Genomic DNA, 144,179 nt, shown 5'->3' with positions numbered 1-144,179 from the left:
AAACAAAAAAATACTGTAATTTAAAGAATTTTTTTTTTTTAAAAGTAGAAAATTTATTGCCAGCATAACCTTTATATCAATATGCTTGCTATAGTCTGCATGCTTTGCAAATAAACGAAAGGAACAAGCAAGGTTGTTTAAAACTTCCTGCCAAGTTTCTCGCTGCTCTCCTTATCTATTCTCTGACACAGAGAAGAAATGGGCGATGCGGGGGGGTTTAGCAAGCTGACAGTCTGCAAAATGCAGCGTTGTCTTTCCATGCCTTAAATTACGATCTATTTGTTTTATAATTAAAGATCGAAGTTGCTTCAAGTAATATTGGATTAGCACATTTTAACAGATGTTGAGAAAGATAAGGGTACAAAAAAAAATGCACCGCCTTTACAATTTTTTCTACACATTCTTTTTTTTTTTTTTTTTTTAAATAGCTAATTTTTGTTTTTTTCAAACTTTGATTTTCTCAACTGATAAAATGTGAAAACCAACATCATTGAATCTCGCTGGGGCCTCCAACTGATAACACAGATATTTATCTGATAAGATTAGATATGATAAATAACCCAAACCAAATTTATTTACTTTATTACCTTTAAATATAACGGCAACGCTGAAATGATTGCACACCCACACAACCTTTTTATAAAATGTATGGCAATGCTTTACTTAAAGAATAGCTTCATTACAGGTATTTGCAAATGCAGACTAACACAAGAAACATAAAATTGATTAGCCAATACTTAAACAGTAATTCTAAATCAATCAAAATGGACACCTTTCAAGGACAGTGATCAGCCATGATTAAACCTCCTTCATAATTACCTCCAGCCCCCCCGTGCTTGCTTGTTCTTCCTCAACTGCCTTTTTCCCTCCCTCTATCACTCTGATATTTAAACCTTTATCACATTAATTAATTAATTACTCATAAGCATTGAGTCTTATTGGCAAGCTCTGCTTTCAATCATGATGTCATAATTAACCCAACACCCAACTTCAGTGGCCTTGTGGGTCTACGCATGTGTGGCCTTGTTCCCATCTTATTCAGTTTGTGGAGACTAGCTTCCTGTCCTTGCTACATTATACTGTCAACATCACATTCTTAAGCTTCTAAAACCAAAAACATGATCAGCCATTTTATAATATTTATGCAAGTCATGGTTCAACAAAATGGCTGCTGCTTCTAACATATTATAACTGTTTAGCGCAAAGGGAAGGCCTCATACGCAGTGAATAGTACAGTGTGCAACAAGCTAAAGTCATCTGCAGCAATAATAGCGGCAGTCAGGAAAACAGAATATAATAAAAGCATAGATTTATTGATTAGTTGATTTTCTGTATTATCAGTGGCATAATGTATCGGGCATTACAGTGTGCAGCATATTGCGCTGGGGCATTACGGTGTGCAGCATAGTATTAGGGGCATTGTTCAAATTTAAGTAGCTCTCTGGGACTTTTTTTTGTCTTATTTTGTCACATGTAGCTGTCGCTCAATTAAGGTTGGAGAGCACTGGACTAGGAGATCGGGCATGGGGTTAGCTGTGTCCATGCACCAACTCACGCATTCGCATGTGCAGTCTAATGCTGGGCAGCGTCTGAGCACTCGCTCAGACACTGCCCGGCTGTTCCCGACCTGGCGTGCGGCCTGCGCTGTGTGATTCGGTCATAGGTCACGCTGCGCAGGCCACAGCGCTGACCACCAGTGCCGAAACCTGTTTGCCGTCGGGCCTCCCACATCATACCCGACACCAGAACCTGCTCGCCGCCGGGCCTCCCACATCATACCCTACGCCAGAACCTGCTCGCCACCGGGCCTCCCACGTCGCACATGTCTACCCGACGCCTGCCTATGCACTGCGGCCGCCTGCCCCCCTCCACAGCAAGTCAGTGTGGGGGCACAGGGGGCAATTTTCTTTTAGGGATGCCAATCCCTTGATCCCGGGAATACCGGGTTTCAGCATTTTTCAATCCCAGTGATATTGGTGTACCGGCCCCAAGATTTCTGTTGCCATCTCTTACATAGAAATGACCTTCTAAACCTACTTTGTCTCTGTCCCTGCGTCCCCAACATCTCTGTCCCCACCGTCTGGTCCTTCGTCACCACCGTCTCTGTCCCTGCATCCCGCCATCCCGCTCTATGCACCTTTGTCCCCGCCATCTCTCTCCCTGCATCCCCACCATTCCTCTCACTCTCCCTGAATTTTGCCTCAATCTGTGTGGAATAATTTGAATTTTGTGTCATTCCATGTGGCATAATGTGAATTTTAAGACATTCCATGTGAATTTTGGCTCATTCTGTGTAGCATAATGTGTCAGGGGCAAGTATAAGGGGTCTACTATTGTGTTGCATAAAGGGTATATGGTGTGGTACACACCCCTATATCCTTTAATGGCCACACCTCTTTTCTGTCGCTTGCCACTCCAGGGGGGCCCCGTGACGCTGTTGTACCGGGCCCCAGGATTTCTCTTGGCAGCCCTGTGTACATGCACCCGAGATCCTCCATAGGATCGCATGTTGCATACACTCCCACAATCGGGCTGCAGCTTGTTGCAATGGCAATGTGAAAGGGCGCAAAATGTATGGTTTGCAGGAGGGCGCCGGACACCCTAGCACCGGCCCTGCTCATAATGCCGACAACCTTGTCCTCTGGTAATCTACACAGCCTGTCGGTGGTATCTATTTCTATTCCCAGATACGACAGTTTGTTCGTAGGTCCCTCTGTCTTTTCCGTTGCTATGGGGACTCCAAAAGTGTGGAAAAGTGCCTGCGTTGATTTTATCAGTTGCTCACATGTGTTAGTGTTCGCCTGGCCGACCATTAGAAAATCGTCCAGATAGTGCGCAATTGTCTTGCATCCTGTTCCCGCCTCGACGCACCAGTGCAGGAACGTGCTGAATTTTTCAAAGAAAGAGCATGAAATGGCGCAACCCATGGGAAGCATAGGTCAACATAATAATTGCCTTCGAACTTTAGACCCACGAATCGGTGACTATGGGGGTGAAGGGGGAGGAGCCTAAAAGCGGATTCGATATCTATCTTCCCCAATTGGGCCCCTGCCCCGCAGCTATTCTGAGTGCATCTTCAAACGACTGGTAATCCACGCTGCACTGTTGCTTTTTCAAGGTGTCATTCACTGATCTTCCTGCTGGGTATGACATGTTTTGGATGAGTCTAAATTTTCCAGGTGTCTTTTTTGGTACCACTCCTATGGGGGACACTATTAAATGCTGAAAAGGGGGTTCTGGAAAGGGTCCTGCTACGCGCCACGCTTCCATCTCCTTGCGGACCTTCTCTCTCACTATGTGCGGGAATTCGCTGGCGGACTTTAAATTTATTGCCTTTACTGCACCTAGGACTTCCCGTTCAATGGGTAGCTTAAATCCGTCCCTGAACCCTGTTTTTAGAAACTCTGTGTCCTCCTTATTGTGGTACCACCCCAGCCATTTTAGCATGCCTCCCAATTTTACTGGAGTAATGGCTTTACTTAAACCGCTGCTCACATTCTGACTTTTCCCCATGGAAACGGCCTGCCCTTGCACTGCATTCCTTTGCTGGGTGCCCCTTCCCACATTGAGTGCATGGGTGCATGACCCTGCATTGCTGGCGTCTTGTGCACTGGGTGCGGTTGTACGCAAAGCATTTGCCATTTGTTTCCCCCTGAAAACTAGGCCTGCCTGTCCAATTTCCCTGTGCACTGGGCGGCTCCTCTTCCTTGGATTGTGTGACATACAGCCAGATCTCTACATCCTTCTCTCCCAATGTAAGCACCTTCCGGCCACTGTGGAAAGCCCTCCATGTGTTTGCCTTGCTGTCATGTATCATGTTCATATATATCAGCACATTCATGTTCTCCCCAGGCCTGGTCTTAAGATAACATGCTGCAGGTTTGTACATCCCACTTAGCCACCTGTTGTACGTCTTGTACGCGGCTTCGACCGCTGGCCCCTTGTTAGCAGCCAGCTCACATGCTTTCTTCGTTCCTCTGTCATGGCGAAGATGTCCACGTACTTCCCAGTTTTTATGTCTTTTGACACTGCGCTACGCACCCCACTATCAATAATTGTGGAGGTGCATGTAAAAGATTCCTTCTCCTCTAACTCTTTGGCCGACAGTCGGGATCCCGACACGCATTTACCCGACATCGGGATCCCGACTGTCAAAACACACACAGTTGGGTTCCCGACGGCCACCTTCTATTTTCTCCTGTGGGGGTCCACGACCCCCATAGAGGCAGAATAGAATAGGTGGCTCGCATAGCGAGCCACCGTGCCCGAAGCGTGGCGAGCGCAGCGAGCCCGAAAGGGGATTAGTTGCACTCACCATGCTGTCTGGGTCCGGCCAGTCGGGATCCCGACGTCGGTCTAATGACTGTCGGAACCCTACACCACACCCTTGGCCTTAGCTTTCTTACTCTTCTTCCTGCTGCCCTTTTCCCTCTTCCTCATCTTTCTAAGCATTTTAAAGAGTTTGGTCTGGCCTGGGTTGGCTGCCTCTGCCTCGCTATTAATGTCTCCTGTATCGGAATCAGAGTCTGATGACCCTGCATTTGACTCACCACTGCTCTCACCCGCTCCTGAGCTGTCTTGACCATTCTCCGGGTAAGTGCTTGCTGCTGCCTCTGGTATCAGGTTTGCACTTGCTGCCGTGGTGATGCTTACTGTCCCTTGCTCGCCGGCAGGTATCATGCTTGAGCTTGCTGGCGTCGTGTTGCTCTCCGTTGTATTAATTGGCTGACCTTGGTTGTAGATTCTTCCTGCTGTGAGTGCCCATTGCCTTGCTGTGTCCCTTGATGCTGGGAAGGTGGTGGTGCTGTTTGACAAGAATGTCCGAGTTGGGAGTAGTGCCACTGGGTTGGCATATGGGAATTAGTCCCCGAGTTAGTTACTGCCTGCCTAAAACTGTGCCTAAACCCCTGTTGCCCTTGGGGTTGAGGCCCTGCGTATTACGCGGGTGCTATGGATGAGTTTTGAAGCAGGGAGGGTACGGTTGTGAACTACGAGGGGGTGGTCTGTGGCCAGGCGTTTGCGGCTGTGCTACAGGGTGCCTCTGTGCCTGTTTGTGCTGGTGCAGTGGGGAAGGGCCATGCGTTATTGGTTGGCCCATACAGTACAGGTATAATGTCTGAGACAGTCACCTACTATAGATGTCCGCCATACACCAGCAATGTGATAGTAATTACTATGTGCAGGTGTGGAGTTAGTGTGTAACCAGTACAGTACAGGTATAATGTATGAGTCAGTCACCTACTATAGATGTCCGCCATACACCAGCAATGTGATAGTAATTACTATGTGCAGGTGTGGAGTTAGTGTGTAACCAGTACATTACAGGTATAATGTATGAGACAGTCACCTACTATAGATGTCCGCCATACGCCAGCAATGTTATAGTAATTACTATGTGCAGGTGTGGAGTTAGTGTGTAACCAGTACAGTACAGGTATAATGTATGAGACAGTCACCTACTATAGATGTCCGCCATACACCTGCAATGTGATAGTAATTACTATGTGCAGGTGTGGAGTTAGTGTGTAACCAGTCAGGGCCGGACTGGCCATCTGGCACTTCTGGCAAATGCCAGAAGGGCCGATGGCCATGTGGGCCGATTTTGTCCATCACCGCAGCCACACTGTGCTGTCTGAATTTACATATTTACATCATGACGCACCTGTGTCATGACATCATTATGCGGCGCGAATGGGGGGGGAGCATCGTGAGGACGGAGTGACAGCGTCTGACTCTTTTCCCTTCAACCTACCGATCTGCGCGGGCGGGACGAGCAGCTGAGCGGGCTTGTGAAGGTCTAGTGGTCGGATCCTGTGACCTCCTCCAGCCTCACAGTGCTCAGTGACAGTCAGCACTGCAGCGGCAGCCTCCAGTATGCTGACAGATAACGAGGTGGGCAGCAGCTGCAGTAGGTAAAGTCAGATCATATTACAGCATCGGCAGCGATAGTAACTGGCTGTAACACTGACGAGGGGTCCACTGACTGATGCTGCTGATCGCAGCCTCCTTCCCTGTGACAGTGTGACTGCAAGAAGCAGCTAGGGGCTCGGTCAGCACGCAGCAGCATCAGGGGGAGCATTTGCAAGCCTTTCCTCATTAGATCCAGGATTAAAAAAGGGGTATGGGGATGGTGTACGGTACCCCCCCCCCCCCTCCCTTAGCAACTTCAGTCTCTTGGACTAGTACAGCTGAAGACAGTAGCTCCTCATGTAGCCACGCCCCCATGTCTCTGAAAGATCGTGCCTTATCCCTCACTGCTTTTCCCCCACATCCTCTTGTAGTTGCCCCCCTCCCCCCTCATTGCCTTTTGTCATTCTGCCATGATCTCCACTTGCCCCCCCCCCCCCCCCCCCCTCATCCAAATGTGCCTCTGCCCTTTCCCTATTTGTGCCTCTGCTAACTCCTCTGCATGCCTCTGCCACCCCACCATCAGTGACAAAGACCATGTGCAGGGCAACATCATTTATCTAAAGGCAGGTAAGCACAGTTTACCATTGATCATTTTATACAGTATTTTAATTTATGTGTGTTTGTGTATATTCCTTCCAGTTTTATGTGCATATATATATATATATATATATATATATATATATATATATATAGATACAGAAGTACCAACACACTCGCCATTCCTAGGAATGGGGTGCAAACAGCACCCACATCCCAGGGTGGGGTGCAGTGGCCTGTGACCACACACTCTAGTAAATACAAACACAGGGGGCCCAGCACTCACTACAACAAACTAACTCATATATATAGTACCTTAGCACATGCGCAGCACTCAGTTGTATAAGGAAAGGAAGAGAGAACACAGTGCCTATTTTCTCTTCCTTTACTTATACAACCGAGTGCCGCACCTGTGTTAAGGTATCTATGCATTTTTCACTGTGAGGACACAGTGTGATTTAGCATCTGTTGGGTTAATTCAGACTTGGCCGCTAATCAGCGTCTTTGCTGTAGACAGAGGGAAAAGCCGCAGTCCATCCTTTGATATTCGACTGAATTGCAAAGTCGCTGATTAGCGGGCAAATCTGAAATAGTTCCTGTGTGCAGAATTATTTAGGATAATTGTGTGCATTGTGATTCAGGTTATTTAGTGCTGTCGGCTGCATTAAGAGAATTGTATAAATCTGAAACTTGTGCCACATTGTGTAATGGGCAAAACAGTGTGTGCTACATTGTGTGTATGGACCTTTAAGCAATGGGATTCTCCGGTGGTAGCAGGGAAGAGATTGCTGTTGCGCTCTGATGCAGTCATGTGCTGCACTTGGCTTCTGCATTATTATTATATTTATAATGTGCCACAAGTGTTTTGCAGCGCCGTACAAAGGAACAGTACAGTACGTAAATAACAAAAACAGAGTACAGGTAAAAAGTGCGCCACAGTTCAATACACATTACAGCTTAGATGTAAGTAGTGAAGACGTGATCAACGTACTACTAGGGGCTGGTGGCCAATGATGTTGATGAGTATGCGGACAAAGATGGTCGCTGAGTGTTTGAGTATGGGAGAGCTGTGAGTGACAGAAGTGAAGAGAAGAGGGCTTTGACAACAGGAGGGAAGAGGGCCCTGCTCTGAGGAGCTTACAATCTAGTAGGAAGGGGAGACAGACAGATTACATGAGGTGCAAGCAAGTGCTGCACTGCAGGTGGGGTAGATGTTATGTGCAGAAAGAGAAGCAGCACTGCAGGGGGGCAGATGTACCATGTCCAGAGAGAGATGCTGCAGGGGGGGGGGATGTAACATGTGCAGAGAGAGAGATGCTGCACTGCATGGTATACTTGCCTACTTTTTAAAACTAATTCAGGGATTACAGTTGGTAGTAGAATTTTGTGCAGCGCCCCATTGAGGGTGTGTGTCATGCTCCACCCAAAGGGCGTGTCTAGTTCCATATATGGAGAGATTGTAAAAAGAGATTGTGAACGTGGCACCTGGGTGCATACCCTCTCAGATATATCAGTACACACCGTGGGTGTGCACTGCTACATCTGAGAGGAATCTTTTAAAAAGACGTATATCCAAATGTAGATGAGCCCCAAAGAAGTCAGTAAGAGCTACTATACTTGCTGAAAGAGCGGGGGCTGGTATTAAAAAATCATGAAACCCCGCAAATAGGGCTTCGCTAATTTTTTAAAACCAGCCCCAGGCTGCAGGGCCGGGTCTGGTTCCCAAAATACGGGGGACAAAATGACTAGGGGTCCCCCGTATTTTAAGAATCAGCCCCAGGCCCAACCAGCCAGCAGGGTAATGCCACAGCTGGGGGGGGGGGGGGGGGACTTTTTATTCAAGTCCCCCCGGCCAAAACATTCATCCCTACCGACCAGTCAGCCTGGCCAGGTGTCCTAGGGGAGTGGGAACCCCCCAATAAAGGGTTCCCCCCCCTCCAGGACTTACCTGGCCAGGCTGAAGCGGTGGGCATCGAACTGATTGAAGTGTAAAAAATAGATTGAAAAACTATTGTCGGTACTTGTGTATTATCTGGGCGCCCGATTCTTTCATTGCATGCCACTACTTAAGGCATGCAATGCAATGCAATGCAATGTGATTTTTCATTGTAAAGACCCGATTTTTAATTGTATAGTCAGCCATGGGTGATTTCCTACCCCCACTATCCAACTACGCATGGAGTTGATCTTATATAGTGTGGCGAGCGCAGCGAGCCACCGAGCCCGAAGTGTGGCAAGCGCAGCGAGCCCCGCGAGGGGACGCATATTACATTACAATTATTCTGCGTCCTCTCGCAGGCTCGATGCGCACGCCACGCTTCGGGCTCAGTGGCTCGCTGCGCTCGCCACACTATATAAGATCAACTCCATGCGCAGTTGGATAGTGGGGGTATGAAATCACCCATGGGTGACTATACGTTTAAAAATCTGGTCTTTACAATGAAAAATCACATTGCATTGCATTGCATGCCTCAAGTAGTGCGATGCGATGCGATGCAATCCAATGAAAAAATTGGGTGCCCAGACAAGTACCCTATTGTCTTACTGTGAAAGACAATATGGAACTTTGAGTCCTTTGAGTCCCAGCAAGCCTCCCCCACATGTTGGGACTTGGAGAACCACAAGTCCCAGCATGTGGGGCATTAAAGGGCCCGCTGGCACTTGTAGATCCACAGTAAAAGAAATAGTTAAATAAACACACACTGACACACATGAAAAATAAAAGTTTAATACATACATACTGATACTTAACTTTCTTGAGCCCTTAGGTGGGTCCCTGGGTCCAGGCTCCATGGTCTGGGGTCCAGGCTCCAGGGTCCGGGGCTCCAGCATCCGAAGAAATACATTTGGGGACCTGTGGAAGGAAATCCAACTCAACAAGGTCCTCCGGTGAAGATCACGTCCTCTTCTGCCCGACGTAGTCCAGGTCTTCAGAAAATAAAAACGCGTATGTTTCGGCCGGTACCCTCGCAATGACCATTAGTAAATTAGGAATCACCATTCTTTTGAATGGTGATTCCTGTCGTATTCATTTGATGGTGTATTCATTCATATTTGTAAATATAAATACGAATGTCCCATCAATAGGAATACGAATAATCGTATTTTTGGCCAAAAAAAACGTATTTTACTATAAAAATCCGAATAATTTTTTTTACGAATTTACTTTAGTAAATTTCCCCCTCAGCGTTTAGACCCTTGGGCACAAGGGTTCCCAAATGCTGAATCCATCGGAATCTCTGCCTGAGCAAGACGTCTCTCCGGATCTCTAGTACGCCAAGTTGGGTGTACAATTTAAATGCCACCGAAATTAATTAGAGACTCTTCCCTGCATTCATGATGGGACTTAAAGTGAGATGATACTGTATGGGTCATAAGACCAGGGCCGGCGCCACCACTAGGCAGCTTCAGGCCTAGGGTGCCGGCCACTGAAGGGCGGTACTGAGCTGCAGCAAGCAGCCACCCGTCGCAGGAGGAAAGATCCCGCCCAAGGAGCAGGAAGAAGAAGAAGGCATTACTCCTCCCAGTGTCAGGGAGCAGGTAAGCTGCCCCCCCCCACCACCACCACCCCTGCCCCTGCCTGGGGAGCTGAGAGATGCCTTGCACCGGCCCTGCGTAAGACCCTTACGGATGTTATACTGTAAAAGTTCTCATATAAACACACTTTGAGTGGTTGGCAGGTTCTCCCTAGATAGAATAAACCACTCCTACATTCACATCGGTAGACTATATTTTTTGAATGACAGGTTATGAAGTCCTAATTTTGTAGATCTTATTACTTACTGAAAAATATACCAGTTTCCTATCTTTAGATTTATACTTTTTTCTATATATTTTTTTTCTATATTATTTTTTTAGGTATTTATTTATTTACTAGGTTAATCATCGCGCCCTACGGGCGCTCTTCACACCGTTGTAAGGGGCTGCGCCCCCTTAATTTGTGAACGTTTGTATATGAGCAAGATGGTTAGAATTTTATAAAAAGATGGCCTGTATTGCAACTTGAGTTATAGGTGAAATGTGTTAAATAGAGAGCATATGATGTGGAAGGGGTGTGTATTGTTTTGTTTAATTAAAAAGCGGTTACAGAGTAAGAAGATGTACATTGATAGTGTGGATGGTACAATGACAGTGACATTTGTGGGTGTGGGGGGCTGTGTGTGTGTTGTTTAGGTGTGTGTGTGTGCATGCAATAATATAGTAGGGTGTTTTTGAGTCAGCGGCTCCCCACTGGCGGAGGTCACGACACAGGAAAACAGGAGGCTGGGTAGTGATAGGGGTGTGTGGGCATAAGGGGGACTAAAGAGGAGGGTGGGAGATACTGTGCAGCTTCTGCCAGTGGGTGAGGGTCCAGCGTGGCAGTACAGGAGTACAGGATGGTGGCCCTGAGTTAGTGTCTCCTCCTACTGGGTGGGAGTTAGGGTGCATGAGAGCAGGAGGCTGGGCTATGAGGCATGATAGGGGCATGTGGGCAAAACAGCGTCAGCGACAATGCCTTTCTAAAAAAAAATGGAGTATTTTTTCTATTAAATTGTATAATAAAGGCTCTGTGTTGTTAATTGAATTCATTCTTATGGGAAACAGTGTTTGATATCCTCTAATTTGTTTATTTGATGCTTTTTCTCCATGTATCTTCTATTTTTAGACAATCATGGCCTCTCTCGATGAATCTGTCATACAGCAATCCAGACTGATCCCAATAGTCCTCAATATTACTAAAGTTCTCTTTCAAACATACACTACTAATTGAGCAAAGGGTACCTGGTCTTTCCACCTAACATAACCCTGTTGGTATAAACCTTTTGGTCATTATTACTTCCCCTAGTACTTCCTGGTACCAATTAGTTCCAGATCAAGATACTCAATGCTACTGGGATCCATCCTGGAGCTGAATTTGAGGTTGTAGTCATTTTTATGTAGATGCCTCATGAATTTTTTACTGATGGCACTATATACCAGCCAAATTAATAAAAACTCATCAATGTATGTTTGGTAAAACAGAATATTGGATTTAAATTTGAAATCATAAATGTACATTTCTTCCCTGACACTCATTATTTAGGTTGGCGTACAATGGGGCAAACGTTGTCCCCATTGTGGTGCCATTTTGTTGTAGGAAGAACTCACCATTAAACTCTAAATAGTTATGAGTTAAGAGGAATCTTATAGTGTCCAATATAAATAGGATTTCATGAGGTTGTTCAAGATCCCCTTTCAGGAGTTTATCAACTGCTTATATTCTATCATGTGGGAAAGATGAGAAGAGTACCTTAACATCTACTGTTAGCCACATCAAATCTTCAGTCCATATGTCCACCAGTAGAATCCCATAAATGGGACTTATTCTTCACTACGTGTAGTTGTAATGTCAGGTCTACAAAGTGGGAGAGGTTTGATGTCAAGGATTGGATGCCCACCTCTAATGGTCTACTCGGGTTTCTTTGTTTTTAGGAATCTTTGGAATGTGATAAAATATTGGGTTTACTGGGAATTTGATAATATATAAACTCTTCTTTGCAGATTAGGAATATTTTGTTGCCTTAAATAGTAAGGTTGGCAGTTCGGGTGTGTTATAATTACCCGACAGTCGGGATTCCGACAGTCATTAGTCAGATGTCGGAATCCCGACTGCACAGCGTGGGGAGCGCAATGAAGCCCTTTGCGGGCTCGCTGTGCTCGCCACGCTGCGGGCACGGTGGTGAGCTGCGCTCGCCACCTATTTTATTCTCCCTCTATGGGGGTCGTGGACCTCCACCAGGGAGCAGTCGGGATTCCGACGTCGGAGGAATGACTGTCGGAATCCCGACTGTCGGGGAGCCGTCCGGTACCCGGCAGTTCTTCTTTATATTTTATTTTATAGGGTTCTTTAATAATTCAATATACAGAATTCCATCATTTAAGATCTAGGTTACTTTGTTGAGTACCATGGCACCCATCACTCTATTTATAATTATACCATATATTTTTTTTTATTTCAATATCTTAATGGCCTCTTTTTCTTGAGGATTTGAGTTACTATTGTATTTCCAATTCTGTACTTTCATTTTCTTAAAGTCCTCAATCACTAAATCCAAAAATGTGTCCAGTTGATGACCTCTACTCATATTCATGTCGACCTCTTTATTATGTCAAACTTTTGTCAATTTCGACCTTTTTCATGTAGTCGGCTTTTGGTGTCGACTTATTGACAGTCGACCCAGACACAATGGACATATGAAGCTCTATGTTCAATAGAAGTTGTGTACCATGTGACCTGGTAGCGTGTGTAGGACACGGTTTGTCTGCGAGTGATCCTGCGGTGACTGTACAGGATTACGCTGCTAGTATAACCAGCTTTATATGTGTACACTGTAAACAGCACAGGCTTCGTATACTCGCTACGCCCATTACAGCACAGGTGCCATAAATACATCACAGTCATAAAGGTTATATAGGATCCTGTATCTGCCCCATGTGCCTGAGACCTGCCCAGAGCTGCACCAACCCTCCCCTCCCAGGGGGTTATTGTATTCAGTAACATATGGCATTTAGTGTACCGCAGCTGCTAGCCTATGCCTCTATAGCCACTGCTGCTAGCCCATGCCTCTATAGCCACTATACCCAGTGACAGGTATATAATAAGGGGGGAGATGGTATATGGTGAACTGCAGCTGCTAGCCCATACCTCTATAGCCACTGCTGCTAACCCATACCTCTATAGCCCCTGCTGCTAGCCCATACCTCTATAGCCACTGCTGCTAGCCCGTGCTGCACCCGCCCTCCCCTCCCAGGGGGTTATTGTATTCACTAACATATGGCATTTAGTGTACCGCAGCTGCTAGCCTATGCCTCTATAGCCACATCTGCTAGCCCATGCCTCTATAGCCACTATACCCAGTGACAGGTATATAAGGGGGGAGATGGTATATAGTGTACAGCAACTGCTAGCCCATACCTCTATAACCACTGCTGCTAGCCCTTGCCTCTAAAGCCACTATACCCAGTGACAGGTATATAATAAGGGGGGAGATGGTATATAGTGTACAGCAGCTGCTAGGCCATGCCTCTATAGCCACATGGGGGGCAGAGGGTGGTGTGAAGGCAGGGGGAGAGGGTGGTGTGAAGGCAGGATGAGGTGGTGTGCAGGCTGCTAGCCTATGCCTCTATAGCCACTGCTGCTAGCCCATGCCTCTATAGCCACTATGCCCAGTGACAGGTATATAATAAGGGGGGGAGATGATACATGGTATACAGCAGCTGCTAGCCCATACCTCTATAGCCACTGATGTGCAGGCAGGTGGAGGTAGACAGGCAGCGGGTGGTATGTGCATACACTTTAAAAAAAATGGGGGACATAGTCTCCCAAGAAGCTGCACGGGTTAACCTGGTTTGCAGGAGGGCGCCGGACACCCTAGCACCGGCCCTGCTCATAATGCCGACAACCTTGTCCTCTGGTAATCTACACAGCCTGTCGGTGGTATCTATTTCTATTCCCAGATACGACAGTTTGCTTGTAGGTCCCTCTGTCTTTTCCGTTGCTATGGGGACTCCAAAAGTGTGGAAAAGTGCCTGCTTTGATTTTATTAGTTGCTCACATGTGTTAGTGTTCGCCTGGCCGACCATTAGAAAATCGTCCAGATAGTGCACCATTGTCTTGCATCCTGTTCCCGCCTCGACGCACCAGTGCAGGAACGGGCTGAAATTTTCAAAGAAAGCGCATGAAATGGCGCAACCCATGGTCAACATAATAATTGCCTCCGAACTTTAGACTCATGAATCGGTGACTATGGGGGTGAAGGGGGAGGAGCCTAAAAGCAGATTCGATGTCTATCTTCCCCAATTGGGCCCCTGCCCCGCAGCTGCGCACTATTCTGAGTGCATCTTTAAACGACTGGTAATCCACGCTGCACTGTTGCTTTTCCAAGGTGTCATTCACTGATCTTCCTGCTGGGTATGACATGTGTTGGATGAGTCTAAATTTTCCAGGTGTCTTTTTTGGTACCACTCCTATGGGGGACACTATTAAATGCTGAAAAGGGGGTTCTGGGAAGGGTCCTGCTACGCGCCCTGCTTCCATCACCTTGCGGACCTTCTCTCTCACTATGTGCGGGAATTCGCTGGCGGACTTTAAATTTATTGCCTTTACTGCACCTAGGACTTCCCGTTCAATGGGTAGCTTAAATCCGTCCCTGAACCCTGTTTTTAGAAACTCTGCGTCCTCCTTATTGTGGTACCGCCCCAGCCATTTTAGCATGCCTCCCAATTTTACTGGAGTAATGGCTTTACTTAAACCGCTGCTCACATTCTGACTTTTCCCCATGGAAACGGCCTGCCCTTGCACTGTATTCCTTTGCTGGGTGCCCCTTCCCACATTGAGTGCATGCGTGCATGACCCTGCATTGCTGGCGTCTTGTGCACTGGGTGCGGTTGTACGCAAAGCATTTGCCACTTGTTTTCCCCTGAAAACTAGGCCTCCCTGTCCAATTTCCTTGTACGCTGGACTGCTCCTCTTCCTTGGGTTGTGTGACATACAGTCCGATCTTTACATCCTTCTCTCCCAATGTGCCTGCGGAAGGCTTCGTCGTAAGCCCTCCATGTGTTTGCCTTGCTGTCATGTATCATGTTCATATATATCAGCACATTCATGTTCTCCCCAGGCCTGGTCTTAAGATAACATGCTGCAAATTTGTACATCCCACTTAGCCATCTGTTGTATGTCTTATACGCGGCTTCGGCCGCTGGCCCCTTGTTAGCTGCCAGCTCACATGCTTTCTTCGTTCCTCTGTCATGGCGAAGATGTCCACGTACTTCCCAGTTTTTATGTCTTTTGACACTGCGCTACGCACCCCACTATCAATAATTGTGGAGGCGCATGTAAGAGATTCCTTCTCCTCGGACTCTTTGGCCGACAGTCGGGAGCCCGACAGGCATTTACCCGTCGTCGGGATCCCGACTGTCAAAACACAGACAGCTGGGTTCCCGACGGCCACCTGCTATTTTCTCCTGTGGGGGTCCACGACCCCCATAGAGGCAGAATAGAATAGGTGGCTCGCATAGCGAGCCACCGTGCCCGAAGCGTGGCGAGCACAGCGAGCCCGAAAGGGGCATAGTTGCACTCACCATGCTGTCTGGGTCCGGCCAGTCGGGATCCCGACGTCGGGCTAATGACTGTCGGAACCCTATACCACACCCTTGGCCTTAGCTTTCTTACTCTTCTTCCTGCTGCCCTTTTCCCGCTTTCTCATCCTTCTAAGAGTTTGGTCTGGCCTGGGTTGGCTGCCTCTGCCTCGCTATTAATGTCTCCTGTATCGGAATCAGAGTCTGATAACCCTGCATTTGACTCACCACTGCTCTCGCCCGCTCCTGAGCTGTCTTGACCATTCTCCGGGAAAGTGCTTGCTGCTGCCTCTGGTATCAGGTTTGCACTTGCTGCCGTGGTGATGCTTACTGTCCCTTGCTCGCCGGCAGGTATGATGCTTGAGCTTGCTGGCGTCGTGTTGCTATCCGTTGTATTAATTGGCTGACCTTGGTTGTAGCTTCTTCCTTCTGTGAGTGCCCATTGCCTTGCTGTGTCCCTTGATGCTGGGAAGGTGGTGGTGCTGTTTGACAAGAATGTCCGAGTTGGGAGTAGTGCCACTGGGTTGGCATATGGGAATTAGTCCCCGAGTTAGTTACTGCCTGCCTAAAACTGTGCCTAAACCCCTGTTGCCCTTGGGGTTGAGGCCCTGCGTATTGCGCGGGTGCTATGGATGAGTTTTGAAGCAGGGAGGGTACGGTTGTGAACTACGAGGGGGTGGTCTGTGGCCAGGCGTTTGCGGCTGCGCTACAGGGTGCCTCTGTGCCTGTTTGTGCTGGTGCAGTGGGGAAGGGCCATGCGTTATTGGTTGGCCCATACAGTACAGGTATAATGTCTGAGACAGTCACCTACTATAGATGTCCGCCATACACCAGCAATGTGATAGTAATTACTATGTGCAGGTGTGGAGTTAGTGTGTAACCAGTACAGTACAGGTATAATGTCTGAGACAGTCACCTACTATAGATGTCCGCCATACACCACCAATGTGATAGTAATTACTATGTGCAGGTGTGGAGTTAGTGTGTAACCAGTACATTACAGGTATAATGTATGAGACAGACACCTACTATAGATGTCCGCCATACGCCAGCAATGTTATAGTAATTACTATGTGCAGGTGTGGAGTTAGTGTGTAACCAGTACAGTACAGGTATAATGTATGAGACAGTCACCTACTATAGATGTCCGCCATACACCTGCAATGTGATAGTAATTACTATGTGCAGGTGTGGAGTTAGTGTGTAACCAGTACAGTACAGTACAGGTATAATGTATGAGACAGTCACCTACTATAGATGGCCGCCATACACCAGCAATGTGATAGTAATTACTATGTGCGGGTGTGAAGTTAGTGTGTAACCAGTATAGTACAGGTATAATGTATGAGACAGTCACCTACTATAGATGTCCGCCATACGCCAGCAATGTGATAGTAATTACTATGTGCAGGTGTGGAGTTAGTGTGTAACCAATACAGTACAGGTATAATGTATGAGACAGTCACCTACTATAGATGTCCGCCATACACCAGCAATGTGATAGTAATTACTATGTGCAGGTGTGGAGTTAGTGTGTTACCAGTACAGTACAGGTATAATGTATGAGTCAGTCACCTACTATAGATGTCCGCCATACGCCAGCAATGTAATAGTAATTACTATGTGCAGGTGTGGAGTTAGTGTGTAACCAGTACAGTACAGGTATAATGTATGACAGTCACCTACTATAGATGTCCGCCATACACCAGCAATGTGATAGTAATTACTATGTGCAGGTGGGGAGTTAGTGTGTAACCAGTACAGCACAGGTATAATGTATGAGACAGTCACCTACTATAGATATCCGCCATACACCAGCAATGTGATAGTAATTACTATGTGCAGGTGTGGAGTTAGTGTGTAACCAGTACAGTATAGGTATAATGTATGAGACAGTCACCTACTATAGATGTCCGCCATACGCCAGCAATGTGATAGTAATTACTATGTGCAGGTGTGGAGTTAGTGTGTAACCAGTACAGTACAGGTATAATGTATGAGACAGTCACCTACTATAGATGTCCGCCATACACCAGCAATGTGATAGTAATTACTATGTGCAGGTGTGGCGTTAATGTGTAACCAGTACGTTACAGGTATAATGTATGAGACAGTCACCTACTATAGATGGCCGCCATACACCAGCACTGTGATAGTAATTACTACGTGAGGGTGTGGAGATAGTGTGTAACCAGTACAGTATAGGTATAATGTATGAGACAGTCACCTACTATAGATGTCGGCCATACACCTGCAATGTGATAGTAATTATTATGTGCAGGTGTGGAGTTAGTGTGTAACCAGTACAGTACAGGTATAATGTATGACAGTCACCTACTATAGATATCCGCCATACACCAGCAATGTGATAGTAATTACTATGTGCAGGTGTGGAGTTAGTGTGTAACCAGTACAGTATAGGTATAATGTTTGAGACAGTCACCTACTATAGATGTCCGCCATACGCCAGCAATGTGATAGTAATTACTATGTGCAGGTGTGGAGTTAGTGTGTAACCAGTACAGTACAGGTATAATGTATGACAGTCACCTACTATAGATACCCGCCATACGCCAGCAATGTGATAGTAATTACTATGTGCAGGTGTGGAGTTAGTGTGTAACCAGTACAGTACAGGTATAATGTATGAGTCAGTCACCTGCTATAGATGTCCGCCATACACCAGCAATGTGATAGTAATTACTATGTGCAGGTGTGGAGTTAGTGTGTAACCAGTACAGTACAGGTATAATGTATGATTTAGTCACCTACTATAGATTTCCGCCATACACCAGCAATGTGATAGTAATTACTATGTGCAGGTGTGGAGTTAGTGTGTAACCAGTACATTACAGGTATAATGTATGAGACAGTCACCTACTATAGATGTCTGCCATACGCCAGCAATGTTATAGTAATTACTATGTGCAGGTGTGGAGTTAGTGTGTAACCCGTACAGTACAGGTATAATGTATGAGACAGTCACCTACTATAGATGTCCGCCATACACCAGCAATGTGATAGTAATTACTATGTGCGGGTGTGAAGTTAGTGTGTAACCAGTACAGTACAGGTATAATGTATGAGATAGTCACCTACTATAGATGTCCGCCATACGCCAGCAATGTGATAGTAATTACTATGTGCAGGTGGGGAGTTAGTGTGTAACCAGTACAGCACAGGTATAATGTATGAGACAGTCACCTACTATAGATATCCGCCATACACCAGCAATGTGATAGTAATTACTATGTGCAGGTGTGGAGTTAGTGTGTAACCAGTACAGTATAGGTATAATGTATGAGACAGTCACCTACTATAGATGTCCGCCATACGCCAGCAATGTGATAGTAATTACTATGTGCAGGTGTGGAGTTAGTGTGTAACCAATACAGTACAGGTATAATGTATGAGACAGTCACCTACTATAGATGTCCGCCATACACCAGCAATGTGATAGTAATTACTATGTGCAGGTGTGGCGTTAATGTGTAACCAGTACGTTACAGGTATAATGTATGAGACAGTCACCTACTATAGATGGCCGCCATACACCAGCACTGTGATAGTAATTACTACGTGAGGGTGTGGAGATAGTGTGTAACCAGTACAGTATAGGTATAATGTATGAGACAGTCACCTACTATAGATGTCCGCCATACACCTGCAATGTGATAGTAATTATTATGTGCAGGTGTGGAGTTAGTGTGTAACCAGTACAGTACAGGTATAATGTATGACAGTCACCTACTATAGATATCCGCCATACACCAGCAATGTGATAGTAATTACTATGTGCAGGTGTGGAGTTAGTGTGTAACCAGTACAGTATAGGTATAATGTATGAGACAGTCACCTACTGTAGATGTCCGCCATACGCCAGCAATGTGATAGTAATTACTATGTGCAGGTGTGGAGTTAGTGTGTAACCAGTACAGTACAGGTATAATGTATGAGTCAGTCACCTACTATAGATGTCCGCCATACACCAGCAATGTGATAGTAATTACTATGTGCAGGTGTGGAGTTAGTGTGTAACCAGTACAGTACAGGTATAATGTATGAGTCAGTCACCTACTATAGATGTCCGCCACACACCAGCAATGTGATAGTAATTACTATGTGCAGGTGTGGAGTTAGTGTGTAACCAGTACAGTACAGGTATAATGTATGAGTCAGTCACCTACTATAGATGTCCGCCATACACCAGCAATGTGATAGTAATTACTATGTGCAGGTGTGGAGTTAGTGTGTAACCAGTACAGTACAGGTATAATGTATGAGTCAGTCACCTACTATAGATGTCCGTCATACACCAGCAATGTAATAGTAATTATTATGTGCAGGTGTGGAGTTAGTGTGTAACCAGTACAGTATAGGTATAATGTATGAGACAGTCACCTACTATCGATGTCCGCCATACGCCAGCAATGTGATAGTAATTACTATGTGCAGGTGTGGAGTTAGTGTGTAATCAGTACAGTACAGGTATAATGTATGACAGTCACCTACTATAGATACCCGCCATACGCCAGCAATGTGATAGTAATTACTATGTGCAGGTGTGGAGTTAGTGTGTAACCAGTACAGTACAGGTATAATGTATGAGTCAGTCACCTACTATAGATGTCCGCCATACACCAGCAATGTGATAGTAATTACTATGTGCAGGTGTGGAGTTAGTGTGTAACCAGTACAGTACAGGTATAATGTATGAGTCAGTCACCTACTATAGATGTCCGTCATACACCAGCAATGTAATAGTAATTACTATGTGCAGGTGTGGAGTTAGTGTGTAACCAGTACAGTACAGGTATAATGTATGAGACAGTCACCTACTATCGATGTCTGCCATACGCCAGCAATGTGATAGTAATTACTATGTGCAGGTGTGGAGTTAGTGTGTAATCAGTACAGTACAGGTATAATGTATGAGACAGTCACCTACTAAAGATGTCCGCCATACACCAGCAATGTGATAGTAATTACTATATGCCGGTGTGGAGTTAGTGTGTAACCAGTACAGGTATAATGTATGAGACAGTCACCTACTGTAGATGTCCGCCATACGCCAGCAATGTGATAGTAATTACTATGTGCGGGTGTGGAGCTAGTGTGTAACCAGTACAGTACATGTATAATGTATGAGTCAGTCACCTACTATAGATGTCCACCATACACCAGCAATGTGATAGTAATTACTATGTTCAGGTGTGGAGTTAGTGTATAACCAGTACAGTACAGGTATAATGTATGACAGTCACCTACTATAGATATCCGCCATACACCAGCAATGTGATAGTAATTACTATGTGCAGGTGTGGAGTTAGTGTATAACCAGTACAGTACAGGTATAATGTATGAGACAGTCACCTACTGTAGATGTCCGCCATACGCCAGCAATGTGATAGTAATTACTATGTGCAGGTGTGGAGTTAGTGTGTAACCAGTACAGTACAGGTATAATGTATGACAGTCACCTACTATAGATACCCGCCATACGCCAGCAATGTGATAGTAATTACTATGTGCAGGTGTGGAGTTAGTGTGTAACCAGTACAGTACAGGTATAATGTATGAGTCAGTCACCTACTATAGATGTCCGCCATACACCAGCAATGTGATAGTAATTACTATGTTCAGGTGTGGAGTTAGTGTATAACCAGTACAGTACAGGTATAATGTATGACAGTCACCTACTATAGATGTCCGCCATACACCCGCAATGTGATAGTAATTACTATGTGCAGATGTGAAGTTAGTGTGTAACCAGTACAGTACAGGTATAATGTATGAGACAGTCACCCACTATAGATGTCCGCCATACACCAGCAATGTGATAGTAATTACTATGTTCAGGTGTGGAGTTAGTGTATAACCAGTACAGTACAGGTATAATGTATGACAGTCACCTACTATAGATGTCCGCCATACACCCGCAATGTGATAGTAATTACTATGTGCAGATGTGAAGTTAGTGTGTAACCAGTACAGTACAGGTATAATGTATGAGACAGTCACCCACTATAGATGTCCGCCATACACCAGCAATGTGATAGTAATTACTATGTTCAGGTGTGGAGTTAGTGTATAACCAGTACAGTACAGGTATAATGTATGACAGTCACCTACTATAGATGTCCGCCATACACCAGCAATGTAATAGTAATTACTATGTGCAGGTGTGGAGTTAGTGTGTAACCAGTACAGTACAGGTATAATGTATGACAGTCACCTACTATAGATGTCCGCCATACACCAGCAATGTGATAGTAATTACTATGTGCAGGTGTGGAGTTAGTGTGTAACCAGTACAGTACAGGTATAATGTATGAGTCAGTCACCTACTATAGATGTCCGCCATACGCCAGCAATGTTATAGTAATTACTATGTGCAGGTGTGGAGTTAGTGTGTAACCAGTACAGTACAGGTATAATGTATGAGACAGTCACCTACTATAGATGTCCGCCATACACCAGCAATGTGATAGTAATTACTATGTGCAGGTGTGGAGTTAGTGTGTAACCAGTACAGTATAGGTATAATGTATGACAGTCACCTACTATAGATGTCTGCCATACACCAGCAATGTGATAGTAATTACTATGTGCAGGTGGGGAGTTAGTGTGTAACCAGTACTGTACAGGTATAATGTATGACATTCACCTACTATAGATGTCCGCCATACACCAGCAATGTGATAGTAATTACTATGTGCAGGTGTGGAGTTAGTGTGTAACCAGTACAGTACAGGTATAATGTATGACAGTCACCTACTATAGATGTCCGCCATACACCCGCAATGTGATAGTAATTACTATGTTCAGGTGTGGAGTTAGTGTATAACCAGTACAGTACAGGTATAATGTATGAGATGTCACCTACTATAAATGTCCGCCATACACCAGCAATGTGACTTATTATATCCCTTTATTGCCGGAATGGATACTGTAATTTTCTACATGTTTTTGATTTCCAGCTTTAAAACAAAATAATTTAAAACCCAAAGAGAGAACTGTTCCTACAATTTTCGCCATCACCCCAACCTACGCCCGTCTTGTCCAGAAAGCAGAACTTACACGCATCGCCAACACCTTTCGCCAGGTGCCCGCTTTTCACTGGATTGTGGTGGAGGACTCCAAGGAGAAGACCACACTGGTCACCAATTTCCTCAGTACATCAGGGATTCGGTACACTCAACTATGTGTCAAGTCGCCCAAAGAAGTCACCAAAGCCCGTGGAACCCTGCAACGGAATGTAGGCTTGAGCTGGTTGAGAGAGACCTTCTATCCCGCGGATGCTCCTCCTGGCGTTGTATACTTTGCAGATGATGACAACACCTACAGCTTGGAACTATTTGAAGAGGTGAGTTAAAAAAAACTGTGCGCATATGATAGGGATTACCCATAATCCTCCACGAGAAGTCGTCTGTTCCGAGTTCCGGCATATAAGGGCTGGTACACAATAAGACCCGCTCCAGTTTGCACTTTGCATACGGTAATTTACAAAAAACTGCAGATATAAATGATTTGAGCACCAGGAGAGTGGTGACAGAGCAGCGAACATCTCTCTAACATACCTAGGCGTCTATTTACTAAGCCTTAAATGGGGATTAATTACCAACCAACCAGCACTGAATTATCATTAACTTGGCAGTTAGAGGCTGCTACTTTATCTCTCTCCAGAGAAGGGAAGATAACAGAGTGAAAGATAGTAGACAGTGGTCAGATAGGGGGAAGGTTTTAGATGGATCAAATCGGTTTGTGAAGAAAAGGTCAAGGGAGTGGCTGAGACAGTGAGTGGGGGGTGGAGGTCCAAGGATAAAGGCCAAAGGAGAAGGAGAGAGTGGGGCGGCTATTGGATGCTGTGTTAATAATGTCACTGACTCACTGAGGATGGTAAAGGGGAGGAACTAGGGAAGCCAGTCATGGGGAGAAACGGGGGGGGGGGGGGGGGATGATCGTATGTGCATGGAATAGAAGAGGTGGATATTGTGGACATCAAAGGTGGAGAATGTAGTCGAGGGTTCAGGTAGGATGATGCACAGGGGACAGTTTGGGGAGCAGAAGATGCTCATGTGTCAGATGAATGTAAAGCCCCCATAGGAGAGGGCAGCAGGGGACATGGAGTCAGAGGAGGAGAACCAGGTTTTGGTGATGATGATGAAGATTGAGAGGGTCAGAGATGAAGAGGTTGATGATGATGATGATATATGGTTGAGAGAGTGACATGTGGATCAGGCTGGCATGGTTGTAGGGGTGGCCCGGAGCTGGGAGAGGGGTGAGGGCATGCAGAGTGGATTGGCACAGGTTCCAAGTGCCTTGGCTCCAGTACAGTAATGCTGTTCAGAGGAATAATCTAAAATATACAGTATAGGGGATAAAAAAGATGGACAATGTGAGAAGCAGGTGTAGTAATGGCAGAGACGCAGCCGTCCGGAATAATGGGAACTCCGGCACACTGACATTGTTACACGGTAGAGGTAAATGGTGATATTGAGTTGTACAGAAGGCAATGGACGAGAGCAACTGTAAGACATGGTGGCAGGAAGCCATGTCCAGGTGGGATGCCGGCATTCACAATATCGATGTGGGCATCCCAACTACCACCAGGATCCCGACATCAATGAGAATGACGGCGTACAGAGGACTGAGAAGACCAACTATGTGCATCAGCCATCTCTCAGCAATGGCCTGGCACATGTGTGGTCATCAGAGCACTTATCCCTCTGGTGATACACTGTGCGATCAGTATCCCATATTGTACAACAGCTGATGCCATCATATAATGGGGCTGCTGCTGCGATTGGAAGCGGGGAGCCACAGTGCATATCTCTTCCTGCTACAGCCTGTTCGGTATGTTTCCTGCAGACGTGTACCCTAACACCAGCCATATGGAACACCTCAGATGTTTATTGTATAAGTATGGTTAAAAACAGAAAGTTATTTAATGTTACAATTTATGTTATGGACAGCGCTGTCACATAGAGCAGGGAATGGGTAAAAATTGGACCCGGACCAGACCTTGAACTGCCGTACCGGATTACAAAATCTGCAGTCCGGAACTTGTAGTGTCCAGTCCGGGGGGGGGTGTGTCCTGTCCTGGGGGTGTCCTGTACGGGTGGGGGGCTTCACGGAACAGCTGTCACCAGGGAGAGGTTTAATACGTTTTCCCAGTTTTTTTGTTGTAAAATTAGGTGCCTCGGCTTATATTCGGGTCGACTCATACTCGAGTATATACGGTAAGATAATTGGTCAGGAAAAGGTTAAACATATAATAAATAAATACACAAACAAACATAATAGAACCAGTACTGCACTTTCTAAGCTCACAATCTCCCACTTTATGGTAAGGCTCCTGTCTCTTCCTCATGGCAGCTGCTCTCTGGTCCATTGCGATGTTTGAGGGCTCAGATCCACACATACAGTAAATGTGGTAGAAGAAGCTGGTACACTGGGCATGTGCAGCCGCTCTGCTCTATCTGTTACACTGCATGGTGAGGTGGCAACTCTATTGATCATACTATAGCCAGATCTGTCACTCATCCCCTGTGTATATAACATTCCCGATCAGGGGGATACACAAACCCACCCCCCTAGGGAAAAGACCAGTGTTCTACACACCACCACCCCCTTGACATCACCTCCCTCCGCCCAGCCAGGGCTACAGTACATGCCCACCATCCACCATTACTCCACAGCCACCCGATGAGCGTCAGGTCTGCCTGCACCCCCCCCCCCCTGCAAGCACACACACCACCACCACCAACCCCCCCCCCCCGGACCCCCGCGACCACCACCCCCACCCCCCGCAGACGATTCGCGCCCCCTCCTCACTGTACAAACCCCCCTTCTGCACAGATTGGAGAGCAGATGTATTAAGCCTGGAGAAGAGATACAGTAAACTGGAGATAAAGTGAAAGGAGATAACACAATCAGCTGCTATCTACACATGTTGGGAGGTATGCTGCCCCATTGAAACAAATCTACAGTAATTACCTGTTAGTCATTCCTGTGGATTACAAATACACTGCTAAGAGGAATCGTCAGGACCAAATGTATTATCTTAAAGAGAGAAATACAACAAACAGCGCTTCTAGTCCTGAGACTACTGTAATGCGGAAATGCAGGTAAGGTAACAAAAACATTTATATTGCTGCGCAATAATATGTTGCTTGAAAAAGTTATAGGGTGAGATTCTATGGGATGCGCTAAATGCGCATGTTTTATTCGCACACCACATCGCCGCAAATCGCCTTTTTCAAAATCGCACTTTTCAGCCAAAATTCGATTATTTAATGTGATGCGCATTGGAGGCTGAAAAGTGCGAAGAGGGGCGATTTGCGGCGAAGTGGTGCGCTCTATTAAATCCTGAAAATGTGCGATTTTCATGTCTGAAAATCGCACATTTGCAGGACAGCGCAAAGTTTAATAAAAAAAACGAGCGCGGGGTCCCCCGCCCGAGTATAACCAGCCCCGGGCTCACTGAGCCGGTGCTGGTGACATAAAATCAGGGTCCCCGACAAATAGGGGTCCCCTTGATTTCATGAAACCAGCACCAGGCTCAAGGTCCGGCGCTGGTTCCCAAAATACGGGGGACAAAGTGACTAGTGGTCCCCCGTATTTTAAGAACCAGCACCGGACACAACCAGCCAGCAGGGTAATGCCACAGCCGGGGGAAACTTATTATATAAGCTCCCGCGGCCAAAGCATTAACCCCCTGGCTGGTCAGCATGGGCAGGGGTCCTGGGGAAGTGGGGACCCCCCCAATGAAGGGGTCCCCCCCTCCAGGACTTACCAGCCCATGCTGATAGTCCGGGGCTGTCCCCGATGCCCCTGGGCGGTGGGCATCGGGCTGATGGCTTGTGTAAAAAAAAGAAGTACAACTATTGTTTTATACTGGCGAACTATAAGTCCCAGCAAGCCTACCCCGCATGCTGGGACTTGGAGAACCACAAGTCCCAGCATGTGGGGCATTAAAGGGCCCGCTGGCACTTGTAGTTCAGCAGTACAAAAAATAGTTAACAAAATCACACTGACACACTGTAAAATAAAAGTTTAATACATACAAAACACACACACACTGATAATTACCTACCTTGAGCCCGTAGGTCGGTCCCTGGGTCCTGGGTCCGGGCTCCGGGGCTCCAGGGCTCCAGGGCAGAAGAGTCCGGTTCCGGGGCCTTGGTCCTGGTTCCGGGGCTGGTCCTGGGGTTCCGGGGCTCCTGGGCTGCAGAATCCGGGATCCGGGATCCGAGGTAGTCCCCAGGGGTACCTAAGGAAGCAAATCCAACTCACCTGGTCCCCGGCGACGACCTCGGAATCCTCTCCGGTGACAGCGCTGCTCCAATCTGGTATCCGGCTCGCAGGACTTTGACAGGCGCTGAGATGTTTCCTCCTCGGCGTCTCTGCACAGAATGATTTCTTGGCCAATCAGGAGCCGAGAAAGTCGGCTCCTGATTGGCCAGAAATCATTCTGAATACAGACGCCGAGGAAGTAACATCTCAGCGCATCTAAAGCAGAGATGTTTCCTCCTCGGCGTCTCTAGTTAGAATGATTTCTGGCCAATCAGGAGCCGACTTTCTCGGCTCCTGATTGGCCAAGAAATCATTCTGTGCAGAGACGCCGAGGAGGAAACATCTCAGCGCCTGTCAAAGTCCTGCGAGCCGGATACCAGATTGGAGCAGCGCTGTCACCGGAGAGGATTCCGAGGTCGTCGCCGGGGACCAGGTGAGTTGGATTTGCTTCCTTAGGTACCCCTGGGGACTACCTCGGATCCCGGACCCCGGATTCTGCAGCCCAGGAGCCCCGGAACCCCAGGACCAGCCCCGGAACCAGGACCAAGGCCCCGGAACCGGACTCTTCTGCCCTGGAGCCCCGGAGCCCGGACCCAGGACCCAGGGACCGACCTACGGGCTCAAGGTAGGTAATTATCAGTGTGTGTGTGTTTTGTATGTATTAAACTTTTATTTTACAGTGTGTCAGTGTGATTTTGTTAACTATTTTTTGTACTGCTGAACTACAAGTGCCAGCGGGCCCTTTAATGCCCCGCATGCTGGGACTTGTGGTTCTCCAAGTCCCAGCATGCGGGGTAGGCTTGCTGGGACTCATAGTTCGCCAGTATAAAACAATAGTTGTACTTCTTTTTTTTACACAAGCCATCAGCCCGATGCCCACCGCCCAGGGGCATCGGGGACAGCCCCGGACTATCAGCATGGGCTGGTAAGTCCTGGAGGGGGGGGACCCCTTCATTGGGGGGGTCCCCACTTCCCCAGGACCCCTGCTGACCAGCCAGGGGGTTAATGCTTTGGCCGCGGGAGCTTATATAATAAGTTTCCCCCGGCTGTGGCATTACCCTGCTGGCTGGTTGTGTCCGGTGCTGGTTCTTAAAATACAGGGGACCCCTAGTCACTTTGTCCCCCGTATTTTGGGAACCAGCGCCGGACCTTGAGTCTGGTGCTGGTTTCATGAAATCAAGGGGACCCCTATTTGTCGGGGACCCTGATTTTATGTCACCAGCACCGGCTCAGTGAGCCCGGGGCTGGTTAAACTCTGGCGGGGGACCCTGCGCTAGTTTTTTTTTATTTTAACCCTTTATTTTATTTTTTACAGCAGAACCCTGCACAGAACATTGCGATCTGTGCAGGGTTCTGGCTAATTCGCCAAACAGACCCTGGTCTGAAATAAATGCGATAATTAGGCACCTAAAAAATGCGATGTGCAAATGCGCATTGCATTAAATAAGCGAGTTGTATACTTTTCTATACGAAAACATCTGGATGCGATAAAAATGCGAATTAATCTCGCAATTTTTATCAGCATACCTTAACGCACATAATATGCGATTTCAGTCCCTTAGCGCATTCCATTAAATTGGCGATTTCAATGAAAAATGCGATATCGCCATTTTGTGGTCTAAATAACGCCAAAAAACGGAAATCGCAGAGCATAGAATCTCACCCCCTGTGTTATAAACTGGTTTATTTGCTTTTATATGAATGTCTAATCTCATACTTTATAGGTAGTAAGGTACAGTATAGTACTTTAACCTGATTAGGGAATTATTGTGACGACTACGAAGAAACAGGATTCATGTTCTGGTACAATAAATAAATTGGTTGTGCTATTGTATATTTATTGAATACTAGGTGATTCATCGCGCCCTCCGGGCGCTCTTCACACCGTCGTGAGGGGCTTCGCCCCATTTGAAGTGGAAATATATGTGAGTGTGAGATGTATTGTAATTTGGTGAATAATGTTGTTGTAGTGAATTTGAGTGACAGCATAAATGTTTAGAAATGAAAGTGCATATAATTGCAAAGGTGGTGTAGTCTGTGATAGTGTTATGAATGAATATTGTTTTTTGTTGATCGAAAAGTTAACTAATGTAGATGTAGGAAATATGTATTGAAATAGAAATGTCTTATAAGATATATGTAAGAACAGGTAGAACATTGTGAAGCATTTATTGTAAACATTGTAAAAAGAGTGTAAAGTGCATATATATAAATAAGGTTAGTAAAGTCACATCGTACTATGACATGTTACATTTGGAAAATGTCATGAAAAACCACATTTTTGGTAAATTGTCTATTGTTTAAAAGTAGTTGTCCTTGTTCTTCATTTGGGGTAATGTGCACTTTGACATGATTTGGTTGTCTTGATCTTGATAAAGCTACGTAAAGTTGACCATGAGAGAAGACTGAAGTTTGTAGATGAATTCCAACGTGATTGAATGTTTGTCCTTGGGATTTGTTAATAGTGATTGCATAGGCTGGAATGATTGGAAATTGGCGTCGTTTTAGGATAAATGGCAATGTGGTATCTGTTGGAGCCAAATCAATGCGAGGAATAAAGACAATGGCCCTTATTCTGCTTCGTGCGGTACGGCCCGCGTGCGGCCGTACCGCCGATGTTTTTACTCTGCACATGCGCAGAGGTCAATCTGCGCATGTGCAGCCCCCTTCGCCGCAGACGTATTTCGTCCGCCGCAAAGGGGGCGTATAGGGGCGTGAGAGGCTTCATGCCCTCATTTCCCTATGTGTACGCCCCGCGTTTCATGGGCGTTCCCATGCAAACGCGGGGCGTATGCATGGTAATGAGGGCATGACGCAACTCATGGGGGCGGAAAGCTGACGTCGCCGGATGTCAGCTTTCAGCCCCCATACAAGCTACCACACGGACGATTGTCCGTGTGGTCTCAGCTTGCGGGAGCTGCCGGGGCGTGCGGACCTGCCTTCGATGGTCGACGACCATCGAATGCAGGGGGCAGCTCCCACCATGGTGGAGGCGTACGCCTCCACCATTTTTATGCGGATCGCCAGCCGTCCGTGTACGGACGGCCGTGGCGATCCGTAGGGTGGGCGGGGATTGGTTTGTGCGGCCGGAGCCCCGTGTGCGGCTCTGGCCGCACCAACCAGAATAAGGGCCAATGTCACCTTTGTTGCAATCGGATATAATTTTAGTAGTGATGAAGTGAGGTGCTAAGTTTTCAATAATTAATCGTGTTCCATTACACAATCCTTTTTTGGGGTTAAGGTTGCGAAGTAGCATGACAATAACTCCCTTTTTTAACAGTAAGATATGTGGAGGCATTCCAGAAGGAGTTTGCTCATGTAGAAATTCCAGGGGGAAGTTTAAAGTGTCGTTGGGGTCTTCACTTACAACGGAGTCGGCACTGTAATAAATTTGTGGAATTCCAGGTATTAATCCAATAATGTTCCGATTCATTTCAAGTGTGTGGGCATTTGTTGGAGCAAGAATGACTCTTTTAGAAAGGTCTTCTACGGACATGTTTTGTACATTGTTAAAAAGGGTATTAATTAGATTGTCTGTAGTTAGCATATGTTGTGGGATTTCAATGATATTTGTTTGTGATATTTCTGGTATTGCTGGTACAGTTCCCATTCCAACTTGTAAAAGCCATGTATTATGTTCTAGTTGTCCTTCACTGCGCATGTTTGTAGTGAGAGTTAGATGGCTGAAATGTTGCCATAGGTGACTGGCTTTTATGCAGCATTCAATAATATCCGTTTGTGTTCCTCTTGGCACAACAGGAAGTGTCTGTCTAAAATCTCCTCCTAATACAATAATTTTGTTTCCAAATGGTTTGGTGTTGTTCATAATTTCCTGTAGAAGTGTGTCAATGCATCGAAGACCATGTTTGGGGAGCATAGTTATTTCATCAATGAGAATGATAACAGCTTTCCGTAATAGTTCTGCTTCTGGGGACGTTAGTCTCATGCAAGAAACGGATGTATCAAGTAGTGGGACAGGTAGCTTAAATCCACTGTGCACAGTGCGTCCACCTTTGAGTAAAGTAGCTGCAATTCCTGTGGTAGCAAACGGCAATATGATGTTACCTTGACCTCGTGTATATGCAATGAGCGTAGTGTATAGGAATGTTTTTCCGGAACCTCCTGGCCCATCAACATAAAAGCAGTGGTTGTGACTGTATTCATTATGTACTGCCATGACTATGGTGTTGAAAGCAGCTAACTGCTGATTGTTAAGCATTGCAATGTTGTGATTTGCGAAATTTTGTTCTTCAAGGACATTATATGTTTGTTCTTGTGGTGCATTTCCGGTGGGAATTGGCAAGCCAAGCAGTTCACATGACAATCCATGTTTTTGTAAAATGGAGTTAATATGGTGGAGTGCTTTGCTTTGGGCTATGTGTTGTGTGGTATTGTGCTGATAGTCAAGAGTGAACTGAATAAGGTGATCTTCCCACAACCGAAGTGGTTCAGCAGGCTGACAAAAGCAACATATGTAGGCGAACATTTCTCGTAACTGTTTTGGCATAATGTATGTGGCTGCATCTGTTAAAGAGTTATGCCATTCGTTATCTGATGCCAGAAGTCCATGTGCTAAAGCAGCAGCTTTAAAGGATTCACAAACAACACCATTGACAGTTTTCAATGCTTGGAAACTGATAGCCCCAGGAACATGTAGCAGTAACATGCGAAGGTAAAAGCGCTCTTCATTTTTTATACTAACGGTAAACATGCGTGCAACAATTTTGTCTCCACCGCGTTTTCTGGGTTGCCAATTGCCATGTGTGAAAACGTAGTAATGTGGAATTTCTGAGTACAGCCATTGTTGTGCATGGTTTGAATTTGCATTCAGGTTAAACCATGCTTCAAGTTTGGTTTGTGTAGTTTGTGCAGCAGAAAGTGCTTTTATTTCATGACCTGGTTGAAATATGATTGTTTGCTGGTTGGGGAGATGTATTGGAAGTCTGATGACTGTGTGAGAGCGATCATGCATTAATGATTCTCGTAATCGCCAAATTGCTTCTGGTGGGCTTACATAGCGACAGTAAATAAAATTGGTAATTTCATTGTAGTGAAGTTCTGCTTCGCCATTTGGTGTAATGGCCACATTAGCACAATCAAAGCCTTTAAATATGTATTTGTATATGTACTTAATAGCTGTGAGTGATGTGCATATTTCCACATTGATGTGAGCATTGTACTTGAGTGATAAGTATGGATTGTACGGTACCACATTTTGGTTTGACATTAGGTTACCTCTAACTTGTACTTGTTCGCCAGGTCGACGTTGGTAAAGCGGATAGGCATTAATGTTTAAAGTGGTTTCAGTAATAAATGGCTTAGGAAAAAGCTTTGAACATTTTCCATCTTTCATGCAGGGTGCACGTGGATATTGTGTGCCGCATGGACCATGTAGCATACAACGTGTGATAATGTTGCGCAAGACAGGATTGTCTTTTGATGGAATTTCTGCTGACACTAACTGATTGATTTTGGAGACTGTGTTAATTTTGTCCTCTGGTCGCAGTGTAAGAAGTATGTGTGCATGTGGTAGTCCCCTTTTTTGGAATTCGATGGTATATACAAAAGCTTTGGCCTGTCCAAACACTGCATGCTTTGTTATATCCTTGATAAGAGAATGTAGCTTAATTTGAAAAACACGTGCTACCAAGTCTGGTCGATCTGAAGTTTGTTCGCCGGCTCGTAAGTTGTCTTTAATTTCCGTCCAAGTTGGATTAGCAGTGAAGGTAACAAAAACATCTGGAGCTCCCCACTTAGAAAAAATAGACATAGCGTCACAGCAACGCTCTCGCATGTGTCTTGGTGATCCTTCAAAGGTTGATGGCAAAATGACAGGCACACCAGGTTGCATGTCACAATTATCAGCCATGTTTGCAAGGTGATCTGCAAGTCCCTGATACTGTTCAGCTCGTAAACGTTTTTGATTAAGACGAATGTAGTTTAATCTATTTGCCTCCACTTGAAGGTATGAATCAACTAACCACTGTTGAGTTAATTTGCCAGCAGACATGATGGGACTGAATTGGTGACGAATGGCTGTTAAGGCGGCCTTGTACTGTAACATGGAAACATTTTTGTTTACTGGATTAAGTTTAGCTGTATTGTATGACTCACATTGCCAATTTGGTTGCCATCCTGGTTCTCCATAGGGGAAAAGAAGTGCATATGTCATTGGATCCATGTTTGGGCTTAAAATATTTAAATTGATAAAAGGTTGGTTTGGATTGTCTGGGTTTTTTGGATATATGCGGATATCTCGTTTGAATGGTGGCTCACCCTCTTCATTGACAAAGATCATAGCTACTTCGTTGGATGTGGGTGTGTTGTATCGTCTTGAATCAGATTGTCGATCACGTCTTAGCGCCATGCTTATTACTGGAATGGTTTCTCCTTTTTCAGCGGCAATTGTCATTTGTTGAGTTTCAACTTGACGCATGAGGTGATAACTTTGTGCAAGTCGATTGTGTTGTCTAAAAAAACGATCAATTTGGTCCATGATATTGTGGCGACAATCCTGATTGGCTGTATAAAGGTCACGAACGTTGGCTGCTTGTGTGCTGCCCAGAACGTATAGTTGTGCAAACTTTGGAGTTTCATTATTGATTGGTTGTAGGTGTGAAGTACGATGATATGTTTGTCCTTGAACTTTAAAAACATATGGTCCGTTACCTGGCAAAGTGACAATGTTGGCTCCCATAGATGCAAAGGAAAGAGCACTATTGTACGACCGAATTTTGTCTTTGAAATGAAGATAATCAGGGCAAAGTGGATTGGATAGTAAGTTGGTTAAAAACTCTGGATAGTGTAACTCCTGTCCATTAATGTCTTGTGGCGTAGGTAATTTAACTTTTCCCTTTTGGCAACAGTGAGTAAATTTTCCATCGGATGGCCGCTCAGCTATAAAATTAAAAGAACCACAAAACTGGCACATAATGTTAAATGGTCCGCAAGTATGTGGTGTCACTTGTTGTTCATGAAACATTGGTAAATGTGTGGTTGTTGTAGTATTGAGTGTGTGAAGTTGACCGGTTTCTTTGTTAGTATGTAAGTGTGTTGATGTACTTGGTAATGATGTATTAGAAAGGTCTGTAAGTTGCTGAATGTGGCCCTTATTCTAATTCGGACGGTACGGCCCGCGTGCGGCCGTACCGCCGATGTTTTTCTTCTGCACATGCGCAGAGGTCAATCTGCGCATGTGCAGCCCCCTTCGCCGCAGACGTATTTCGTCCGCCGCAAAGGGGGCGTATAGGGGCGTGAGAGGCTTCATGCCCTCATTTCCCTATGTGTACGCCCCGCGTTTCATGGGCGTTCCCATGCAAACGCGGGGCGTATGCATGGTAATGAGGGCATGACGCAACTCATGGGGGCGGAAAGCTGACGTCGCCGGATGTCAGCTTTCAGCCCCCATACAAGCTACCACACGGACGATTGTCCGTGTGGTCTCAGCTTGCGGGAGCTGCCGGGGCGTGCGGACCTGCCTTCGATGGTCGACGACCATCGAATGCAGGGGGCAGCTCCCACCATGGTGGAGGCGTACGCCTCCACCATTTTTATGCGGATCGCCAGCCGTCCGTGTACGGACGGCCGTGGCGATCCGTAGGGTGGGCGGGGATTGGTTTGTGCGGCCGGAGCCCCGTGTGCGGCTCTGGCCGCACCAACCAGAATAAGGGCCTATGTGTGGTTACATCTTGGTTCTGTTTGCAAGGTGGTAACTTTTCAGTTGTAAGCAAATGTTGGGGACATAGGTCATTGTTAATTTCAGGAAGTTGCTCTTGTAGCATTGTCAGTTGAGGAACAGGGCGTTGTTGAGATTGTGTAAGCACGTCCGTTTGAAGTACAGTTGTTCCTTCCATGTTGTGTTGGACTATGGGTAGTTCGGCTTGTACATTAACGATGTGAGTTATTTGACTGTGCTGAATAGTATTTTGTGTGCGTTTTAGTTTGCTGCAAAGAGCTTTAGCAGCTCGTAGTTTGTTTAGAGACTCTTGGCTTTGCCTAGATAACCATCTTTGGTAGCGTTGGGCACTTTTTGTTTTGTTTGTCGTTGTTGGTGATGCGAGTTGTGGATTATTTGGTGGTAAATCTTGTTTTGTTTTTGAAACTGGGAGATGTTGTGTTCCAATTAAATTTTGTTGACATTGTACAGTAATAATGTCAGGCAGTTGCTGTTGTAGTGATGGTTGTTGAGTAAGTGTATGTGGCTGACATTGTGGATGCACAGTTTGTTGAATGCAGGTGTTTTCTTCTGTTTGGGGTTGGACTATGGGTTGGTGCACTTGTGCAGTGAACATTACAGGCAGTTGACTTAGTTGTAATTTTTGTTGTGCGCGTTTTTTTGTCATGAAAAGAGCATTAGCATCTCGCATTTTGTTTAGTGACTCTTGACTTAGCTTAGATACCCATTGTGCTTTGCGTTTTGCATTAGTTGATTTGGTAGTAGTTGTTGATGTATTGACATTGCATGTAATTTGTTGAATTTTGTGTGTTAAATGTGTGTTTGTTTCATAAACTGGTAGCTGTTCGGTTGGAAGTAACTGTTGTTGACATTGTAGACTGATAATGGGAGGCAGTTGATGTTGTAGCTTAGTTTGTTGAGAAAGTGTATGTGGCTGACACTTTGGATGAAAGGTTTGTGGAATGGTAGTTGTTTGCTCTGTTTGTGGTGGGAGTATGGCTTGGTGCCCTTGTGTATTGACGATTTCATGCGCTTGACTTTGATGTAATTTTTCTTGTGTGCGTATGCGTTTCATAGAAAGAGCATTTTCTGTTCGAATTTTGTTGCGTGACTCTTGACTTTGTTTAGATAACCATTTTGCTTGGCGTGTTGCATTTTGTGTTGTGGTAGTATTAATTGTAGATGTATTTACATAGCATGTAAGTTGTTGAAGATTTGATGGAACATCCTGGTTAGGTAGTGAAAGTGTTTGATTTTGTGTTGGAAGTAAAGATTGGTGACATTGTGCATTGATAATTAGAGGTAGTTGATGTTGTAGTGTTGTTTGTTCAGTAGGTGTCTGACAGAGAGGATGCTCAGTGTTGTTAATGGAGCCTGTGTCCTCTGTTTGGCATTGAACTCTGCGTTGCTGCACTTCTGCATTGCTGATTGTAGCTTCTTGACTTGTATTCAAAGTTTGTTGTGTGCGTTTTCTTCTCATTGAAAGAGCTTTAGCAGCTTTAATTTTGTTAAGCGACTCTTGGCTTTGCTTAGCTAACCATCTTGCTTGGCGTTGTGCATGTTGTTGTTTTTGTTGTAATGTTGGGTTTTTTTTGGAGTCCATAGCGATGTTGTTTTCCTTGAAAAGTCATTGTGTTATTTGCAATAGTAGACAGTGATAAAAGAAACTGGGTAACAACAGACAAACTTGGAGGTAGGAGGGCCCTGCTGCAAGCTTACAATCTATAGGGCTAATACAAATGAGTATTGGGAGGGCACTTGTGTATGTGTGCTAGTGCACAGCTCCTTCTATGGTTGTTTGTGGAGTTTGAAAGTAAGGGGTTAGTGATGTGTTCATAGTTTCCCGTACATAGGTCTTGTATTGGCTTGGAGTTTAAACAGCACAGTCACTGTGAGCTGGTGTGTGATAGTGTTGCGGCATTATTAGAGAAAGGAGTTGCTGCTTGATATGTTAGCAGGTGTATAGCAGCATTAGGGCGTCTGGCAGGCACTAATACCGATGGTTTACTACTGTTTATGGTGCACATACTGTAGGATGCTGAATGCATGGAGAGAGGAGCTAGCGTTATAGCTAGCCACATGAGCACAGTAAGGTATGTGATGGCTGGTGTAAGGGATGTGAATGTGTGCTTGTGGCTGGTCATTGTATTGTTGGGTGTGTGCGTAGTTGTGAGTATTGGAGACATAGATGGGTGAGTGTGTGTGTGTGTACTTATGAGTTTGGTAGGTATGGATGGGAGTGTGTGTGGTTGTGTGTACGTGTGAGTATTGGAGGCAGGTATGGGTGAGTGTGTGTGTGTGTGTGTACATGGGAGTATCATATGCATGGATGGGTGTGTGTGAGTGTGTGTTTACTTGTTAGTATTGGAGGCATGGATGGGTGAGTGAGTTTACTTGTGAGTATGGTAGGCATGGAAAGTGTGTACGTGTGAGTATTGGAGGCATGTATGGTTGAGTGTGTGTGTGAGTGCACTTGTGCGAATTCTAGGCATGGATGGGTGTGTGTGTGTGTGTACGTGTGAGTATTGGAGGCATGGATGGGTGATTGTGTTTAGTTGTGAGTATGGTATGCATGGATGGGTGTGTGTGTGTGTGTAGTAGTGTGTATTGAAAGCATGTTGTGTGTAATATAGGCATAGACGTGTGTGTGGACTTGTGAGTATTGGAGGCATGGATATGTGTGTGTAGTTGTGAGAATTGTATGCATGGATATGTGTGTGTGTATTTGTGAGTATTGGAGACATGGATGGGTGTGTGTGTGTGTAGTAGTGAGTATTTAAAGCATGGTGTGTGTAATATAGGCATGGACGTGTGTGTGTACTTGTGAGTATTGGAGGCAGGGATATGTGTGTGTAGTTGTGAGAATATTAGGCATGGATATGTGTGTGTGTGTATTTGTGAATATTGGAGACATGGATGGGTGTGTGTGTGTGTGTGTGTAGTGGTGAATATTGTAGTCATGGATGTGTGTGTGTGTGTGGTTGTGAGTATAGGAGGCATGGATAGGTGTGTGTGTGTTTATTTGTGAGTATGGTAGTCATAGATGGGTGTGTGTGTGTGAGTAGTAGTGAGTATTGAAAGCATGGATGTGTGTGTGTGTGTGTGTGTGTGTGTGTAATATCAACTTGGACGTGTGTGTGTGTACTTGTGAGTATTGGAGGCATGGATATATGTGTGTGTGTGTAGTTGTGAGATTTGGAGGGATGTATATGTGTGTGTGTGTGTGTGTGTGTATTTGTGAGTATTGGAGGCATGGATGGGTGTGTGTGTGTGTGTAGTTGTGAGTATTGCAGGGCAGGTTGTGTGTTAGTGTAGTTGTGAGTATGGGAGGCAAGGTTTTTTTTTTTTTTTTTTGGAGTATTGCAGACATTGAGGTGTGTGTGTGTGTGTGTGTGTGTGTGTGTAATTGTGAGTATGGTAGGCAAGGATGTGTGTTTGTGTGTGTGTGTGTGCGCATGTTTGTGAGTATAGGAGGCATGTAAGGATGTGAGTGTGTGGGTGTGTGGATGTGAGTACTGAAGGCATGGATGTGTGTGAGTGTGTGTGTAGTAGTGTGATTTAGGGGCATGGATGTGTGTGTGAGTGTGTAGTTGGGAGTATTGTTGGCATAGGTTGGGTGTGTGTGTGGTTGTGATTATTGGATGGATGGGTGTTTGTGTGTGGTGTAGTTGTGAGTATTGGAGTCATAGATGTGAGTGTGGTTTACAATGACGTTGCTGCAACAGTGTGCAAACATAGTTAAGTGTAGTGTGTTATAGTGTGAGTATTGAAGGGACGTTAAAGGAAAATTTAAAATTATAAGACATATGTTGAAGTGTGGAAAGTATGTGTCCTGAATTTAGCCATGGATGTGTGTGTGTGTGTGTGTGTGTGTGTATAGTGTAATTTTGGAGTCATGGATGGGTGTGGGTTTTAGTGTGTGTAGTGGTGAGTATTGGACACATGGATGTGTGTGTGTGTGTGTGTAATTGTGAGTATTGTAGCCATGTAGGAGTGTGTGTTTGAGTGTAGTAGTATTGAGTTCTACAGGCATGGATGTGTGTGTGTGTGTGTGTGTGTGTGTGTATTAGTGAGTATTGGAGACATGGATGGGTGTGTGTGTGTGTGTGTGTGTGTAGTGGTGAATATTGTAGTCATGGATGTGTGTGTGTGTGGTTGTGAGTATAGGAGGCATGGATAGGTGTGTGTGTGTGTTTATTTGTGAGTATGGTAGTCATGGATGGGTGTGTGTGTGAGTAGTAGTGAGTATTGAAAGCATGGATGTGTGTGTGTGTGTGTGTGTGTGTGTGTAATATCAGCGTGGACGTGTGTGTGTGTACTTGTGAGTATTGGAGGCATGGATATGTGTGTGTGTGTGTGTGTGTGTGTGTGTGTAGTTGTGAGATTTGGAGGGATGGATATGTGTGTGTGTGTGTGTGTGTATTTGTGAGTATTGGAGGCATGGATGGGTGTGTGTGTGTGTGTGTGTGTGTGTGTGTGTAGTTGTGAGTATTGCAGGGCAGGTTGTGTGTTTGTGTAGTTGTGAGTATGGGAGGCAAGGAGGTTGTTATCTTTTTGGAGTATTGAAGGCATTGAGGTGTGTGTGTGTGTGTGTAATTGTGAGTATGGTAGGCAAGGATGTGTGTTTGTGTGGGTGTGTGTGTGCATGTTTGTGAGTATAGGAGGCATGTAAGGATGTGTGTGTGTGTGGTGTGTGGATGTGAGTACTGAAGGCATGGATGTGTGTGAGTGTGTGTGTAGTAGTGTGATTTAGGGGCATGGATGTGTGTGTGAGTGTGTAGTTGTGAGTATTGTTGGCATAGGTTGGGTGTGTGTGTGGTTGTGATTATTGGATGGATGGGTGTTTGTGTGTGGTGTAGTAGTGAGTATTGGAGTCATAGATGTGTGTGTGGTTTACAATGACGTTGCTGCAACAGTGTGCAAACATAGTTAAGTGTAGTGTGATATAGTGTGAGTATTGAAGGGACGTTAAAGGAAAATTTAAAATTATAAGACCTATGTTGAAGTGTGGAAAGTATGTGTGCTGAATTTAGCCATGGATGTGTGTGTGTGTGTGTGTGTGTGTGTGTGTATAGTGTAATTTTGGAGTCATGTATGGCTGTGTGTTTTAGTGTGTGTAGTGGTGAGTATTGGACACATGGATGTGTGTGTGTGTGTGTGTGTGTGTAATTGTGAGTATTGTAGCCATGTAGAGGTGTGTGTTTGAGTGTAGTAGTATTGAGTACTACAGGCATGGATGTGTGTGTGTGTGTGTGTGTGTGTGTGTGTGTGTGTGTGTGTGTGTGTAGTTGTGAGTATTGGAGGCATGGATGTGTGTGTGAGAATTTGTGAATATTGGAGGGATGGTTGTTTGTGTGGGTGGATGTAGATGTGAGTATTGGAAGCATGGATGTGTGTGTGATTAATTGTGGGTATTGTAGGCATGCATGCATAGGTGTGTGTGTGTGTAGTTGTGAGTATTGGTGGTATGGATGAGTGTGTATAGTTGTGAGTATTGTAGGCATGGCTGGGTGTGTGTAGTTGTGAGTCTTGGATGAATGGATGTGTGTGTAGTTGTGAGTATTGCAGTTATGGATGGGTGTGTGTGTGTGGGTATAGTTGTGAGTATAGCAGGCATTGATGTGTGAGTGCGTAGCTGTAAGTATTGGAGGCATGGATGGGTGTGTGTGTATTTGTGAGTATAGGAGGCATGGATGGGTGTGAGTGTAGTTGTGATTTATGGAGGGATAGATGTGTGAGTATTGTAGGGATGTATAGGTGTGTGTGTGTAGTTGTGAGTATTTGGGGCATGGATGGGTGGGTGTGTGTGTAGTTGTAAGTATTAGTGGCATGGATGGGTGTGTGTGTATTGTGTATTTTTGGAGGCATGTATGGGTGTGTGTTTATGTGTGTGTAGTGGTGAGTATTGGACACATGGATGGATGTGTGTGTAATTGTGAGTATTGTAGCCATGCAGAGATGGGTGGGTGTAGTTGTGAGTATTGGAGACATGAATGGGTGTGTGTGTGTGTAGTATTGAGTATTGGAGGCATGGAAGTGAGTGTATTTGTGAGTATTGGAGGCATGGATGGGTGTGTGAGTAGTTGTGAATATAGGATAGATGGATGTGTGTGTGGGTGGATGTAGATGTGAGTATTGGAGGCATGGATGGGTGTGTGTGTGTGTGTGTGTGTGTGTGTGTGTGTGTGTGTGTGTGTGTGTGAGAAATTGAGAGTACTGTAGGCATGCAAAGGTGTGTGTGTGTGTGTAGTTGTGAGTGTGGTTGGCATGTGTGTGTGTAATTGTGTGGATTGTAGGCATGCATAGGTGGGTGTGAGCAGTTGGCATGGTTGGGTGTGTGTGTGTATTTGTGAGTATTGTAGGCATGGATGTGTGTGCATTTGTGTGTGTAGTTGTGAGTATGGGAGGCATGGATGGTTGTGTGTAGTTGTGAGTATAGGAGGTAGGGATGGGTGTGTGTGTGTAGTTGTGAGTATTGGATGTGTGTGTGTGTGTGTGTGTGTGTGTGTGTGTGTGTGTGTAGTATTGAGTATTGTAGGCATGGATGGATGTGTGTTTAGTTGTGAGTATTGGAGGTATGGATGTGTGTGTGTAGTAGTGAGTATTGGAGGCATGGATGGTTGTGTGTAGTTGTAAGTATAGGAGGCATGGATGGGTGTGTGTGTAGTTGTGAGTATTGGAGGGATGGATGTGTGTGTGTGTGTGTAGTAGTGAGTATTGTAGGCATGGATAGATGTGTGTGTTGGTAGTTGTGAGTATTGGAGTCATGGATGTGTGTATGTGTGTGTGTGTAGTTGTGAGTATTGGAGGCATGGAGGGGTGTGTGTAGTTGTGAGTATAGTAGGCATGGATGGGTGTGTGTGAAGTTGTGAGTATTGGAGGGATGTGTGTGTGTGTTTGTGTGTAGTTGTGAGTATTGGAGGGATGGATGGGTGTGTGTGTAGTTGTGAGTATTGGATGGATGTGTGTGTGTGTGTGTAGTGAGTATTGTAGGCATGGATGGGTGTGTGAGTAGTTGTGAGTATTGGAGGCATGGATGGTTGTGTGTGAGGGTGTGTGTGTAATTGTGAGTATTGTAGGCATGCATTGGTGGGTGTGTAGTTGTGAGTGTGTTAGGCATGGTTGTGAGTGTGAGTGTGTGTGTGTAGTAGTGAGTATTGTAGGCATGAATGGCAGTTTTTAGTATTAAGTATTACAGGGCTGGACGGGTGTTTGTATGTGTGTAGTTGTGAGTATTGGAGGGCTGGATGGGTGTGAGTGTGTGTGTGTTTGTGAGTAATGGAGGCATAGATGGGAGTGTGAGTAGTGGAGGCATGGATGGGTGTCTGTAGTTGTGAGTAATAGAGGCATGTGTGGATGTGTGTGTGTGTGTGTGTGTGTGTGTGTGAGTCGTGGTAGTTGTTAGTATTGCAGGTCTGGATATGTGTGTGTGTGTAGTTGTGAGTATTTGATGCACGGATGGTTGAGTGTGTAGTTGTGAGTATAGGAGGCATGGATGGGTGTGTGTGTGGTTGTGAGTATTTGAGGGATGGATGTGTGTGTGTGTGCGGTTGTGAGTATTGTAGGCATGGATGGGTGTGTGTGGTTGTTAGTATTGGAGGGATGGAAGGGTTTGTGGGTGGGTGTAGATGTGAGTATTGGAAGCATGGATGTGTGTGTGTGTGTGTGTGTGTAGTTGTGAGTATTGGAGGGATGTATGGGTGTGTGTGTCGTGAGTATAGGAGGCATAGATGGGTGTGTGTAGTTGTGATTATTGGAGGGATGGATGGATGTGTGTGTGTGTGTGTGTGTGTGTGTGTGTGTGTGTGTGTGTGAGTAGTAGTATTAGCTAGTATTGTAGGCATGGATGTGTGTGTGAGTGTGTGTAGATGTGAGTATTGTAGGCATGGATGTGTGTGTAGTTGAGAGTATTGTAGGCATGGCTGAATGTGTGAGTGTGTGTAGTTGTGAGGATTGGATGGGTGTGTGTGTGTGTGTGTGTATTATTTGTGAGTATTGGAGGCACGTATGGGTGAGTGTGTAGTTGTTTGTATAGGAGGCATGGATGGGTGTGTGTGGTTGTGAGTATTTGAGGGATGGATGTGTGTGTGTGTGTGTGTGTGAGTGTGAGTGTAGTTGTGAGTATTGTAGGCATGGATGGTTGTGTGTGGTTGGTAGTATTGGAGGAACGGATGGGTTTGTGTGTGGGTGTAGATGTGAGTATTGGAAGCATGGATGTGTGTGTGTGTAGTTGTTAGTTTGGAGGCATGGATGGGTGTGTGTAATTGTGAGTAATGTAGGGATGGATGTGTGTGTGTGTGTAAAAAGCATATTGTTGTGTTAGTGGTTAAAGTAACTAAAGACTACTGTGTAATACAGTTTTTTGAAGGCACCTTGAAGCAAATGTCAAATTGTAAGACATACTGTAGATAGAAGTGTTTAAATCAATTAGTGAGTATTGGAGGTATGGATGGGTGTGTTTGTGTGTGTGTGAGTGTGTATTTTGTAATTTTTGGGGCATGGCTGGATGGGTGTGTGTGTGTGTGTGTGTGTAGTGTTTGTTTTTGGATGCATGGATGTGGGTGTGTATGTGGATGATCAAGTGTTGTAGACATGCAGGGGTGTGTGTAGTTGAGTGTGGTCGGCATGGCTGGGTGAGTGTGTGGTGGTTGCATGTTGTGTGTGTGTGTTTGTTGTAAAGAGTATTGGTGGCATAGATGTGTGTGTGTGGTTGTAAATCATGTTGGTGTGGTAATGGTGTTGAAAGAGGTGTGACAATATAGTGTGATCTGCAATGTTTAAGGGAGGAAAGTTGTATAAGAAGAGCCGTTTGTAGTGTAGTGGTATGGGGTAGTTTTGAGAATTGGAGTCATGGATGGGTGTGTAGGTGTATTGGAGGCATGGATGGTTGTGTATTTGTGTGTGTGTATAGTTGTGAGTATTGTAGTTATGGATGGGTGTGTTTGTACTTGTTAGTATTGCAGGCACAGATGTGAGTGTGTGGTTGATGATGTAGGTGGTGTGTTAGTGGGTAGACCTTGTAAAGTGTGAGTTTGTAAGGGTCATGTAAGCAAATGTAAATATTTAAACTCATAAGTGGAAGTGTGTCAAAGTATAGGAGTTGTGAAATGTTAATGTGAGTACAGTTTGTTTAGAAGAGATGTTGTTAGTGCAGTGGTATGGGGTGGTTGTGATTATAGTAGTCATGGATGGGTGTATGTGTGTAGACTTGAGAGTATTGTAGGCATGGATGTGTGTGTGTGGAGGCATAGATGAGAGTGTGTATTTGACAATGACGTTGGTGTATTAGTGTGTAAATGTAGTAAAGTGTGCTGTGTTACACTGTGTGATTTGAAGGGACCTTTAATGGCAAAGTAGTTGTGAGTATTGGCGGCATGGATGGGTGGGTGTGTGTGTACTTGGTAGTATTGTAGGCATGGATGGGTGTATGTGTGTTGTTGTGAGTATTGGATGCTGGGATGGCTGTGTGGTTGTGTGTACTTGGATGTTTGTGTGTGTGTATTTGTGAGTATTAGAGGCATGGAGGTGTGTGTCTGTGTGTTTTGGTTGGAGTATTGCAGGTATGGATGGGTGTGTCGTGAGTATGGTGTGCTGTGTGCCACGAAGCAGCTCCTGGCATGAAATGGAAGTTAGTTGTGTTAGTAGATTAGTTGTTAGTGTAGTGTTATGGGGTGTTAGTTAGTACTTACAGATGGGTGCGTTACAGTTGTGTTTTGCGGCAGGCGTCAGGTGAATTTGGCAGGAGGCGGCAGCAGGTGGTACAGGGTTTGGTTTATTTGCAGCAGGTTAGTGAAGTTGTAGAAGGAACCTTAAATCAAAAATAATTATTAGAAGACACAAATAGGGTTTGTTGTGAGTCTTGGAGGCATGGATAGGTGTGGTGTGTTACAGTGTGTGTTTTGAAGGGCGGTGAAATGCCAAAGTAGTTGTAAGTATTGGCGGCATGGATGGGTTGGTGGGTGTGAGGTTGGTAGTATTAGAGGCATGGATGGGTGTGTGTTTGTGTGTGTGTATATGTGTGTGTAGGTGTGAGTATTTGAGGTATGGATGCGTGTGTTGTGAGTATGGTTTGCTGGTTGGCACGCAGCAGGAACTGGGCTAAAATGGAAGGATAGGTGTGTTTGTAGATGACGTAGTGGTGTAGTGGTATGTGGTGTTAGGTAGTACTTACAGATGGGTGGGGTAGAGTTGTGTTCTGTGGCCGGCGTTAGGTCAAATGTGCAGTAGGCGGCAGGAGGTGGTATAGGGTGGCGTAGGTGGTAGAGGGTGGTGGTTTTAGGCAGCAGGTTGTCGAGTTTGTTGAGGGGACCTTAAAGCAAAATCTAATATTAGAAGACACAAATGGAAGTGTGCAAAAGTACTAAACGCTGCAGCTACCGGCGTGAGATTCATTAATGGGTGTGTGTGTAGGTGTGAGTTTTGGAGGCATGGAGTGGTGTATGTAAGTGTAAGTGTAGCAAGCATATGTGTGTGTGTATCTGTGATTATTGGAGGCATACATTGGTGCATGAGTGTCCAGATATGGGTTAGTGTACTGTGTTAGAGCGTGATGGTTGAAAGTGGCTGATGTGTGGTACAGTTGTAAACCCTGAAGGGCCGTACCAAATATGGGAGGTGTGTGCTGAGAGGTGTGTTGGAAGTGGTGTACTGGGGTGCTGGTTGGCTGGGGTAAACTGGAAGTGAGGTGGGTTTTGATTTTTTTGTGGTGTATTAGTATCGTGTGTTGTCTAGTACTTACAGATGGGTGAAGAAAAGATGTTGTGTGTCACTGGGAGTCTTGGAAAGTCGAGTTGTACGGCATCAGGTCCCGGCGAGTGTTGCTTGTTGGGATCAGATTCTGGTAGGTGTTGTTTATCATCAGATGCTGGTGGTTGTTGTTTGGCTGCTGCAGGTTTGAGAGAATGGAAATAAACGTGGGAAGGGGGTTGTGGGGGTGGGGGGTGTGGATGGGGTTATTTGGCTGAGGTGCACAGTGGGCTTCCAGATGGGTGTGGTTGAGATGTGGTGTGGCAATGGTGGTCTGTTAAATTCGAGTTGTGTGGCATTAGGTCCTGGAGGGTGTTGCTTGTTGGCATCAGATCTTGGTGTGTGGTGTTTGGGTGCTGCAGGTTTGAGCGAATGGAAATAAAAGTGTGAAGGTGGTTGGTGGGTGGAGGGGTTGGGGTGTAATTTAGCTGAGGTGGACAGTGGACTTCCCTGCCCTTGTCCCCGTGGCCCCCGCTGCCACTGTCAGCCTCTATGATGGTGTTAGAAGACATGAATTGAAGTGTTCAAACGGAATAAAGGCTGCAGCTACTGCTGTGAGATGCATTGATGGGTGTGTGTGTGTGTAGGTGTGATTTTTTGAGGTATGGATGTGTGTGTGTGTGTGTAGGTGTGTTTATTGGAGGCATATGTTGGTGCATGAGTGGCCAGACATAGGTGACTGTAGTGTGTTAGACCGTGATGTGTGAAAGGGCATTAAGTGTGTTAAAGTAGTAAAAGTGGTGTACTGGGGTGGTGGGTGGCTGGGCTAAACTGGAACGGAGCTGTGTTTGTAGTTGGTGTATTGGTATGGTGTGGTGGGTAGTACTTACAGATGGGTGTGGTAGAGATGTATTGTGGCACAGGTTGTCCTGGAACTTTGAGTTGTGCGGGCTCCGGTCCTGTAGGGTGTTGTTTGTTGGCATCAGATGCTGGTGGGTCTTGTTGGGTTGCTGCAGGTTTGAGAGAAAGAAAAAAAAAATAATTGGGAAAGGGGTTGTGGGTGTGGGGGGTGTGGGGTTGTGGTTATTTTGTAGAGGAGCACAGTGGACTTGTAGATGGGTGTGTTAGCGATGTGGTGTGGTCCAAGTGGTCTTTGAAAGTCGAGTTTTGTGGCATCAGTTCCAGGAGGGTGTCGGTTGTTGGCATCAGATCCTGGTGGGTGTTGTTTGGCGGCTGCAGGTTTGAGACAAAAAGATTAAAGGTGGTTGTGGGGGGGTGTAGGTAAATCTGTGTTAGGTGTGTGCGGGTGGCCCGGGATCCCTTGCTGTAATGAGAAATTTTGGTGTGTGTGTGTGTCTCAGCTAGGAGCAGACCGTTTTAGCTGGGAGTGTGAGGCAGCGTGTACCCTGGAAAGGTTTGCTGAGAGTGGCAGGCAGCGTTGGGTGGCTGGGAGGCAGCGTGTGTGTCTCAGCTCGGAGCGGACAGCTTTAGCTGGGTGGGTGAGGCAGCGGGTCCCCTGGGAGGGCTTGCTGAGAGTGGCAGGCAGCGGTGGGTGGCTGGGAGCCTGGGTGTGTGTTGAGGGGGGGGTGGGGGGGTTGTGCTTGCGTTGTGTAGACGTGGTGCTGGCTGTGTGTGGCAGGTGGTGGGGAGGGGGTTTGCGCGGTGTGTTGAGGCAGCGGGTTCCCTGGGAGGCCTAGCTGCGAGCGTTAGTCAGCGTCTGGGAGCCAGCGTTTGAGTCTGACCTGGGAGTGGACAACGTTAGTTAGGAGCGTGAGTCAGTGGGTCCCCTGGGCGGTAGGTAGCGTTGGGGGGGTTGGGTGGGGTGTGTGTGGGTTGTGTAGACATAGGGCTGGCTAGGTTGGGCGGCTAGTGTGGAGGGGGGTTGGGAGGCTGCGTTTGTGTCTTACCTGGGAGCGGACAGAGTTTGGTGTGAGCGTCAGGCAGCGGGTCCCCTGGGCGGCAGGTAGCGTTGTTTGGCTGGGAGTCAGCTGGGAGTGTCAGGCAGCGGGTCCCCTGGGAGTTAGGTAGCGGTGTCCGGGTGGGATCCTTCTGGGAGCGTTAGGCAGTGGGTCTGGTGGGTGGTGTTTTGCGGCTGCAGGTTAGAGAAAAAAATATTAAAGGTGGTTGTGGGGGGGTGTAGGTAAATCTGTGTTAGGTGTGAGCGTGTGCCCCGGAATCCCTTGCTGTAATGAGAATTTTTGGTGTGTGTGTGTGTGTCTTAGCTAGGAGCGGACCGCTTTAGCTGGGAGTGGGAGGCAGCGGGTACCCTGGAAAGGTTTGTTGAGAGTGGCAGGCAGCGGTGGGTGGCTGGGAGTCAGCGTGTGTGTCTCAGCTAGGAGCGGAGCGCTTTTGCTGGGAGGGTGAGGCAGCGGGTCCCCTGGGAGGGCTTGCTTAGAGTGGCAGGCAGCGGTGGGTGGCTGGGAGCCTGGGTGTGTGTTGAGGGGGGGGGGGTGTGGGTGTGTGGGGGTTGTGCTTGTGTTGTGTAGACGTGGGGCTGGCTGTGTGTGGCAGGTGGTGGGGAGGGGATTTGCGCGGTGTGTTGAGGCAGCGGGTTCCCTGGGAGGCCTAGCTGAGAGCGTTAGTCACCGTCTGTGAGCCAGCGTTTGAGTCTGACCTGGGAGTGGACAACGTTAGTTAGGAGCGTGAGTCAGTGGTTCCCCTGTGCGTCAGGTAGCGTTGGGGGGGGTTGGGTGGGGTGTGTGTGCGTTGTGTAGACATGGGGCTGGCTAGGTTGGGCGGCTAGTGGGGAGGGGGGTTGGGAGGCAGCGTTTGCGTCTTACCTGGGAGCGGACAGAGTTCGTTGTGAGCGTCAGGCAGCGGTTCCCCTGGGCGGCAGGTAGCGTTGTTTGGCTGGGAGTCAGCTGGGAGTGTCAGGCAGCGGGTCCCCTGTGAGGCAGGTTGCGGTGTCCGGGTGGGATCCTTCTGGGAGCGTTAGGCAGCGGGTCCCTTGGGCGGCAAGTAGCGGTGTCTGGGTGGTAGCCAGGTGGGAGAGTCAGGCAGCGGGTCCCATGGAGCGTCAGGTAGTGAAGTCTGGCTGGGAGGCAACTCTCATCATTAGGCAGTGGGTCCCCTGGGTGGCAGGGATGAGTGTGCTTCTCAGCTGGGCGACAGGCAGCTTTTGGTAGGCAGGCAGCGTGGCTGTAGATGCGTGCAGGTGTGTGACCTGAGTGGGATAATGGTGGGAAGGGGAGGTGACGTTGGGGGATGCGGGTGGGGCACTGTGCGCATCCCCCTTGGTGACGGGGAGGCGCTAGGCTGGTGTGTTTGCCTGGGGGGAGGCTGCCGGACTATCTTCCTGTCCTCCCCCCTCGTTACAGGCACACCCGACAGCGGTCCCCTGCTCCTGCGCTGTATGCCGACACGCAGATCCATGTTTGTTGAGGGGCGGTCCCCGGCTCCGGCTGCAGGGCTAATATAATAACAGACACTGGGAAAATGGTTGCCCCCATAATGCTGTATGGGGGCAGCCATTTTCCGCGTGTGTGTTATTATTGCTGGCGGAGGCGGGCGACACAGATCTGCGTGTCGGGGGGGCGGGGTTATTGTAGCTGCCGTAGCCTGTGGCAGAAGGGGGCCTAATGGTGGAGCGTGTTGTACTGACTGCCGCAGCCGGGGTCCGGCCGTCGCCCGACACAGTTCTGCGTGTCGGGGGGCGGGCTAGCCGGGGACCGCTGTGGCAGCAGGTGGTGCGTGCAGGCGGTGTCTGTTCGTCGCCCGACACCGTGCTGCGTGTCGGGGGGCGGAGTTGCAGGGGTCCGCTGTGTTAGAAGGGTTGGTGCAGACGGGGTCTGTCCGTCGCCTAACACAGCGCTGCGTGTGGGGGGCCGGGGTTAGCGTAGGCTGGGTCCGCTGTGGCTGAAGTGGGGGGTGTTGTTGTGAATGTCATAGAGGCAGAAGGGGGGCGTGCGTTGTGTTATAGTGAGGCAGAAGGGGGTGCGGGCTAAATGTCCGGTGGGGGGGTCTATGAGGGGGGAGGCTGTGTAGATGTGTGTAGATGCCCTATGGGCGGACCGGGGATGAGTGTGTTGGGGGAGGGGTTGTGGGTGGTGAGCAGCCATGGATGGAGTTAGTGGGCAGGCATGGGGAGTGTTGGTCGAGGAGGGGTGTGTGCTTGTGGAGAGCATGTACGACGGAAGTGCGGAAGTGCCTTGCTTCTGCAGTGTGGCTGACGGTGGATGGGCCTGTCAATCACCCCTGAAACCCCGCCCACCGTTTGCCACACTGCGTTGACTGACAGATCTGGCCAAATATATAAGAGATTGTAAATTGACGCATTTCCTTGGTTTATTGCGTCTTCTGCAAATAAATTGTTAAATTGCGGTACAGAGATTTGTGACTCCATTTGTTTCACACCCTCTCTGTGAAGGAACTTGCGGAAGGAAAAATAATACTTACCTGTAAGTTGTTGAATCTTACCTGGGTGTTCCACATATGCTGAAAAAAGGAGTCTAGAGATGACTCAGAGGGAACCCGACAAGGCTTTTTGGGGCACACTTATAAACAATATGAATGTGAAATGATGTCTACATATTAAGATATAACTTTTAATGGTTCAACACTTAAAATAAAGGTTTGATTCTTCCCTCCACTTCGAAGGAATAAGTTCCACATATGCCCCAATGTAAGGTGCATTCCTTGTATATGCTGCAGGATCTGACAGACGCTGTGTACCTCCTACAGATGCGGAACACTCGGAGAGTATCCGTGTGGCCTGTAGGCTTCGCTGGTGGACTACGCTATGAATCGCTGATAGTCAACACTGACGGGAAGGTAAAAGCGTGGCTGGTGAAATATGAACCGTCGCGACCATTTGCCATAGATATGGCGGGCTTTGCCATTCAGTTAAAGCTGATCCTGGAGAATCCCAGGGCTATATTCCGTCTGGATGTACTCCCTGGCTACCAAGAAGGCAGCCTGCTGCAAGATCTGGTCACCATGGAGGAGCTGGAACCAAAAGCTGACAATTGCACCAAGGTGAGATAGGTCTAGCACCATATTGTGCTAATGGCCGGAAGCGTTAGCGCAGAAGTGTGCAGCACTGAAGTAACATCTATAATTTGCATAATATAAAATGTTACAGAGCCTCTGATTGGTTGTCATGGGCCCCTTCTCAACTGGCTCACTTCTCCTCCCTTATCACTGCTTCATACATCTATGCCTGTGTGCAGGCTGAGGGGGAAGAGCGGAGTGGTGCCGGGTGGAAGTGTGAAAGTGCGGCGGTGCTGTGTGGAAGTGTAGGTTTGTGCTGTGTGCATGGTGAGACTGGTCCCGGGCGTTTATCCATGCTGGGGGGGGGGGGGGGGGGGCGCTGATTGAGTGGGTGTGCATGGAGGTGGCTTTTTGACACTGTGCTGTGCAGGCAGTGTGATAGGTAGGTAGAGGTGATGTCAGGACATCGCGAGGTTGGCTGACATTGGGAGATCTTAGGGCGCTTATGGCAAGAAGTGGGTATTGGATGGGGATGGAGACATTGGGGAGACTGACAGATGAACCTACTACCAGACACGCAAGTATACGGTTACAAGTTGGGAGGGTTCAGCTGTAATACTGTATTGTGTTACTAAGGAGGTTAGCTGTGTGTAATTGTGGGGAGCTGGAAACCAGATATATTTACATTGACTTTTATGCTTATTTTCCACTCTGACCCTTTTAAGCTTTTATCGCACCCATTCTAGATTTTGGGTTCCTCTTGTAATAAATCAAATCAAGGATAAAGGGGGTAGGCTCTGCATCTCCATTTACAGTAAACCTAAGCTAACCATGATCGGGCTGAGAATCTCCCGCAGTGCATGCTTTACCTGATGTATGCACATATGGACGAGGGTGCATATGTCTGTGCATGCAGATGGTTCTAAGGCAGTGGTTCCCAAACTGTGTTCCGTGGCTCCCTGGGGTGCCTGGGGTTGGTGGTCCAGAACTGATTCTAATTATTTATGGTCAATGTAATAGGCATAATCAGGGGATGCAGTCAAAATCCCAACGGTCAAAATCCCGAATGGGTCATAATACCGACAAGGACAAAATCCCGACAAGGACAAAATCCTGACAAGGACAAAATCCCGACATTTAAAATCCCGACAAGGACAAAATCCCGACATTTAAAATCCCGACAGGGTCAAAATACCGACATATAGAATGTACAGGTGAAACAGTCAACAGGACTTTCCGTCGACAGGCCGCAAGGTCGACATGGGTTTTTCACTGTTTCACATATGCCGACAGGCGGTATTTCATGCCCTACCATCCACTAGGGAGTGGTGGGAGAATAAAATAGTGTGCCGCGCGCAGCGAGGCGCCGTGCCCGAAGCATTGCGAGCGAAGCGAGCTATGCGAGGGGCTGCGGTTCACTTCCAACTGTGTCCATGTCGACTGTGTTGACATTCGGGTAAAAAAAACAGTGAAAAACCCATGTCGACCTCGCGACCTGTCAACCTGACCCATTCGGGATTTCTACCCTGTCGGGATTTTAACCGTCGGTATTTCATACCGAATCCATAATCAGTGCTTGTGGCTCCCAGTTATAAAATATGTAGAAAAAACTGAAGTGAATCCTGTCCCTCACCACATAACTGTATATAACATATAGGCACAATGTATTTTCTTTTGAAATTCCCTGTAACAAAGTATTGGCCATGGGGTGCTATGAAAAATATTCTGGGAACCACATTTGGGAACCACTGTTCTAAGTACAGTGGTTAAGTGGTGCTAGGCCGCTCTCTGCAGTACAGTGGTTGGGTGGTGCTAGGCGGCTCTCTGCAGTACAGTGGTTGGGTGGTAATATGCCGCTCCTTGCAGTACAGTGGTTGGGTGGTGCTAGGCCGCTCCTTGCAGTACAGTAGTTGGGTAGTGCTGGGCCGCTCCCTGCACTACAGTGGTTGGGTGGTACTATGCCACTCCCTGCAGTACTGTGGTTGGATGGTCCTAGGTCGCTCCATGCAGTACAGATGTTGGGCGGTAATATACCGCTCCTTGCAGTACAGTGGTGGGGTGGTGCTATGTCGCTCCTTGCAGTACAGTGGTTGGGTGGTGCTAGGCTGCTCCCTGCAGTACAATGGTTGGGTGATACTTTGCCTCTCCCTGCAGTACAATGGTTGGGTGGTGCTAGATCGCTCCCTGCAGTACAGTGGTTGGGTGGTACTATGCCGCTCCTTGCAGTACAGTGGTTGGGTGGTACTATGTCACTCCTTGGAGTACAGTGGTTGGGTGGTGCTAGGCCACTCTCTGCAGTACAGTGGTTGGGTGGTAATATGCCGCTCCTTGAAGTACAGTGGTGGGGTGGTGCTATGCCGCTCCTTGCAGTACAGTGGTTGGGTGGTGCTAGGCCGCTCCTTGCAGTACAGTGGTTGGGTGGTGCTAGGCCTCTCCCTGCACTACAGTGGTTGGGTGGTGCTAGGCCTCTCCCTGCACTACAGTGGTTGGGTGGTACTATGCCACTCCCTGCAGTCCTGTGGTTGGATGGTACTAGGTCGCTCCATGCAGTACAGATGTTGGGTGGTAATATACCGCTCCTTGCAGTACAGTGGTGGGGTGGTGCTATGCCGCTCCTTGCAGTACAGTGGTTGGGTGGTGCTAGGCCGCTCCCTGCAGTACAATGGTTGGGTGATACTATGCCGCTCCCTGCACTACAATGGTTGGGTGGTGCTAGATCGCTCCCTGCAGTACAGTGGTTGGGTGGTACTATGCCGCTCCTTGCAGTACAATAGTTGGGTGGTACTATGTCACTCCCTGCAGTACAGTGGTTGGGTGGTACTATGCTGCTCCTTGCAGTACTGTGGTTGGGTGGTACTAGGCCGCTCCCTGCAGTACTGTGGTTGGGTGGTACTAGGCCTCTCCCTGCAGTACAGTGGTTCGGCGGTACTAGGCCGCTCCCTGCAGTACTGTGGCTGGGTGCTACTAGGTCGCTCCCTGCAGTACAGTGGTTGGGTGGTACTATGCCGCTTCCTGCAGTACAATGGTTGGGTGGTGCTATGCCGCTTCCTGCAGTACAGTAGTTGCGTGCTGCTATGCCGTTCCTTGCAGTACAGTGGTTGGGTGGCGCTATGCCGCTTCCCGCAGTACAGTAGTTGTGTGCTGCTATGCCGTTCCTTGTAGTACAGTGGTTGGGTGGTGCTATGCCGATTCCTGCAGTGTAATGCCTTCTAGTGTCTGTTTATGCCATTGGACCAGTGATAATCCTGAGCAATCATGTTGCAGGTTATGGTGTGGCACATGAAGACCAAGGCTCCTTTCATTGGATATGACAACAGCTTTACAAACAACAGTATTGAGGTTTGAAGAAGAGAGTTCTGCTGGGCGCTGCTGGGGCACTAGACGTCAGATGATTAATAATGAACATTTCACAACTTTAACATTTCCAGAATTGTCAAACCCCAGGAAAACCCGAACAGAGAGCTGCAATGAGGATATGTCCGTACAGAGCGTTCTGTATGCCAGGCGGTCACAGCGGGCGACTGGATAAGTCTCACTGTCTGGATCTAATATACCTTTAACAGAAAATGCCCACCTACAGCTGGTCTGCAATAAACATGGGGGGGATTACCACAGACTGGCACATCCGGAGGGTAAATTCAGAGATGGCCGCCGTCACAGCTGTGTCCAGTAACAAAGTGAAAAACTCATGTGTTGACCTTTTCCCTGTTTCGGCCTTTTCCCATGTCGAACTTGTGCATGTTGACCTTTTGGGGTCGACTCAGACACTGTCCATCTAATAACTGTTGACCCAGATGACAGACAACTCATAACATAAGAACAGTTTGACTGTAAACATAGGGCATTGAAGAACCAACACAACTGCTGGGCGGCGCTGGAGGACTAATCACAAGGTCATGTGACTTCTCTGTCCCCAGGGAGTTAAAACCAGCCCGGGAAATATCTTGAAGCAGCCCTAATGGGGGGTGGACCTGTTGCGCGCCAGAGGCATGCATGGGGGGGGGGGTGGCCTAGCTATATGGGGGCATGGCCTATTTCAACAAGGTCACGCCCCATTTTCATCGCTGTAGGTGCATGGCTAGTGGCTCTCTGAGCTGCTGGCTATGTCCCCAGCCCCTCAGGCGCACAGCATCTATTCTGCAGCCTGTGGGACTGGGGAGATAGAGACAGGGGGTGACAGGGGGTCTCCCAACTGCCCCCTCCCCCCATCCACCACCACTGTGGGACACTGAGTATGGGACACCTCCCTTAAACACATTATGCACCATAACAAGAGGGCCTTTTTTTCTATCGAAAAACCTGTACACCTTATGCCACACAGTAGGAGCCAATATTCACATTAGGACACATGGAATTATCCAAAAATCACAAACTGCCACACAGAATAAAAAAAATAACATTATGCAGCACCCTATGAGACAAAAATCACATTATGCCAAACAGTATGAGCTAAAGTTCACATTATACAACGGAATGAGAAGACACAAGGTGAGAGGGGATTGGTGCAGGGTGAGAGGGGTTGGTGATGAAGGGTGAGAAGGGGGTGACGAGGGGTGAGAGTAGAGTGGCAGGGTGGAAGAGGATGCAGGGAGGGAGGGGGGACGCAGGGTGGCATAGAATGCTGGGAGGGGAGATGCAGGGTGGCTGAGGAGGAAGGGAGGGAGGACGTACGCAGGGTGGCACAGGATGGAGAGTGTGAGGGGGGCATGGTGGCACAGGATGCAGGGTAGGAGGGGGAACGCAGAGTGGCAGAGGATGCAGGGAGGGGAGTCGCAAAGTGGCAGAGAATACAGGGAGGGGAGACACAGAGCGGCGTTGGCTGCATAGTGAAAGAGGATACAGGGAGGGGGGGCGCAGGGTGGTGTAGGATGTGGGGTGACAGAGGGGAGACACAGAGTGGCATAGGATGTGGGATGGTGGAAAATTCAGGTAGGGAGGGGGGAGCAGGGTGGCGGAGGAAGCAGGGTAGGAGGGGGTATGTGTATATATGTGTGTGTGTGTGTATATATGTATGTATATATATATATATATATATATATATATATATACACACACACATACATATATATATATATATATATATATTTATACACATCTATATTTATATGTATATATAAATATACTGTATACATATAGACACACACAGCACAGCCTGGCTTAATACTGACTCACTGTACTGTTGTAACCCAGGCCAGGCTGCTGCTGCTCACTCTCCACCTGCCACCGCCCATCACATGGATCCCCAGCCGCCCATTCCAGTGTGCGCTGCGTGCTGCCTGCGGGGGTGGGGGATCATATGAGCAGGCGCAGCCACTAGCCGGCGTCATCCGTCCTGCTCCAAGTACCACGGGAGAAGCTGTGTGCATGTGCACCAGCCCTCCCGCGGCCATTTTACATTTGGGCGACCCAGGGCTGGCCACGGCCATGTTGAATGATGGCATAGTGCTGCGGCCGCTAACCATGTAGATGGTGGTCCACTGCCCAGCAGGAAGGGTGAGCGGCCCACCAGGAAAATGCCCAGGTTTCCCGGCAGGCCTATCCGCCCCTGTCTGTCCCCTCCCGTCTCTGTGACTGTTCTCTATTATACGGAATACAATGCTGGGAGCAGGAAGATATCCTCTCTCATCTTGGGCCTCATTCATTATCGATCGGAAGGGGCTCGGCCCTGTTCCAAAGGTGGGGGGGACGGACGATGCACATGCGTGTATATGCGCATGTGCAGATCCTGAGAGTGAATGGCTTTGGCAAGTTTCACACTCATCGAGCCGTTCGCTCCATAGGGTCCCGACATCACGCGGAGCAGGGGAACACCCAGAGTTTTATGTGCTTCCCCATGAAAGTTGGGGTGTTCCCATGGGAATGTTGGTGAGCCAATGCCTGCTCAGGGTTCGCGGCTGACGTCACATGACCTGTGGAGGAAATAAAAGTCGGTTTTATTTTTATTTCTGAAGGCATGAGAAACCATTCGATGGTCATAAAGCGGGGTGGCGGTACAGCGCTTGCTAAGCAGCAAAACGACCGCGACTTAGCGAGCCAGCCTGAATTAGGCCCATTGTTTTTAGTTCCAAGTTCAACTCAACTTGTAATAAAATGAAGAACTGAGACAGACGAAAAACAGGGGAAGCTGGTGGGGAAGGGAACCAAGTGGAGGGGAAAGGAACCAGGTGGATGGGGAAGGGAAGAGAACCAGGTGGAGGGGAAGGGAACCAGGTGGAGGGGAAGGGAAGAGAACCAGGTGGAGGGGAAGGGAAGAGAACCAGGTGGAGGGGAAGGGAAGAGAACCAGGTGGAGGGGAAGGGAACCAGGTGGAGGGGAAGAGAACCAGGTGGAGGGGAAGGGAACCAGGTGGAGGGGAAGAGAACCAGGTGGAGGGGAAGGGAACCAGGTGGAGGGGAAGGGAACCAGGTGGAGGGGAAGGGAACCAGGTGGAGGGGAAGGGAAGAGAACCAGGAGGAGGGGAAGGGAAGAGAACCAGGAGGAGGGGGAAGGGAAGAGAACCAGGAGGAGGGGGAAGGGAAGAGAACCAGGTGGAGGGGAAGGGAAGAGAACCAGGAGGAGGGGAAGGGAAGAGAACCAGGAGGAGGGGGAAGGGAAGAGAACCAGGAGGAGGGGGAAGGGAAGAGAACCAGGAGGAGGGGAAGGGAAGAGAACCAGGAGGAGGGGAAGGGAAGAGAACCAAGAGGAGGGGAAGGGAAGAGAACCAGGAGGAGGGGAAAGGAACCAGGTTGAGGGGAAGGGAACCAGGTGGAGGGGAAGGGAAGAGAACCAGGTGGAGGGGAAGAGAACCAGGTGGAGGGGAAGGGAAACAGGTGGAGGGGAAGGGAACCAGGTGGATGGGAAGGGAAGAGAACCAGGTGGAGGGGAAGGGAAGAGAACCAGGAGGAGAGGAAGGGAAGAGAACCAGGAGGAGGGGAAGGGAAGAGAAGCAGGAGCAGGGGAAGGGAAGAGAACCAGGTGGAGGGGAAGGGAAGAGAACCAGGAGGAGAGGAAGGGAAGAGAACCAGGAGGAGGGGAAGGGAAGAGAACCAAGAGGAGAGGAAAGGAACCAGGTTGAGGGGAAGGGAACCAGGTGGAAAGGAAGGAAAGCAGATGGAGGCGAAAGGAACCAGGTGGAAAGGAAGGGAACCAGTTGAGGTCAGTTTTACTGAGGTCTTCTCCAACTGCCAGCCTTGTGTCTCTTAGAGAGACCTGGGTCTCAGCTACAGGTTGTACTGTTCTATATGAGCGGGTCAGATCACTTATTATGGCACTACCCATTTGCTACAGACAACCCAATGCCCATCCTAGCACTTTATAATATTACCTGTCAGTACATCTGTTACATATTACAGAGGACTGCCGTGTACACATGTACTGTATGTCTAGTGCAGGGGTTCTCAAACTATTTGCTCTGGGACCCCGTCAGACAAAAAATATTATTACAGGACCCCAGCAAAGTTACCACAGAATGGCCGCCACATCTGTGGTCAGTGAAGTTAAGTGACAGCTTTTGTGACAGGGAGGCAGTGGGTAATGAGGGAATGGAAAAGGGGGTAGGGGGATAGAAGATGGAAGCAGAGGGTGTTTACTTAATGAGTTATCCCCTGTCCCCCCTCAACAAACACATTAGTCTGATGGCCAGCAACATGGAGTCGTGACCCCATGCTGAGGTGGTCGGGACCCACTTTGGGGTCAGGACCCACAGTTTGAGAACCGCTGGTCTAGTGCAATGAGCTGCACCAGATACAGTATATTAACAATAACCTACTATAGAATACAGTGACAGGACATATCTTCCATAGGAATCTGTGCGGGAGCACTTAGCTCTGTTATACACATACTGTATATATCCAAATCCGGAATAGCGCCGCTGAAGAAACACTTCTTTCATTTTTTTATAAATAAGTTTATTGACAGAAAAAATAAACATCAAATATCACAATTCACAGTAAATCCAAAAACAAATAAAATAGAAATGTACATAAACATGATATGTGTTCTATAAACGTCACAGCACTCAGTAGTGCACGCAGGGGGGGTTTCTGAGTACCCAGAACCCCCCCCCAGGAATCTGAGGGCCCTAGTCTGAAAGCTGAGGGTCCCCTCTTTCCATAGGTACAAGAATTTTAAAAATCGTCCCTCAGGAACCGGAGATATCTGACTTCAAAGCAGTGGTCCCCATCCAAGCCTGTTAATTGCTGTCCCCAGTCAGATATTTCAGTTTCTCTCTGACTTAGAGTTTTTCTGAGGGTATATTCCAAAAGCTGAGACTCTCCCCATTTGAAGGACACTAGAAGCTTGTCTCTACTGTTCCCAGAACCAGAGATATCAGTCTTCAAGCAGCTGGTTACTGCTCCAGCTCCACACACCTGGTGTGTAGTTTTATATACTCGTTGGCGGATTGCTCTGCCTCCTGAAATCTGATCCCCTAGTCCCCAATACCATTTGGTAGGTGGGATTCTCTAGTTTTTAATTCCATTAAATCTAGTTCCGGGAACTGGAGATATCTGCAGTCAAGCAAGCTGTCCTCCCACCAGAAAATTATGAATAATAAGCCCACTCCACTATACATCCCTCCTCTGCGTATTAAACATCCTCTACCACCCTGGAAGTTATGTATCAGGGCCCCTTCATTCAGCCCAATGCCCCCTTCTCCCACCTCATCTCCCACCATCTGTGCAGTAAAGGGGTAATTAGTGGAGATTACTGAGCCCTACATGCTGAGCGGTTGATATAATACCCCTACTACCCGCGGGACATCAAAGCTTCCGCTCATAGCACCCCCCACCCCTATCGCTGGAGGATAGGTAGGGGCCCAAATACATTGCTATGCCCAGGGGTCTACTCTGCTGCTATGTGTGTATATATATATATATATATATATATATATATATATATGTATATATATATTATTATTATTATTATAGGTCGAGTATCCCGTATCCGAATATCCGTTATCCAAATTATTCCGAAATACGGACATTCCAGAAAGTGAAAAAAAAATTTTTTTTTGCTAAAAACTCACTGGGGGACATATGTAACAGCATCACTGGGGACATGATATGTAACTGGCACTATATATGTGCAAGACAATGATTGCTTGGCATTCAAATTCAGTGCTGAGATAGTACACACATTTTGTTTCACGTTTTGAAACCTTGTTTTTTGAACAATTAAAATATGTTTGTGTGTATTTTATGTGGTAATAAAATATATTTGTGTGTATATTATGTGTTTATACAGCATAAATGCAAGATACTTCAAAATACATCATTGAAATATTAAAATATTCCGAAATACGGAATAATCCGTTATCCAAAATTCTCCTGGTCCCGAGCATTTTGGATACGGGATACTCAACCTGTATTAGAGATGTGCACCGGCCACTTTTCGGGTTTTGGGTTCTGATTACCTTGAGGTTTTGGGTTCTAATGGGTTTTGCCAAAACACCTTCTAAGTGTTTTGTGTTTGGATTTCTTGGGTTTTGGGTTCTGATTTTTTTGTTAAAAAAGCATAAAAACTGCTAAAATCGCATTTTTTTTTTTTTTTTGCTCCTACGCTATATTAACCTCAATAACATTCATTTCCACTCATTTACAGTCTATTCTGAACAGCTCACACCTTACAATATTGTTTTTAGGGCAAAAAGTTGCACCGAGGTAGCTGGATAACTATGATAAGCCACACAAGTGTGCGGCACAAACACTAGACTGATATGGCACACTTAGCATACCCTCTAGGCTGATACTGCACACCTAGAATTACCCCTGGACTGATATGGCACAGGTAGCATCACCCCTGGACTGATACGGCACATTTAGCATCACCCCTGGACTGATATGGCACACTTAGCATCCCCCCTAGTCTGATACGGCACACCTAGCATCACCCCTGGACTGATATGGCACGCTTAGCATCACCCCTGGACTAATACAGCACACTTGGCAAAACCCCATGAATTATACGGCAGACTTGGCTTACCCCAGGAATTATACGGCACAGATGGTGGCACCCCTGACCTGATACAGCACACATGGAATTATACGGCACAGATGGCGGCACCCCTGGACTGTTACGGCACACATGGCGGCAGGCATGGAATTATACGGCAGACAAATTCCTGCAGTAAAAATAAAAATGTGTATTCTTTAATTATAAAAAAGAGCAGCACACCTTACTTAGGAACACCCCATGAATTATACAGCACTCTTGGCTCACCCCTGGACTACAGCGCATTTAACAGCCCTTGCAGTAAAAAAAAAAAAAAAAACACCTTAATTTTATTTTCATTAAAAAAAAGGGCAGCTCCCCTGGTCTGATATGGGACACATGGGACACCCCTGGAATTATACGGCACACATGCGGGCACCCCAGGACTGATACAGGACACATGGGGGCACCCCTGGACAAATACAGCACACATGTGGGCACCCCTGGATGGATACAGCACACATGTGGGCACCCCTGGACTGATAGTACTGGTAGCCAGTGGAAACAGCAGATTGGAATTATATACTGCAATAAATACTGGTAGCCAGTGGCAACAGACTGGAATTATATACTGCGATAAATACTGGTAGCCAGTGGAAACAGCAGACTGGATTTATATACTGTGATAAATAATACTGGTAGCCAGCGGCAACAGCAGACTGGAATTATATACTGCGATAAATACTGGTAGCCAGTGGCAACAGCAGACTAGAATTATATACTGAGGGTGGGTTTGTTTTGTTTTTGCAAGGTGCAAAACAAAGGAAAGTAAACGCTTTTTGGGCGCACTCTTAGAAAATGTAATGTATATTTAATTTAATTTAATTTAAAACATAGCTTTTAATATGGACTTGTTAAAATAAAGTGGCATGAAGCATGAATAAGTAAATATTACTCTGAAATTTGATAGTATTTGTTGTTTATGTTGTGTGGTACTGATAAGTAATAATTACTGAGTCATATAACAATTTTTGAGTTTACCACACATATGATTTATCATTTGTTGCATGTAGTCATTAGAGGTATGGGGGGAAATTTACCAATATGAAAAACCTAGTTTTTCGTATTGGTAGTTTCCCTACGACTGCATACGACTGTTTAAGTCGTATGCAAAGTCGTGTTCCGGAGGATCAGTTACAAAGCAGTCATATACGACTGCTTTGTAACCCTCCGATGGTGTAATGATTCGTATTAGCGGCCGTATATACGGCTGCTAATACGAATTATTTCTAGCAGTCTGCACGGATCAGTCAGATCCGTGCAGGCTGCAGTGTAAAAAAAAATAGAAAAAATAAATACATTTTAAAAAAAAACGGCGTGGGGTCCCCCCCACAGCCGAAACCAGCACCAGGCTGAAGGAGCCGGGGCCGGTAATTAAAAATCAGGGAACCCGACAAATAGGGGTTCCCCGATTTTTAACAACCAGCCCCAGGCTCCAGGTCCGGGGCTGGTTCCCAAAATACGGGGGACAAAATGAGTAGGGGTCCCCCGTATTTTAAGAACCAGCCCCAGGCACAACCAGCCGGCAGGGTAATGTCACAGCCGGGGGACACTTATAATATAAGGTCCCGCGGCCAAAACATTCTCCCTACCGACCAGTCAGCCTGGCCAGGGGCCCTGGGGGAGTGGGGACCCCCCCAATGAAGGGGTTCCCCCCCTCTAGGACTTACCTGACCAGGCTGAAGCCTGGTGCTGTCCTCGATGCCCCTGGGCGGTGGGCATCGAGCTGATAAATGTTGTAAAAAAAAGATGAACCTATTGTTTTTTACTGTGGCACTACAAGTGCCAGCAAGCCTCCCCAGCAAGCTGGGACTTGGAGAACCACAAGTCCCAGCCTGCTGGGCATTAAAGGGCCCGCTGGCACTTGTAGTTCTACAGTTAAAAAAATAGTGCACAAAACACACTGACACACTTTTAAAATAAAACTTTATTACACACAAAGCCCACACATACTAATACTTACCTATCTTCTTCCCATAGGTCGCCCTGGTCCTGTGTCGGCGTCTTCTGGTCCTGTGTCGTCTTCTTCCTCCATGTCGACCGTCGCTGTCGCCGTCCGGATCCGACGAAATCCATTTGGGAAGCTGTGGAAGGAAACCATACTCACCTGTCCCAGCGCGACGTAGTCCAGGTAAGGGTCTTTGCAAAAAAACAAAACGAACACCCGAATCCAGCCGGACTGACGGAGACGCACGTGTGTTTGTTTACATCGTGCGGCTCCGCCTCCCGAATGCCGCTATTGGCCGCCTTGCGGCCTAGCGGCTCCTGATTGGCCGCTAGGCCGCAAGGCGGCCAATAGCTGCATTCGGGAGGCGGAGCCGCACGATGTAAACACCGTGCGGCTCCCTGCTTGTCCGGCTGGTTTCGGGTGTTCGTTTTGTTTTTTTGCAAAGACCCTTACCTGGACTACGTCGCGCTGGGACAGGTGAGTATGGTTTCCTTCCACAGCTTCCCAAATGGATTTCGTCGGATCCGGACGGCGACAGCGACGGTCGACATGGAGGAAGAAGACGACACAGGACCAGAAGACGCCGACACAGGACCAGGGCGACCTATGGGAAGAAGATAGGTAAGTATTAGTATGTGTGGGCTTTGTGTGTAATAAAGTTTTATTTTAAAAGTGTGTCAGTGTGTTTTGTGCACTATTTTTTTAACTGTAGAACTACAAGTGCCAGCGGGCCCTTTAATGCCCAGCAGGCTGGGACTTGTGGTTCTCCAAGTCCCAGCTTGCTGGGGAGGCTTGCTGGCACTTGTAGTGCCACAGTAAAAAACAATAGGTTCATCTTTTTTTTTACAACATTTATCAGCTCGATGCCCACCGCCCAGGGGCATCGAGGACAGCACCAGGCTTCAGCCTGGTCAGGTAAGTCCTGGAGGGGGGGGACCCCTTCATTGGGGGGGTCCCCACTCCCCCAGGGCCCCTGGCCAGGCTGACTGGTCGGTAGGGAGAATGTTTTGGCCGCGGGACCTTATATTATAAGTGTCCCCCGGCTGTGACATTACCCTGCCGGCTGGTTGTGCCTGGGGCTGGTTCTTAAAATACGGGGGACCCCTACTCATTTTGTCCCCCGTATTTTGGGAACCAGCCCCGGACCTGGAGCCTGGGGCTGGTTGTTAAAAATCGGGGAACCCCTATTTGTCGGGCTCCCTGATTTTTAATTACCGGCCCCGGCTCCTTCAGCCTGGTGCTGGTTATGGCTGTGGGGGGGACCCCACGCCGTTTTTTATTTTATTTATTTATTTTTCTATTTTTTTACACTGTAGCCTGCACGGATCTGACTGATCCATGCAGGCTAAAACGCAAATAGAACAGGAAAATGGTGTTCTATTTTCCTGTCGTATTTGCGTGGGTGTTTCACACCACTAAGCAGCCGTATTGTCAGTACGGCTGCTTAGTAAATCAGAAACCACCATTCTTTTGAATGGTGATTTCTGTCGTATCCTATCGATGGTGTAGGGCATTCGTATTTGTAACTACAAATACGAATGTTCCATCTTTAGGACTACGAATTGTTGTATTTTTGGGATTGTAAATCCCGAAAATACAAATTCGTAAAAAAAAGGTGTATTTCTCCCTACGAATACACCTTTTTTCTACGAATCCATTTTGGTAAATGTCCCCCATAATGACCAAAGTGACCGTAGGTGGCAAAAATGAGTTGGTTGTCCCAAACTGATGGACAGATTGGGGTTTGGTCACCCCACGTTACTGAATAAGTCTATCCTAAGAAATACAATAATTATTGCCAATATTGGCGAGAATTTTGGAATCGAGCAGTAGGCGGCTCCTGTGCTGCTGGTCTGTTGACTGGGATACCTATCTTTGATACCACACCTGGACTTCTCCAGGGGTCACCCACCTGGATACTGCCCTGGCCCTTCACTGCTTGGCTTCCAAGTTCGAAAAGGGTTTGGGCACTCCAGTGAGGTATGGTGGTATACTGTTAGCGAATTAAGTCACGACCAAGCAGCTCAGGTTAACTGCTATATGATACCTGGAATATTGGTATGTAACCCAATAATTTGGGACAGCCGTAATATATCCCACCGGTGGCCCTGTAACCGAGTGCATACAGTATTGCGTTTGGAATATTCTTTTTGGCAATGGGTATGAGGGTGACAGCGATAGGTACAAAATATCAGTTGGTTAGCTGGTGGATTGACAGTGCCCTATCTGTTGATAAAGCGTAAATAGCGTATCACAATAGTATTAGCAACATATTGACATTAGTTATATTGAAGTTAGTTAGAAATACATTGGCACTGATTCATTTGCAATTAGTTGACATGTGAACCTTTGTAACAATGTGTCACAAACGCACAGTAGTTATGCTGGCACAACTGGAGGCAATATAGGTTTCAAGTATCCATTAGTTGATTGCTGATAATAATGGAGCCTGCCTGACCATTCATCCCAAAAAAATGAAAGAGAGGTAGCTGGTATAGTTATTGTGGCTGACACAATTAAGAGCAATATAAATGCAGGATGGTGGTTAGCCCAATGATGTAGTGCCAAGATTAACTTAACAATTACTGGAGCAAGATGTGCTGAAATTAAGGTTTGGAGTATACCACAGCTGACGATTCAGACTGTGGTAACTCCTGTACCTGATCCTGTAGTGCGCCAGCAGGGGATGTTCAGTCCTAGTGTCTGAGCAGTACTTCGCCGAGATGCGGCTGGGGGAGTGACGCGGTCCGTCCCGATATTAGCCTTGAGGCTAAGGCGGCTTGTAGTGTAGTCAGTCGCCGCGGTCTGGCGCGGCTGGCGTATGGACGCGGATTTTCTGGTTAGGACTTCCCAGGTTCGGCTGTATGCAAGGGGGGTGGGAGAGCCCAGCTCCGGCTCGATTCAATGGGAGTAACGTGAGGCGCCTGTGTGGACACGTGTTTCGCCTACGTCGGCTTCTTCATGCAGCGCCATCTTGCTTGAGGGCAGATGCCCTATATTCTGATTCCTGACCAATGCTGAACGATAGCCTTTGATTGAAGGCTTGGGGAACCAATAGACTTATTATCAGTGTTAGTAGTGGGCATTTGAATGCTGTTGTCATGGTATAAGCTAAATTAAACACTATAGGAGTGATTATTCCTAAGAGATGCTGCGGGAATTGACAGTTATGTGATGTTTTACTAAAAGAGGAACTGTTTGCTGTGGTGGTAATATTTAGTTATTAATTATTGCTTATTATTAATTTTTTATGGTACTTGTGTATTTTGGCGGCGCCCATCGCATCGCATACCATAACGCATACGATGGTATGCGATGCGACGCAATATCGTACGATAGTGCACGATGGCATACAATTTTCAAATTGTATGCCATTGTACATGGCATACGATGCCATACGATGCGATGCGATTAAACATTGTATAAGCACCCTAATGGGTGCTTATACAATGTTAAGCACCCTAATAGGTGCTTACAATGTTAAATGCACCCCCACGCCACCCCCCCACTATAAACGTGAACCCGAAGCGTGGCGAGCGCAGCGAGCCCGCGAGGGGCGGCGGTACGCGTCCTACGACCTTTTCATACCCCCACTATCCACGTCGGCGTGGAGTTTAGAATAGAATAGTGTGGCGAGCGCAGCGAGCCACCAAGCCCGAAGCGTGGCGAGGGGACACGGATACCTGTGAAGCCCGGGAAGGGACGCGTTTACCTGTTGACACATGACAATGAATATGAAAACATTCAAAAAATGAAAAATAAATCTTCAAAAACTCATGTCAACCTTTTTCATTGTCGACCATAGCCATTTCATTGTTTTGCATGTGCCATTTAATCCTGGGGCTGCTGTGAATTGCGGGGGGGGGGGGTGCAGAGAATCGCGGTGGGGTGCCGTGAATCGCGCAAGGGGGGGTTGCGGGGGGGTCGCGGGGTGATTCTTTTTGCCGCGAATCGTGGGAGGGGGGGTCGCGGGAGGGGGGGTTTGTTTTTGCCACGAATCGCGGGAGGGGGGTTCTTTTTGCCGCAAATCGCGGGAGGGGGGTCGTGGGAGGGGGGGGGGTTGCGGGGGGCGCTCACCTGGTGGCTGTGGAGTAGCAGTGCTGGGCAACATGGGGAGGCAGAGGGTGTCTGGCACTGTTTGTGGGCTCACTGGGCTGGTTCTCTGTCATGTGAGTCAGGGGCTTTCTGCGCTCGCCACACTTCAGGCTCAGTGGCTCGCTGCGCTCGCCACACTATATAACATCAACTCCACGCTGACGTGGATAGTAGGGGTATGAAAAGGTCGGAGGATGCGTACCGCCGCCCCTCGCGGGCTCGCTGCGCTCGCCACACTTTGGGTTGGCGTCAATAGTGGGTTAACAATGGTGGGGAGGGGGGCATTTGAAACAAAGTTAAGGCCCCCTTACACTTGTTCAATTTATTGTTCAACAAATTGGACCTGATTGACTCGAGATTTATCCTATGTGCTGGAGGCTCAATCTCTCACAATCTCTTGGTTATACCCAATGGCACAGGATTGTGGATTGTGTCCTACATATCAGGCACATCAGATTTGTCAGATAAATTGACTCAATCCACCTGAATTGGGTCAAATCTTACAAGTGTAAAGGTGGCCATACACACACAGATTTATCTGCAGATCTGTCTGGTTGGAACAAAAACATGGTTATGGATGAGAGCAAATGACAGTTGACCATTTGCTTGGAAATGCTGGAAAACTGACAAACTGTCACTCATCCATAACCATGTTTTTGTTCCAACCAGCCAGATCTGAAGATAAATCTTACTAGTGTATGGGCACCTTAAGGGGCCCTTTAATCCCAAACGATACAAATTAGTACAAACAACGTTCAATGTTGCCATCTTAGTATTTATTTTGATATATGTACATATTTTATTTTATTTCTATATGTATTTGAAGATACTTGTGTCAAAATTGAATGATGTCTACAGCTTAATGATTGAAATGCCTTATAAGACTGTATAGACACACTCACCTGTTTCACAGGTAATACACAGGTGCAGCATAATTAATGCTTTATGTTGATTGGTGAAACCACCCTTAGATAAGGTCTCCAGCATGGCTTTCCCATCTTCTGAGGAAACCGGTATTGTATTTAGACGGAGAAACGCGTCAAGACTGGGAATTTCACTGTCTTTTACCACCCTTCTACCTCCCTAACCTTTAAATCGGTCCGGATTGCCTGGCTACACCGTTCTGGGATACCTCTCCGGGAATCGCTTCAAAGCGGACATTCACAGTAAGAGACCTGCGGAGATCTATAGGGCTATTTCACATGCTCCGGCTCCTGCCGGGCGGCGAAACTCCGCACGGCCAGGAAGCCGTGCCGCACACAGCAGTTTACAATGGTAGGGATGGCCACAGCCCGGCAGCTGTCAATTCCAGTGGTGGGATCCGGCTGTAACTGGACGGCCGGGTCGTGGCCATCCCGCGTGAATGGACACAATAGTTACTTCATTATACAGTCAAATCCGTATTATACCTCTACTATCAAAACATGATAAAAGTTTATTTCAAGTAGATGGAATTGTTTAGACTTCGTGCTTATCTTATGCTGTCTATAATTTTTCTTCAACAGACGTGGGCGCACCGCCAATCCAAGACTACCACAACGGTGGAGAAGTAGTCCAATATATTGGTCATATAGATGGTTTTCTTTCAAATGTTCTAAATTGATGTTTTGAGTCTGTGCGGATCCAAAAACCCCTTTTCTGTATCCTATTAGTTACTGAGGTCTATCTCAGTTCCGGATTCAGCACGACCTGGTATTTATACTCATAGAAGGAAATTCTAGACTCTCCCTGACACTTATTTGGTGTTAGCAAACATACCACCTCATTCCCAAAAGAGACTGTGAAAACAAATATGTCCACCTTCAGCTTAAAGAACGAACTTCAGCAAAAAAGAAGGATAGAGGATTTGGATAGTATTTTCTCAACACCAGATGGTGAAACTGTACAGGATGGAAACTGGATGGATGATCTGACCAAATTGAAATATCTACTACAACGTCAAACCAGAACAAACTGGGATTTGACGAGTCTGGAAAATTATTGCAAAACCAAAATCACACCTAGGGGTTTAAGACCTAGGACATTCCCGGCATTCGATCTGTACACCGACAATCTTAAAAAGGAATGGGAAAAAACCCTATTGAAATGCTCTCAAGATCTGATGGGTATTCTTATCCAACATAACCACCTGGTGTTAGACGAAATCTCTAAAGAAATTGAAACAATAGGGAAAAGGCTTGAACAATGGGAACAAGTAACAGTATTCCAAATGAATTTTGAAAGAAATAAAAAGGATCTAGAGGAATATGAAAATAACATCATAGAACGAAAGAAGAACAAATTCTATCGGGACCAGAGGGATTTTGCGACAGGGCAAATTTTCCGCTGGACCAGAAATAATCCTCAGAGGCCCAATAGGAGGTATGCTCCGTCCTCATCGGAAACAGACTGCTCCAGTATGGAGGATTTGAATGACACCAGCTTTCACCAAACAGACTCATCGGTCCCCAGGAGACCAATAGACTTACAACCCCATTTACAACAAAATATGGGAGCCTCCGTAGCCTCTCTCCCCGCCTCGTCATGGTCTTTTTTAGAATATGGCCGGAATTTCAGAGGTACAAAACAAAAAGACAGACAAGACGGGGGAAACAGAAGAAGAAGAAGGGATTTCTCCAAGTGGGAACCCAGAACACCAAATCGATACCCCCTAAGAGGGAAGGAAGGAGAGAGACAGGGATATCAGAACTACAGGTGATCACTCTGTCGCAGCATATACTCACCGATATACAAAAATCCGTTCTACAAAAAGGCCTCTCATTTTGTCCTACCAGCACTTTTGACCGCTTCCAATGGGAGACAACATCTTTGGCACCATCAAAGCCCCATAATTACAAGGGGTTAATTGCTACAATTCCCAACGGATATACTCTGGATACAATAACTTTACTTTGAGACACTCAATCCGGCATTAATGACTATATAAATTGGATTTTAAATTTGGGCAACATGGGGAGGCAGAGGGTGTCTGGCACTGTTTGTGGGCTCACTGGGCTGGTTCTCTGTCATGTGAGTCAGGGGCTTTCTGCGCTCGCCACACTTCAGGCTCAGTGGCTCGCTGCGCTCGCCACACTATATAACATCAACTCCACGCTGACGTGGATAGTAGGGGTATGAACCAGGTGGTTATGTTGGATAAGAATACCCATCAGATCTTGAGAGCATTTCAATAGGGTTTTTTCCCATTCCTTTTTAAGATTGTCTGTGTACAGATCGAATGCCGGGGGGAGGGGAGCATCTCTGATATGGTAAAAAGTGGCAATTGGATGAAATATAATCAAAGCGCTAGAAGCAACTGGGATAAAATATTTAAAATAAATAAAAGAAGAGTTTTAAAGTGAAAGGAGATAGATAAAGATAAGACAAGTATGCAATACCAATAAAATAATATAAAATAATAAACAACGGCTTTTGTATGTTTAAGCTCTCTTTTGAAATTGTGGCAAAGTCTTTAGCGAGTGTCTCCGAGACCTGTATGCACAAAGGGTAGCTGACTAGCCCTAGCTAAAGTACCGTAACGGGATGCAGCTTTTTCTCCACGTTTGGAGTCCCGTGCGGCGGCTTCCGGCTTCAGCGCTCGTGCTTCTGGTGACGGATGGCAGACGTTTCTCACTTGTGGCTTTGCTGGCTCCAACGCGTTTCGTGCTTGCGCACTTAGTCATGGATACCTGTGCTGGTTCTCCACCCTCTATTTATGGGGTGGATTTTTTTCTTTTTTTTTTCTTTTTTTGTCAAAAAACTTTATTCTGTAAAACGGAACTTGCGGCAGGAAGTTGTATAAAAATGGAGGCAATCACATGTTGGACTCCATATAAAATATGGGTATTGCAATTTGAAAAGAAAGAAGTTTGGTAAGTAGATAAAAATGTAAAGGTAAGAATAGAACATAGAGAAAATAGAAAATAAAGAAAAAAAAATGAAAAATAAATAAATAAATAAATAAATATAAAGATTAAAAAAAATATATATAACAGGAATTTTGGGGATTTTTTGTGTCCTTGTTATAAGAAACTCTTGATATCAAAGTCTATATTCAAGCCTTGAGGAGGTAAGGTTTTCAGATGGTAGATCCATCGTGTTTCATTTTGTAGTAAGGATGCAATATGGTCTCCACCTCTCCAGTGTTTATTGATTTTTTGGATTCCCAAGAATTTGATCAATGATGCATCTCTATTGTGGTGTTCCCGGAAATGATTTGAGACACTGTGTGTTTGTAATCCTTTTTTGATGTTGTATAAATGTTCTCTTATCCTTATTTTCAGTTTCCTCTTCGTCTGGCCAATATACTGGAGCCCACATGGGCATTCCAATAGGTATATAAGGCCTTCGGTCTCGCAGGATATTGAGTCTTTTATTTGATGGACTTTGTCTGTTTGGTTGGATTTAAATTCTTTTTTTGATTTCGTGTGTCTTTGTTTAGTGGTTTTGCAGGCCAAACAGTTTAGGCAGTGTGTGAAACCTTCACTTTTTTGAATTTTTGTTTTTCCTGACTTTAGGCTTATTTGGTAAAATGTCTTTTAGGTTGTCATCTGATTTTAATAGTGTTTCTCCAATATCTTGTTTATTTCTTGATGTTGGCTGTTGTATTGTGTGATGAAATTCAGTTCATATTCTTTGTTTTCAATCGGTTTTTGCTTGTATTTTATGAGATCCTTTCTGTCCATCTCTTCAATCTTTTTTTGTTCTTCCTGTAATTGTTTGTTTTTGTAGCCTTTTTGAGTGAATTTGGTCCTCATTTTTTGACTTTCTTCTCTGAACGTTTCTTTTTTTGTGCAGTTTCTCCTTACTCTCCTTATCTGTCCTGTCGGAATATTTTTGAGCCATTGTGGATGGTGGTTACTTTTTATGGATAAGGCATTGTTTCCACTGACTTCTTTGGTATGGTTTTTGGTTTGAATGCAATTGTCTTCAATATATATTTCTAGGTCTAGGTAGACCACTTTGTTTTTGCTGGTGGTTGAGGTGAACTCTAGTCCATGTTGGTTCTCGTTCATGTACAATAAGAATTCTTCTAACTCTGTCTCAGGACCCTCCCAGATGAATAGGAGGTCGTCTATGTACCTTTTCCAGCTTGTCAGATGTTTGATGTACTTGTTGTTCTTCCAAATTTTTTCCTCTTCCCAATGGGCTACAAATAAATTTGCATAACAAGGTGCGAATGATGTTCCCATCGCGGTCCCTTTGATTTGCTTAAAAAATTCGCTGTGTGACCAGAAAAAATTGTGGGTCAAAATGAAGTCAATATTTTTCATCAAAAAGTCAATCTGTTTAGTTTGTAAATCGCTCAGTGTGGTGAGGAAATGTCTTGTTGCCTTTTGTCCGAGTTCATGATCTATGCAGGTGTATAGTGATTTGATGTCACTCGTGCAGAGTATCATGTCTGGTTTCCATTTTATTGTGTCCAAGTGTTGTAGGATGTGCATTGTATCTTTTACATAGCTTTTTTGTTGTGTGACCATCTCTTGAAGGAAGCTATCGATGTATTTTGATAGTTTAGAGGTGATGGAATCTATCCCCGAAACAATCGGACGTCCTGGCGGGTTATTTTCATCTTTGTGCAGTTTTGGAAGCTGGTAAAATGTGGGTATTTTTGGATGTTTATTGTAGATATAGCCGTGTTCTTTATCATTGATTATTCCCGCACTCTTTCCATTTTCCGAGATGCCTCTTAATTCTTCTTGGAATTCTTCTGTAGGATCTTTGTTTAAAGTCACATATGTTTCTTTGTCTTCCAATAGTCTTTTATTTTTGTCTGTCCATTATCACCAGACCTCCACCCTTGTCGGCTGGCTTTATGATCCTGGTTTTGTCTTGTTTTAATTCTTTTGCTGCATTTTTTTCTTCTTTTGTAAGGTTGAATTTGATTTTTTTCTCTTGTAGATTTTCAATGTCTTTTTCTACTAATTTCTGAAATGTTTCGATTTGTGCTCCTTTTTTGTGCTCCTACCCTGCCCACATAAGCACGAAACGCGTTGGAGCCAGCAAAGCCACAAGTGAGAAACGTCTGCCATCCGTCACCAGAAGCACGAACGCTAAAGCCGGAAGCCGCCGCACGGGACTCCAAACGTGGAGAAAAAGCCGCATCCCGTTACGGTACTTTAGCTAGGGCTAGTCAGCTATCCTTTGTGCATACAGGTCTCGGAGACACTCGCTAAAGACTTTGCCACAATTTCAAAAGAGAGCTTAAACATACAAAAGCCGTTGTTTATTATTTTATATTATTTTATTGGTATTGCATACGTGTCTTATCTTTATCTATCTCCTTTCACTTTAAAACTCTTCTTTTATTTATTTTAATTATTTTATCCCAGTTGCTTCTAGCGCTTTGATTATATTTCATCCATACTGTAGAGCACATTCGCCTGATCTGGACGCCCATCTGATAACGCTCAGCAGTTGGAGGTGGGCCATTGTGCGTCCTCTCTTCCTTCCAATGGAACATTCTGTAGAATACAGAGCACAAAGAAAGGATCCGTTAGAGATAATTGCATTGTCTGGGCGGATCATCTCATTATCTATCCGGACCTTGTGCACAGCACCTGCTGTCATATCCAAGGGCACCGGAAGAAACGGAATCTGCCAGGACAATATCATTCCCTGATGTTCTACATAAGGATGGAAATAAATACATTGAAGCAATATAATATATAATCTGATTCAGATTCTCACTCACCGCAGCCGTCGCCACAAAGTAACACAGCAGCACGCACACCAGGATCCCGAGGACCAGTCTGATCCCATTCTGTACGAGGATCGGTTTGCTCCTGGTATCCGGCACTGATGGAAAATTACCAGTCATATATCAGTAGTGGGAGACGAGTCTGCTTAGTACATAGGAGAGAGAATAGTACTGACATAGGGGTTTTATTACCAGGGGCCTATTTATCAAACAAGTATCCCCCCAAATGTATGAAGGCGAGATCGCTGCCGATACTAGCTGCGACCCCAGCATTCACGGGTATGGGTGAAAACCGGACCAGGACAAAACCCCCGGACCGCTGGACCAGACATCAAACTCTGCATTTTGTAGCTTGTAGCCTCCGGTCCGGGGGGTGTCCTGTCCGGGGGGGCTGCCTGTCACCAGGTAGAGAAGGAGGGGGAGAATAAAGCCTCCCTGTATGGTCTGGGCATGTAGCAAAAACCGGACGGTCCGGACCACCCGGGGAGGCTGTAATCTCCCCTTCCCCATGTCCCTGGTGATAGCTATCACAGGGACCCCCGACAAGACACCCCCGGACAGGACACCCCCCGGAACGGACCCTACAAGCTCTGGACTGCAGATTTTGATGTCCTGTCCGGCGGTCCGGGGTTTAGTCCGGGTCCGGTTTTTACATAGGCCCGGCCACAGCCGCATCCCCCAAAAGGTTTCTATAGGCGATGTGATGCTATTCCCGATATTGGTCCCCACAGCTAGCGCCACCTTCGGATTAGGCTACAGGTCGGGGCGTAGTTCCAGGTGCCGCAGACAGGGGGCTAGTACTAATTATCCTGACCCAGGCCTGGTAGAGGAACACAGGGGCACCCATGCCCACACAGGGTGAGATGTACTAAGCCCAGTGAAGTGATAAAATGGGGGTCAGCAGTCACTGGGTAGACAATGTCTAGGTCAGCAGTCACTGGATTGACCAGTAATGGTCGACACTGACTAAGTGTCACCTTGAAATGGTCAACATACACATGGTCGACATTGACAAAAGGTCAACACAAGTTTAGGGTCGAAATAGACATGGTTTACCATTTATACCATAACCCTCCCCAAACACCAACCAGCTTCTGTCACACAGACACATGGGTCAGATACAGCATGGGTCAGATACAGTATGGGTCAGATACAGCATGGGTCAGATACAGTATGGGTCAGATACAGCATGGGTCAGATACAGCATGGGTCAGATACAGTATGGGTCAGATACAGCATGGGTCAGATACAGCATGGGTCAGATACAGTATGGGTCAGATACAGCATGGGTCAGATACAGTATGGGTCAGATACAGCATGGGTCAGATACAGCATGGGTCAGATACAGTATGGGTCAGATACAGCATGGGTCAGATACAGTATGGGTCAGATACAGCATGGGTCAGATACAGCATGGGTCAGATACAGTATGGGTCAGATACAGTATGGGTCAGGTACAGCATGGGTCAGGTACAGTATGGGTCAGATACAGTATGGGTCAGATACAGCATGGGTCAGATACAGCATGCCTCAGATACAGTATGGGTCAGATACAGTATGGGTCAGGTACAGCATGGGTCAGGTACAGTATGGGTCAGATACAGCATGGGTCAGATACATACAGCATGGGTCAGATACAGTATGGGTCAGATACAGCATGGGTCTGATACAGCATGGGTCAAATACAGTATGGGTCAGATACAGCATGGGTCAGGTACAGCATGGGTCAGGTACAGTATGGGTCAGATACAGTATGGGTCAGGTACAGTATGGGTCAGGTACAGTATGCCTCAGATACAGTATGGGTCAGATACAGCATGGGTCAGGTACAGTATGGGTCAGATACAGCATGGGTCAGATACAGCATGGGTCAGATACAGTATGGGTCAGATACAGCATGGGTCAGGTACAGCATGGGTCAGGTACAGTATGGGTCAGATACAGCATGGGTCAGATACATACAGCATGGGTCAGATACAGCATGGGTCAGATACAGTATGCCTCAGATACAGTATTGGTCAGATACAGCATGGGTCAGATACAGTATGGGTCAGATACAGTATGGGTCAGAAACAGCATGGGTCAGATACAGTGTGATTCAGATACAGCATGGGTCAGATACACTATGGGTCAGATACAGTATGGGTCAGATACAGCATGGGTCAGATACAACATAGATATACAGATAGATAGATATACAGATAATACCTTGCAGCCCCCCCAGCACCAGCAGGAACCCCGCCATGGGCATCATGTTGTCAGATCCAGGGCTCAGGTCCCCAGAGAGGGATTTGCAGGTCAGTGTGCGGATGTAGAGATGGGTTGATCCTGTGGGTGCAGCATTTGGTCAGGGTGTGAGGGGGTCCGCCAGCACCTTATAACCACCATCCGCCATTACTCAGCGCAGACCCTCTGACTGAACAGCAGGATACGGAGAGACCAGTCTATAAGGCTGTATAACTAGTACCTGTCTGTCCTGCTATATGGGACGGTGTGACAGCAGCTGCAGTCCAGTGTTATACAGGTTACTGGCAGGTTCCTCATACTGAGCCCTACAGGGGACAATGACAGTGTCCTACTTCCCACTATGCTACTTTCACAGCTCACTTCCTCACAGTGGTGTATACTATTTTGATGAGATTTCTGATGTACCACATGTATAAGTCAGACCTACTGTATGAGCAGGACCGTTATACTGTGGAAATGTCACTAGGAACCAGTGCTAATAGCATCTAACTGTGACTATCAGCTGTAGATACTAAAACTCTGTGGCTCCGGTGATGTGACAGTCTATCCGCTGTCACCACAATCCCTGTCACCACTACTTTGGTGGCAGCTGAGATTTATGAGTGTGCGGTGTAACCTGAGAAAGGAGACCGGCTCTCTGAAGCACGTCATTACCACTTGGATTATGGGGGTATATTTCCAAAGGTGTGAGTTTATAGAAGTGGAGTTGTTGCCCATTTGAACCAATTAGATTCCAGCTATTTAGTTATAGACGGTGCTAGATAAATGACAGGTAGATTCTGATTGATTACCAGGATTGAGAAGCTTTTATGGAATACAGTGGTGTAAAAATAGCGCTGCAGACCCCGCGGTGGTGGTGAGGCACTTAGTAAGTGTGGGCGCCGCCCTGGGGGTCTGCTGGGGCTATTGTTACACTGGCAACTGCCTGGACCTGCCGGTACCTGCCTTATCCTGCCACAGACGCGTCGCAACATTTGTCGTTAAGCCACTGGATAAAATCGATTCCTGGCCGTCCATTACTGTATCCCCTCGCATGAACTGTAAGCCCTGTACACACGAGGGAGATATATTGCTCAGTTTCTCCTTTTCATCAGCGACCAGAGATGGTCGGCGGTGCCAAAGAGGTAATCAGCTGGTCGCAGGAGCAAGCTCCTGCGACCAGCTATTAGAACGGGGCTGAAAACGGGAGGGCGCACCCGGCAATTTATCGCAAGGGCACACTCCCATCACTGGCAATATGGTCACCTGCGACCATATTTCCAGCGATTTCAGCCCCTATCACCCCTGTGTGTACACAGCTTTAGTGCTTTCCTTTTTTTTGTGTGCAGCTTTTACTATCAAATTGTTTAACACTTTGTTCCTATTGTTAGGACAAATGGATATGTACCATCTACGTATTCCCATTATGGGAGACAGTGGGATATAAGGAGGGTGGAAGATACAGTAAATCTAGAAATGTCCACCTTTATAAGCAGGGAGGGAGGTGTACAGGGGGAGGAGCTGATTGATTTAAAATAAACCTTTATGTGAACACCTTCAAGAGCCTAAATGTGAGTTTCATACCTCAGAGAAAGAAGAAGGTGCAGATGGATGAACGTGTGACTAAATATTGACTTATGACCCGTGTCATCAGAAAGTCCTGACATCTGGCTGCCGGTGGGCAGTCCTGACATCTGGCTGCCGGTGTGCAGTCCTGACATCTGGCTGCCCGTGTGCAGTCCTGACATCTGGCTGCAGGTGTGCAGTCCTGACATCTGGCTGCCGGTGTGCAGTCCTGACATCTGGCTGCAGGTGTGCAGTCCTGACATCTGGCTGCCGGTGTGCAGTCCTGACATCTGGCTGCCGGTGTGCAGTCCTGACATCTGGCTGCAGGTGTGCAGTCCTGACATCTGGCTGCCGGTGTGCAGTCCTGACATCTGGCTGCCGGTGTGCAGTCCTGACATCTGGCTGCCGGTGTGCAGTCCTGACATCTGGCTGCCGGTGTGCAGTCCTGACATCTGGCTGTAGGTGGGCAGTCCTGACATATGGCTGCCTGTTAGGGTTACCAACTCATCCCTTTAATCCGAGACACATATTAATTACACAGGTTCTGTGGCAGTTTAAAACCAGGTGAAATGGAGTCTTGAGGTGTGGCAGTTTAAAACCAGGTGAAAGCCAGCCACAGAACCTGTGTAATTAATATGTCCCGAATTAAAGGGATGAGTTGGTAACCCTACTGCCGGTGGCCAGTCTGGACATCTGGCTGCCGGCGCACAGTCCCGACATTGGGCTACCGTTCTTCACTCCTGACATCTGGCTATCAGTGTGCAGTCCTGACATCTGGCTGCCGGTGGGCAGTCCTGACATCTGGCTGCCGGTGTGCAGTCCTGACATCTGGCTGCCGGTGTGCTTTCCTGACATCTGGCTGCCGGTGTGCAGTCCTTACATCTGACTGCCGGTGTGTAGTCCTGACATCTGACTGCCGGTGTGTAGTCCTGAAATCCTGTGTTCAATCATGAGCTCCTGGCATTATGCTATTCACATGAGCGTGTTATTTCTTAGCACCTTGTTACCCTTACACAGCCGGGAGATCTGCACATTCAGCTGCCCATATCCAAGCCTGAATTGCTGACATGCCGCTACCCGTGTGCAATCACATGCTCCTGACACGCTGCTACCCATGTGCAATCACATGCTCCTGACACGCCACTACCCATGTGCAATCACATGCTCCTGAAACGCCACTACCCATGTCCAATCCCATGCTCCTGACACGCCGCTACCCATGTCCAATCACATGCTCCTGACACGCCGCTACCCATGTGCAATCACATGCTCCTGACACGCCGCTACCCATGTGCAATCACATGCTCCTGACACGCCGCTACCCATGTGCAATCACATGCTCCTGACACGCCGCTACCCATGTCCAATCACATACTCCTGACACGCCGATACCCATGTGCAATCACATGCTCCTGACACGCCGCAACCCGTGTGCAATTACATGCTCCTGACACACCGCTCCCCATGTGCAATGACATGCTCCTGACACGCCGCTCCCCATGTGCAATCACATGCTCCTGACACACAGCTCCCCATGTGCAATCACATGCTCCTGACACGCCGCTACCCATGTGCAATCATATGCTCCTGACACGCCGCTACCCATGTGCAATCACATGCTCCTGACACACAGCTCCCCATGTGCAATGACATGCTCCTGACACGCCGCTACCCATGTGCAATCACATGCTCCTGACACGCCGCTACCCATGTGCAATCATATGCTCCTGACACGCCGCTACCCATGTGCAATCACATGCTCCTGACACGCCGCAACCCGTGTGCAATTACATGCTCCTGACACGCCGCTCCCCATGTGCAATGACATGCTCCTGACACGCTGCTACCCATGTGCAATCATATGCTCCTGACACGCCGCTACCCATGTGCAATCACATGCTCCTGACACGCCGCAACCCGTGTGCAATTACATGCTCCTGACACGCCGCTCCCCATGTGCAATGACATGCTCCTGACACGCCGCTACCCATGTGCAATCACATGCTCCTGACATGCCGCTACCCATGTGCAATCACATGCTCCTGACACGCCGCTACCCGTGTGCAATCACATGCTCCTGACATGCCGCTACCCGTGTGCAATCACATGCTCCTGACACGCCGCTACCCATGTCCAATCACATGCTCCTGACACACCGCTACCCATGTGCAATGACATGCTCCTGACACGCTGCTACCCATGTGCAATCACATGCTCCTGACACGCCGCAACCCGTGTGCAATTACATGCTCCTGACACGCCGCTCCCCGTGTGCAATACAATGCTCCTGACACACCGCTCCCCGTGTGCAATGACATGCTCCTGACACGCCGCTACCCATGTGCAATCACATGCTCCTGACATGCCGCTACCCATGTGCAATCACATACTCCTGACACGCCGATACCCATGTGCAATCACATGCTCCTGACACGCCGCTACCCATGTGCAATCACATGCTCCTGACATGCCGCTACCCATGTGCAATCACATACTCCTGACACGCCGATACCCATGTGCAATCACATGCTCCTGACACGCCGCTACCCATGTCCAATCACATACTCCTGACACGCCGATACCCATGTGCAATCACATGCTCCTGACACGCCGCAACCCGTGTGCAATTACATGCTCCTGACACACCGCTCCCCATGTGCAATCACATGCTCCTGACACGCCGCAACCCGTGTGCAATTACATGCTCCTGACACACCGCTCCCCATGTGCAATCATATGCTCCTGACACGCCGCTACCCATGTGCAATCACATGCTCCTGACACACAGCTCCCCATGTGCAATGACATGCTCCTGACACGCCGCTACCCATGTGCAATCACATGCTCCTGACACGCCGCTACCCATGTGCAATCATATGCTCCTGACACGCCGCTACCCATGTGCAATCACATGCTCCTGACACGCCGCAACCCGTGTGCAATTACATGCTCCTGACACGCCGCTCCCCATGTGCAATGACATGCTCCTGACACGCTGCTACCCATGTGCAATCATATGCTCCTGACACGCCGCTACCCATGTGCAATCACATGCTCCTGACACGCCGCAACCCGTGTGCAATTACATGCTCCTGACACGCCGCTCCCCATGTGCAATGACATGCTCCTGACACGCCGCTACCCATGTGCAATCACATGCTCCTGACATGCCGCTACCCATGTGCAATCATATGCTCCTGACACGCCGCTACCCATGTGCAATCACATGCTCCTGACATGCCGCTACCCATGTCCAATCACATACTCCTGACACGCCGCTACCCATGTGCAATCACATACTCCTGACACGCCGCTACCCATGTGCAATCACATGCTCCTGACATGCCGCTACCCATGTCCAATCACATACTCCTGACACGCCGCTACCCATGTGCAATCACATGCTCCTGACATGCCGCTACCCATGTCCAATCACATACTCCTGACACGCCGCTACCCATGTCCAATCACATACTCCTGACACGCCGCTACCCATGTGCAATCACATGCTCCTGACACGCCGTTACCCATGTGCAATCACATGCTCCTGACACGCCGCTCCCCATGTGCAATCACATACTCCTGACATGCCACTACCCATGTCCAATCACATACTCCTGACACGCCGCTACCCATGTGCAATCACATGCTCCTGACACGCCGCAACCCGTGTGCAATCACATGCTCCTGACACACAGCTCCCCATGTGCAATGACATGCTCCTGACATGCCGCTACCCATGTGCAATCATATGCTCCTGACACGCCGCTACCCATGTGCAATCACATGCTCCTGACATGCCGCTACCCATGTCCAATCACATACTCCTGACACGCCGCTACCCATGTGCAATCACATGCTCCTGACACGCCGTTACCCATGTGCAATCACATGCTCCTGACACGCCGCTACCCATGTGCAATCACATGCTCCTGACATGCCGCTACCCGTGTGCAATCACATGCTCCTGACACGCCGCTACCCATGTGCAATCACATGCTCCTGACACGCCGCTACCCATGTGTAATCACATACTCCTGACACGCCGCTACCCATGTGCAATCACATGCTCCTGACACGCCGCTCCCCATGTGCAATCACATGCTCCTGACATGCCGCTACCCGTGTGCAATCACATGCTCCTGACACGCCGCTACCCATGTGCAATCACATGCTCCTGACACGCCGCTACCCATGTGTAATCACATACTCCTGACACGCCGCTACCCATGTGCAATACAATGCTCCTGACACGCCGATACCCATGTGCAATTACATGCTCCTGACACGCCGCTACCCATGTGCAATCACATGCTCCTGACACGCCGCTACCCATGTGCAATCGTCTGGAGCCATCATTGGTTTCCAGAGACATGCCAGCCTTCTTATCTACTATGGGTATTGATCGTGTCTTGACTCGGCATCTTTACCCATTGACCTGGAATCAATGAGGGCAACAGTGTATAAAGTAGTTTATTTTAGGTAGATTGGAATTGGTAGAGAAGCAGCAGTTGCGTAGATGTTAGTCCAATGTAGCGGAAACAATATTCAGATGAAATGTGGAAGTAGGACCTGAGCATTTCCCGGCAATGGCTTGGCTTTTCCTCTGAAAGAGCGTCCTGCTGGGCATTTGCTCCTTTACTGAGGTTTATATGTATATTCTTTGTAGACCCGAGATCTTTCACTTCCATTCAGAAGTAATAATGCCACTGTATAGATCATTGGTACGACCTCATCTAGAGTACTGTGTCCAGTTCTGGAGGCCATATCTCCAGAAGGATATAAATACATTAGAGACTGTACAAAGAAGGGCAACTAAAATGGTGCATGGCCTGCATCACAAAACATACCAGGAAAGACTAAAAGATCTTAACATGTATAGTTTGGAGCAGAGAAGGGAAAGGGGGGACATGATAGAAACTTTCAAATATATCAAGGGTTTTAACAAGGTAGAGGTGGGAGACATTCTTCACAGGAAGGGGAGCAACAGAACACGAGGACAAGCACTGAAACTAGAGGGAGGAAGATTCAGGGGAAATGTGAGGAAGAATTACTTCACAGAAAGAGTAGTAGATAAGTGGAATACAAGGGCGTAACTACCATAGGTGCAAGGGGTGCACTGTGCAACTGCTATGGGGCCCAGAGCTTAAGGGGGCCCATCTTTACTGTCTAAGTAATATGTTTTACATACATTTATCACCATCAGTTGCTAAATAGGGGGCCCTTACAAACTTTTGCTATGGGGCCCACGAATATCTAGTTACGCCTCTGGTGGAATAGCCTCCCATCAGAGGTGGTAGAGGCAAATACAGTAGTACAATGTAAACATGCTTGGGATAGGCATATTGATATCCTTACAAAAAAATAAGGATCAAATATGGTTTGAGGTAACATGTTTAAAAAAGGGGCAGACCAGATGGGCCTGCTCCACGGTGTGGGGGGGTGGGGGCTGAGGGGTTCCTGCTGCGCTGTCTGCAAGCCGTGGTCAGAGGGGTCCCTGCAGCGCTATCTGCCGTGCGGCAGCGGGGGAAGCGCTTCTGATTTTGAAAACACTGGCCGCACGCTGATTGGCTGAATGTCAGCCAATCAGCGTGCGGCCAGTGTTTTCAGACCCAGTAGCGCTTCCCCCGCTGCCCCCCGTTGGATAGCGCTAGTTATTTCCAAGTCACTGCAGGGACCCCGCCAACTTAATACACAGCGCCGCAGGGACCCCGCTGACCGCAGCTTGCAGACAGCACCGCAGGTACCCCCGCGCCGCCGCCGAGTTGCTGGGGGGGGGGGGGAGAGAGAGTTCACCTCCATCCGGGGGGACCTGCTCCGAACTGCCGCCCTCCAGTGGCCTAAAGCTGCCCAGTGGTGGCGCCGGCCCTGGGTGAGTGTTCCCCCTAGGATTTTAGTTTTCAATAAATGCAGCCGCAGCACTACTGCAAGCTGCTGGGCCCAGAGCAGGAGGCAGAGACGGTTACTGTCAGGCACATGAAAGGAATCCGGGGACTGCTGAGACAGCGAGCCCCCGGCTTTTCACCTAGGTCATAGTGAATGCCCAGCTGGCTTCTGTCAAATACCAGTGGCTGGCTGAGTATAGCAGGGGCTGGCGGACTTTTGTTATGCCACTGGAGCAGTGACACTGTGCAGTGAGCGGGCCAGGGACCGGGGGCAGTGCTACTGAATGAGCTGCATTTCCCCCACCCGTGCATATCTAATGAGTGCGGATCAGGCGCAGTGCATATTGAATGAGCCCCGCGGATCCCACTCATTAGATATGCACAGAGACCAGCTCATTAGATATGCACAGTTGTGGACCCGTGCGGCTCATTCAATATGCACTGTGCAGGGTCCCCGCTCATTAGATATGCAAGGGGTGGGGAACCAGCGCAGTGCATATTGAATGAGCGGGTCCCTGCATAACTAATGGGCGGGGATACGGTGACAATGGATTCAGTGCCCCCTTTAAGGCTTGTGCCCAGCGGCAGATGACTCCATTGTCTCCGGGAACTCCGCCACTGCCCATAAGTATTCTGGGAAAACACCTTTATTTAGATTGATACCGGGAATAGCAAATGAATAACTTTCACAACAAGTCATTATACCATTTTTTTCTTGTTACAAATGCACCAAAACCGTATTATGTCCAACTTGCTCAGACCTTAGAGAAAGTCTATATTATACATCAAGGAGTCGTTACTAGCAGCACAGCAGCTGTTGGAGAAGGGTCACTATGCACAAGAGAACACATCCTGACACGTCTCAATGTCCAGCGGAAACACCTCGACATTAACAAATAAATAAATTACATGGAATCCCAAATTTTCAGGCTGGGGCTGTCCCTGTAGATTCCTTCATTTTCTGTGACCTGAACTTCTCACACACCACAGCTGTCAGGACAAAGTAACAGAGCAGAGCGCACACCAGGACCCCGAGTGTGAGTCTGACCACATTCTGCACAAGGTAGGAGTCCGATCTGATGTCCGCATCCGGGACTTCTGGAACAGAAATACCAGCTGTCATATGCAAGGGATTCAGTAGAGGTAGAGAGGAGAAAGGGAGGGAAGGACTATAGGGAGGGAGGAGAGAAGGAGGGAGGAAAGGAATGGACTATAGTGAGGGAGAAAAGGAGAAGGGAGGAAAGGAATGGACTCCAGTGAGGGAAGAAAGGAATGGACTATAGTGAGGAAGGACAGGAGGAAGAAAGGAATGGACTATACATAAGGAGGAAGAAAGGAATGGATTATAGCAAGGTGCGAGGAGACAAAGAAAAAGGAAATCTACGGAAAGAGAGCCCAAGTTTTGTGTTCTTAAATTGAACTCGCTCTGTGTGTGGGGAGGTGAGAGGCACAGCTAGACTCACTGGGGATGGGGTGCTGTCCCTTCTCAGCGTCGGTCTGTGTGTGGGGAGGTGAGAGAGGCACAGCTAGACTCACTGGGGTTGGGGTATCATCAGGGGTTAAAGTGAGGGGGAACTGGGTGGAACTGAGTTCCACCACCTCTAATTGTGAGGAGGAACATTTTAACCTCCACATTGGCCCTGCACAGTAATTCTCACAGAAACGCATTCTAGTCTACAAGGGGAAAACATGCACTGTTGGGGGTACTTGAGGACCAGGGTTGGGAACCACTGCTATAGTGTGTCCCCCGCCCCCCACTCCCCCAAACCTTGAACGTTGGTGCTATTGGGGTATATTCAATGCGGGCGGCAGTGAGGGGGGTTTGTACGGCAAGGATGGCTTCTTTTGGCAAGAAAAATATTCAATGTTTTGCAAAAATCCTGGAGGTAGAAGTGGTGCTGCTCGCCATCATAGCATTGAATACACTCCATAGTGTCCCTTTCCCCTAAAAATAAAAATCCCCCCCCCCCTCTTTAAAACCAAATAAAAGCAAAATATAAAGAATTAGGAGCAGTGGGGTGACCGCATCTAGTAGCTACAGTAACCCTACTGTATGCTTTATACCGTGCTGCATTGTCCCTTGTGTTCCTGCTGGTTCAGTGGGCCTTGTGTTGCGTCCCTGCTGGGACTAGTAGTTCCACACACACTGCTGCCAGGAGGAGGGTGCATCTGCTGGAGCCGAGGTGGAGGACTGGCTGCTGGGAAGAGAGGTGAAGCTCTCCCCCTCCCTCCGGGCGGATCCTCCACGCTGCAATGTCCCCGGCTCCCTAGCCACTGTGTGCCCTCCTGCTGGCTCAAGGCTCTCCCCGGCCGCTCCCTATGAGGGTGCCAAGCTGCCCGGGGGGAGCCCGCAGCTACCACCCGGGGCACCAGAGAATGGGGAGGAGGACGAGGAGAAGCCGGTTCTCCCAGATGCGGATCCGGCGGTATCACGGCGGCTACAGTGATCGCTCCCAGAAGGCCATCGTGCGCAGAGGAGTTAATGGCCTTCTGAGCAATCATAACCAGCGGGTCTGTTCTACATCGCAGTCCTGCGGAGCCACGCATTTGTATTGCTGTGTGAGCAACACACACAGCCAGGGCTATTTTTGTGCAGGCTCCAGCAGGAACTGAGGCCCTTATTCTACTTCACTCTTTCAGACAAAATATTTTTTAGATGGACAAAACCATGTGCACTGCTGTGCGTGCGGGGATGGCGCGGCTTTATTCATGCATCGGCGGGGCGCGTGGGAGCCGGATGTCATTGGGGTAGAAGGGGCAGTGGCGGGCCAGATCCCAGCGTTTGGCGGCCCGCAACCGGCCCGCGGGCCGCCTGTTGCCCACCCCTGGTCTATAGTGAGGGAAGAAAGAAGATGGGAAGAAAGGAATGGACTATCTGGAGGGAGGCAGAGCCGTATTAAGAATTCGGGGGGCCCGGGGCACTTTAGATAGGGGGGCCCCCTCCTACTTGTCATTACTGGCCGCAAACTGCATGGGAGAATATTACACTGTCATATAGTAAAAAGCAGTATAAGCACCAAGCAGTATAAGAGTAAAAGCAGTATAAACTTGGTCAATGGTCAACTGCCGGGGGGCGGGGGGGGGGGGGGTTTAATATAAGCATATATATATATGTATTAATACCGCATGAAAAGCCTGTGTTTGTCCCTCTGTACTTTACTCTGTTGGAACCCTGACAGGCTCAGAGCTGCCTCTGATTAAAAACCCTCCCATGACAAGGCAGCGGCTGCTGCTATCCTTTATGGGCCTGAGAAGCATATGATGAGCTCCACCAAGCAGAGCTCAGCACAAGCCTCTCAGCCTCTGACCTCTTGTACAAAGTCTTATGGGACTTAGTCAATTCCCAGTAATGCATTGCAGACTTGTGCAGTCAGTGTGCCTTGACTTCTGATGCTCTGCACCATTATTCATTGTCACATTGGCAGATAGGTGAAGCTGCAGCAGTACCCCACTCCCATGCACAAAACCACTAGCTTAAAAAAAAATAAAAAATACATGCCAACCACAGGGGGCGCCCAGATAGAGGGGGCCCAGGGGTACTGACCCCCTGTGCCCCCACTATAATCCGGCCCTGGAAGGAGGGAAGGAATAACCTATAGTGAGAGAAGAAAGGAATGGCCTATGGTGAGGGAGGAAGGAGCGGAAGAGAGGAATGAAATGGAATATAGAGAGGGAGAAAAGGAGGAAGAGAGGTAAGGAATTATTATTATTACTATTTATTTATATGGCGCCAAAAGGGTTCTGCAGCGCCTGACAATACATGGATCAGTGATTTTCAACCTTTTTACCTTGCGGCACACTAAATAAGATTTAAAATTGCCAAGGCACACCATGAGATCCCCACAGGGCAAAACACATTGGTCCCCACAGGAATAAACCAAACCTATTGCCCCCCATATAAAAAACAATCACACTGGTCCCCACAGGTAACATAAATAAAATACATTGGCCCTTTACATGAAAAGAAGAGACCAGTAAATAACAGTTGAACTGGTGCTGGCTGTAAACTACTGTAGTTTGGGCATCTCTAGGTCTGGAGGCACACTTGAAAACAGCTCAAGGCACACTAGTGTGCCATGGCACAGTGGTTGAAAAACACTGACATAGATGATCAAAAGAACAAAACAAGAAAATATTGATTTACAGTACAACTGTCCTTTGTTCCCCACATTCATTCTGTATCCAAGTCATATTGCATGCATCTAAAAAACATATCCAAAATATGACCCTATCTCACACAAGACACTACTAAATCTCTTATCCATGCACTCATTATATCCTGCATTGATTATTGCAATAGTCTCCTAACTGGTCTTCCTAAGAACAGACTCTCGCCACTGCAAACCATTCTAAATGCTGCTGCGAGGCTGATCTTCCTAACAAGAAGCTCATCGTCTGCTGATCCGCTCTGCCAGTCCCTCCATTGGCTACCTGTATCTTACCGTGTTCAATATAAAACACTTCTACTCCCATATAAAGCTATTAACCCTACCGCACCAGCATATATCTCTCTACTTATCACAGCAGGTAGGTATCCCATGAACGGATCCAAGCACGGCACTGATGGGTCTTTTTAAACAAAGTATTTATTGGTTCTCAACATTTCGGGAAGCGGATCCCCATCGTCAGGAGAAAAGGACCTTTACTTATCACACAATATCTCCCATGTCGACCACTCCGCTCTGCACAAGATCTGCATCTCTCTTCTGCACGGATCACCATCTCCCATTCACTATTACAGGACTTTCATCGGGCTGCTCCCATCCTATGGAATGCCCTTCCACGCACAATACGACTCTCAACTAGCCTCCAGACTTTCAAGCGTTCCCTGAAAACTCACCTCTTCAGGCAAGCCCATCATATTTAAGTACCACATGAATAACCCTCTGAGGTACTTATGTATTAAAAGACATGGTTCCCCCAGCTCACTGAATAGTATTAGTAACCAATCTTGAACATTACGTGATCATCTACCATTATCTTTATGCACTTATGTATTATATAGTTTCCCTTCTGGACTTGCAACTTGGTGGGACTTCTATGCTATTACTGGTGCCTGTCCTTGTGTTTCCCTCCTACTGTATGTCCCTATAGATTGTAAGCTTGCAGCAGGGCCCTCTTACCTCCATGTTTGTCTGTTGTTACCCAGTTTTTTTTATCACTGTCTACAATTGTAAAGCGCGACGGAATCTGCTGCGATATAGAAGAAACTGTAAATAAATAATAATAAATAAATTAAAAAAACAGTTGAAGCAGCGGACACTGAGGCAATTATAACAGTGGCAGAGATATGTTCTTTGAATAGCACATGAGAGAGGGCCGTGTAGTGAGGGAAGAAGGGAGGAAGAAATGCATGTAATGGACTACAGTGAGGCAGCAAAGGAAAAGGGGGAAAGGAATGGACTATAAAGAAGTAAGAAAGGATGGACTATAGTGATGGAAGAGAGGAGGAGGGAAGGATGGAATGGACTATAGTGACGAAGGATAGGAACATGCTATAGGGGCCATTTATCATTATCGCATTTACAATGCGATCTGGGCGGAATATTACTGCCCAGGATCGCATTGTAAAATGCGATCATATCACCTGAATTTATCAAGGTTGAGGGCGCAGGGACAGGGCTCCGAAAGGAGCCCGTCCCTGCGAAGCCCTGACCCGGAAGCTGGGGGGGTCAGCGCATGACCCCTGCCGACCCCTCTTACCGCACTGCCCTGCTAGGTCAATGCGATGTGTAGCCATAGGCTACAATGGGCTATCACCACATTACAATGGCGATAGCCCAGGGGTGCGATGCCGGGCAGCTTTGCATCCCCCATAGAAACCTATGGGGGATGCGGCCGGCGGCGCTGCAGGGAGGATCCCCCTTAAATACATTTGGGGGATACTAAATATTTGCGGTGAACCCCCGAAAACGTGTGTTTTCGGGAATTTTAACCGCAAATATTGCTTGATAAATGCAGCCCATAGTGAGGAAGGAAAGGAATTGGCTATAGTGAGGGAAGAAAGGAATGGACTATAGTGAGGGAAGAGAGAAGGAGGGAAGAAAGGTATGGACTATAGTGAGGGAGGGAAGAAAGAAGGAGCGAAGAAAGGAATGGACAATAGTGAGGGTAGAGAGAAGGAGGGAAGAAAGGTATGGACTATAGTGAGGGAGGGAAGAAAGAAGGAGCGAAGAAAGGAATGGACAATAGTGAGGGTAGAAAGGAGGAGGGAGGAAAGGAATGAACTATAGAAAGGGAGGGAAGAAAGGAATGGACTATAATGAGGAAGGACATGAGGAAGGGAGGAAACAAATGAACTATGGAGAGGGAGAAATGGAGGAAGGGCGGAATGTAATGGACTATAGTTAGGAAGGAAAGAATAAGGTAAGATAGAAATGAACTACAGTCAGGGAGGAACGGAATGGACTATAGTGAGAAAGGAAAAAAGAAGGGTGGAAAGGAATGGACTCTAGTGATGGAGGAAAGGAATGGACTATAGAGAGGGAAGAAAGAAGGAGGGGAGAAAGGAATGGAATATAGTGATGAAAGAAAGGAGGAGAGGAGAAAGGAAAGGACTGTAGTGATGGAAGAAAGAAGGGTGGAAGAAAGGAATGGACTATAGTGAGGGATAAAAGGAGGAGGCATGAAAAGATCTATAGTGAGAGAAGATAGAAGGAGGGAAGAAGGAAATGGATTATAGTGAGGAAGGACATGAGGAAGGGAGGAAACATATGAACTATGGAGAGGGAGAAATGGAGGAAGGGCAGAATGGAATGGACTAGACTGAGGAAGGAAGGAAAGGATAAGGTAAGAAAGAAAGAAATGAACTGCAGTCAGGGAGGAAAGGAATGGACTATAGTGAGGGAGGAAAAGAGAAGGGTGGAAAGGAATGGACTCAACCGTGGAGGAAAGGAATGGACTATAGAGAGGAAAGAAGGAGGGAAGAAAGGAATGGGCTATAGTGATGAAGCAAAGTAGGAGAGAAGAAAGGAAAGGACTATACAGTAGTTATGGAAGAAAGAAGGATAGAAGAAAGGAATGAAAGATAGTGAGGGAAGAAAGAAGGAGGGGAAAAGGGAATGGACTATAGTGATGAAATAAAGGAGGAGAGGAGAAAGGAAAGGACTGTAGTAATGGAAGAAAGAAGGATGGAAGAAAGAAATGGACTATAGTGAGGGATAAAAGGAGGAGGCATGAAAGGAATGATCTATAGTGAGAGAAGATAGAAGGAGGAAAGTAGGGAATGGATTATAGTGAGGAAGGGCCTGAGGAATGGAGGAAACAAATGAACTATGGAGAGGGAGAAATGGAGGAAGGGCGGAATGGAATGGAATATAGTGAGGAAGGAAGGAAAGCATAAGGTAAGAAAGAAATGAACTACAGATGGGGCCGGCCTCTTCCTTACAGGGGCTGGTGATTCTATTGCCAGCAGCCGGCTCTCGCCAGGGGCGCGCGCACACGAGATGCTCACAATCGCCCCGTGGCTATGGAGCTTTCTCTGCAGTCCCCTGCCACCCCCAGTGCCCCTCGCCGCGCCACTGTCCCCCCTATCCCTGCCCATCTCCCTGAAGTGGATACAGGCAGGGACCTGCAGCGGCGGCGTCCTGAAACTGGGACGCGCGTGTGTGTGTGAGACACACGTGCGTCCCAGTCAGATGGATCGCCTCTGCGACGGTGATCGCCAGCGGAGACATGCTGGCGATCCCCGGCCAAAGAAGAAAGGCGCTCCATCTGTACAGTCAGGGAGGAAAGGATTGGACTATAGTGAGGGAGGAAAGGAGAAGGGTGGAAAGGAATGGACTCTTGTGATGGAGGAAAGGAATGGGCTATAGAAAGGGAAGAAAGAAGTAGGGAAGAAAGGAATGGACTATAGTGATGAAGGAAAGGAGGAGGGAAGAAAGGAATGGACTATAGTGAGGGAGGAAAGGAATGGGCTATAGAGTGGGAAGAAAGAAGTAGGGAAGAAAGGAATGGACTATAGTGATGAAGGAAAGGAGGAGGGAAGAAAGGAATGGACTATAGTGAGGGAGGAAAGGAGGAGGCGTGAAAGGAATGAACTTTAGTGAGGGAAGAAAGAAGGAGGTAAGAAGAAAATGGATTATAGTGAGGAAGGACATGAGGAAAGGAGGAAACAAATTAACTATGGAGAGGGAGAAATGGAGGAAGGGCGGAAAGGACTAGACTGAGGAAGGAAGGAAAGGATAAGGAAAGAAATGAACTACAGTCAGGGAAGAAAGGAATGGACTATAGTGAGGGAGGAAAGGAATGGGCTATAGAGTGGGAAGAAAGAAGTAGGGAAGAAAGGAATGGACTATAGTGATGAAGGAAAGGAGGAGGGAAGAAAGGAATGGACTATAGTGAGGGAGGAAAGGAGGAGGCGTGAAAGGAATGAACTTTAGTGAGGGAAGAAAGAAGGAGGTAAGAAGAAAATGGATTATAGTGAGGAAGGACATGAGGAAAGGAGGAAACAAATTAACTATGGAGAGGGAGAAATGGAGGAAGGGCGGAAAGGACTAGACTGAGGAAGGAAGGAAAGGATAAGGAAAGAAATGAACTACAGTCAGGGAAGAAAGGAATGGACTACAGTGAGGGAGGAAAGGAATGGACTATACAGAGGAAAGAAAGAATGAGGGAAGAAAGGAATGGGCTATAGTGATGAAGGAAAGGAGGAGAGAAGAAAAGAAAGGACTATACAGTAGTTATGGAAGAAAGAAGGATAGAAGAAAGGAATGAACGATAGTGAGGGAAGAAAGGAGGGAAAAGGGAATGGATCATAGTGAGGGAGGAAAGAGGAGGGAAGAAAGAAATGGACTTTAGTGAGGGGAGACAAGAGGAAAGGAAAAAAGTAATAGACTATAGTTAGGTTGTCATGAGCCACCACGGTGGCTCGTGCCTCCTTTGATTAAATCTTGTCAATTTCTGTGAGCTTTCCAAGAGTCTGTTTCTGGTAGTGGACTCTCTGGTGGCCTCTGGAGGTGAGTCTTTGCCTTTGCAACTCAAATTCTGTGTGTGTTGCTCTGTGCACAAGACTGTCACTTAATTAGCTCTTTATCTTTGGTCTCAGCTGCAGTAATTTGTGCTTCTGGAGGCCTGTGCCTCTGCAGCAGTGTTCATTGGTGTTTGCTCCTGTTATAGGGACTGCAGACCCTGATGCCGGTGATAGCTTCAGTTCCCAGTTACTAGCTTCCAGCTAGTAGTTTCTAGCTGCCTGTGTCCAGTTACCAGCTTGAGTTCTGCCTTTGTGGTAGTCACCTGCCCTGCAGTTAGTTCCTGTCTCAGCAGGCATTTACCTTGCTCTCTGGCCCATTATTGTTTCCCTGGCTGTTTCATTCCAGCCTTCGCTGCAGTCACCCTCTGCTTTGGGCTGAATGTTCATCCATTCCTAGACACTTGCAGCACGCCTAATTCCGGTTCCGGTAAACCGTAAGTGCTCCTTTGTGGAGCCATGGTGTTTCTTCTCTATATTCTGGCTGGCAGATTCCTGGTAATTTTGTTATGTTCTTTACATGTCCATAATTAAATGCAGGTGCTCCGGTCAGGTTTTGCACCATTACTTGGCATTTACCCCAGCAGGATTCTTTTCTGTTACGGTACTTCTGATACCTTAGTGTGGTTTGCTGTGTCTTTTGTGTGGTGCTATATTATGTTTTTGCATGGTGCCTTTTTCTAATGCTTACGACTAGGTCACCTCAGGTTTGTGATGCGGTTGCTTATACATTAAGAAGTCTCACTTCCCTGATATTGGCTCAGGAGCCATTAGTGTTTTTTTTTAGTCAGTTTCACCTGTTCAACTTTTTCCCTGGAAGATCACTGGTACCTTGTCCCTGCTTAAGACCTGGTTGCACCAGAGTTGGGGCGGACATAATTCGCCCCTTCAAACATAGTAATTAGGTGAAGTCCTAGTTATAGCTGGTACCAGTCATCATTCAGGGGAGGCCAACAGAGGCAGAGTAGAGTGCGCTGTGGCCATTCTAAACAGCGGTCACGGCTGTGAGGTAACACCCAAAAACAATAACAGAGGTAAGAAAGGAGGAAGTAATAAATGGAATTGACTATAGTAAAAGGAAAGGATGAGGTAAGAAATGAATGAGTGAGTGAGGGAGGAAAGGAATGGTCTATGGTGAGGGATGAAGGGGAAGAGAGAAAAGATATGGACTATAGTGAAGGAGAAAAGGAGGAATAGAGGAAAGGAATGGACTATAGTGAGGAATGGGAGAAATTAATGGATTCTAGTGAGGGAAGAAAGGAATGGACTATAGTGGCGGTAGAAAGATGGAGGAAAGAAAGGAAAGGACTATATTGAGGAACGACAGGGGAAGGGAGGAAAGGAATGGACTATGGCTAGGGAGAAATTGAGGAAGGGAGGAATGTTATGGATTATAGTGAGGAAGGAAAGGATGAGGTAATAAAGAAATTAATTATGGTGAGGGAGGAAAGGAATATGCTATACTGAGGAAGGAAAGGAATGGACTATGGTGAGGGAGAAAAGGGAAAGGGTGAGGGAATGGACTACAGTGAGGAAGGAAAGGATAAAATATACAATTAATGGACTCTAGTGTTTCCCTAGAAAAGAATGGACTATAGTAAGGGAAGAAATAAATGGACTATAGTGAGGGAATAAAGAAGGAGGGAAGACAGGGAAGGACGTTAGTGAGGGAAGAAAGAAGGATGAAAGAAAGGAATGGACTATAGTGAGGGAGGAAAGGAGGAGGGAAGAAAGGAATGGAATATAGTGATGGAAGAAAGGGATGGACTATAGCAAAGGGAAAAAGAAGGTGGAAAGAATGGACAGACTATAGTGATGGAAGAAAGGAGAGAAGAAAGGGATGGACTATAGCAAGGGAGAAAGAAGGAGGGAAGAAAGGAAAGGACTATAATGATGGAAGAAAGGAATGGACTATAGTGATGGAAGAAATGGATGGAAGAAAGGAATAGGCTAGTGAGGAAATACAAGAATGGACTATAGTGAGGAAATAAAGGAGGGGAGAAGAAAGGAATGGACTATAATGATGGAGGAAAGGAGGAAGTTAGGAAATTAATGAACTGAAGTGATCACATATTATGCACAGTACACTACATCCATAGATCTGATGGCGACAAAGCTGGATTAAAAACTATTATTGGGAGAGTTTATGCGGTGTAGTTAGAGTGGCACCCTCGGCCATCTTTGATGGTGATTCTTAGCACACCACGCATGCAGAGGGGCCTTAGATCCAATGGAGCTCACCTGTAGGTTAGTGGGCATATTGTGGGTGGGATCAAAACAAATAGAAAGATAGATAGATGGACATGCAGTGAGTGGATAGATAGATAGATAGATAGATAGATAGATAGATAGATAGATAGATAGAAAATATCCATTAGGTGTGGATCTTACTGTACCTGTCACATTGAGCAATGTTCCAGCACCGTGTCCAGATATTTCTCTGTTGTGCTGAAATGTAACTTCAAAAGCAATGATATGAATGAATTAATGGTCCGATAGATATATGGCAGATTGATTGATGATAGATAGATAAATAGATAGATAGATAGATATTGGATAGATAGATAGATAGATAGATAGATAGATAGATAGATAGATAGATAGATAGATAGATAGATAAAGGAATATCCCTTAGACAAGGATCTTACTGTACCTGTCACATTGAGAAACGTCCCAGCACCATGTCCAGATATTTCTCTTTTGTTTTGGAAAGTGACATCACAGTAATACATCCCGGTGTCTGAGACATTTGCTCCGTGCAGGCTGATGCTGGCGGATCTGCTAGTAATGAATTCCTCTGGATCCACTGTGGAGATTCTGCCTGTGAAATGCTTATTACTACTAGAGACCTCCGGCCCAATCCTCGGCCAGTGTCTGTACCACCTGTAGGAGCCCGATGTTACATTATCGGCACCGCTGATGCTGTAGGTACAGGGGAGGGTGACCGAGCTGCCCACTGTGGTGACTATTACAGGGATCTGGGATACGTAGATTGTCTGGGATGTAATTCCTGAGAGACAGAAGGGGGGATAATACTGTAATAAGAGATCAATGCACAGATAGATAGATAGACATGCATTGGATGAATGGATAGATAGATAGATAGATAGATAGACATGCATTGGATGAATGGATAGATAGATAGATAGATAGATAGATAGATAGACATGCAGTGAGTGGATAGATAGATTGATACTGTAGATAGACATGCAGTGAGCGGATAGATAGATAGATAGATAGATAGATAGATAGATAGATAGACATGCAGTGAGTGGATAGATACTGTAGATACACATGCAGTGAGCGGATAGATAGTTAGATAGATAGATAGATAGATAGATAGATAGATAGATAGATAGATAGATAGACATGGAGTGAGTGGATAGATAGATACTGTAGATAGACATGCAGTGAGCGGATAGATAGATAGATATATATATATATATAGATAGATAGATAGATAGATAGATACTGTAGATACACATGCAGTGAGCGGATAGATAGATAGACATGCAGTGAGCGGATAGATAGATAGATAGATAGACATGCAGTGAGCGGATAGATAGATAGATAGATAGATAGATAGATAGATAGATAGATAGATACTGTAGATAGGCATGCAGTGAGCGGATAGATAGATAGATAGATAGATAGATAGATAGATAGATACTGTAGATAGACATGCAGTGAGCGGATAGATAGATAGATAGATAGACAGACAGATAGATAGATAGATAGATAGACATGCAGTGAGTGGATAGATAGATAGATAGATAGATAGATAGATAGATAGATAGATACTGTAGATAGACATGCAGTGAGCGGATAGATAGATAGATAGATAGATAGATAGATAGATAGATAGATAGACATGCAGTGAGCGGATAGATAGATAGATAGATAGACATGCAGTGAGTGGATAGATAGATAGATAGACATGCAGTGAGCGGATAGATAGATACAGGGCCGTCTTAACAGCAGTGTGGGCCCCTGGGCAAAGCGATGCACTGGGGCCCTTACCCATTCTACCCTCCTAGGGGTATGGGTGCTATCAGCAGCAGCTTTGATGTCCCACGGGTGGCAGGGGGTGCTCTATCTTCCACTCAACATGTAGGACCTGGAGCAGTAACTTCTGCTAATTACTCCTTTACTGCACAGGTGGTGGGAGGGAGAACACTAACGTGTGGAAGGGGGCACTGAGCTGAATGAAGGGTCCCTTGTACATGACTTCCAGGGAGGTAGGGGGTGTTTTATACGCAGGGGAGGGCAGGGCCGGTCAAGGCACCGGAGCGCCCCAGGCGAGTCGGGGTGGGGGCGCCCCGGTGCCGGGGGGGGGGGGGGAGGTTGGTACCTGTGTAAAAAAACTTCCGTCCCCGGCGTCCCTGCTGAGTGCTGGTGCGTGCAGGGGTGTCCGTGCCGCCGGGGGAGCCTGCGGCGCTGTTATTGTGTATAAGCTTGTCGCGCCTGGCGGGGTCCCTACAGTGAATAGAAAATAACTAGCGCTCCCCGCGCCGCCGCGCGCATAGCGCTAGTTATTTTCTATTCACTGTAGGGACCCCGCCGGGCGCGACAAGCTTATACACAATAACAGCGCCGCAGGCTCCCCCGGAAGTATTTTTTACACAGGTACCACAGTGCTGGGGGTGAGGGGCGAACTGCCGCCCTCCAGGTGCCGGCGCCCTAGGCAAATGCCTAGAGCTGCCTAGTGGTGGCGCCGGCCCTGGGGGAGGGTTGGATAATGGAGTGGGCTAAATATTCGTCATTTTCCGGTGGAAGGGCAGCTTGTTTGACTGCAGATATTGCCATTATCTGGAAATAGATTTATTAGCATTCAATAGTATAAAAACCTAAGAGTCCCAACTTTCAGGGGGTGCTGGGGACTTGGGGAACAGAGATCAGGAGCCAGAGCAATCCATTGACAAAAATCTAAAACTGTACACCAGACGTTTGGAGCTGGAGAAGGGACCTACTGCTCGAAGGCTAATATCTCTGGTTCTGGGCATGATAGAGACAAGCCGCTAGTGTCGACAGAAAGAGGAGAGTCCCAGCTTTTGGAATATACTCATATTCAGACAAACTATGGGCCTTATTTTAGTTCACTCTTTCTGACAAAATCCTTCTTAGATGGGCAAAACCATGTGCACTGCAGGTGGGGCAGATGTAACTTGTGCAGATATAATTAGATTTGGGTGGGGTTTTACTTCAAAGTGAGATCTATATTGCAGTGTAAAAATAAAGCAGCCAGTATTTTCCCTTCACAGAAACAAAATAACTCACCCAAATCTAATTCTCTCTGCACATGTTACATCTGCCCCCCTGCAGTGCACATGGTTTTGTCCATCTAAGAAGGATTTTGTCAGAAAGAGTGAACCAAAATAAGGCCCTATGTCTGAGAGAACCTGAGAAATATGACTGGGAATTGCAATTAACAGGTCGGATGTGGACTGCTGCTTTGAAGTTGGATATCTCCAGTTCCCCACGGCCGATTTTTAAAATTCTGGTATCCCTGGAAAAAGGGGATCCTCAGCTATCAGCATCGGGCCCTTATACACCTGGGGCCCCTGGGCAAGTGCCCATTAAGCCCATACGAAAAGACGGCCCTGGATAGATAGATAGATAGATAGATAGACATGCAGTGAGTGGATAGATAGATAGATAGATAGATAGATAGACATGCAGTGAGTGGATAGATAGATAGATAGATAGATAGATAGATAGACATGCATTGAGTGGATAGATAGATAGATAGATAGATAGACATGCAGTGAGTGGATAGATAGATAGATAGATAGATAGATAGATACTGTAGATAGACATGCAGTGAGCGGATAGATAGATAGATAGATAGATAGATAGATAGATAGATAGATAGATAGACATGCAGTGAGTGGTTAGATAGATAGATAGACATGCAGTGAGTGGATAGATAGATAGATAGATAGATAGATAGATAGATAGATAGATAGACATGCAGTGAGTGGTTAGATGTACACAATCAATTACGTGGGAGTGAGGGGGGATTGTTAAAGTGTCCAGCATTGAGCTAGTTAAAACTCTGGAAGATGGGAGGGATGAGGGCAGCTAGGCTTTTCCCTCCAGAGTCAGTGTTCATTCTTTGGGGGGAAATAAGACGTGCGCACGGGGGGTGCCCAGGCACCCCTTGGGTGTTATGCCCGGAAAATACCACTTTGCATTAGGTGCGCGCCAGTGGTGCCTCCACCACTGGCTCACTACCTTTAGGGGTCACCCCTCCTGATGCACCCCCCACCCCCTCCGCTCCAGCGATCGTACACCGGAGCTCCCCTGCCACCAGCCGCCATTCACTATTTGCATCAGTGATGTAGGCGGCAGGCTCGGGGATTGTCGGCGTGGCTTGGGGGGACTCGGGAGAGTTCAGGCGCCCGAGTCCTCCCGAGCTGCCGCAAGACCTCCCCGAGCCTGCCGCCTGTGTGATGACTGACAGGCGGCAAAGGGGATGGTGACAGGGGAGCTCCGGCGTAGGAGCGGAGGTGAGGGGGGGGGCGGCAGCTTCCTACGATCTGTGGTGGGTTTTGCTGGGGCAGGACAAACCGTAGGTTTGTCCTGCCCCAGCAAAACCCACCACTCAAGGGATTAATGGCCGGCAGTGCCATTTTACCTGTGAATGGCCGTGCTGCCGCATGGGGTGCCCGCCGGCTGCTAACAGTGGGTCACCCGACGGGGCCCGGCTGGACCAGCTAGGGCATTCCTTCCCGAATCCGAGCACGGTGGCAGCACAGCACATACAGGGCCGGCGCCACCACTAGGCAGCTTTAGGCATTTGCCCAGGGCGCGGGCCACTGGAGGGCGGAAGTTCGGAGCACCCAGGTCCGTCCGTCCATACCCCCCCCCCCCGATGGAGGTGAGCGGAGGTGAACCCCCCCCCCCCCCCCTGCAACTGTATATGCAGCAGGGGGGTCTGTCAGAGGGGTCCCAGCAGCGATATCCGGCGGGGTGGGTTATATGCAGCAGGGGGGGTCCACGCGGTCTGAGTGGTACCTGCGGCGCCCCCAGCAACTTACAGATTCCCGTCAGGTGCCGTCGACCAAGACTAGGAGAGAGGGAGCCGCACAGAGAGGAGAGAGAGCCAGGAGATAGGGAGCTGCCCGTTGTACCGCCCAGCTGCAGTGAAGAACTGCACACTGCCGTCTATCATCGTCCGCCGGGCGGCGGCGCGGGTAGCACTTCTGGGTTTAAAAACACTGGCCACACGCTGATTGGCTGAGATTCAGCCAATCAGCGTGTGGCCAGTGTTTTCAAAATCAGAAGCGCTTCCCACGCCGCCCGGCAGATGATGATGGACGGCAGTGGGCAGCACTTCACTCCGGCTGGGCGGTACAATGGGCGGATCCCTCTCTCCTGGTCGGACGATGGCACCCGATGGGGCTCTGTAAGTTGCTGGGGAGGTACCCCTCAGACCGTGCGGACACACTCCCCCCCCCTCCCGTGTAGCGGGTGGGCACCCCTCGCCTGGGGCGCTCCGGTGCCTTGCACCGGCCCTGAGCACATACATTGCTGTGTAGCCACACCCGCTGAGACTCCACTTCCCCCGCGTGACATTGGGGGCGGGGTTATAAAACACTCACACACTGCAAAGCAGCCCAGGCCCCAGCAGCATGGAGGGACAGGAGAGCAGGAGAACGGAGGAACTTCTACTGTACACATTATCTACCCTGTGTAATGTGAAGATGGAAGGGGCACTATAGTCTGTGTGTCTGTGACTCTATTCATTTATGTGTGCGTGATATTTGTGTGTACAAGTATCTGACTCTATGTGTGTGAATAAATGTATGTACAGTATGTGTGTAACTATGTGTGCATGAGACGTGTGTGTGTGTGTGTGTGCTTGTGTAACTATTTATATTGTATATATGTATGACGGGGTCCCGACAGTCATAAACCTTTATGCACATGTGCAGTCGCTTGTTGCGAGCGGGCACAGCTAATTTCGGTACTTATGAGTTATCTGTGCTGACGATTTTTTGATTGTATGCCATAACTTAAGGCATACAATCAGATGCGATGCGATATCGCATCGCATCGCATACGACCATATCGCATGCCATGCGATGACCCGATTTTTCCATAGGATTCAATGTTAAAATGGACTGAGTCCATTTTAACATGGAATTCAATGGGAAAAGGGGTCCTTTTCATACCCCTACTATCCAAGTGGGCATGGAGTTGGATATAAACCTGTGGCGAGCGTAGCGAGCCACCGAGCCCGAAGCGTGGCGAGCGAGGGGCCGGTATTCTGTGTCCCCTCACGGGGAACGCTACGCTCGCCACGCTTCGGGCTCGGTGGCTCGCTGCGCTCGCCACAGGTGTATATCCAACTCCATGCCCACTTGGATAGTAGGGGTATGAAAAGGACCCCTTTTCCCATTGAATTCCATGTTAAAATGGACTCAGTCCATTTTAACATTGAATCCTATGGAAAAATCGGGTTGATCGCATCGCATGCGATATGGTTGGATGCGATGCGATGCGATGGACCCGATTTCAAAATCGGCAGCCCAGTTAGTACATAAGTACCCTAATTTCTTATTCGCCATCCCATTTGCACACAGCGACACGCAAAGCTGCAAATTTCTCAGCTGTACATGTCAACCAGAATTAGGGTCAATGGGCAGAGTCAGATGAACCAATGGCAAAATGCCATATTGCCGTATTCCCCTCTTGAAAATAGAACAAATGTTTCCTTTTTGCTAATTTCAAAAATTAAATAAAACATATAAAAAAAACCCACCAAAGTAATTGTGCACCCTAGCAATGAGCATGTAACATCCCCCTGGGCAACAAGCTTATAATGCCCCTTATCAGCGAGAATGAAACCCCTGACAAGAAGCATGTAACTGCAGGTATTGAGCAAGAAACCAATATTTTTTATTTTTTATTATATTGAGCAAGAAACCTCTGGCAACGAGCATTACGGAGTGTGGCATAACGTGTAATGGACGTAACTGTGTAAATTTTTAATGCGCGCCTTCGGTGCGCTCTGTCCCTATTTCTACCGTGTGGGGGGGGGGGGGGGAATGATTCGTTCTGAAGCTCATATACATAAATAAGTCACCACCTATTTAGTTTGTATTGGTGGCCAGTAGGCAGTGACAGACATGCCCAGTAGGGGTGATAGACACGCCCCTCAAATGCTGCACCCCCTAATAAAATGGACGCCTGTGTGCACCATACTTCTTCCCCCTAGCTGTTATGAGCCTCCTCTGGTGGGTCTGTGTGACTGCAGCTTGAGTCCTGTGTGTGTTCTGTGAGCAGTCTCAGCTCCTGCATAATTAGCCACTTACCTTTGTGTCAGCTGCCTGCATACCTCCCAACTGTCACGATTACAGCGGGACAGTCCCGATTTTCGGGTCCTGTCCCGCTGTCCCACCCGCGACAGGCATTGTCCCGCTGCAGGGGGTGGCAGTTGGGAGACCCCCCAATCTAATAGAATAGACGCTGTGCGCATGCGTCTATTCTCGTATGAAAATGCGGTCGCGGCTAATTAGCATAAGCCGCACCCTCATTTGCATACGCCCCACCCCCTTTTTGGGCGCTCGCACGGCTTCGCCGCGCGAGTGTCCCTGTTTCTTCAGCACGAAAGTTGGGAGGTATGTTGACTGGACCTTTCTGGACCTTCCTGATTGGGCCTTGCTTCCTTGCGATTCTAGTTCCTGTTGTACCTGGTTCTGGTCCTTGCTTGTATCCTGAGTCGGTTGATTATTCCAGCTTCCAAGCTCCCTGTCTGAGTCCAAGTTCCAGCTTCCAGGCTTCTGCAGACTGTTAAGCTAAGTCCTGGAGTTTTAAAACCTGCCTGTTTATACCAGTCTAAAACCCTGTCCTGCCGCAGTCTTGAACCTTGTTTGTGTGTCCAGTCTGAGACCCTGCCAGGATGTAGTCTGAAACCTTCTCCTGCTGTAGTCCTGAAACATGTCTGTTTATCCAGTCTGAACGCTTGTCCTGATGTAGTGTTGAACCTTGCATTTGTATTCTGCTGTAATAAAATCCTATGCATTGTATTGTTGCATTCAACCCTGCATTTATATTATATGTTACACTTTGTGCAAAGTAGCAGTCATACTAATTAGTGTCAGCGCCTGTTTGGTGCTCTGGTCTATCAGTGTCCTTCCCAGCTTATACTGCACATCTGTGCTGGAACACTAATAGATAGCAGTCATACTTATTAGTGACACTGTCAGCGCCTGTTTGGTGCTCTGCTCTATCAATGTGCTTCCCAGCTCATACTGCACCTCTGTGCTGGAACACTGATATGTAACCGTCATACTTATTAGTGTCAGCACCTGTTTGGTGCTCTGCTCTATCAGTGTCCTTCCCAGCTCATACTGCACCTTTGTGCTGGAACATTGGGCCTTATTTTGGTTCACTCTTTCTGACAAAATCCTTCTTAGATGGGCAAAACCATGTGCACTGCAGGTGGGGCAGATGTAACATGTGCAGAGAGAATTAGATTTGGTGGGGTTTTACTTCAAAGTGAGATCTATATTGCAGTGTAAAAATAAAGCAGTCAGTATTTACCCTGCACAGAAACAAAATTACTCACCCAAATCTAATTCTCTCTGCACATGTTACATTTGCCCCCCCTGCAGTGCACATGGTTTTGTCCATCTAAGAAGGATTTTGTCAGAAAGAATGAACCAAAATAAGGCCCATTGATAGGTAACAGTCATATTAGTGTCAGCGCCTGTTTGGTGCTCTGCTCTATCAGTGTCCTTCCCGGCTCATTCTCCACCTTTGTGATGGGACACTGATAGGTAAAAGTTATACTAATTAGTGTCAGCACCTGTTTGGTGCTCTGCTCTATCAAGGATTTTCGGTGAGGGCATCCAGGGTTCACGCCAGCCTCCTGTGTCCACGCCACCATCTTTTACCTTCAGTAAAGTTGTAGCGAGCGAAGCAGAGTATGTATAGCACACCACCGAGCCAGAAGCGTTGCGTGGGAAGCGAGCCCGCGAGGGGACGATGATGCTTAGCAGCACTACGTAAGTTCCGTAGTGTTAGCGGTGGCTGCAGAGATGAGGAAGTACCATGCTTAATCATCTTTGTAACCATTTTATAACTAAACTAAATTATTTAAATTGTAGTCTGTGCTTTTTACGAACCAACCCATACTGTATGTCCACGGTGACCCCCACATAACCGGCGGTGCTATTCAGATTGAGCTAGAGAAGCGACCGGTAGGTCAGTAACCGATTACTCTCGATAGATATGAGGTTAATAGATAGATAGATAGATAGATAGATAGATAGATAGATAGATAGATGAATGTGCAGTAGATAGATAGATAGACATGCAGTGAGTGGATAGATAGATAGCTGAATGTTCAATAGATAGATAGATAGATAGATAGATAGATAGATAGATAGATAGATAGATAGATAGATAGATAGATCTTACTGTACCTGTCACATTGAGTAACGTCCCTGCACCATGTCCGGATATTTCTCTGTTGAGCTGAAAAGTAACTTCACAGAAATATATCCCATTGTCTGAGACATCTGCTCCGTGTAGGGTGATGCTGGCGGATCTGCTAGTAATGAATTCCTCTGGATCCACTCTGGAGATTCTGCCTGTGAAATCCTTATTACTATCAGAGACCTCCGGCCCAGTCCTCACCATGTGTCTGTACCACCTGTAGGAGCCCGATGATTCAATATCTGCACCGCTGATGCTGTAGGTACAGGGGAGGGTGACCGAGCTGCCCTCTGCCGTGACTATTACAGGGATCTGGGATACGTAGATTGTCTGGGATGTAATTCCTGAGAGACAGAAGGGGGATAATACTGTAATAAAGGATCAATGCACAGATAGATAGATAGATAGATAGATAGATAGATAGATAGATAGATAGATAGATAGATGATATCTTGCATCCCTCCCAGCACCAGCAGGAACAGCAGGATGGGCGCAGAATCATAGAAAGGGGGCTCCAGTGGAACTCAAGCTCTAGGAGCCGAGGAGATTGGGCGCGCCATTTGTCCCCTCTCCTCCCTCCTCCATTGCTCCGGGAGACGTGTGGAAATTGAGCCCATCTCCTGCACCCCTCCAACAATGGCTGCCGCTATAAAGGAGTCAGATGCCGGAGGTGCCCCTTCACCTCTAGCGTCTGTCAGGGGAGTGCAGAGTGCCCAGCGCTACCCAGAAGTGTGGATTCTGGGAGCACTTGTAACCCTGCAACCCCAAGCACTTAGGAAAGTGGCAATTATGGGGTCATTATACGTGTAAGCGGCACTACAGTGGGTCATAAAATGTGTCATCGGTACTACAGGGGGGGGGCAGTATATGTGAAAACAGCCCTAGTGGAGGCATTATAGTGTCAGCCATAATGTGAATTAAGAATTACGGTGTGTGGCATAATGTCTAACAGGCATTACATTTTTTTGTGGCATAATGTGTTAGAGGCATTACTGTGTGTAGAATAATGTGTCACGGAATATATATGAAGTGGATAGATAGATAGATAGATAGATACAGTATGGGGGGGATAGATACTAGATAGATAGACAGACAGACAGATAGATAGATAGATAGATAGATAGATAGATAGATATGAGGTGGATAGATACATAGATATACAGATATAGATATATTACAAATAATACCTTGCAGGCCCCCCCAACACCAGCAGGAATCCCCTGATGGGCGTCATGTTGTGATGAGGAGTCGGAGCAGGGCTGGATTAAGGTCTGTGGGGGTGCCCCCCCACCCCCAGAGCAGTGGGTCTGCCCGCAACCCCCCCCCCCCCCCCCCTGCAGCAGTGGGTATGCCCGCCCTCGGGGCTGGGTCTGCATGCAACCCCCCCTGCTGGATGAGCGGGTCTGCCCGCACCCCCCCCCCCCCCCCCGCTGGAGCAGCAAGTATGCCCGCCCCCACCCGAAGCGGCGGGACTGCCCCCCCCTCTCAAGCAGCGGATCTGCCTGCACCCCCCACCCTCGGAGCAGCGGGTCTGTCCGCACTTCCCCCTCGCTGGAGCGGAGGGTCTGCCGACACCACTGATCCAGCGAGGGGGGGGGTGCATACCCGCTGCTCCGGGGAGTTGCAGGCAGACCCGCTGCTCCGGGGAGTTGCAGGCAGACCCACTGCTCCAGCAGGGGTGCGGACGTAGCCCATTACGACGGTGTGAAGAGTGCCCGGAGGACGCGATGAATCACCTAGTATAGATAGATAGATAGATAGATAGATAGATGTATATGAGGTGGATAGATAGATAGATAGATAGATAGATAGATATGAGGGGGATATACGCATATACATGATAGATATGAGATAGATAGATAGATAGACATACAGAAAATACCTTGCAGCCCCCAGCACCAGCAGGAACCCCGCCATGTGCGCCATGTTACGATCCGGGGCTCAGGTGCCCAGAGAAGGATAGATAGATAGATAGATAGATAGATAGATAGATAGATAGACATGAGGTGGATAGATACATAGATATACAGATAGATAGATACAGATAATACCTTGCAGCCCCCCCAGCGCCAGCAGGAACCCCGCCATGGGCATCATGTTGCGATGAGGTGTCAGATCCGGGGCTCAGGTGCCCAGAGAAGGATAGATAGATATGAGGTAGATAGATACAGTACTGTAGATATACAGATAGATAGATATACAGATAATACCTTGCAGCCCCCCCAGCACCAGCAGGAACCCCGCCATGGGCATCATGTTGTCAGATCCAGGGCTCAGGTCCCCAGAGAAGGATTTGCAGGTCAGTGTGCGGATGTAGAGATGGGTTGATCCTGTGGGTGCAGCGTGTGGTCAGGGTGTGAGGGGGTCCGCCAGCACCTTATAACCACCATCCGTCATTACTCAGCGCAGACCCTCTGACTGTACAGCAGGATACGCAGAGACCAGTCTATAAGGCTGTATAACTAGTACCTGTCTGTCCTGCTATATGGGATGGTGTGACAAGAGCTGCAGTCCAGCGTTATACAGATTACTGGCAGGTTCCTCATACTGAGCCCTACAGGGGACAATGACAGTGTCCTACTTCCCACTATGCTACTTTCACAGCTCACTTCCTCACAGTGGTTCTATCTATCCGCCCCATTACCTGTCACTGATCCCCATTACCTGTCACTGTCCCTATTACCCGTCACTGCCCCCATTACCCGTCACTGATCCCCATTACCCGTCACTGATCCCCATTACCCGTCACAGATCCCCATTACCCGTCACTGATCCCCATTACCCGTCACTGTCCCCATTACCCGTCACTGATCCCCATTACCCGTCACGGATCCCCATTACCCGTCACGGATCCCCATTACCCGTCACTGATCCCCATTACCTGTCACGGATCCCCATTACCTGTCACGGATCCCCATTACCCGTCACTGTCCCCATTACCCGTCACAGATCCCCATTACCCGTCACTGATTCAGTCACTGTCCCCATTTCCCGTCACTGTCCCCATTACCCGTCACTGTCCCCATTACCCGTCACTGTCCCCATTACCCATCACTGTCCCCATTACCCGTCACTGTCCCATTACCTGTCACGGATCCCCATTACCCATCACTGTCCCCATTACCCGTCACTGTCCCATTACCTGTCACTGATCCCCATTACCTGTCACTGTCCTCAATATTTGTCACTGATCCCATTTACCTGTCACCGACCCCCATTACCTGTCACTGACCCCCATTACCTGTCACTGCCCCGTTACCTGTCACTGTTCCCCATTTATCTCTCACCGACCCCATTACCTGTCACTGACCCCCATTACCTGTCACTGTCTCTGTCCCGTTACCCATTACTGTCCCATTACCTGTCACGGATCCCAATTACCTGTCACTGATCCCCATTACCGGTCACTGATTAAGTCACTGATCCCCATTACCTGTCACTGTCCGCAATATTTGTCACTGATCCAATTTACCTGTCACGGATCCCAATTACCTGTCACTGATCCCCATTACCCGTCACTGATTCAGTCACTGATCCCCATTACCTGTCGCTGTCTGCAATATTTGTCACTGATCCCATTTACCTGTCACTGACCCCCATTACCTGTCACTGACCCCCATTATCTATCATTGATCCCTATTGCCTGTCACTTATCCCATTCTCTATCATTGATCTGTATTACCTGTCACTGTTCTCATTATCGATCATTGGGGCAGATGTATTAAGCCTTAACAAGAGATAAATGCAAGGGTGATAAACAAGGGTAAACGTCCAGCCAATCAGCGCCTTACTGACTTTTTTGAAACACAGCCTGTAACATGGCAGTTAGCAGGTGATTGGCTGGACGTTTATCTCGCTTTATCACCCTGGCATTTATCTCTTGTTAAGGCTTAATACATCTGCCCCAATGATCCATATTGCCTGTCACTGATCCCATTCTCTATCTATGGGGCAGATGTATTAAGCTTTAACAAGAGATAAATCCAAGGGTGATAAGGGGGCAGATTTATTAAGCTCGGTGAAGTGATAAAGTGTCTGGTTTTTATCACCGGCCAATCAGCTCCTACCTGTGAAGTTACAGGCTTGGTTTGAAAAATGACAGGTAGGAGCTGATTGGTCAGTGATAAAAACCAGACACTTTATCACTTCGCCAAGCTTAATAAATCTGTCCCGAAGAGAGATAAACATCCAGCCAATCACCTGCTAACTGCCATGTCACAGGCTGTGTTTGAAAAAGTCAGTAAGGAGCAGATTGGCTGGACGTTTATCTCTCCTTATCACCCTTGCATTTAATACATCTGCCCCATTGATCCATATTACCTGTCACTGATCCCATTACAGCATCACAAAGTTTTGGGATGTGAGCTGCTTGTCTGTCTATGGATCACTGGGCATGCCCCTAAAATGACAGAAATGGGTGATAGGGTAAGTTGCAATGCTCCCTGCATCCAAGGCTGCACCCACCCACCTGAGAAAACCCTCCCCCCTTTTCACCCATGGCAGGTCCGGTTTCCCACATGGATAATTGAAAGGAATGATAATGTTATAAAGTGGATTTATACATATTAAGATTTTATCACTTCAGTAATGATCTATTTGAGGACCGTATGTACTAAGGAAACGTGCAGCCAAGATCATTTTTTCCCATATTAATTAAGCCCTGGGCGCTGGGGTTCCGTGTGGTGGGTGTAGATGGAGCCCCATGTTACACAAATATAAGTGTCGGTGCAGACGGAGCCCCGTGTTACACGGATATATGTGTCAGGGTGCAGACGGAGCCCCCCGTTACACGGATATAAGTGTCAGGAGTCCCGTGTTACACGGATATAAGTGTCGGTGCAGACGGAGCCCCGTGTTACACGGATATATGTATCAGGGTGCAGATGGAGCCCCGTGTTACACGGATATAAGTGTCAGGGTGCAGGCGGAGCCCCGTGTTACATGGATATAAGTGTCATGGTGCAGACGGAGCCCCGTGTTACACGGATATAAGTGTCAGGGTGCAGACGGAGCCCCATGTTACACAAATATAAGTGTTGGTGCAGAGGGAGCCCCGTGTTACACGGATATATGTATCAGGGTGCAGACGGAGCCCCGTGTTACACGGATATAAGTGTCAGGGTGCAGACGGAGCCCCGTGTTACACGGATATAAGTGTCAGGATGCAGGCGGAGCCCCGTGTTACACGGATATAAGTGTCAGGGTGCAGGCGGAGCCCCGTGTTACACGGATATAAGTGTCAGGGTGCAGGCGGAGCCCCGTGTCACACGGATATAATTGTCAGGGCGCAGGCGGAGCCCCGTGTTACACGGATATAAGTGTCAGGATACAGACGGAGCCCCGTGTTACACGGATATAAGTGTCAGGGTGCAGGCGGAGCCCCGTGTTACACGGATATAAGTGTCAGGGTGTAGATGGAGCCCCATGTTACACAAATATAAGTGTTGGTGCAGAGGGAGCCCCGTGTTACACGGATATATGTATCAGGGTGCAGACGGAGCCCCGTGTTACACGGATATAAGTGTCAGGGTGCAGACGGAGCCCCGTGTTACACGGATATAAGTGTCAGGATGCAGGCGGAGCCCCGTGTCACACGGATATAATTGTCAGGGCGCAGACGGAGTTCCGTGTTACACGGATATAAGTGTCAGGGTGCAGAGGGATCCCCGTGTTACACGGATATAAGTGTCAGGGTGCAGAGGGAGTTCCGTGTTACACGGATATAAGTGTCAGGATGCAGAGGAAGTCCCGTGTTACACAGATATAAGTGTCAGGGTGCAGAGGGAGCACCGTGTCACACGGATATAAGTGTCAGGGTGCAGAGAGAGCCCCATGTTACACGGATATAATTGTCAGGGTGCAGAGGGAGCCCCGTGTTACACGGATATAAGTGTCAGGTTGCAGACGGAGCCCCGTGTTACACAGATATGAGTGTCAGGGTGCAGAGGGAGTTCCGTGTTACACGGATATGTGTCAGGATGCAGAGGGAGCCCCGTGTTACACAGATATAAGTGTCAGGATGCAGGCGGAGCCCCGTGTTACACGGATATAATTGTCAGGGCGCAGACGGGGCTCCGTGTTACACGAATATAAGTGTCAGGAGGCAGAGGGAGCCCCGTGTTACACGGATATAAGTGTCAGGGTGCAGGCAGAGCCCCGTGTTACACAGATATAAGTGTCAGGGTACAGACGGAGCCCCAGGTTACAAGGATAAAAGTGTCAGGGGGCAGAAGGAGCCCCGTGTTACACAGATATAAGTGTCAGGATGCAGGCGGAGCCCCGTGTTACATGGATATAAATGTCAGGGTGCAGAGGGAGCCCCGTGTTACACGGATATAAGTGTCAGGGTGCAGAGGGAGCCCCGTGTTACACGGATATAAGTGTCATGGTGCAGACGGAGCCCCGTGTCACATGGATATAAGTGTCAGGGTGCAGAGGGAGCCCCGTGTTACACGGATATAAGTGTCATGGTGCAGACGGAGCCCCATGTCACACGGATATAAGTGTCAGGGTGCAGACGGAGCTGCGTGTTACACGGATATAAGTGTCAGGAGCCTCGTGTTACACGGATATAAGTGTCAAGGTGCAGACTGAGCCCCGTGTTACACTGATATAAGTTTCAGGGTGCAGAGGGAGCCACGTGTTACACGGATATAAGTGTCAGGGTACAGACGGAGCCCCGTGTTACACAGATATAAGTGTCAAGGTGCAGACGGAGCCCCGTGTTACACATATATAAGTGTCAAGGTGCAGACGGAGCCCCGTGTTACACGGATATAAGTGTCAGGAGCCCCGTGTTACAAGGATATAATTGTCAGGGTGCAGACGGAGCCCCGTGTTACACGGATATAATTGTCAGGGTGCAGAGGAAGCCCCGTGTTACACGGATATAAGTGTCAGGATGCAGACGGAGCCCCGTGTTACACGAATATAAGTTTCAGGGTGCAGACGGAGCCCCGTGTTACACTGATATAAGTGTCAGGGTGCAGACGGAGCCCCGTGTTACACAGATATAAGTGACAGAGTGCAGACGGAGCCCCGTGTTACACGGATATAAGTGTCAGGATGCAGAGGGAGCCCCGTGTTACACAGATCTAAGTGTCAGGGTGTAGACGGAACCCCGTGTCACACGGATATAAGTGTCAGGATGCAGAGGGAGCCCTGTGTTACACGGATATAAGTGTCAGGGTGTAGACGGAACCCCGTGTCACACGGATATAAGTGTCAGGGTGCAGAGGGAGCCCCGTGTTACACGGATATAAGTGTCAGGGTGCAGAGGGAGCCTCGTGTTACACGGATATAAGTGTCAGGGTGCAGAGGGAGCCCCGTGTTACACGGATATAAGTGTCATGGTGCAGACGGAGCCCTGTGTTGCACGAATATTAGTGTCAAGGTGCAGACGGAGCCCCGTGTTACACGGATATAAGTGTCAGGAGCCCCGTGTTACACGGATATAATTGTCAGGGTGCAGACAGAGCCCTGTGTTACAAGGATATAAGTGTCAGGGTGCAGACGGAGCCCCGTGTTACACTGATATAAGTTTAAGGGTGCAGAGGGAGCCTCGTGTTACACGGATATAAGTGTCAGGGTGCAGACGGAGCCCCGTGTTAAATGGATATGAGTGTCAGGGTGCAAACGGAGCCCCGTGTTACACGGATATAAGTGTCAGGATGCAGGCGGAGCCCGGTGTTACACTGATATAAGTTTCAGAGTGCAGACGGAGCCCCGTGTTACACGGATATAAGTGTCAGGGTGCAGAGGGAGCCCAGTGTTACACAGATATAAGTGTCAGGGTGCAGAGGGAACCCCCGTGTTACACGGATATAAGTGTCAGGGTGCAGACTGAGCCCCGTGTTACTCGAATATGTGTCAGGGTGCAGAGGGAGCCCCGTGTTACACGGATATAAGTGTCAGGGTGTCGAGGGAGCCCCGTGTTACACGGATATAAGTGTCAGGGTGCAGAGGGAGCCCCGTGTTACACTGATATAAGTGTCAGGGTACAGACGGAGCCCCGTGTTACACGGATATAAGTGTCAGGGTGCAGGCGGAGCCCCGTGTTACACGGATATAAGTGTCAGGGTGCAGAGGGAGCCCCGTGTTACACAGATATAAGTGTAAGGGTGCAGAGGGAGCCCTGTGTTACACGGATATAAGTGTCAGGGTGCAGAGGGACCCCTGTGTTACACGGATATAAGTGTCAGGGTGCAGACGGAGCCCCGTGTTACACGGATATATTTGTCAGGGTGCAGGCAGATCCCCGTGTTACACAGATATAAGTGTCAGGGTGCAGAGGGAGCCCCGTGTTACACGGATCTAAGTGTCAGGGTGCAACCGGAGCGCCGTGTTACACAGATATAAGTGTAAAGATGCAGACGGAGCCCCGTGTTACACGGATATAAGTGTCAGGAGCCCCGTGTTACACGGATATAATTGTCAGGGTGCAGACGGAGCCCTGTGTTACAAGGATATAAGTTTCAGGATGCAGAGGGAGCCTCGTTTTACACGGATATAAGTGTCAGGGTGCAGACGGAGCCCCGTGTTACACGGATATAAGTGTCAGGATGCAGAGGGAGCCCCGTGTTACACTGATATAAGTTTCAGGATGCAGAGGAAGCCCCGTGTTACACGGATATAAGTGTCAGGATGCAGTGGGAGCCCCGTGTTACACGGATATAAGTGTCAGGGTGCAGACGGAGCCCCGTGTTACACTGATATAAGTTTCAGGATGCAGAGGGAGCCCCGTGTTACACTGATATAAGTTTCAGGATGCAGAGGGAGCCTCGTGTTACACGGATATAAGTGTCAGGGTGCAGAAGGAGCCCCGTGTTACACGGATATAAGTGTCAGGATGCAGAGGGAGCCCCGTGTTACACTGATATAAGTTTCAGGATGCAGAGGAAGCCCCGTGTTACACGGATATAAGTGTCAGGATGCAGTGGGAGGCCCGTGTTACACGGATATAAGTGTCAGGGTGTAGACTGTAGACGGAGCCCCGTGTTACATGGATATAAGTGTCAGGGTGCAGACGGAGCACCGTGTTACACTGATATAAGTTTCAGGATGCAGAGGGAGCCCCGTGTTACACGGATATATGTATCAGGGTGCAGACGGAGCCCCGTGTTACACGGATATAAGTGTCAGGATGCAGAGGGAGCCCCGTGTTACACGGATATAAGTGTCAGGATGCAGGCGGAGCCCCGTGTCACACGGATATAATTGTCAGGGCGCAGACGGAGTTCCGTGTTACACGGATATAAGTGTCAGGGTGCAGAGGGATCCCCGTGTTACACGGATATAAGTGTCAGGGTGCAGAGGGAGTTCCGTGTTACACGGATATAAGTGTCAGGGTGCAGACGGAGCCCCCCGTTACACGGATATAAGTGTCAGGAGTCCCGTGTTACACGGATATAAGTGTCGGTGCAGACGGAGCCCCGTGTTACACGGATATATGTATCAGGGTGCAGATGGAGCCCCGTGTTACACGGATATAAGTGTCAGGGTGCAGGCGGAGCCCCGTGTTACATGGATATAAGTGTCATGGTGCAGACGGAGCCCCGTGTTACACGGATATAAGTGTCAGGGTGCAGACGGAGCCCCATGTTACACAAATATAAGTGTTGGTGCAGAGGGAGCCCCGTGTTACACGGATATATGTATCAGGGTGCAGACAGAGCCCCGTGTTACACGGATATAAGTGTCAGGGTGCAGAAGGAGCCCCGTGTTACACGGATATAAGTGTCAGGGTGCAGGCGGAGCCCCGTGTTACACGGATATAAGTGTCAGGGTGCAGGCGGAGCCCCGTGTCACACGGATATAATTGTCAGGGCGCAGGCGGAGCCCCATGTTACACGGATATAAGTGTCAGGATGCAGACGGAGCCCCGTGTTACACGGATATAAGTGTCAGGGTGCAGGCGGAGCCCCGTGTTACACGGATATAAGTGTCAGGGTGTAGATGGAGCCCCATGTTACACAAATATAAGTGTTGGTGCAGAGGGAGCCCCGTGTTACACGGATATATGTATCAGGGTGCAGACGGAACCCCGTGTTACACGGATATAAGTGTCAGGGTGCAGACGGAACCCCGTGTTACACGGATATAAGTGTCAGGATGCAGGCGGAGCCCCGTGTCACACGGATATAATTGTCAGGGCGCAGACGGAGTTCCGTGTTACACGGATATAAGTGTCAGGGTGCAGAGGGATCCCCGTGTTACACGGATATAAGTGTCAGGGTGCAGAGGGAGTTCCGTGTTACACGGATATAAGTGTCAGGATGCAGAGGAAGTCCCGTGTTACACAGATATAAGTGTCAGGGTGCAGAGGGAGCCCCGTGTTACACGGATATAAGTGTCAGGGTGCAGACGGAGCCCCGTGTTACACAGATATGAGTGTCAGGGTGCAGAGGGAGTTCCGTGTTACACGGATATGTGTCAGGATGCAGAGGGAGCCCCGTGTTACACAGATATAAGTGTCAGGATGCAGGCGGAGCCCCGTGTTACACGGATATAATTGTCAGGGCGCAGACGGGGCTCCGTGTTACACGAATATAAGTGTCAGGAGGCAGAGGGAGCCCCGTGTTACACGGATATAAGTGTCAGGGTGCAGGCAGAGCCCCGTGTTACACAGATATAAGTGTCAGGGTACAGACGGAGCCCCAGGTTACAAGGATAAAAGTGTCAGGGTGCAGAAGGAGCCCCGTGTTACACAGATATAAGTGTCAGGATGCAGGCGGAGCCCCGTGTTACATGGATATAATTGTCAGGGTGCAGAGGGAGCCCCGTGTTACACGGATATAAGTGTCAGGGTGCAGAGAGAGCCCCGTGTTACACGGATATAAGTGTCATGGTGCAGACGGAGCCCCGTGTCACATGGATATAAGTGTCAGGGTGCAGAGGGAGCCCCGTGTTACACGGATATAAGTGTCATGGTGCAGACGGAGCCCCATGTCACACGGATATAAGTGTCAGGGTGCAGACGGAGCTGCGTGTTACACGGATATAAGTGTCAGGAGCCTCGTGTTACACGGATATAAGTGTCAAGGTGCAGACTGAGCCCCGTGTTACACTGATATAAGTTTCAGGGTGCAGAGGGAGCCACGTGTTACACGGATATAAGTGTCAGGGTACAGACGGAGCCCCGTGTTACACAGATATAAGTGTCAAGGTGCAGACGGAGCCCCGTGTTACACATATATAAGTGTCAAGGTGCAGACGGAGCCCCGTGTTACACGGATATAAGTGTCAGGAGCCCCGTGTTACAAGGATATAATTGTCAGGGTGCAGACGGAGCCCCGTGTTACACGGATATAATTGTCAGGGTGCAGAGGAAGCCCCGTGTTACACGGATATAAGTGTCAGGATGCAGACGGAGCCCCGTGTTACACGGATATAAGTTTCAGGGTGCAGACGGAGCCCCGGGTTACACTGATATAAGTGTCAGGGTGCAGACGGAGCCCCGTGTTACACAGATATAAGTGTCAGAGTGCAGACGGAGCCCCGTGTTACACGGATATAAGTGTCAGGATGCAGAGGGAGCCCAGTGTTACACGGATCTAAGTGTCAGGGTGTAGACGGAACCCCGTGTCACATGGATATAAGTGTCAGGATGCAGAGGGAGCCCTGTGTTACACGGATATAAGTGTCAGGGTGTAGACGGAACCCCGTGTCACACGGATATAAGTGTCAAGGTGCAGAGGGAGCCCCGTGTTACACGGATATAAGTGTCAGGGTGCAGAGGGAGCCCCGTGTTACACGGATATAAGTGTCAGGGTGCAGAGGGAGCCCCGTGTTACACGGATATAAGTGTCATGGTGCAGACGGAGCCCCGTGTTACACGGATATAAGTGTCAGGGTGCAGACGGAGCCCCGTGTTACACTGATATAAGTGTCAGGAGCCCCGTGTTACACGGATATAATTGTCAAGGTGCAGACGGAGCCCCGTGTTACACGGATATAAGTGTCAGGAGCCCCGTGTTACACGGATATAATTGTCAGGGTGCAGACAGAGCCCTGTGTTACAAGGATATAAGTGTCAGGGTGCAGACGGAGCCCCGTGTTACACTGATATAAGTTTAAGGGTGCAGAGGGAGCCTCGTGTTACACGGATATAAGTGTCAGGGTGCAGACGGAGCCCCGTGTTACATTGATGTAAGTGTCAGGGTGCAGACGGAGCCCCGTGTTAAATGGATATGAGTGTCAGGGTGCAAACGGAGCCCCGTGTTACACGGATATAAGTGTCAGGATGCAGGCGGAGCCCGGTGTTACACTGATATAAGTTTCAGAGTGCAGACGGAGCCCCGTGTTACACGGATATAAGTGTCAGGGTGCAGAGGGAGCCCAGTGTTACACAGATATAAGTGTCAGGGTGCAGAGGGAACCCCCGTGTTACACGGATATAAGTGTCAGGGTGCAGACTGAGCCCCGTGTTACTCGAATATGTGTCAGGGTGCAGAGGGAGCCCCGTGTTACATGGATATAAGTGTCAGGGTGCAGAGGGAGCCCCGTGTTACACGGATATAAGTGTCAGGGTGTCGAGGGAGCCCCGTGTTACACGGATATAAGTGTCAGGGTGCAGAGGGAGCCCCGTGTTACACTGATATAAGTGTCAGGGTACAGACGGAGCCCCGTGTTACACGGATATAAGTGTCAGGGTGCAGGCGGAGCCCCGTGTTACACGGATATAAGTGTCAGGGTGCAGAGGGAGCCCCGTGTTACACAGATATAAGTGTAAGGGTGCAGAGGGAGCCCTGTGTTACACGGATATAAGTGTCAGGGTGCAGAGGGACCCCTGTGTTACACGGATATAAGTGTCAGGGTGCAGACGGAGCACCGTGTTACACGGATATAAGTGTCAGGGTGTAGACGGAGCCCCGTGTTACACTGATATAAGTGTCAGGAGCCCCGTGTTACACGGATATAATTGTCAAGGTGCAGACGGAGCCCCGTGTTACACGGATATAAGTGTCAGGAGCCCCGTGTTACACGGATATAATTGTCAGGGTGCAGACAGAGCCCTGTGTTACAAGGATATAAGTGTCAGGGTGCAGACGGAGCCCCGTGTTACACTGATATAAGTTTAAGGGTGCAGAGGGAGCCTCGTGTTACACGGATATAAGTGTCAGGGTGCAGACGGAGCCCCGTGTTACATTGATGTAAGTGTCAGGGTGCAGACGGAGCCCCGTGTTAAATGGATATGAGTGTCAGGGTGCAAACGGAGCCCCGTGTTACACGGATATAAGTGTCAGGATGCAGGCGGAGCCCGGTGTTACACTGATATAAGTTTCAGAGTGCAGACGGAGCCCCGTGTTACACGGATATAAGTGTCAGGGTGCAGAGGGAGCCCAGTGTTACACAGATATAAGTGTCAGGGTGCAGAGGGAACCCCCGTGTTACACGGATATAAGTGTCAGGGTGCAGACTGAGCCCCGTGTTACTCGAATATGTGTCAGGGTGCAGAGGGAGCCCCGTGTTACATGGATATAAGTGTCAGGGTGCAGAGGGAGCCCCGTGTTACACGGATATAAGTGTCAGGGTGTCGAGGGAGCCCCGTGTTACACGGATATAAGTGTCAGGGTGCAGAGGGAGCCCCGTGTTACACTGATATAAGTGTCAGGGTACAGACGGAGCCCCGTGTTACACGGATATAAGTGTCAGGGTGCAGGCGGAGCCCCGTGTTACACGGATATAAGTGTCAGGGTGCAGAGGGAGCCCCGTGTTACACAGATATAAGTGTAAGGGTGCAGAGGGAGCCCTGTGTTACACGGATATAAGTGTCAGGGTGCAGAGGGACCCCTGTGTTACACGGATATAAGTGTCAGGGTGCAGACGGAGCCCCGTGTTACACGGATATATTTGTCAGGGTGCAGGCAGATCCCCGTGTTACACAGATATAAGTGTCAGGGTGCAGAGGGAGCCCCGTGTTACACGGATCTAAGTGTCAGGGTGCAACCGGAGCGCCGTGTTACACAGATATAAGTGTAAAGGTGCAGACGGAGCCCCGTGTTACACGGATATAAGTGTCAGGAGCCCCGTGTTACACGGATATAATTGTCAGGGTGCAGACGGAGCCCTGTGTTACAAGGATATAAGTGTCAGGGTGCAGACGGAGCCCCGTGTTACACTGATATAAGTTTCAGGATGCAGAGGGAGCCTCGTTTTACACGGATATAAGTGTCAGGGTGCAGACGGAGCCCCGTGTTACACGGATATAAGTGTCAGGATGCAGAGGGAGCCCCGTGTTACACTGATATAAGTTTCAGGATGCAGAGGAAGCCCCGTGTTACACGGATATAAGTGTCAGGATGCAGTGGGAGCCCCGTGTTACACGGATATAAGTGTCAGGGTGCAGACGGAGCCCCGTGTTACACTGATATAAGTTTCAGGATGCAGAGGGAGCCCCGTGTTACACTGATATAAGTTTCAGGATGCAGAGGGAGCCTCGTGTTACACGGATATAAGTGTCAGGGTGCAGAAGGAGCCCCGTGTTACACGGATATAAGTGTCAGGATGCAGAGGGAGCCCCGTGTTACACTGATATAAGTTTCAGGATGCAGAGGAAGCCCCGTGTTACACGGATATAAGTGTCAGGATGCAGTGGGAGCCCCGTGTTACACGGATATAAGTGTCAGGGTGTAGACTGTAGACGGAGCCCCGTGTTACATGGATATAAGTGTCAGGGTGCAGACGGAGCACCGTGTTACACTGATATAAGTTTCAGGATGCAGAGGGAGCCCCGTGTTACACTGATATAAGTGTCAGGGTGCAGAGGGAGCCCCGTGTTACACGGATATAAGTGTCAGGATGCAGAGGGAGCCCTGTGTTACACGGATATAAGTGTCAGAGTGCAGACGGAGCCCCGTGTTACACAGAAATAAGTGTCAGGGTGCAAACGGAGCCCCGTGGTAAACAGATATAAGTGTCAGGGTGTAGACGGAGCCCCGTGTTACATGGATATAAGTGTCAGGATGCAGAGGGAGCCCTGTGTTACACGGATATTAGTGTCAGGGTGTAGACGGAACCCCGTGTTACACGGATATAAGTGTCAGGGTGCAGAGGGAGCCCCGTGTCACACGGATATAAGTGTCAGGGTGCAGAGGGAGCCCCGTGTTACACGGATATAAGTGTCAGGGTGCAGAGGGAGCCCCGTGTTACACGGATATAAGTGTCAGGGTGTAGACGGAACCCCGTGTTACACGGATATAAGTGTCAGGGAGCAGAGGGAGCCCCGTGTCACACGGATATAAGTGTCAGGGTGCAGAGGGAGCCCCGTGTTACACGGATATAAGTGTCATGGTGCAGACGGAGCCCTGTGTTACACGAATATCAGTGTCAAGGTGCAGACGGAGCCCCGTGTTACACGGATATAAGTGTCAGGAGCCCCGTGTTACACAGATATAATTGTCAGGGTGCAGACAGAGCCCTGTGTTACAAGGATATAAGTGTCAGGGTGCAGACGGAGCCCCGTGTTACACTGATATAAGTTTTAGGGTGCAGAGGGAGCCTCGTGTTACACGGATATAAGTGTCAGGGTGCAGACGGAGCCCCGTGTTACATTGATATAAGTGTCAGGGTGCAGACGGAGCCCCGTGTTAAATGGATATGAGTGTCAGGGTGCAAACGGAGTCCCGCGTCACACGGATATAAGTGTTAGGATGCAGGCGGAGCCCGGTGTTACACTGATATAAGTTTCAGAGTGCAGACGGAGCCCCGTGTTACACGGATATAAGTGTCAGGGTGCAGACTGAGCCCCGTGTTACTCGAATATGTGTCAGGGTGCAGAGGGAGCCCCGTGTTACACGGATATAAGTGTCAGGGTGCAGAGGGAGCCCCGTGTTACACGGATATAAGTGTCAGGGTGTCGAGGGAGCCCCGTGTTACACGGATATAAGTGTCAGGGTGCAGAGGGAGCCCTGTGTTACACGGATATAAGTGTCAGGGTTCAGACGGAGCCCCGTGTTACACGGATATAAGTGTCAGGGTGCAGGCGGAGCCCCGTGTTACACGGATATAAGTGTCAGGGTGCAGAGGGAGCCCCGTGTTACACAGATATAAGTGTAAGGGTGCAGAGGGAGCCCCGTGTTACACGGATATGTGTCAGGGTGCAGAGGGACCCCCGTGTTACACGGATATAAGTGTCAGGGTGCAGACGGAGCCCTGTGTTACACGGATATAATTGTCAGGGTGCAGGCAGATCCCCGTGTTACACAGATATAAGTGTCAGGGTGCAGAGGGAGCCCCGTGTTACACGGATCTAAGTGTCAGGGTGCAACCGGAGCGCCGTGTTACACAAATATAAGTGTCAGGGTGCAGAAGGAGCCCCGTGTTACACGGATATGTTTCAGGGTGCAGAGGGAGCCCCGTGTTACACAGATATAAGTGTCGGGGTGCAGAGGGAGCCCCGTGTTACACGGATATAAGTGTCAGGGTGCAGAGGGAGCCCCGTGTTACACTAATATCAGTGTCAAGGTGCAGACGGAGCCCCATGTTACACAGATATAAGTGTCAGGGTGCAGAGGGAGCCCCGTGTTACACGGATCTAAGTGTCAGGGTGCAACCGGAGCACCGTGTTACACGAATATAAGTGTCAGGGTGCAGAAGGAGCCCTGTGTTACACGGATATGTTTCAGGGTGCAGAGGGAGCCCCGTGTTACACAGATATAAGTGTCGGGGTGCAGAGGGAGCCCCGTGTTACACGGATATAAGTGTCAGGGTGCAGAGGGAGCCCCGTGTTACACTAATATCAGTGTCAGGGTGCAGACGGAGCCCTGTGTTACACGGATATGTCAGGGTGCAGAGGGAGCACCGTGTTACACGGATATAAGTGTCAGGGTGCAGACTGAGCCCCGTGTTACACGGATATAAGTGTCAGGGTGCAGACAGAGCCCCGTGTTACATGGATATAAGTGTCAGGGTGCAGAGGGAGCCCCGTGTTACACGGATATAAGTGTCAGGGTGCAGACGGAGCCCCGTGTTACACGGATATAAGTGTCAGGGTGCAGAGGGAGCCCCGTGTTACACGGATATCAGTGTCATGGTGCAGACGGAGCCCCGTGTTACACGGATATAAGTGTCAGGGTGCAGACTGAGCCCCGTGTTACACGGATATAAGTGTCAGGGTGCAGACAGAGCCCCGTGTTACATGGATATAAGTGTCAGGGTGCAGACGGAGCCCCGTGTTACACGGATATAAGTGTCAGGGTGCAGACGGAGCCCCGTGTTACACGGATATAAGTGTCAGGGTGCAGAGGGAGCCCCGTGTTACACGGATATCAGTGTCATGGTGCAGACGGAGCCCCGTGTTACACGGATATAAGTGTCAGGGTGCAGAGGGAGCCCCGTGTTACACGGATATCAGTGTCATGGTGCAGACGGAGCCCCGTGTTATACGAATATCAGTGTCAAGGTGCAGACAGAGCCCCATGTTACACGGATATAAGTGTCAGGGTGCAGACGGAGCTCCGTGTTACACGGATATAAGTGTCAGGAGCCCTGTGTTACACGGATATAAGTGTCAGGAGCCCTTTGTTACACGGATATAAGTGTCAGGAGCCCTGTGTTACACGGATATAAATGTCAGGGTGCAGATGGAGCCCCGTGTTACACGGATATAAGTGTCAGGGTGCAGAGGGAGCCCCGTGTTACACGGATATAAGTGTCAGAGTGCAGAGGGAGCCCCGTGTTACACGGATATAAGTGTCAGGGTGCAGAGGGAGCCCCGTGTTACACGCATATAAGTGTCAGGGTGCAGACGGGGCCCTGTTTTATACGGATATAAGTGTCAGGGTGCAGACGGAGCCCTGTGTTACACGGATATAAGTGTCAGGGTGCAGACGGAGCCCCGTGTTACACGGATATAAGTGTCAGGGTGCAGAGGGAGCCCCGTGTTACACGGATATAAGTGTCAGGGTGCAGACGGAGCTCCGTGTTACACTGATATAAGTGTCAGGGTGCAGACGGAGCCCCGTGTTACACGGATATAAGTGTCAGGGTGCAGAAGGAGCCCCGTGTTACACGGATATAAGTGTCAGGGTGCAGACGGAGCCCCGTGTTACACGGATATAAGTGTCAGGGTGCAGAGGAGGCCCGTGTTACACGGATATAAGTGTCAGGGTGCAGAGGGAGCCCCGTGTTACACGGATATAAGTGTCAGGGTGCAGGCGGAGCCCCGTTTTACACGGATATAAGTGTCAGGGTGCAGAGGGAGCCCCGTGTTACACGGATATAAGTGTCAGGGTGCAGAGGGAGCCCCGTGTTACACGGATATAAGTGTCAGGGTCAGGGCCGGTGCAAGGCACCGGAGCTCCCCAGGCGAGTCGGGGTGGGGGCGCCCCGGTGCCGCAATCTGGCGGCGGAGGCAGCGGGGGTCCCTGCAGTCCATTAAAAATCACGAGCGCTATCCGCCGGGCTATGCGGAAGCGCTTCTAGTTTGAAAACACTGGCAGCACGCTGATTGGCTGAGATCAGCGTGCGCCGTGCTGCCAGAGTTTTCACACTAGAAGCGCTTCCGCATAGCCCGGCGGATAGCGCTCGTGATTTTTAATGGACTGCAGGGACCCCCGCTGCCTCCGCCGCCAGATTTAAATAGACAGCGCCGTAGGACAGGTACCCGGGCGGCACAAAATGCCGCCCTCCAGTGGCCGGCGCCCTAGGCAAATGCCTAGATTTGCCTAGTGGTGGCGCCGGCCCTGGTCAGGGTGCAAAGGGAGCGCCGTGTTACACAGATATAAGTGTCAGGGTGCAGACGCAGCTCCGTGTTACACGGATATAAGTGTCAGTGTGCAGACGGAGCCCCGTGTTACACGGATATAAGTGTCAGGGTGCAGAGGGAGCCCCGTGTTACACGGATATAAGTGTCAGGGTGCAGACGGAGCCCCGTGTTACACGGATATAAGTGTCAGGGTGCAGAGGGAGCCCCGTGTTACACGGATATAAGTGTCAGGGTGCAGACGGAGCCCCGTGTTACACGGATATAAGTGTCAGGGTGCAGACGGAGCCCCGTGTTACACGGATATAAGTGTCAGGGTTCAGACGGAGCCCCGTGTTACACGGATATAAGTGTCAGGGTGCAGACGGAGCCCCGTGTAACACAGCTGCTGGTTTGCTTTGAATTTCATTTTGATGTAAAGCAGAAGTTTGTTCTGGAAAGAAAAAAATTCTATATCCGGACGGTGACGATGATCTGACTCCTCCTAGACCTGGGTGTACTCAGCACTCAGGTGTACTCAGCACTCAGCACCCTCGTGTTCTCAGCACACAGCACCTGGGTGTACTCAGCACCCTGGTGCACTCAACACCCTGGTGCACTTAGCACCGCGGTGTACTCGGTGCTATACGGTGGCCTCACAGTGACAGGATGGGAGCTGTGAATATACTACTGATCCTGGGGACCCTACAAGGTGAGGACTGATGTCACCTAATGGCCCTTATTCAGATCTGATCTCAGTACAAATTTGTTCTCAAAATGGGTAAAACCATGCTGCACTGCAGGTGGGGCAGATGTAACATGTGCAGAGAGAATTAGATTTGGGTGAGGTGTGTTGAAACTGAAATCTATATTGCAGTGTAAAAATAATGCAGACACTTAAATCTAACTCTCTCTGCACATGTTACATCTGCCCCACCTGCAGTGAACATGGTTTGCCCATTTTTAGATTAAATTTGTACTGCGATCAGATCTGAATAAGGTCCAATGTGTGACCCTATAATTATATGGTGACTGTGATCTCAATAACTGATATTATTTCCTGAATTATCTGTATATATCTCTCTGTCTCTGACTCTCAGGAGTTCTCTCCCAGACACTCAATGTATCCCAGATCCCTGAAATAATCACCACAGTGGGCAGCTCGGTCACCCTCCCCTGTACCTACAGCATCAGCGGGGCAGAGAATATGACAATTGGCTGGTACAAGTGGTACAGACACATTGTGAGGACTGGGCCGGAGGTCTCTGATAGTAATAAGGATTTCACAGGCAGAATCTCCAGAGTGGGTCCAGAGGAATTCATTACTAGCAGATCCGCCAGCATCAGCCTGCACGGAGCAGAAGTCACAGACACCGGGATGTATTACTGTGATGTCACTTTCCGGAATGATGGAGAAATATCAGGTCATGGCAATGGGACTTTCCTTAATGTGACATCAAACACTGTGACAGGTGAGACTCCCTAGGGGTTATCTTCTATAAAACCTAATATCTGAAATGAAAGAACATTAATGCAGTAAATCATTTGAAGATATCACTGCCCAATCTATCCCAAACCTCTCCCTAATGGTCACTGTCCCCCACCCCCACCGTGGTCCTCACTGTCACCCACTCCCTCTGTGGTCCTCATTGGCAGATTCAGGGAAGGCACCTGGGCACGTGCCCCTCTGTCATTTTTTTGTAGCTGAGGACTAGGGCTTTCCAACGAGCCCAGCCCCGGTGTCTCTAGCCCCCTGGGAATCGGAGATATCGCCTGGCAAAGCTGTAACGTTTTTCCCCATAGGATAATATGGGACCTGTTAATTCCGACCCACACTCGGTTCCGATGGCTGCCAGTTCCCTCCCTGGCATCACAGAAGCTTGTGGTCTCATTCAATTCCAAATAGCTGGGCCTTCAATATGATACCAGGCTGGTCCATATCGGTCAATCAGTTCCAGAGATATTGCGGATAAACCGATTTTTTTATTTTTGAAATGTAATTTCATGGCTGTTCATGTTCTTTGAGGGAAGATTACTCTGGAACCAAACGTTCCAGTTTCACTGGACCTAAATCATTCAAAGCCCACTCAAAAGTTCTTCAATATGATACGTGTCTCATGTAAATGGGTCAGTTGGTTCCGAAGATATAGCCGGTTAAATTAGATTACTGTTTAAAGGGGGGGAGGGGTGGTTTTCTCTCCCCCTCACACCAGAAAATGCAGGGACTAGGCTGGTGTAAAAGGGGCCAACCTGGGAATGCATTTTCTGGTGTGAAAGGGGTATTATTTCAAATAGCCGGGACCTGAATACAGCCAGGCTCTGCCACTGTCAGTGGCTATCACTTCTGCCTGGCGGCGGCTGTCCCCCATTTACCGCAAGCATGTATTCCCCCTTGGCAATGAGCATGTAATCCCACATGGCAATGAGCATGGAACCTCTGGCAATGAGCATGGAACCCTTGGCAATGAGCATGTAGATAAGCAGCACTTATGTAGCATAATTTTTAATAGACATGATGGTGTTTGTCATAATACATAATGGACATAATGGCGTGTAACTTAACGTGTAATGGACATTATGGTGTAAATGTTTAATGCGCGCATTTGGCGCACAATGTCCCTGTTTATGAAGCGTATTTTGAATTTTGGCTTAATCTGTGTGGCATTATGTGAATTCTGTCTCAATCCGTGTGGCATTATGTGAATTTTGGCTCAATCCGTGTGGCAATATGTGAATTTTGTCTCAATCCGTGTGGCATTATGTGAATTTTGACACAATCCATGTGGCATTATGTGAATTTTGGCTCAATCCATTTGGCATTATGTGAATTTTGGCTCAATCCGTGTGTTATTATGTGAATTTTGGTTCAAACCCTGTGGCATTATGTGAATTTTGACACAATCCATGTGGCATTATGTGAATTTTGGCTCATTCCATTTGGCATCATGTGTAAGGGGCAAGTATAATGGGGTCTAGTATTTTGTTGCATAATGTGTAGAAGTTGGATATGGTGTGCTACACTACACTCAAGGACAAGCCCCCTGTTGATTGGCCACACACCCTTTTCTGGAGCGCGCCTTCGGCGTGCTCACAATTGCATCCTTCACTTTTGTCGCCATGGTGGGCCTGCATACTTTAAATGCCAGGGCCTATTTTTAATCCCATTCCCACCCTCTCTCTGCCGCTCTCTTAGCATGTACACTGGCACCACTAACACCACCCTTCCCCCACCCAAACCCTCTTTTATCATGGTGCCCCCCTGTCAGTTTATCCTGGAACCTCCCCTGGTGGTCCTCACTGTCACACATCCCCTCCGGGGTCCTCACTGTCATCCACCTCCTCCATGGTCCTGTGTCACTCGCCCCCTCCCTGGTCCTCTGTGATACCCAACCCCTCTAAGGTTCTCTAGGTCACTCACAACCTCTGCGGGCCTATCTGTCACCAACCCCCTTTGTGGTCCTCTCTGTCACCCACCTCCTTAGTGGTCATCTCTGTCAACACCAAAGGCCTCCCCCCCCGGTCCTGGTTCTCTCTGTCACCCACCCGCTTTGGGTCCTCTGTGTCACCCAGCCCCTCCCTGGTCCTCTGTGTCACCCACCCTCTGCTTGGTTCTCAATGCAACTCTACCCCACTAATTGGACCTCTCTGTCAACCACCCCCTCTGTGGTCTTCTCTGTCACACATCCCCTTTGTGGTCCCCAATGTCAAACCAACACCTCTGTGGTTCACTCTGTCATCCACCCCTACCATGGTCCTGTGACACCCCTCTGTGGTCCTCTGTGTCCCCAACCCCCTCTGTGGTCCTCTGTGATACCCACCATCTCCGTGGTCCTCTCTGTCACCACCCCCTGTGCTAATCACTGTTAATCACCCCCAACTGTGGTCCTCACCATCACTCACTCCCTCTGTGGTCCTTTCTGTCACACACCTCCTCCGTGATCCTCTGTGTCTCCCACCTAGTCCTCTGTGTCTCCGAAGTCCTCTTTGACACTTACCCCCTCTGTGTCCGCTGTGTCTCCCACCCCTTACGTGGTCCTCTCTGTCCACCACCCCACGTGATCCATACTGTCAAGCATCCCCCACCCCGTGGTCCTCTGTATATCCAACACCTTCCATGATCCTCTGTGTCACCCACCCCCTTCGTCATCCTCTATGTCATCCACCCCATCCTTAGTGGAAAGTAGGGGCAGTGGGACTGGGACATACAGTATGCATAGATCAAAACAACAGTCGTGCATGCAGCTCAGAATCAGGGCACAAGCCTCCTAAAAATGTATTATTCTGTCTCCTCCTAGATGCAGCAACATCATATCATCAGTTATGGACTATCCCTCTCAGTGTTACAGGAGGGGTCATCATTGTGGCTCTGTTAGTGTCTGTGTACTGCTATAAGACCAGGCAAGGTCAGTGACCCCTGCCCCTGTTACCCAAGATCTACGTACTGTATATGTGTGTGTTGTATGTGTATATACAGTACTTGCCAACTCTTTCAGAATGTAAATGATTCTTAATGACATAGCAGCGATCTCCCGACTCCCTGACATTGCAGGGATCTCCCTGATTCCCTTACATAGCAGCGATCTCCCTGACACAGCGGAAATTTCGCTGACACAGCAGAGATCTCCCTGACATGGCAGCAATCTCCCCGACTTTCTGACACAGCAGCAATCTCACCAACTTCCTGACACAGCGGAAATCTTTCTGACAGGGGCGTAACTAGATATTCGTAGGCCCCATAGCAACATTTTGTAAGGGCCCCTATGTACCAGCAATAGTTATTAATGTAAATTGCACATATAACTTATACAGTAAAAATGGGCCCCCTTCAGCTCTGGGCCCCATAGCAGCTGCACCGCTTTCACCTATGGTAGTTACGACCCTGCTTCCTGACTCCCTGACATAGCAGAGATCTCTGTGACTCCCTGACATAGCTGTGATCAGCCTGACCCCTGACATAGTAGAAATCTCCCGGACTCCCTGACATAGCGGTCATTTCCCCAACCCACTGACACAGCAGCCATCTTCCTGACATTGCAGCAATCTCCCTTAATCCCTAACATAGCAGCAATCTCCATGACTTTGCAGCAATCTCCCCGAATCCCTGACATTGCAGCGATCTCCCTGACCCTATGACATAGCAGTGATCTCCCTGACACAGCCGGAATCTCCCCGACTCCCTTACATAGCAGCGTTCTCCTTGACATAGCAGCAATCTTCCTGAAATAGCTGAAATCTCCTTGACTCCATGACACAGCGGAAATCTCCCTGACACGGCAGCAATCTCCCAGACTCCCTGACATAGCAGCAATCTCCCCGACTTCATGACACAGCAGTGATCTCCCCAACTCCTTGACACGGCAGCAATCTCCCTGACATAGCAACGGTCTGCCTGACTCCATGACACAGCAGTGATCTCCCTGACTCCTGACATAGCAGCGATCTCCCTGACACCTGAAATAGTAGAAATCTCCCTGACCTCTGACATAGCAGTGATCATCCTGACTTCCTAACACAGCAGTGATCTCTGTGACCCAATGACATAGCAGCCATCTCCCTGACCCCCTGACATAGCAGCCATCTCCCACACTCGCTGACACAGCAACCTTGACTCACAGACACAGCTGTGATCTTCCAGACTCCCTGACATAGCAGCAGTGATCTCCCTGACATAGCAGCAGTGATCTCCCTGACATAGCAGCAGTGATCTCCCTGACATAGCAGCAGTGATCTCCCTGACATAGCAGCAGTGATCTCCCTGACATAGCAGCAGTGATCTCCCTGACATAGCAGCAGTGATCTCCCTGACATTGCAGCGACCTCCCTGACATTGCAGCGACCTCCCTGACATTTCAGCGACCTCCCTGACATTTCAGCGACCTCCCTGACATTGCAGCGACCTCCCTGACATTGCAGCGACCTCCCTGACATTGCAGCGACCTCCCTGACATTGCAGCGACCTCCCTGACATTGCAGAGATCTCCATGACTCTGTGACATAGCAGCGATCTCTGCAAAATAGCAGTGATTTCCCTGACATTGCAGCAATCTCTCTGACTCCTTCACATAGCAGCGAACCCTGTGACTCGGACTCCCTAACATAGCATCGATCTCACCTACTCCTTGACATAGCAGCGCTCTCCCCGATTCCCTGACATAGCAGCGATATCCCGACCCCCTAACATAGCAGAAATCACCCTCACTCCCTGACACAGTAACCTTGACTCCCTGACCCAGCAGTGATCTCCCTGACTCCCTGACATAGCAGCAATCTCCCCGACTACCTGATTTAGCAGCAATCTCTCTGACATTGCAGCAATCTCCCCAACTCCTTGACATGGCAGTGATCTCCCGGACATAGCAGCAGTCTCACCGACTCTCTGACATGGCAGCGATCTCCCTGACCCATATAATAGCAGCCATCTCTCAGACTCCCTAACATAGCAGCCATCAACCTGACATAGCAGCAGTTTCCCCAATTCCATGACATAGAAGAGATCTCCCCGACATAGCAGTGATCTCCCTGACATAACAGCAATCTCCCTGACTCCCTGACATAGTAGTGATCTCCCTGACTCCCTGATATAGCAGCAAACTATGTGACTCCCTGACATAGCAGCGATCTCCCTGACTCCCTGACATAGCCGCGATCTCCCCGACCCCTGACATACTGTAGCAGCGATCTCCCAACCTCCTTGAATAGCAGATATCTCTCCAACCCCCTAACATAGAAGCGATCTCCCCCACTCCCTGACACAGCAGTATTGACACACAGAAACAGCAGTTATCTTCCTGACTCCGTGACATAGCAGCAGCGATCTCTGTGACATAGCAGCGATCTCCGTGACATAGCAGCGATCTCCGTGACATAGCAGTGATCTCCCTGACATAGCAGCAGTCTCCCAGACATAGCAGCGATCTCCCCAACCTCCTTAAATAGCAGAGATCTCTCCAACCCCCTAACATAGAAGCGATCTCCCCCACTCCCTGACACAGCAGTATTGACACACAGAAACAGCAGTTATCTTCCTGACTCCGTGACATAGCAGCAGCGATCTCCCTGACATGGCAGCAATCTCCGCAAAATAGCATTGATCTCCCTGACATTGTAGCAATCTTTCTGACTCCCTGACATAGCAGCCAACTCTGTGACTCCCTGACATAGCAGTGAAATCCTCAACCTCCTAACATAGCAGAAATCATCCTCACTCCCTGACACAGTAGCCTTGACTCCCTGACAGCTGAGATCTCCCTGTCTCCCTGACACAGCAGTGATCTTCCTGACTCCCTGACATAGCAGCGATCTCCCTGATTCCATGACACAGCAGTGATCTTCTTGACTCCCTGGAATAGCAGTGATCTCTGTGAAATAGCAGCGATCTCCCTGACATAGCAGCAATCTCCCTGACTTCCTGACATAGCAGCAATCTCCCTGACTCCCTGACATAACAGCGATCTCCCTGACTCCTTGACATAGCAACGATCTGCCCAATTACCTGACATAGCAGCAATCTGTGACTCTCTGCCATAGCAGCGATCTCTCTGACATAGCAGTGATCTCCCCGACTCCTTGACAAAGTGGCAACCTCCTTGACTCTCTGACACAGCAGAAATCTCTGACACAGCAGCAATCTCCCTTAATCCCTGACGTAGTGGTCATTTCCTTGACTCCCTGACACAGCAGCCATCTCCCTGATATTGCAGCAATCTCCCCGACTCCCTGACATTGCAGCATGTTCCCTGACTGCCTGACATAGTAGAGATCTCCCTGAATGTCTGACATAGCAGAGATCTTCCTGACTCCCTGACATAGCAGTGGTCTCCTTGACATAGCAATGATCTCCCTAATTCCCGGACATAGCAGAAGAATCCCTGATATAGCAGTGATCTCCCTGACATAGCAGCGATCTCCCTAACTTCCTGACACAGCAGTAATCACTGTGACTCCCCGACATATCAGCAATCTCCATAAAATAGCAGCGATCTACCTGACATTGCAGCAATCTCCCCGACTCCTTGACATAGCAGCAATCTCCCGGACTCCTTGACACAGCAGTGATCTCCCTGACATAGCAGCGGTCTCCCCGACTCCCTGACATGGCAGTAATCTCCCAGACCCCTGAATTAGCAGAAATCTCCCTGACATAGCAGTGATCTCCCTGACATAGCAGTGACCCCCTGACATAGCAGCCATATCCCAGACCCCTAACATAGCAGCCATCTCCCTGTATCCCAGGGTTGCCGACCCTCCCGGAATTTCCGGTAGTCTCCCGAAAATCGGGTCCCCCTCCCAACCACCCGGAGAGGAGAATAAGAAAGTCGGCAACTCTGCTGTATCCCTGACACAGCAGCATTGACATACAGACACAGCATTGATCTTCCTGACTCCCTGACATAGCAGCGATCTCTGTGACTCCCTGACATAGCAGTGATCTCTGTGACCCCCTGACATAGCAGTGATCTCTGTGACTCCATGATATAGCAGTGATCTATGTAACTCCCTGACATAGCAGGGATCTCCGTGCCTGCCTGAAATAGCAGCAATCTCTGTGACTGTTTCACATGGCAGCAATCTCTGTGACTCCCTGACACAGCAGCATTGACACACAGACACAGCAGTGATCTTCCTGACTCGCTGACATAGCAGCGATCTCTGTGACTCCCTGACATAGCAGCGATCCTCTGTAACTCCATGACATAGCACTGATCTCCGTGACTGCCTGACATAGCAGCAATCTCTGTGACTGTTTCACATGGCAGCAATCTCTGTGACTCCCTGACACAGCAGCGATCTCTGTGACTCCCTGACATAGCAGCGATCTCTGTAGCTCCCTGATATAGCAGTGATCTCTGTGACTCCCTGACATAGCAGTGATCTTTGTGACTGCCTGACATAGCAGTGATCTCTGTGACTCCCTGACACAGCAGCGATTTCTGTGACTCCCTGACATAGCAGCGATCTCTGTGACTCCCTGACATACAATGTAACAAAGAAAAGATAATTTCACCACTGGCGCTGTATACTAAATGCAGCAAAAGACTAAAAAGATGGTCACCGGACCATCTACATATACCATGGAGTAATGATCTCCACTTTTCCTCTCCAAACACAATGGCTCGAATATGTAAAAAGAAAGGAGAATACACAATTGTAGTAAAATATAAAACACTGAAGACAAAGGGCGGTATTCAATGAGATGAATCGTTTGTCACAGCGATTCTGTTTTTTCATTCGCCTGCCAATCGCCGTTTTTTTGCTGTCAATCGCCATGCATGGGGATTCGTGGGGAGTCGCCGAGTCACCCTATTCAACGTGGCTGAGAATCGCCGGCCCTAACGGCGATTCTCAGCCAACCCTGCGTTTCCCAAAGCAGCGTCAGTAATGTCGTCAGTGTTTAAAAAAAAGCAGTGAAATGCAATAGAAATGCTAATTACCCTGAATAAACGCATTCCAATACAGCAGACGCCAAAATCGGGGTAATCTGCACAAAGGGCAAACGAAGGAGTGAGGTGGGGAGGAGAATCATGGGTAAGTGAGGTGCACCATGGGTAAGAACAGTGCTTTGTGGGAGAAAAAAAAAATACCTCAAAAAATTAAATATATATTTGTATAACACTTCTACGACCATGACATCACACAAGGGCAGCAAATAATAATACATTACACTTGCACAGTTAAATAGAACACTTAAAACCAATTATTTGACATGTTCCTATCAAAGTTCACCAGAAAAAAATGACGAGGGACACTCGGTGAGGAACGGCGATATGTAACAAGAAAAAGGAATCGCCAACTTCACATTGAATACACTTTTGGCGATTCCCCTCAACTACCGTCGATTCCCCATGAAAAATCCTATACACAAAAAACGGCGATTTGTACAGGAAAACATTTGGCGATTGCAGCTTCATTCACCGGTCGTCAACGGCGATTCTAGCTCATTGAATACGGTGATTCGCATTTGGAGCTCCAAAAATCACCGTCAGCCACGAAAAAACCCCGGAATCGCCATAAAACTTGGCGATTCCGGCTCATTGAATACCGCCCAAAATCTCCTCCAAACGTGCAGAGGGACTATTAGAAGATAGTGCTCCCAAAGTTCCCGAATGATCCAGGGGTCACTCAATTATAGGTCACCACACTCCAATGAGTATCATCAGGTGCTTACATGTATGGGTATAGGACAACTCGCATAAAGGTATCTTTACGGAATATGGAGTCTCACAAACTTCTTCCAAAGTCTGAGCAGGCATTCACCTGACTCTCTCCTTCAGGGAATGTATGATTTACAATCAAAGAGATTTTGTCTTCAGTGTTTTATATTTTACTACAATTGTGTATTCTCCTTTCTTTTTACATATTCGAGCCATTGTGTTTGGAGAGGAAAAGTGGAGATCATTGTGGAACATTCCTTTAAGCGCATATGGACTAAGTTTGTTACTCCATGACTCCCTGACATAGTAGCGATCGCTGTGACTCCCTGACACAGCAGCGATTTCTGTGACTCCCTGACATAGCAGCGATCTCTGTGACTCCCTGACATAGTAGCGATCGCTGTGACTCCCTGACACAGCAGCGATTTCTGTGACTCCCTGACATAGCAGCGATCTCTGTGACTCCCTGACATAGTAGCGATCGCTGTGACTCCCTGACATAGCAGCGATCTTTGTGACTCCCTGACATAGCAGCGATCTCTGTGACTCCCTGACATAGTAGCGATCGCTGTGACTCCCTGACATAGCAGCGATCTTTGTGACTCCCTGACATAGCAGCGATCTCCCTGACCCCCTGACATAGCAGTAATCTCTGTGACTCCCTGACATAGCAATGTAATGAACCTCGGCCCCTATTGCGTAACTGCCAGGATTTGTATCTCTTTGGGGAGGGGGTGGTACTAAATTACGTGAGTCCTTTTAGCCACACCCCCTTCTCCAAAGAGCCGCGAATGCCGTTATTTCACTGGCAGATGGAAGTGGTGCGGGGTCTGAAGCTTTTCAGGTGGATATCAGTGTGTGTGTGTGTGTGTGTGTGTGTGTGTGTGTGTGTGTGTGTGTGTGTGTGTGTGTGTGTGTGTGTGTGTGTGTGTGTGTGTGTGTGTGTGTGTGTGTGTGTGTGTGTGTGTTAAATATGTGCACAGAATCTCTAATACATTCTCATTTCCTCCCCCACAGCCTCCAGCTGCAGCAAGGACACGTAAGTGTGACAGAGCGGCGGGTGATATAGCTGTATATGTATATAGATAGATCCTATCGGGTTATCCTGCCCACATTACCGCCAGGGCCAGCGATCCTGCCCGCAGTACCGCCAGGACCAGTGATCCTGCCAGCAGTACCGCCAGGACCCAGGGGCAAATGCAGGATTTTCAGAAGGGGGTTTCCAGAGAGGGGCGGAGCAAAGCATAGAGATGGGCACTGAGGGGACCCAGTATATGCCGGGTCAGTTAAAGTATTATAGATAGACCAAATGTATATAAATAATAAATAATATAAATAATAATAATAATAAATATATATATATACACATATATACATAACAGCAGTGTAGACCCCTGGGCATAGCAATGTATTGAGGCCCCTACCTATCCTCCAGCGGTAGGGGGTGCTATAAACGGAAGCTTTGATGTCCCACGGGTGGTAGGAGGTATTATATCAACCGCTCTGCATGTAGGGCCTGGATCAGTAATTTCCACTAATTACCCCTTTACTGCACAGATGGTGGGAGATGAGGTGGGAGAAGGGGGAATCGGGCTGAATGAAGGGGTCCTGATACCTAACTTCCAGGGTGGTAGAGGATGTTTAATATGGAGGGGTTTATAGTGGAGTGAGCTTATTGTTCATCATTTTCTGGTGGGAGGACAGCTTGCTTTACTGCAGATATCTCCAGTTTCTGGAACTAAATTTCTTATCTTTAATGGAATTAAGAATTAGAGAATTCCACCTACCAAATGGTACTGGGGACTAGGGTATGAGAGTTCAGGAGGCAGAGAAATCTGCCAATGAGAATATAAAACTGCATACCAGGTGTGTGGAGCTGGAGCAGTAACCAGCTGCTGGAAGGCTGATATCTCTGGTTCTGGGAACAGTAGAGACAAACAGCTAGTGTGCTTCAAAGGGGAAGAGTCCCAACTTTTGGAATATACCCTCAGAAAAACTCTAAGTCAGACAGAACTGAAATATCTGACTGGGAAGGGCAATTAACAGGCTTGGATTGGGACCACTGCTTTGAAGTCAGATATCTCCGGTTCCCCAGGGACGATTTTTAAAATTCTTGTACCCATGGAAAGAGGGGGACCCTCAGCTTTCAGGCTAGGGCCCTTAGATTCCTGGGGGGTTTCTGGGTACTCAGAAACCCCCCTGCGTGCACTACTGGGACCAGTGATCCTGTCCACAGTACCGCCAGGGCCAGTGATCCTGTCTACAGTATTGCCATGGCCAGGGATCCTGCCTGCAGTACTGCCAGGGCCAGTGATCCTGCCCGCAGTACCGCCAGGGCCAGTTATCCTGCTGCCGCAGTACCACTAGGACCAGTACTCCTGTCATTATCAGTCACACAGAATAAAGGGCCTAATTCAGAGCTGATCCCTAATTAGAGATTTTGCAGTTGAGTGATTATTGAACGACTGCGCAGGTGTTTCATATGCATCGTGCGGGGGAATAGCAGCAGAAAATGCTATGTATCATGGGCCTAATTCACACCTGATCACAGGACAAACTTGTTCTCAAAATGGGCAAAACCATGCTGCACTGCTGGGGGGCAGATGTAAGAGGTGCAGATAGAGTTAGATTTGGGTGGGGGGTGTTCAAACCAGTATCTATATTGCAGTGTAAGAATAAAGCAGCCAGTGTTTACCCTGCACAGAAACAAAATAGCCTACCCAAATCTTACTCTCTGCACCTGTTACATCTGCCCCCCTGCAGTTTGTCCTGGTCTGAATTTCCCCATAAGTGGAATCCATTTACACAATTTGACTGACAGGAAGCCAGCGTTGGTGTTTATGAGAGCGCTGCCCACTTCCAGCCTCAGAGCGACTCACAATGACACAGGCGGTTTGCTGGTTTAGAATCTGGGATTGGATCTATATGGAATTCTCTGGCCGTTTAGCGTCTTGTGTTCCTGTCTGGGTGACGGCTTTCTCCTCGCATTCTAACATTAGTGGTCAGGTGTGAACCAGGCCCATCATTCATAAGACCACATACACTGCTTAGCGGGCGGCATAACGTCACCCGGCCAAACACCCGCCCACAAATCCCCTTGGTAACACGTGAACACATCCTCTTGAATGCGGCTAAAAGGAAGAGATATCATTCGATGATTTATCGCCAATTAGGAAATAAAAGTCAATCTGAACTAGGGATGGCCATCGACTATCGATGTTCCCAAAACATCGATGGTTGGGACTTAGTGTTCGATGTTTTGGGCATCGATAGTGGATGGTCGAATAGTTTTATGCCATGGACGGATGCCTTCCGATGCTAAAAGTTGTGGGCGCATGCGCACTGCGCGCACAGCGTCATTGCGTCCAGAGGCATCGATGCAGGCGGCCCGCCCCGCCGGGAGGTGCGTGCATGCGCGAAATAAACTTAAACTGGATTGATGGCTAAAGTTTCTTCTGCGCATGCGCGCGGATCCCGGCCGAGCAGGCTGCCCGCAGCGACCCTTCCCATTGCTCTGCGCATGCGTGGCATACGATGGCAGGAACCATCGATTGTGTGAGGTAGAATGGTTTATAGCCATCGATGGTTCCTGCTTTAGAAGCCATCAATGGCAACCATCGATGGGGGATGTGCCGATGGCCATCCCTATTCTGAACTGACTTTTATTTCCGTCGGAGTACGCCAAAGAGGGTGTGGGCGCTGATGTCTGTCAGACACACCCCCCCCCCCCCCTGTGAGCAGACATCGGCCCACCTGCGTTACCAGGGGAACGCCCAGCGTTCTCATGGAGACGCCTATAAAATGCTAAAATGCTGAGCATTCTCCCGCTCCGGCCCGATGTCCGCCCCATCCCCTCTGTGAAACTCACAGAAGCCGGTTGCTCCCGGGGTCTGCACTTGTGCAAATACGTGAATTTGGCCCTGTCCGATCCGAATCACCCCCATAATGTATATTGTAGTCAGACCTCTGTATTAGGAGTAACGATAAAGGTGACATAGCCAGATACGCGTCACCTACCGTTCCCGCGCTGTAATGACTGATGTCTCTTTATCGCACGCTGCAGGGGGCCGATCATCTACACCGACTTCCTGACGCAAGGTAACGGAACATTACCGGGGGCTATTAAATGATAAATGGGCCTCTGTATGTGATGAGACCATGTCAACAATATGATGTCGACCGTTATTGAGCTATTGAAGGTTGTAGGCACCTGGTTAGCGGGATTATGTTCCGTAAGTAGGGGCAGGAGGACTGAGTGATGGATGGGGAGGAGAAGACCTATGGACCATCGATGAGGGCATCAGGCAGTGTAGCTCATCATGAGGTGAGGGGTGTAAGAAGGAGACTACGAGCTTGTCTGTGCCAGCCCTGGAGGCAGGGCAGTGGTCTGCGCCAATGTGACCGCTACTTAGTGCAGGGATCAGCTAAATGAAGTGGCGGCCCCAGAGGGTGAGGTAGAAAGATGCTGGGCGATCACCCTAGACTGTACCCCATCCTGAGAGAGGATGGGGTACAGTCTGCTCCACAGGGGGGGTGTATGTGTGATGTCATCATCCAGGACGTGACATAGAGGAGAGCAGGTGTCACTAGGAAGGGGGACGACATCACTCTTCTTATGTCAGTGTTGTCACCAGCCGGTGGAGATGGCACTGAGGCGTTTATAGACACAGGTGACATTGCAGAAGTGGGAGCTGTTGGTGTTGTACACAGTTTATTATTAGGACGTGTTATAGAGGTTGGGGAACCACCACTTCCCGCATCTGCAGGTCTTCCTGTACGAGGGGAAGTGGACCCTTATAGACCCTGCCATTTGTATTCAATAGTTTCATTTACGGATAAATCTCCTGGTAATAGAGGGAAATTCAGCTGAAATCGGGAGAGGTGTTAATCAAGGCCCCTGGTGAGCCACATGTAAGCACTGGGCCCCTGCTGAGCCACATGTAAGCACTGGGCCCCTGCTGAGCCACATGTAAGCACTGGGGATCCTGCTGAGCCACATGTAAGCACTGGGGATCCTGCTGAGCCACATGTAAGCACTGGGCCCCTGCTGAGCCACATGTAAGCACTGGGGGGCCCTGCTGAGCCACATGTAAGCTCTGGGGGGTCCTGCGGAGCCACATGTAAGCACTGGGGATCCTGCTGAGCCACATGTAAGCACTGGGCCCCTGCTGAGCCACATGTAAGCACTGGGGATCCTGCTGAGCCACATGTAAGCACTGGGGGGCCCTGCTGAGCCACATGTAAACACTGGGCCCCTGCTGAGCCACATGTAAGCACTGGGGGGCCCTGCTGAGCCACATGTAAGCACTTGGGGGCCCTGCTGAGCCACATGTAAGTGATGGGGTCCCTGCTGAGCCACATGTAAGTGCTGGGGCCCCTGCAGAGCCACATGTAAGCACCGTGGGCCCTGCGGAGCATATCACTTTGTTCCTGAAGGCCGTTCCCCTGATCTCTGCTTCCTGCAGCTCCCATTCGCTGTAGTGAATTTAGAATTATAGGTCTGTTCCAACAACAACAGAGGACCAGGTAATGCGCTCTCTCTCTACCATCAGACAGAAGACATGTTAGCCTGAAGTCTATTTAGTTCTTTGCTGTGTAAGGTAGAGCCACCCCCCCCTCTAAATAATTTTTATTATTATTATTTCATACCTTTGTCCATTATTACTTTTATTGTACTAAAACGCTGCAGGTATGGTACTCCTGGCCCTAATCTTCCACTTTCCTGTATTGTCAGCTACAGAGAGACAACGCGATGGTGTCCAAAGTTCGGCAACACCCCAGGTGAGAACATACGACGTGCTATCACTGCCCAGTATAATCAGGGTATTAGAAGGAGAGAGCCAATCACAAAGCTTCTGTTTCAAGGTGGCAACATGTTACAATAAGATTAAAACATACCAAACGTTATATAAATGCATATATCCCCCCCCCCCCCCCGCGCCATCTGGACAACATGGAGATGATTGCTGCATCCGTCCCGAAACCCCCTCAGAGCATCTGCTTCCCCTGAAGTCGCGGCTGCCATAGCTTGGGCTGGTGAGGTTGTACCGATTAGTCACCAATAGTGGCACAAAGTCGCAGTCTACAATGTACAGTATCGCCGCAATAAGAAGTTGCAGGGTGTAATGATCTTGGGGCCAATAGTGTAGAACCAAGTCTTAGGTCCCATGCGATCTACGCAACGCTGAGGCCGTATGACCCTGCTGATGCTAATGTGGCGCTGGCCCGTCTGGCTGAATAATGAAGTCATTGGAACCTTCATTATATTGTGGAAAGAGCCGGATCTGCAGCATGGACCCATTACTGTGTCTCTCTCGCAACACAAACGCCCAGAAACCTTTCTTTGAGAAATGAAACATGATCACGTTCGTGGAATCGCGCTCATGCGCTTCGGTGTCGCGTGGAATCTCTCATCCTCATATACGCACACTGCGACAGATACGTTTACAGCAGCAAGAACTTACCATTTATGGTAATTGCCAGGAACACGCACCGCCGGTTCCTGGCAATAGATATACAGTTGGAGCCATCCTCATCTAGCCCTTTAATAAGATTAGAGGGGATATTCAATCTCCCGCATCCATTCCCGACGGGGGAGAAGGCTGGGGGGCCCTATTCAATGCGGTCTTCCTAGACAGCATTGAACAGGGGATCTCGGCAGAATGAGCCCGACTTCACAAGCACATGGGCTACTCACGGCCACGCCCCCTTCTTGACCCGCGGCAGGTGGGACATTGAATCCCGCCAGCAAAATCTCAGTCGAGCAGACCAAGAACGGGACAGGGTCATGGCTGTCGGGCCAGCCCAATAGCTGTGACCCAACTTCGAATACCCCCCTAAGTGAGCCAGAGCTGTCGGACTTAATCCTATGCTTATCCCCTACTGTATTGTTCTATGTGTTGTATTGCAGCGGAGAACAATAGGCCCTGGCTCCCCAGGCTCACCATGGCTATCCAGAGAAGGCTGTATGACGTACATACATACCTACATACACACTGTACGTACTGTGCATACATACTGTTGCAAGAAAAAGTATGTGAACCCTTTGGAATTACCTGGATTTCTGCATAAAGTGGTCATAAACTGTGTTCTGATCTTCCTCTTAGTCATGACAATAGACAAACAGTCTGCTTAAACTAATACCACACAAACAATGATATGTTCTCATGTTTTATTGAACACACCATGTAAACATTCTCAGCGCAGGGTGGACAAAGTATTTGAACCCCTATGTTAATGACTTCTCCAAGAGCTAATTGGAGTCAGGAGTCAGTCCACCTGGGGCGAAATGTAATAGGGTGCGATTTTTTTAGACATTTGCGATTTTTGATAAAAAAAACGGCCGAAATCGCATGTTTTCCAAAAATCGCACATGTAATAGGGTGCGATTCGCAGTAAAAAAAAAAAATTGCATTTTTTGCTGCGAAAATTTTTAGTCACACTTCAATTCGCATCCAGATGTTTTCCCATTATAAAGTATACAACTGGCAAATGTAATAGGGTGCGATTTTCGGTAAACGTTACCAAAAATCGCCCCCAAAAAATAGACCAGGTTCTGACAGGCGATTTTGACAGAACCATACACAGATCATTGAGATCTGTGCATGGTTCGGTCTTTAAAATTGTGTAAAAGTTAAAGTGAAAAAAAATAAATGGTGTAGGGGCCCCCCCGTATTTCTGAAACCATCTTCGGGCTCTTGGACCAGTCCTGGTTCCAAAAATACAGGGGACAAAAAATCTGGGGGTCCCCGTATTTTGAAACCAGCATCGGGCCCGCGGTGTCATGCCACAGCCGGGGGAACTTTTTACATAAGGTCCCCCGGCCATACCATGAGCACCATGGCTGATCAGCCTTGGATGGGGTACCTGGGGGAGGGGGTCCCCCCCAATAAAGGGGTCCCCCCCAGGCTTCACCTGTCCAGGGTGATAGGGTTAATTCATTCATACATAGCATTGCTTTATACAGGTAAACTACAAGTGCCAGAAGGCCTCCACCGCATGCTGGGACTTGGCGAACCATAAGTCCCAGCATGCGGGGCATTAATGGGCCCGCTGGGACTTGTAGTCCACCTGTAAAAAGAATGTTAAAATAAACACACAGAAAAGTACAACTTTATTACACACACACATACACACACCTCACTTTTACACCAATATCCTTACCTCACCAGGGTCCAGTGCTGCCTCCCTTCTCCACAGCCAGCTCACCCCACACTGACAGCAGGGTAAGACGGCTTCCTGTGGCGCTGCTAACAATTCCTATAGTGCTGTCCCAGCTACTCTGGATGTCCTGTAAAGATGACTACTAGAGCATAGTGCAGAATGCTCATTGAGGTGATGAAGCTACACTACGGCAAGAATGTCCACAAAAAACATTGCTGCACATTTGAAGTTTGCAAACGAGCACATGGAAAAATATTCTGTGGACAGATGAAACCAAAGTTGAGCTGTTTGGAAGGAACACACAACACTATGCGTGGAGAAAAAAAGGCAGGGCACACCAACATCAAAACCTCATCCCAACTGTGATATATGGTGGAGGGGGCATCATTGTTTGGGGCTGCTTTGCTGCCCCAGGGCCTGGACAGATTGGTATCATCAACAGAAAATGAGTTCCCAAGTTTATCAAGACATTTTGCAGGAGAACTTAAGGCCATCTGTCCACCAATTGAAGCTCAACAGAAGATGAGTGATGCAACAGGACAACGACCCAAAGCACAGGAGTAGATCAACAACAGAATGGCTTCGATTGAGATGCTGTGGCATGACCTCAAGTGAGCGATTCACATCAGACATCCCAAGAATATTGCTGAACTGAAACAGTTTTGTAAAGAAGAATGGTCCAAAATTCCTCCTGACCGTTGTGCAGGTCTGATATACAACAGGAAAGGTTTGGTTGAGGTTATTGCTGCCAAAGGAGGGTCAACCAGTTATTAAATCCAAGGGTTCACATACTTTGTCCACCCTGCACTGTGAATGTTTACATGGTGTGTTCAATAAAAACCTGAGAACATACAATTGTTTGTGTGTTATTAGTTTAAGCAGACTGTGCTTGTCTATTGTTGTAACTTGAAGAACAGAACACAATGTATAACCAATTTATGTAGAAATCTAGGTTCAGAAATTCCAAAGGGTTCACATACTTTTTCTTGCAACTGTACATATTGTACATACATACACACTGTGCATACATACTATACATACTGTACATATATACAGTCTATACATCCTATTGTACATGCATACATACTATACATACAGTACATACATACTGTCCATACATCCTACTTGCCTACCTGGGAGAAGCCCGGAGAGAAGACTCTCTGAAGTCTTACCACCATTAAGCACTGCCCCCATTAAGCCCCGCCTCCTTCCAGGAAAATGCCACTATTCACGGTTCTTCAGGAAGGGGTGGTACTAAATGATGCATCATTTAGTCCCGCCCCCTATGGGAAAATCATACTGTGCATACATACAGTCCATACATACATACATATTGTACATACATACTGCCAACTGACCTGGACTACTCACCTCCTCCCGTTCCCGGCGTCAGTCCTCCCTTCCCCACTCCACGGGCGTGTCTGGTCTCTTCTCCCTGCCACGTCTCTCGGGTGCTTCCGTCTCCGGTTGGTTGCTTGAGTCCAGCACACTGACACCGCTTCTCAGGATGGTCTGTACTCTGGTTCCTCTGCTAGGCTGATTTTCAGTTAGTGGGGGTAAATGGCTGTGTGTCCCTCCAACGCGTTTCGGCCCGGTGTTGGCCTTCTTCTAAGGAGAGATGTGGCAGGGAGAAAAGACCAGACCTGCCCGTGGAGTGGAGAAGGGAGGACCGACACTGGGAACGGGAGGAGGTGAGTAGCCCAGGTCCGTCGGCAAGGAACCGGGACGGGAGGAAGCGTCCAAGCAACCACCCACCCACGACCTCTGTCAGACGCTCCACGTCCCCGACCGCGGCAACTGACAACAAGGGCAGACGGCTTACTACCGAAAACCCGCATAGTCAGGCCGGACCAAGGAGGGGACACACGGAACACCCAGACCGAGGCAACCACTGATCCCCAACCCAGTTACCCCTGGGCATGCGGTGCCTACCACGAACCTCCACATAACACCAGAGAGCCGCCAGCCGGGACCCGCCACCCTCCGCATAACACCAGGGAGCCGCCATCCAGGACCCGCAATTACCAACACAGGACAGATCTGCAGCACAGGATATCGGGACGCCGCACCTGTGCTGACCTGCAATTAAAAACACCCCTGAACTTCCATTCCTATAACCCCCACCCCAAACCCAATACCCGATTCCATACCCACCACCACCTTTCCAAACACCCCCCCCCCCCCTGTTAAACCTCCCCAACCTCACAGTTCTAATCAGATAAGTGCACACCACTTATATTATTTAATACAACTGTATCTATTTGCTTGGATTGTCAGTGTATTGTATTTGTATCAAAATTCATTTAGATCTGTATCTGTTTATCATCAACTTTGCCATTTATGTTTTTCTCATCCCTTCTTACCCATGTAAGTAAAGCATTAAACACCTATACCTGCCTGTCCTTTATCCCACCGCATACACACCAAGGAGCGGAGCGCTGCTCGAATCTACTGTTATACATACATACATACATACATACATACATACATACATATACAGGGAAGTGCAGATATGTGGAATTATGCTGCTATAGGTGATGGAAGATGGAGTAGATACAGGTGACACATGCAGGTTTTGTCACATGGTATACGCAGTTTAGTTACTGTTCAGAAGCATTTGGGTGGGTCTGTTAGAACCTTGCAGTAATTCAGTCCTGATCGCATGGCTGTGAATTCGTACAGCAGTTAATTATTGATACACTGCGCATGCGCAAGGCCGGTGGTATGCATGCGCGAGGCCGGTGGTACGCATGCGCGAGGCCGGTGGTACGCATGCGCGAGACCAGTGGTACGCATGCGCGACGCCTGTAGTACGCATGCGCGAGGTCTGTAGTTTGCATGTGGGAGGCCGGTAGTATGCATGCTCGAGGCCATACGATGGTGAGCCTGTTACGGCTGCGAATACATCTATTCACACAGGCAGGATTTCATCGTAGCGGGTGGTGACTTAACTGATTGCTAGAGGATTGGTAGTAAATCCCGGCGTTCAAAATCTCAACGTGGATCGCCCCCCTTGCGGGCTCGCTGCACTCGCCACTAATTTATTCTCCCTCTATTTCGTGGACACCCATAGAGGGAGAAAGTGTCGGGCTTTCGGCATCGGGATTTTGAACGCCGGGATTCCAACCGCCGGGATTGTAACTGCATCCCATTGCTAGCATTGTGATCCGGTCTGAATTACTCCTTTGTTTCTTACGGGAGAGCGGTGGTTTTCTGACCGGGGTACTAGGCACAGACTGCTGGAACATTATAGAATCCGTCAGACCTTTACATCATGTTATTAGATCTCCTTCATCATTTATAATAAAAGTCTAACGCTGATCCTTACTTTATGGGGGGAATTCAGGTGTTGTGCAGGCATGTGGCCGTAAGACATAAGATGGTGCCCAACAGATCAATTTAATTGATGCTCCATTCAGTTGGGCACAGCTGGCACAGGGCTGGTAACTAGTTATTGATACTTCCCAATTGTTTCAGCAGAGCACAGAGAACCCGCAATGGACGGAGAACCAGTACTCCATGGAGAACCAACATTACGCCATGGACACGCCCCAGTACACCATGGAGAACCAACATTACGCCATGGACACGCCCCAGTACACCATGGAGAACCAACATTACGCCATGGACACCCCCCAGTATGGCATGCAGAGCCATCATTACACGTATATAGAACATAGAGAAGACGCCAAGACATCATGTCTTCAGATGAGCCAGGGAGGGGATGTGTACAGTATGATACCATAGAGGAGACAGGCCCTTCCACGGTGTACAGCCATGCATCTGACTGTGCTGGGACTAATACATGGGACTAATACACTGCTGTCAGCCTCTGTAAACAATGTAATATGGCTACAAGTCCATCCCCACTGTACAGCCGCACATCTGACTGTGCCGGGACCGATACACAGCCGCACATCTGACTGTGCTGGGACCGGAGCGGTCAGCCTCCGTACGCACTGTAATACCGCTACGAGCCCTTACCCGGTGTTCAGCAATGCATCTGACTGTGCCGGGACTGATACACCAGCTGTGAGCCTCCGTACACACTGTAATATGGCTACAAGTCCTTCGCCGGTGTACAACCGTGCATCTGACTGTGTCGGGACTGATACACCCGCTGTCAGCCTCCGTACACACTGTAATACCGCTATGAGCCCTTACCCGGTATACAGCCACGCATCTGACTGTGCCGGGACTGATACACCAGCTGTGAGCCTCCGTACACAATGTAATACAACTACAAGGCCTTACCGGGAGTACAACCA

General features: G+C 48.2%; 3 protein-coding genes and 1 pseudogene across 3 annotated transcripts; 2 read left to right on the top strand and 2 right to left on the bottom strand.

Annotated features, from left to right (window-relative positions):
* The first annotated feature begins 15,213 nt into the window (after window positions 1-15,213).
* On the top strand, window positions 15,214-54,079 carry LOC146027207 (galactosylgalactosylxylosylprotein 3-beta-glucuronosyltransferase 1-like). The gene is made up of 4 exons (XM_083158163.1): window positions 15,214-15,337; window positions 22,524-22,909; window positions 49,883-50,176; window positions 53,396-54,079. Exons 1-4 carry the CDS (start codon window positions 15,214-15,216, stop codon window positions 53,474-53,476), a joined length of 885 nt encoding a protein of 294 aa, XP_083014289.1. The 3' UTR covers window positions 53,477-54,079.
* A 9,844-nt stretch (window positions 54,080-63,923) lies between these two features.
* LOC146029781 (5S ribosomal RNA) lies at window positions 63,924-64,042 on the bottom strand (annotated as a pseudogene).
* Window positions 64,043-82,506: 18,464 nt separating this feature from the next.
* Window positions 82,507-105,611, bottom strand: LOC146026947 (uncharacterized). The gene is made up of 6 exons (XM_083157981.1): window positions 105,126-105,611; window positions 102,903-103,259; window positions 94,121-94,477; window positions 93,864-93,926; window positions 87,623-87,709; window positions 82,507-83,597 (listed from the first exon to the last, which is right to left on the bottom strand). The coding sequence occupies exons 1-6, from the start codon at window positions 105,169-105,171 to the stop codon at window positions 83,425-83,427; spliced, it is 1,083 nt and encodes a 360-aa protein (XP_083014107.1). The 5' UTR covers window positions 105,172-105,611; the 3' UTR covers window positions 82,507-83,424.
* A 17,145-nt stretch (window positions 105,612-122,756) lies between these two features.
* LOC146026946 (uncharacterized) lies at window positions 122,757-143,839 on the top strand. The gene is made up of 6 exons (XM_083157980.1): window positions 122,757-123,069; window positions 125,893-126,000; window positions 132,766-132,787; window positions 135,812-135,846; window positions 137,483-137,529; window positions 143,392-143,839. Exons 1-6 carry the CDS (start codon window positions 122,805-122,807, stop codon window positions 143,656-143,658), a joined length of 744 nt encoding a protein of 247 aa, XP_083014106.1. The 5' UTR covers window positions 122,757-122,804; the 3' UTR covers window positions 143,659-143,839.
* The last annotated feature ends 340 nt before the right edge of the window (window positions 143,840-144,179 follow it).

This window comes from Crinia signifera, chromosome 8 (genome assembly GCF_055691185.1).
Source record: "Crinia signifera chromosome 8, ASM5569118v1, whole genome shotgun sequence".
Classification (NCBI taxonomy): Eukaryota; Metazoa; Chordata; class Amphibia; order Anura; family Myobatrachidae; genus Crinia; species Crinia signifera.
This window is presented reverse-complemented; position numbering and strand designations above follow the sequence as displayed.

Bases quoted from the DNA above. Each gene is read 5' to 3' on its own strand.
- LOC146027207 (XM_083158163.1), top strand. From the start codon at position 15,214: ATGGCGAAGATGTCCACGTACTTCCCAGTTTTTATGTCTTTTGACACT. The intron at 15,338-22,523 runs GTCGGGAGCCCG...TTTGATTTCCAG, and splicing joins CTCGGACTCTTTGGCCGACA to CTTTAAAACAAAATAATTTA. The intron at 22,910-49,882 runs GTGAGTTAAAAA...TACCTCCTACAG, and splicing joins GCTTGGAACTATTTGAAGAG to ATGCGGAACACTCGGAGAGT.
- LOC146026947 (XM_083157981.1), bottom strand. From the start codon at position 105,171: ATGATGCCCATGGCGGGGTTCCTGCTGGTGCTGGGGGGGCTGCAAG. The intron at 94,478-102,902 runs GTACAGTAAGAT...TCTGTCTCTCAG, and splicing joins GACGTTACTCAATGTGACAG to GAATTACATCCCAGACAATC. The intron at 93,927-94,120 runs GTACAGTAAGAT...TTGCTTTTGAAG, and splicing joins GACGTTTCTCAATGTGACAG to TTACATTTCAGCACAACAGA.
- LOC146026946 (XM_083157980.1), top strand. From the start codon at position 122,805: ATGACAATTGGCTGGTACAAGTGGTACAGACACATTGTGAGGACTGGG. The intron at 126,001-132,765 runs GTCAGTGACCCC...CCTCCCCCACAG, and splicing joins CTGCTATAAGACCAGGCAAG to CCTCCAGCTGCAGCAAGGAC. The intron at 132,788-135,811 runs GTAAGTGTGACA...CGCACGCTGCAG, and splicing joins TCCAGCTGCAGCAAGGACAC to GGGGCCGATCATCTACACCG.